A 123,163-nucleotide genomic window follows, 5' to 3' on the forward strand; every position below is an offset into this window, starting at 1 on the left:
CTGGAGTAGGTGCTGAGGCGCTCTGCATCGGCGTCCTCACTGGTAACCTGGGGAGGGTAATTACAGGTACCCTCCCAGCGCTGTGAGGACGGTGGCATTGGCCGAGTCAGTGCAGACTGCACGGGGCCTGGCACGTGCTCAGCGAATGTTACGGTTTCTATTTCCCCTAAGGGGAAAAGGGAGCTGTCCGAGGTTGAATGCGGGGAAGGTGGGATCAGATGAGTGTCGTAGGAAGATCAGCCCAGCCGCAGCAAAGGGGTTGGCTTAGTGGGGGACAGGTGCAGTGGTGCAGGGGAGAGGCCATCTGGAGCTCAGTATCTAACAGGGGCCCAGCAGATGCCAGCGGGAATGAAGCGGACAGGCGGGCCTCGAGCTCTGGCCTCTCACTGCTCTCTCTTGCCTCCCTCCCAGGCGTCATCGCCCTCTTCTGCCGCCAGTATGACATTATCAAGGACAACGAACCCAATAACAACAAGGAGAAGACCAAGAGTGCGTCGGAAACCAGCACACCAGAGCACCAGGGCGGAGGTCTTCTCCGCAGCAAGGTGAGAGGGAGTCTCGGACCTGGGTGGGCGGCCCCTGGGCTCAGCTCGGGTCCCAGCGTGGCTGCAGCTGGGTAGGGCCACTCTTGGCCGCTGCCTGGGTGACACACGGGACATAGCACATCGATTTTGGACCTTCTCCAGGGACCAGCGGGGTTAAACAGATGCGGTGACCGGGGAGGGCAGATTTCTCGGTTGGTGTGGGACCACGCAAATAGGGGGTTCTAGGCCCATTTCTGCTCCTGCTGTGCTGTGTGACCTTGACCAGGCACTTCACCTCTTTGTACCTTCGTTTCCTCTTCTGCAAAACAGATATGAGAACCTTTTCAGTGCTCGCTCTGAGCAGCTCAGAAGAGACGGTGGAGAAGTGAGAGATGTCATGGTTCTGACGATGATTATCCAACAAACATCTGGCCCTCTCCACATCTCCTCCCTCCATCTCCTCACACCCCCTGGCTTACTGTCCTCTCTCTTGGCTTCTCTCTTTCTGCCGCGTTTTCCTGAAGCCTCTTTTTAACCCCCATCTCCAGAAGCACCTCAACAATGTCAGTGGCTGAGGCTGCACTCAGAGGCAGATCCGCAGGATGCGCGAGAAACGGCCGGCGGGATGGCCCTGCCGGGGGTGGACAGGGGGCCTGGGGCCGAGGGCCCAGCACCCAGTCTTGGCCACTAAGCGAGTGAGGCCGAAGGCTGGGTTTAAGAAGGCAGAGAGACGAGGCACGCGGGCAGGGCCACTCCTTTCCTTCACCGCGGGACGAGAGCCTGGCTTTTAGGCTGCAGCCCTTCCTTCTCGTGTCCTCTCTCTAGTTCCAACCTTGCAAGAAGTCTATTCAATTAGCCCTGGCTGCTTCTCTCATTTTTTTCCTCCCAGTTTCCAAACAAGCCCTCGGTGAACATCATCGAAGCATGACTGCCCGTCTGCAGGGAAAAGGATTTCATTTTTCTTCTCTGCTGTCCCCGGGTCCATGGGCACCCGGACGGGGAGGACTGCGGATGGGGGGAGGCACAGCCGGCCGCACCGTTGGCACTCTTCCCCATCCTAGTCTGCTGAAGGAAACCGAACTGTGAACCCAAAATCTGCAAAAAATAAGCCACAAAACTAAAAGGCCTGGCCCCATTCTGGAAAAGGCAAAGCTGCATGAGACACAGCCTTCTTTCTGCCTCCTCGCCTCTTCTGGACTGGCTTCCTCTTTGAGACAATGCACAGAGCTCCCGGGAGATGACAAGCACCTAGACTGACTTCAGCTGTGTCTTTCAGACTGAGAGCCTTCAGGAAAGCCACAGGGCAGGAGCACGGCTGCCAGCAAGCCTTTCCTGGATCCAGCCATCAAGGACTTGCGGTGTGATGCACAACTTTGCGAGTGTGTAAGATGTTATGTTTTGTCTCTTTGGAAAATGTGACGGAAGGGCTTCACTCCAGAGGGCAGAGGAATTCCCCAAGCTGGTTGCCCGCAGCCTCTGTCTTCTTTGGCCCTTATTTTGACCCTTAACATAATTAGTCTGCAGTCTTAAGAAGACAAGGTAGGAAAGAGACCTGGACGGTACTGGCCCCATTTCTTTAGGAAGAGTCTTGGAATTGTGACAATGTTGGCTTACATGACTGAAAAGGTGTGTCCACATGGGACATCCTGGGGGCTGCTAAATCACCCGCTCTGGAATGGAAGCTGCTAGAAGGCAGGCCTGAGCCATTTACCACAGACAGAGCAGCCCTGGCCTCTGGGGTCTCCATATCTTGCCATCTCATCCAGGGTTCTGTGAAAGCTACCCAGGGTCCTCATGTCCTTCCCTAGAGCCTGAGTGGTGTGAGGTGACAGGTCTCTCTCTCCACTGCCCCTTTCTGGCAAACAAAACAAAACAAAACAAAAATGGTGCTTGACAGGGGAAGGCAGACTCTTCCCTAGGACTGCAAGTTACAGCCGCTGAATGCCTGCGTGTGAAGAGATGGGCCTCTGCGTCTTCCATTGGTGGCTAAGGACGGGCATGTGGGAGGACCACACCTAGCACAAGCCTGGCACACAGTAGGCGCTCAGTGAATACCTGCTGAACTGAATGGTAAGAGCAGTGGCCCCCAAGCCATAGAGCTGAAAGCCATCACCCAAAGACCGGCCCCACCATCCGGTCTATAAGAGCTCTCGTGGCTAGGCCAGCCACTGCTCTGCTTCGCCCTGGTGTGGCAGCACAGGGAGGGAGGAGAGACAGGGTGAAAGGCAGATGTCAGCAATACTAAGGGCTTCCTCATGGGAGGGCATGAGGCTCCACTCATTGTCTTGTGACTTCCATCCCTGCTGAATGGGACTGCAAGGCCAAGGCTGCTTAGGGGAGAGGTCCTTACCTCTGATTCAGTTAGAGCAATAACCTCTTTTTAAATGTAAAATAAAAGACAAATGAAAAGGCACATCCTTGTCTTCTGGTAAATGCCCAAATGTTGCCCTCTTTTTCTGGCAATTGGCAGCAAGTCAGGATGTGTGGAGGAGGGAGTCGGTTCTCTCTCTCTCCATTTTGGCCTGCAGCTTCTTAGGGACATGCCTGCCAGCCAAGCTGGAGTTGGAAGGGAAATCTCGAACAGATGGGGGTGCACGTGTAGGAGGAGAAAATAGCTGCTCCATCATCCCATTACTGAGGCCCCCAAATCCAGGCTCGGGCTGCCTCATCGCCTAGGTATGCAGGCTGGTGCTCAGTTTTTAAAACAAAGGGTTTTCCCCTCTGGGCAGCGCTGGGTGTTTTCCCCGACCCGAAGGAATGTGGTTCTTGTTTCTCCCCAGGGTGAGGAGGGGAGCGGAGAGGAGCTGCGGAAGCGGCCTGCTGCAGCGCAGTATTCCCAGCTTGCTGTTTGGGGCTGTCCAAGGAACATCACGATGAGCCCAAACAGCAGGCTGAAAGGTGGAGTCATGATGCCATTAGCCAATGAGCAAACTGGTAAATGGGACACCTCAGATACTTTTTGTCCAGAGCCAGCAAGAGCTTGGAGAGAAAATGTCAGGTGAGCAGGACTTAGGGTAGACGTTCTGGAAGGTTCCAAGAGGAGGAAGACAGGTCTTGAAGGCTGGGTGGGAAAGTGGAAATCTATTAGCACTCAGAACTCTAACCCCAACCTGAGAGACAGGTACCTGCCAAGGCCTGGGTCCTGTGTACCTGTCTAGTGCCTTGTGGTGGAGAAGCCCCTAAGTCGGCATCAGGTAAATACAGATTGCTGTCAGCGGTCAGGAAGGCACTGCTAAGGGGAATTTAGCAGGGCCTGCAGTACTTCGGCTGAGGGTCTGAGGGGGAGGGGAGAGGATTGGACACTTCTGGTTTAGAAAAATTTACCCCATTCTCTTTAGTTACCTCCCTAAAAACCCCACGTTCTACTACTGACCAGCCGTCATTGCACGGTAAACCTACAGCTATGACTTGGGCTGGGGTCCCCTCTTCACCACACTTAGATCCGCAGATTCGTCACAGCTTGGGACGGATGTAAGCAAGTTCTTGCAGACGGAGACCTGACCCGCAGGCCACGCAGGGCCTGTGGGAGAATGTTGGACAATGCTGGACGGAGGGCAGAGAACCTGCCTTGTCACCACGTGACCTCTCAGGCCAGTTACTTCTCTGGGGGGTGGTTTCCTTATGTGTCAAAAACAAAAAGGGTAAGAACAAGAAGAGGGAAGCCCCAGGGTCTGGGAGAGGAAGGACCATGAGTGTTTCTGTGGGGCAGGAGTCCTTTGCTCTTTCTGACCCTGTCCCTTCAACCCAGGCTTTTCAGGGTGGCCGCCTCTAGAATCCATGGTAAGCTAATTCAGCCCTTTTACAAAAATATGTAATATTGCACCACTCCAGTCACGTGATGTTTCAGACTGCTGTTATTTCTCACCCTCTTTAAACCTATTTGACAGTTTTTGGATTTCGCTTTTAAGTGGCCTCCAAGAACGAATTGCTTCCATAAATGGGACACGGCCCCGGCCCCGCTCCAGCCGCACCAAGCTCCATCAGTACAATGTTCCCAAACCCTCAAAGCATCATTGGAAGCTAAGTTGAAGGAGCTCCTCCTATACCAATAGTTCCTTAATGAGAACGATAGTGATTCAGGACTACCAAGTGGAGTGTGTTAAAGCTTGTCCCCAAGAGATCACATCCCACCCCCTTCTCAGTGGGTGCTGGGGAAGGTCTGGTTTTCTGTCTGTGGCATGTTCCAGTTGTCATCGGACAGGACAGGTGGAGAGGACTGACAAGGCAGGAGCTTGTTCATTAAGGAATTCCACTGCTGACCAGCTGATACTTCCTGTGACAAGTGGAAATTTTTTTCCTGACAGGTGCCCTGACATACAAAGCAAGCATTCCCTAGAACCAGCTTAGGAATTGTTTGCTCTGAGAAAAGCAGGACAACACTGAGAAAAGCAGGGAACTCTGCTTTCTAGTTTTAGGTGGTTGGGTTTTTTTTCTTCCTGTAAAAGCTCAAAATAGGCTAGAGAATGACCCCATTCCTTTGAGAGAAGGTCCATTTCTCCTCCCCCTCAATTTCCTATAACATAACATGAACTAAGGGTAAAGGACATCATCACTTCAGAGAATGCAGCCTCGTCTCTGAAACCTTTGATGTCTGCAGTGACACGGTGCTAAAAAGGAAATAAGCAACTCCCTGGACAAGGGATCTCCACCTGACAGAAACAAAATGGATATGTATCAAACAGCTGAGTGTTTAGCAAAGTTATATTGAAGCTTTTGCCTGGACTATACAATATCCACTAGACAAAACTTACGCTAACAGCAGGACAGAGAGCCTGTCCCAACATGTTGCTACTTATTTCCTCAGCATGAGGGGAGATTTTAAAAGCATTGGCTAATATAGGTGACAAGCTATTACTGCCTTCATCCTGTCTCCTGGGGCAAGTCTAAGAAGCTTAGGCTCACAAAAGGGATCGAAGGAACGTCGTGTCTCCCACAACTACCCACGCTTAATGCCACCTTCATCCAAGTTCCAGGAGCAGTCAGTTTCTGGAGAAGCTGGATTAAGAACAACCATCAATTCTGTATGATCAATTCTGGTTTCCCACATCCCTTTTAAAGGGAGAATGTCCTGGGATGGCTCAGCGTCCTCCTTAATCAGCAATGGCTCGGGAGAGACTGATATAGAGGTCAACCATATAGCTGTGGGAAGGACTGTAAGGCAGCGCTTGTGTGATGGGGCTGAGCCGTCTCCCCCTCTGCAAAAACAGCACAGTGATATTTCAGGCTTTCTCTATGTCAGGCTCCTGACATGCACTATATGTAGCTGCAGATCCCAATCAATTTCAACATTTCTGAACTGCTGGAACGCCTTTCTCAACACTGTAATTTACCCTCAAAAGAATAGGGAGCACGCACCCTCGCCTCCCCAGTACCACAATCTACTAACTGCCACCCCCGCCCAGACCCCACTAACCTACCCACGCAAAAGAGGAAGGAACCCTCCTTCAAAGCCTGCAACAGACGGCTACAGTACATATGCCACGACAAGAACTTTTATTTCTTTTTAATGACATTAAACACAACTGCTACAAGGGAAAAAACATGATAAAGAGGAGGCACCAAACTTCAGTTTCATAATTGATCCCGACAACTCAAGTAAATCAGGCCTGTGTTAGATGCAAAACTACAGGTTATTTCAGGCTCTTAAAAGTAAACTATGTAAACAGCACATTTTTACTCTTTGTCAAGACCCCTGTGGTGAGAAGGCCATCATGAACGAAGAAAGCTAGGTAGGCAGTTAAATGCACATAACCGTCACTCCAATAAAACAATACAGCAAGAACTCATCACCAAATACTAGTCTGAGAGGCCAGCACCACATAGGAGATATGCAGCTTTAAATACAGATTAAAACTCCAGATTTTACCCACCACCATCTTTAAGGCAAACATGCCTGATAATGAGTTTCTTTGGCTTTGTTTTTTTCTTCTTAAAGAATACCATGTTAACCGCTAAAGAACAGTTCTCTCCTCCCCCAGTCCAACAGATTTAATTAAGCTGCTAAAGCTTTGGAAAAACAGAATTATTTGAGCAAAGAGGAAATGTGATTGTCACATTTTCTAGTTAACCCGTCACTCATTTGATTTGGCAAAGGCAAGGCTGCCATTACACATTCAGGCTTACACCCTCTTGTACCAGGAGTGCAGGAACATGAGCCTAAGCTAAATGCTGTCCCTTCACTCCTTGGGCCGACTGTGGAGAACCAGACAGCCACAGTGCTAGTTACTCCAGCTACAATTAATTTTTATTATGCTGTGGTTCCAAAGGTGGATGTCTGCTCGTCTCACTCCATCATGCTAATTTAGGGAAATCTGGAGAAGTGACTGATTGAGTGAATGTCCATTATGCCAACTGAAATCGATTTTGACTCTTGGCTCTGAACAGAACTTCTTTGCATCTGGTTCCAGAATCTAAACCAAATGTCCAAGGAAGAGACTCCTCACCTGGATAAAAACAGTAAACACTTAGTGGCACCCATCTAAGGTTACTGGTGGCTTGAATGACTGAACTTTTCCCAAGTCATTTTCTAAAGCCGGGTAGGCTGTTTAAGATGAGTGCAGAGATGGGCCGATGGAACAACAAAAGCAGAAGGAGGCAGCTAGCCTGGTACCACAGGCTGCGCCACAGCGACTACGCCCAGCCTCCACAGAGCGCGAACAGCAGCGTGAATGCCGGACTGCAAAATCTCCCCAAAGATGTCTAGAGCTGGCTGTATAGAAAGAATGACGAACTCCTTGACATCCATTAGGCTGCACAAAGTCTGTCCACTTAAGGTAGAATACCAAAGCTGAAGGTCAGGTAATGCTTTCGTGCACAGGCTTAATCACAACTCATTAGACCCACATTATCAGTTTTGTCAAGCTGTGTATCAGAGGTCTGACCAAACGAGATGGTAACATCCGGAAGCTAAAGGCACCTCTTGTTAACTACTCATGGAGACAACAGAGTGCCTCTCCAGAGTCTCTCCCACAGGATGATGGACTCACTGACTAACACATCAACTCACACTTGAAGTTGGGGTTGAGCAGATGAAACTGAAAACCAACTCACACCTCAGTAGGACTGGTTCGCTGGCCTGTCCTAGAGTGAAGCCTCTGGGTGGGAAGCTCTTTGATAAAGAGAGCAGGGAGGCTGCTCTTAAGAGGCATGTCTATGTCTAACAGGATACAGGAGCACACCAACAGAACTTAAGGAGCATAGTGGTCACTGGGGAGAAAGAAGGCAAATCCTTGAGAAAAGAAGAGAAGACAATCAGTCTCAAGACCACAAATCAACAAGGGTTAGTCAGCAGTCTTCTGTCAGAGTTGAGATGTGTAACATTTGTAAACCTATTGTGCAAAACAAATTTAATGAAGAATGGGGGCAGGGGGCAAAGAAAATAAATAAATAAAGGAGGCTAGTAAGTACAAAAAAGAGAGAAGATATACACTTTTAATTTGTCCCTTCCACAGGATTTTTGTCCTGCTCCGTCCTACTTCAGATGTGCTGGATTACCGACTTTAAAATACTGACAGGTATTCAGAGATACAAATAAAAAAGTAAGAGGGGTTGTTAAAAGTGACTTATATCCACTTATAAGTCATTAGCAGTAATTAATGCTGGCTTGCAGCCTGGTAATCTCTTCCTTACAGGAGATTAGAAGATGATTTCTTTTGGGCACAAGAAGTAGACTTCACCTCTGTGCAGAGGTGGGTGCTTTGCCTGAGCCTAGGGATTCTGGCTTGATGCTGGCTTTCAATTAGTGGTCACCTTCAATTTAAATAAAAAAAAAAAATAAAACTTAACAGTGCTTAAACGCATGCACACAGACAAACAAGAAGGACGTTATACAAAAAAATTTCAAGTCAGCAACGGGAATTTCCAAAAGGTGGCAAGTTCTTTAAATAAAAATCTTGTGAAAAATAAAATTCAAAATCTACAAAGCACAAAAGAGCAGAAGATGAGCTGCTGCTCCGAACAGGACCTGGAACAGGACCCTGGATAGAGACCTTCACTGCTGATGGGGTGAGACAAATGGACTCGGTGGGAAATCTGGGAGACGCTGGAACCGATGGTGGCTTCGCATGTTCCTGTCAACCCACTGAGTCAGACTGTATCTTTGCAGAGGTTTCTGTCGGAACCGAGCGTAGTTTCTATCAGGAGAAAGGGAAAATAAAAACAGGAAAACTGAGTGTTTCGGCTGGAATGGCTATTTGTACACCAAAAATGGCCTAGGCAACTATTTGAAGAGTATCTTTACTTTTGGATAGCAGATACTAATTTTACATTTCAATCCTCACAATTTTAGAAACTTTGTACTATTTTATTTATATGAAAGTCACAGTGTAAGTGCTATTTCCTTCCAACTCCCAAAGCCAAATTGCCACATAGGTATTATGGTGATATATGCCACATACACAAATGTTAAGAAAACCTAATACATAATGTATAATAACACTCAAGTAGGCAAAAAAAAATTCTCTCCCTCAGGAAACATTTAGAACAGGATCTGTATTTCACTGCATCATGCTTGTACCTCCAACAGGACCTCACTGTCTGACACAGCTCAAGGTTGCTCAGGACTCAGCAGTTAAAATTAGAATAAAATTCCCAGAGAAGGTAAGTCATCATGTGAGTATCACATTGCAAGTTTGGAGACTGAATAATTAATAGCACGGACTCAAAGTTTCTTGAGATTCTCCTTTACTCACCCCCAGTCCTTTAGGCTGTACTTCTGAAAAAGACCCTGTGTGATAATCTGAGCTCATTCTCAACCCCAGCTCTTCCTAACAACCACCTGGGAAGCTTTTTAAAGGTTGAGATTCTTGCACCACACCCCCACCCCAACCCCTGACTTAATGATTTAGAATCCCTTGAGTCAGGGCCTGGACATCTGTATTTTTAGACATCTCCACAGGTGATTATGAGCAGCCAGAACTGAAAATAATGATAACATCTTACGACATTTATCTGGCCCTATATGCAAGTACTTGCTGAATTCTGTAAATACCTCACCTCATTTAATGCTGATAACAATCCTGCCAGAAAAGCCCTCTCATTAATATTTTGTACAGGTAAGGAAACTGAGTCTCAGGTTAAATAACTTGCCCAAGGTCATAAAGTGGAGTAAGTACAAGAGCCTGGATCTGAATTCATACCTGTCTCCAGAGTTCATCTGATAACCATTACACTGCCCTGTCTTTCTGAGATTTGCTATCATTTTGGCAACTAGAGAGGAAACGCTGAGCATAAAGGCCCTGGGGTGGGAACACGTGTGACATATTAGAAAAATAGCAAGGGAGCCAGTGTGACTAGAACAGAATGAGCAAGGGGAAGAGTAGTAGGAGATGAGGTTGGTGAGCTAACCATGTCAGGCCATGGTCTTTATAGTGGACTGTGAGGGTGGGAAATGTGAGATGGAAAGTTTTGAGCAGAGAATCTGAATTTCTTTGGCTGCCGAGTTGAGAATAGTAGATGGGCAAGGGCAGAAGCAGGGAGACCATTTAGAAGACCTGCAACAGTCCAAGTGAAAATGATGAGAAATGGTCAAGTTTTGGATATACTTACAGGATTTGCTAATGGACTGAATATGGGGTGAGAAAGTCAAAGATGACTCCAAAGTTTCTGTAACTGAATCAAAGTCACTGAATCGATGTGTAAAACCACCCTGCATCAAGAATCCAGAAGATTTCAGAACAGAAAGACCCTTGGACGTCAATTAGTCCAACATACTAGTTTTACTGATGTGAGGACCAGAGGAATGGAGTGACTTGGTCAGAATCATACATCTGGTTATAAACTGCAAAGCTAGTACCCGACCCCGCGTTTCCTGGATTTCAGTCCAGTTCTTACTCCACTATACTCTACCGCTTCTTTTCTACCTCTGGAATTATACAATTACACCCAATTCCCCACCGCATTCCTCCCGTGGCCAAATTCTACCGTTTTCCCCCTCCTCCTCATCACCCACTCACCGCATGGTGAGGTCCGAAGGATGCTGCCATTTTGGGTTTGGCACATGATGAACTTGATCCATCAAGGCGTACAGTTCCCCCAAGGCACCTGTGACACAGAGGGATCGTGGTTAGGAAGCAGCTCAATGAACTACCATATCAGTCTAGGTCAAAGCCCGTGCTTTCAGGGAAAGAAAAAACAGGCACTGATCCTAATACTATCTACGATTATCACAAGCAGTCAGCACAAAAACTATAAGCCAGAGAGGGAAGCTCGCTCTCAGATGGTGGTGGTGATGATGACGACGACGATGATGGTGATGATGACGATGACGATGCAGCAGCGGCAATAATGACAGCCACCATTCGTTCATTCAACATTTATCAGCTCTTATAGTGTGTGAGGAACTTTACTGGTTCCTAGAATATGGTAGTAGACAAGACACTACCTGCCCTCAATTAAGTTTATATAAGGAGACAGGCAATTCCAAAATTTGTGATACGTGCAGTGACAGGAGAAACACAGGCTGCTATGTAAGCACAGAGACTGGAGGGTGGAGGTTTGAGCAAGCCCTCTCCAGAAGTAAACTACAAGCAGGGATCAAAAGGATCTCTAGAAGTTAGTGAGGCAGACAGGGGTAGAGGTGGGGGTGTCCAAGAGAAATAGCTAATACAAAGGCTCAGAGATACAAGACAGCAAAATACATTCAAGAAACGAGAGAAGTTGGGGCACCTGGGTGGCCTAGTCGGTTAAGTGTTTGACTCTTGGCTCAGGTCATGATCTCATTCATGGTTTGTGAGTTCAAGCCCCACATCAGGCTCTGTGCTGATAGTGCAGAGCCTGCTTGGGATTCTTTCTCTCTCCCTCTCTCCACCTCTCCCCCGCTCATGCTCTGTTTCTCTCAAAAATAAATTAATTATGGAAACCAATTTGACAATAAATTTCATATATTGAAAAAAAGCTGGAGAAAAAAAATTAATTAAAAAAAAAGAAAGAAGTTGAGAATAGAAGGCAGGTGGGGCCTTTTTGCTAAACAAGAAAAATTGCTGGAGGCAATTTCTCAACCATCTGGGAGACTGGCAAGGTCCTATGCGCTTTACATACTATCTTATGGAGATAGATGTTACTAAAACATCCCTTTGGAGGTGGAACCTGGGTAGCTCAGTCGGTTAAGCGTCCGACTTCAGCTCAGGTCATGATCTCATGGTTCACGAGTTTGAGCTCCGTGTCGGGCTCTGTGCTGACAGTCAGAGCCTGGAGCCTGCTTCGAATTCTGTGTCTCCCTCTCTCTCTCTGCCCCTCCCCCACTAGTGCTCTGTCTCTCTGTCTCACAAATAAATAAACATTAAAAAAGTTTTTTTAAAACATCACTTTGGAGATGGGAAACTGTGGCTTGGTGAGGTGGACTTGCTTTAAATGCTCATTAAACCGATCTCAAAACTGGCTCCTGTTTGACTCTATGCTTTTCTGATAATGCTAATTTTGCACTTAGGGGAAGCTCACAAAAGCAGAAATTATGATTAGAGACAATAAAATAATTTCCCTTGACCAGTGGTTCTCAAATTTTAACATGCATCATAATCAGCCAGAAGTATTATAAAACTGATAGCTGGGCCCAACCCCAGACTTTCTGCTTCTGTAGGTCTGGAGTGGGACCTGAGAATTTGTATTTCTAATAAAGGCCTAAGTGATGCTGAGGCTGCTGGCCTGGGAACCACTCTTTGAAAACCACTGCCCTAGACGGTACAGACTTTTCTTTCGGCCAGTTTACATACTTCTCATTGCCTTCATTGTGCTCTCAGAAACTGGAAGCAGTTTAACTAAGCTACAGCCCATCTTTTCAAGTTCTGATAAAAGATATTTACTTAACTTTTAGGATGAATCTAATTTATTTGAAGCCTCAAGAAGCCAAGCTATGTAGAGAAAGTATATACTTTGAAGTTAGGCAGACTTAAATTAAAATTCCAATCCAGCCACTACCTAGTTCTAAGACCCTGAACAAATCATTTCACTTCTAGGCCCACTTGACCCATTTATGAAATATGGACAGTAATATGTAGCATGAAGTTGAATATTAGGAATACAGCACATAAAAACTTAGCATATTGCCTGGCACAAAGCTGTAAGTGGTAACTATTGTTATTAAGGTGTTACAGCCACAGGCCTATGTTAGTTTGCAAAGACTCTTCAAATCATGGGACAATCAATCACCTCTCTGTAAGGAAAAATGTTTATTAAGTGGATCAGTCTACACATAAACTCAGATATGTGTTATAGCACTCAGCAGAAATTCTCTAACCATAATGAGATGATACTTTTCAGGAAAAATTTATAGATTCATCACAAGCTTCTGTGCAGTTAAAATTAAAAAGTACAACCAAGGGTAAAAGAAGACAACTGACAAAATGAAAAATATCTCTGAAACACATATGGCAAAGTTTTAATGCCCTTATTCTACAGAAGTAATCTCCTCATAATGAAAGAGGTCAAAGGACATAAATAGGCAATTCACCAAAGTAATACAAGTGATCAGTAAACATAATGAAAAGATGTTCAATCTCACTAATATGGGAAGAAAACATATGAATCTCACTTCTTGAGAAGGAAATATAAACCAGAAAAGAGTTTCTCCTTTAAGAAGGGAAGTAGCTTTAGATTAGAAAATCCCTTGCCTGCTGGATGTTAAACTAAAATCAAAGGTCTCAATTCAAATTGCCTTTCCCATATCCCACTGTCACATCCCAGCACCCCATCCTTCTAGGCCGGCAAAAAAAATGTCTCTGTGAGGGGAAAAATCAGCTTTGAAGAATTTCAAGATATGTTTTTCCTGCCAAAGTATCATCAAAGGATGGCTGGCAAGATATGGGTATTGTGGCGTCCAATCTCAAAATGGAACAAGATTATCTGTGGACCATGTCCTTCAGTTCACTCATCTCTTACCAGCTACAGCCTATAAAACTATCCTGATGACGGAGGCTAAAGATATGCTATAAGCCTCCTATGAAGAAACCCATTTACTTTTGGGGTACCTGGGTGGCTCAGGTCATGATCTCATGGTTCGTGGGTGCGAGTCCTGCATCAGGCTCTCTGCTGCCAGCATGGAGGAGCCCACTTTGGATCCTCTGTCTCCCTCTCTCTTTGCCCCTCACACACATGCACGCACTTGCTCTCTCTCAAAAATAAATAAACATTACAAAAAAAACAAAAAACCTATTCACTTTAAACTAAAAGGAGGAAAAATTGGTCAATTAAGCTCAAGGCTTCAAGTATTAAACTGCTAGGAGTCAAAATCTAGCAGTAGCAACTTACATATAGCACTCACCATGTTATTGGACATTGTCCTATGAGCTTAATATATATATATATATATATATATATTTTTTTTTTTTTTTTTTTTTAATTTTTTTTGATGTTTCTTATTTTTGAGAGAGAGAGAGAGACACAGACAGAGCGTGAGCAGGGCAGGGGCAGAGAGAGAGAGGGAGACACAGAATCTGAAGCAGGCTCCAGGCTCTGAGCTGTCAGCACAGAGCCCAACCCGAGGCTCAAACTCATGAACCACGAGATCATGAGCTCATGACCTGGGCCAAGGTTGGACACCTAACCAACTGAGCCACCCAGGTGCCCCAAGCTTTACATATATTAACTCATTTGTTCCTTATAATAATCCTATGAGGTATTTTCCCCATTTCACAGATGAAGGAACTGAGACACAGAGAAGTAATTTTCCCAAGGTCACACAGTTAGTAACAGCCTGAATAACAATATAATACCATCGAGTTGAGTTTCCTTACAATTTTTTCTGGGACTGACATTTCACACTGGGGATTAGAAAGCAAGAATCCTACCACAATATGTGTAGTTGCATACTCATTACCTCACACAGTGGTAAGTAAACAAGGGCTCCATAATCAGGTCTCAGCTCATGCACCAACAAATGTTAGTTTTCCTTAGCACTAAGAACTTACTGATGGACTATGGGAACATTAATTATTAATAAGACTTAATGATCTAGAGATAATGAAAACTACATTTATCAAGCATTTATTATGTGCCAGGCACTTTGCTAACAGCTTTGCATGTACCCTATCATCTAATCCTAACCACCACATGGGGCAAATACCATGATCTCCATTTTATTCGTGATTAAACTGAAGCCTAGAAAAGATACTCATCTATCATCTAGTAAATGGGAGAGCCAGGATTCAAACCCAGGTGGAGCTAATAATCCAAAGAACCTTATTTCAGCTTATAGCTTCTATCTCTTCTTCCAAATTTAGAGATGCTAACAAGAATGGAAATGTTTGAATTTTCTCTTCACAGTCTCTAACAGATGGGCTTTCTTGGACCAACAATCAGTACCATGGGTTTATTTTAAGTTGTGGCTAAAAGGTGGTGAAGACTGTCCTTTGTTTTGTGCCTAAGAATGAAATTCATCTAAGAATGAAAGTAAGAGGAAAAAACCCTAACATTTTGGGAATTAGATAAACAGTCCGTCTAAACCTTAATCTATAAATATATCGATGACTAGTTTTGGTGGAAGTCCAGTCTAATACCTGTCCTTAGTAAGTTAGGTCAATCAATTGTTAGAAAGGAGGAGGAATGGAAGATGCTGAGTGCTTGCTATGCTGATGGCCCTCCTGAAATCTTAGATTCACACCTTATACATGACCCTGTTTAATTCAGTGTGGCACATGACCCAAGAACAGAGAATCTCTCAGCTGGCTAAGGACCTAAAGAGCTGGCCTGGCACCAATAGGTCTTTAAGTAAATCAGTCAGACACTCTCCTTTGGAATGTGAGTGCGAGCTTTAGTAATGAAAATGAGAGAGAACACACAGGCAGGGCTCCAGGAGAGAACAGACATGTGAGACAGCTAATAGAAGCACTGGTCACAGAGAAAGAGAAGTATGAGAATCACTGAGTCAGCAAGGAAAACCTGGACACGGAACAAAGGCACCTGTTTCTGGGGGACATGGGGCCTGGATCTACGGCTGATTCTTTCTCCTATGAGAATTGGCTATATTGTTGAGTGTCTAATCTTCATCTTCTCCTGTAAATCCTTAAACTCCAATTACTTAAAGGCAATCACAAGGTCTCTATTCCTTGCAATAAGAAAAAAAAAAACCTAATACAGGAAAGGGAATGAAGAGGAAAAGAACAAAATGTGCTATATGGGTGCAGGCTACTGCTTTTATAAGTACATTAATAAAATAGGAATAAAAAGGAAAAAGACATTAGTGAAAAACAAGAATGCAAATATGTCACCTCTAGGTCAACAAAACTGCGATGATCTACTGCAAATCTTGACTGATTTCCTTGCAGACAGGGCAAAAAGCAAAAGAAAGAAATAGGAATTATTATATATTATGTATTATATAACTCATTTTTGAAGTGATGTGTTAGGTAGGGGATACTAAGTGATATAGGAATGTCCTTGACAGTAATGCCAAATGCAAAATCAGAATTTACATAACCATTGCTGCTTGTGATCTCCAGGAAAAATCAAAGCAGAGATTTCTAGGCATGATGAATGGGCTTACCTCCTACTGTGAGCCAACTAGAAACTGGGCAAAATATATGAAACAACTGTTTTCAGACTGCTCAGAATCTTGATTCCCAAGAAGGGAAACCACTGAGGTGCACCTTGAAACTTCTTGTGAGTCTCTGAGTCTGTAACTTTTCAAAATAAAAAGTTTAAAATGAAGGCAAAACACTCTGTAAATAAACAAAAGCAAAGAGACTTCCTCACCAGCAGACCTACACTACAAGAAACTAAAAGTTCATCAGGAAAAAGGAAAGTAACAGATGGAAAAGAATCAAGAGCACTGAAAACAGTCAGTATGTGAGTAAATAGAAAAGACTTTTTCTCATTTAAAAAAGTCTTTCAAAAATAACTGTTTAAAATAAAAATAATGTGTTGGGGCACCTGGGTGGCTCAGTCGGTTGAACATCCAACTTCGGCTCAAGTCATGATCTCACGGTTCAAGAGTTCAAGCCCCACATCAGGCTGGCTGCTGTCAGCGCAGAGCCTGCTTTGGATCCTCAGTCCCCCTCTCTCTCCCTGTCCCCCTGCTCACGCTCTCTCAAAAATAAATAAACATTAAAAAAAAAAAAAAGGAAAAATAATGTGAAGAGTTAAATATATATATATATATATGTATATATATATATATGTATATATATGTACAGTATATAAAAACAATTGCATAAAAAAACAGACTGAAGATTTGGAAGTATATTGTTATTAGGGCTTTATGTGTTAAGTGGTGGATTATTTTGAAGATGGACTGATAAGTCAAAGATGCATATTGTCAACAACGGAATCACAGCTCTCAAAGTGTGTCTAAGAATCCCTGGGAGTCCCTCAATACCCTTCTGAGGCTTAACGAGGTCAGAATGATTTTCATAATAACACTAAGATGTTATTGTCTTTTCCACTTGCATTTCCACTGCGTAGGGTGCCTGTGTAAGGTGGCTCAGTCAGCTGAGCGTCCAGCTCTTGATTTTGGCTCAGGTCATGATCTTAGGTGGTGAGTTGGAGCCCCTATCAGGGGATTCTCTGTTTGCCCCTCCTCTGCTCTCTCTCGTGCGTGTGTGCACTCTCTCTCAAAATAAATAAACATTTTTTAAAAAGTGTACTGTGGAGTTCTCAAGAGGCTGTACGACATGATTTAGAGTGCAGAACCACAAGTGAGGATCTAGCAGTCTTCTGTTTAGCCAGGCATTAAAAGAGATTTGTAAAATGTAAATCAATGCCATTCCTTTCCCAAAATTTTTGGTTTCATTTTCAAAAAGTCATTTTTAGAGGCACCTAGCTGGCTCAGTCAGTGGAGCCTGCAACTCTTGATCTCAGGGTCATGAGTTGAAACCCCATGTAGAGGTTACTTTTTTAAGAAAGTTATTTTTATTTCTTTATTTTTTAAATGTTTATTTATTTTTGAGAGACAGAGACAGAGAGAGACTGTGTGGGGAAGGGGCAGAGAGAGAGAGAGGGAGACACAGAATTTGAAGAAGGCTCCAGGCTCTGAGCCGTCAGCACAGAGCCCGAGGCAGGGCTCGAACCCACAAATCGTGAGATCATGACCTGAGCCGAAGTCGGACACTTAACCAACTGAGCCACACAAGCACCCTTACTGCATTTTTTAAAAATGTGTATTTTGAGAGTGGGGGCAGAGAGAGAGATACAGACAGACAGGCAGACAGACAGAGAATCCCAAGCAGGCTCCATGCTGTCGGCGCAGAGCCTGACGCGGGCCTCCAACTCATGAACCATGAGGTCATGACTTGAGCCGAAATCCTTAACCAAGTTAACGTATACATTTTACATAATTCCAATGAAAATATCATCAGAATTTTTCCTGGAGCTTAAATTTTTATTATAAAGTTAACTTGGAAGAACAAATAAGCAACAAGTAGTGAAGAAAAAAATGGGGGAATGGGTGCAATGGTGTACATGACAGACTGCTGGCCTTAGTAGATGTAAAAGCATATTATAAGGTCACTATAATTAAAAGGGTATAGCATTCTTCCCTGTATAGACACACTAAAAATAGAAGAGAAAACAACACTTTAGAAATAGATTCAACTGTATATGAACATTTAATATATAATAATCATGACCTGAACTGAAATCAAGAGACGAATACTTAACTGACTGAGCCACCCAGGTGCCTCCTCCAAAAATTATTTTTAGTAAAAACACATTATTTCTGTTAACGTGCAATGAGTTTATTATCTTAAAATATATTAATAAAAAATAATTTTTCAGTTCTTTTAATATGATTAAGTATAGACAGGTGTAACCCACACAAACAAAAACACTTTTTGGGGTCCTCAATTTGCAAAAGTGTAACTGGGTCCTGAGACCAAAACCTCGTGAGAACTACTACCCTAGAACAACCACGAAAAATAAAACAAAGAGGTATAGAATGGAGATGAAATGGAATACTAAAAAATACTTTAAAAACAACAAAAAAAGGGGACTCCTGGCTGGCTCAGTCAGTGAAGCCTGTGACTCTTGATTTCAGGTCATGAGTTCAAGCCCCATGTTGGGTGTGGATGGAGCCTACTTAAAAAAAATTTTTTTTTTTTATAAATTTTTTTTTTTAACGTTTTTATTTATTTTTGAGACAGAGAGAGACAGAGCATGAACAGGGGAGGGTCAGAGAGAGGGAGACACAGAATCTGAAACAGGCTCCAGGCTCTGAGCTGTCAGCACAGTGCCCGACGCGGGGCTTGAACTCACGGACCGCGAGATCACGACCCAAGCCGAAGTCGGCCGCTTAACCGACTGAGCCACCCAGGCGCCTCAAAAAATTTTTTTAAAAATAAAAACTAGCAATAATAATAAAGAGCCTTGAAAAAAAAGGTCAAGAAAAGATGAAAGAAAAAACAAAGAACAGATAGACAAACAGAAAACAAGTAACAAGATGGCAGATTTAAAACCAACCATACTGACTGGACTCACACTTAAATTAGAAGACTGAGATTATGAGGGGCGCCTGGGTGGCTCGGTCAGTTAAGCATCCGACCTTGACTCAGGTCATGATCTCACTGTTCATAAGTTCGAGCCCCACATCAGGCTCTGTGCCAACAGCTCAGAACCTGGAGCCTGCTTTGGATTCTGTGTCTCCCTCTCTCTCTGCCCCTCCCCCGCTGGCACTCTGTGTCTCTCTCTCTCAAAAATAAACATTAAAAAAAAAAAAAAGAAGACTCAGATTGAGGTGGGGAGAAAAAAAAGCCACACTCAACTATATAGTGTTTACAAGACATCCACAAAGATATGTGGGGCACTGGCTGGCTCAGTTGGAGGAGTGTGCAATTCTTGATCTTGGCATTTTGAGTTTGAGTCCCATGTTGGGGGTAGAGATTACTTAAAAAAAAAAAAAAAAAAAAAAACCACATCATGCATACAGTAGTGAAAAGAAAGTTGGAATAGTTAATATGAAACAAAGTGACTCCAAAACAGAATATTAATAAAAATGTAAGTACTGAATGTTGCTAAGAGTAAAAAAAAAAAGTTCATAATGATAAAGGTGTCAATTTATCAAGACGTGTAATATTCCTATAAGCGTATGCATCCAATAGCAGAGATTCAAAACACACAAGGCAAAAACTGACAGAACTGAAAGGAAAAACATGAAAATCCACAATTAGAGTTGGAGGTATTTAAACACTCCTTTTAGTAAGAAAATCTGTAAGGATATATAATTGAACACCACCAGCAACTAACAAAACCGTACTAAAATGTATAGAACACTCCACCAACATCAGAAATATATATTTTCAAGTGCACAGGGAACATTCACCAAAACAGACCATATGGTGGGCTATAAAAATAAGACTCGGCATATTTAAAAGAAGTGAACTCATACTGAGAATATTCTCTGACCACAACGGGATTAAGCTAGAAATAAGAAGATTGCTGAAGAGTCCCAAATATGTGGAAATTAAGCAACACACTTCTAATTACCCATAGGTCAAAGAAGTAATCACAAGGGAAATTAGAAATTGCTTTGAGCCAAATGAAAATGAAAATATATCAAAATTTGTGGGATGCACCTAAGTAGCACTTAAAGGGAAAACCTATGACTTTAAATGCTTGCAGAAAATAGAAAGGTCTCAGATCAGTGATCTAACCTTCCACATTAAAAAGCTAGAAAACAAAAGCAAATTAAACCCAAAGTAAATGGAAGGAAAGAAACAACAAAGTGTAGAAAAAAATTAAATGTAATAGCCAAAACCAATATAGAACTATGAAACTAAAAATCTACTTTGGGGGAAAAAAAATCAGTAAAACTGACAAACCTTTAACTAGATTGTCCGAAAAAAAAAAAAAAAAAAAAAAAAGATAAATTACCAATGTTAGAAATGAAACAGTGACCATCACTACAGATCCTACAGTAATTAAAGGAATCTTTAGGGAAACATTATAAATAATTTTATGCCAATAAACTCATCAACTTAGATAAAATTCCCTATAAGACAAAATTTTAAAATGGACTCAAAGATAAAGAAATTCTGAAAAGCCCTGAATCTTTTACAGCTGTACTTTGACACCTTCTAAAAAGAAAACTCCAGGGTTGGATGGCTTCACCGATACATTCTATCAAACATTTAAAGGAAGAAATGATACCAATCCTACATAAACTGAGAAAACATTTCCCTACTCATTTTATGAAGCCAGTATTACCACAATATTTAAACTAGAGAACAATACAAGAAAAACTAAAACCCAATACTCCTTATTAACAAGACGTAAAAACTGTTAAAAATATTAGCAAACTGGGGCGCCTGGGTGGCGCAGTCGGTTAAGCGTCCGACTTCAGCCAGGTCACGATCTCACGGTCCGTGAGTTCGAGCCCCGCGTCAGGCTCTGGGCTGATGGCTCGGAGCCTGGAGCCTGTTTCCGATTCTGTGTCTCCCTCTCTCTCTGCCCCTCCCCCATTCATGCTCTGTCTCTCTCTGTCCCAAAAAAATAAATAAAAAACGTTGAAAAAAAAAATTAAAAAAAAAAAAAAAAAAAATATTAGCAAACTGAATTAAGGATAATTCATGAAGATCAATGAGTTTATCCAAGGAATGCAAGTTGGCATAAGAGTCAAAAATCAATAAATGTAATACACCATGTTACAGAAAAAAGGAGAACTACCAATATGACCTTCTAAATAAATGCAGAAAATTCAACTAACAAAATTCACCACCCATTCATGATAAAAACTCCAATCAAACTACAAACAGAAGGGGAACTTCCTCAACCAAACTACCAATAGAAGGGGAACTTCCTCAAACCTGAACAAAGGGTATCTATGATAAATATACAGCTAATATCACAGTTAATTTACTAGAGATCCTAGCCAGCGCAATAAGGCAAGAAAAGTAAACAAAAGGCCTATATAGATAGGAAAAGAAGAAACAAGCTGTCCTTATTTGCAGATATTATCATGTTAACACAGATAATCCTACGAGATTTATTAAAAAGTTACCAAAAGTATCAAAACCGCAATAAGATATCACCTCATACCAGTGAGTATCAAAACAACAAAAAATAACAAGTATTGGCAAGGATGTGGAGAATAGGGAACCTTTGTGCAGTATTAGTAGGAACGTAAATTGGTACAACCACTATGGAAATGGTATGGAGGTTCCTCAAAAAATTAAAAATAGAAATACCCTATGACCCAGTAATTCCACAACTGGGTAATTACCCAAAGAAAATGAAAACACCAATTTGAAATGATATATGCACCCCTATGTTTATTGTGGCATTATTTACAATAGCTAAGATATGGAAGCAAACTAACTGTCTATAATAGATGAATGGATAAAGAAGATGTCACACACGTGGGGTGTTGGGTGTCCGACTTTGGCTCAGGTCATGATCTCACGGTCCGTGGGTTTGAGCCCCACGTTGGGCTCTGTCCTGACGGCTCAGAGCCTGGAGCCTGCTTCAGATTCTGTGTCTCCCTCTCTGCCCCTCCCCTGCTCACACACTGTCTCTTTCTCTCCAAATATAAACATTAAAAAAAAAGTTTAGAAAAAAAGATGTCTCTCTCTCTCACACTCTCTCTCTCTCACACACACACACACACACACACACACACACACACACACACAGAGGAATATTAGTCAGCCATAAAAAAGACTGAGATCTTATCATTTGCAACAAAATAGATAGACCTAGATGGTATAATGCTGAACAAAATAAGTCAGAGGACAAATACCATGAGTTCACTTATATATGGAATCTAAAAACAAAACAAACAAACAAAACAAAAATCTCAAAAAGACTCTTAAACACAGAGAGTAAACTGTTAATTGCCAGCAGGAAGGCAGGTGGGGAAATGGGTGAAATAAAGGAGATTAAGAGGTACAAATTTCCAGTTATAAAATAAATAACTCATGGAGATGAGAAGTACAGCATATAGAATATAGTCAATAATATTGAGTAACACTGTATGATGGCAGATGGTGACTACACTTATGGTGGTGACCATCTATTACATTATAAAAAAGCATTAGGATACGGATGAATTTAACAAAATATGTACAATAAAAACGACAAAATGTTATTGACAGAAAAAAAGCTACTGACAGAAATTAAAGAGGCCATAAATAAATGGAGAAATATATCCTATTCACAGGTTAGAAGGCTTACTATTGTTATGATGTCAGTTCTCCCCAAACTGATCTATTATAGATTCAACACAATCCCAATGAAATACCCAACAGGTGTTTTTGAACAAACTGACAAGCTAAAGTTAATTTTTAAGAAAATTATAGAAATCTAAACAATTTCAAGACTTGCTCTACAGTTATAGTAATCAAGACAGTAGAATATTGGCATAAAACATATATATATATATATATATATATATATATATATATATATATATATATATCAAACAAAATAGAGAATTCAGAAACCCATGGAAAGGATAATCTATTCAAAAAATTTAGAACTAAATATTCATATACAAAAAAACTCTTAAGCCTTTGCAGTATAAAACCTACAATAAATAGTACGATCACTTTGCAAAAGTTATACAAACCCTATATGACTCAGCAATTCCATTCCTAATCATTTACCCTGGAGAAATGAAAACACATATCCATACAAAAACCCATATATGACTGTTCATAGATGCTTTATCCATAACAGCCAAAAACAAGAGACACAGATGTCTTTCAACAAGTGACTAGATTAAACTACAGTATATTAATACAAGGAAAAATTCAACGGCAAAAGTATAGAACTACTGATACACATAGCAACATGGATAAATATCTTAAAATTATTCCAAGTAAAAGAAGCCAAACACAAAAGAGCACATACTGCATGATTCCATTTATACGAAACTCTAGAAAAGACAAATCTAATTATAGTGACCAAAAAGAAATCAGTGCTTTCCCAGTGCAGGAGTGGGATAGAGACAAAATGACTGAGATGGAGCACAGGGAAAATTTGGGGGATGGTGGGAATGTTCTATCAATCCTGATTGTTGTGATGATTTAACAGGTGCATAAATTTGTCAAAGTTCAGCAAAAGTACACTTAAAATGGGTGCATTTTAGGGGTGCCTGGGTGGCTCAGTCAGTTAAGTGCCTAACTCTGGATTTTGGCTCAGGTCGACCTCACGGTTTGGGAGTTCAAGCCCCACATTGGGCTCCATGCTGGCAGCATGGAGCCTTGCTTGGGATTCTCTCTCTCCCTCTCTTTCTGCCCCTACCCCACTTGCTCTCTCTAAATAAATAAATAAATAAACTTAAAAAAAAAGCCACTATAAAATGGGTGCATTTTATTGCATGTAAAGTATAGATCAATAAATCTGATTAAAAACACAGGTCAAGGCACACATCCAGAGAAACAGAGATTGACTGCATGAGTTTATCTTCTCCTACTCCTAACATCCCTTACTAAATTAGAAAAAAAAAAGACTCAAATAGATGGTCTTAGCAACCATCTAAAGAAACTAGAAAAAGAGCAAATGAAACCCAAAGTAAGCAGGAAAAAAGGACATAGTAAGTATCAGAATGGAAATCAATGAAATAGAAAACAGAAAAATAGAGAAAAATCAGTGAAACAAAAGCTGGATTCTTTTTTAAAGAAGGAATTACATAATAGTGTTCATAAACTTTTAGCCAGACTGATTAGAAGAGAGAAAACACAATTACTGATACCAAGAATGGGAGGATGACATCACTAAAGAAAACTATATAAAAGGCTAATGAGGGAATGTTATTAACTTCCTGCTAATAAATTTAACAACTCGGATGAAATAGTCAAAGTCCTTGAAAGACCACCAAAGCTCACCCAGGAAGAGATACCATTTCTTCTATATAAACTCTTCTGGAAAATTTGAAGAGGTAGAAATAGTTCCTAATTCATTCTTTGAGACCAACATTACTCTGATACCAAGACCAGATCAAGAGATTATAGAGAAGTATAAAACAATACCCCTTATTAAGGCAGATATGAAAATTCATAACAAAATTTTAACAAATCAACCCAATGCTGTCATTATAAGGATAACACCTTAAGACCAAGTGCAGAATGCATAAGACCAGGAATGCAAAACTGGCTTAACATTAGAAAATCAAATAATACAATTCTCAATTAATGGACTTTAAAAACCACAACAACACTGTATGATCATCTCAACAGATGCAGAGGAAGTATTTAATAAAATCCAATATCTATTTCTAATATAATTCTCAACGAGCTATAAATAGGAGAGAACATCCTAAAGTTGATAAAGGGTATCTAAGAGAAACCTAAAATAATAATTAATGGTGAAAGACTAAATGTCTTCTTCCTAAGATCAGCAACAAGTTGCTTGTACTACTTGTATTAAACACTGTACTGGAGGTTCTAGCCAGTGCAATATGGCAAGAAAAGCCAATAAAAAGCATCCATATTGGAAGGGAGCAAGTAAAAATGTGTTTATTTGCTGATGACATGATCACAGATGTAGAAACTGATGCAATTTACCAAATAGGTACCAAAACGAACTACTGAATTTAGCAAAGCTGCAGAATATAAGGTCAATGTACAAAAATCAACTGAATTTCTATATATCAGCATGAACAATCCTTTGTAAATATGGGAGGATCTGGAATTTATACACTGCTGGTGAGAATATAAAATGGTACAACCACTTTGGGAAATAGTTTGGTAGTTTCTTAAAACAAACAAAAACAAAAAACAGCTAAACATACACCTACAATCTGATCTAATCATTTTACCACTAGATTTTTACTCGAGAGAAATGAAAGCATATCCATACAAAGATTTGTACATGAATGTTCATAACAGCTTTATTTGTAATAGCCAAAATTTGTAAACAACCCAAATACCCATCAATAGGTGAATGGATAAACAAACTGTGGTATATTTATATAATGGAATACTACTCAGCAATGAATAGGAATAAACTATCAAAATGATGAATTTCAAAATAATTATGCTTCAAGAAAGAAGCTAGTATATACTATATGATTCCGTTTACATAAAATTCTAGAAATTACAAACTATAGTGACAGCAGATCAGTGGTTGCCTGGGGAATAAAGGAGTCAAGGAAAGGTAGGAGGGAGGAACTATAAAGAGACACAAAGACAATTTGGGGTGTGGTATGTTTATCTCAATTGCATGAGTTTCATGGGTGTATACAAATGTCAAAACTCGACAAGTTGTATACTTTAAATTTGTGCAGTTTACTAAATTTCAATTATAATAAAAAAGAAACAAAATCTTGAGATAAGAAATTAGTTCACAAATAAGAACAACACAATATGCAAAGGGAACAAAACAGGAAAAGGCTCTCAGAAATCATAAATGTGAATATAAAAATAAAGAAGTCAAGAGGCGTCTGGGTGGCTCAATCTGTTAAGCACCAGACTTGTAGTTTCAACTCAGGTCATGATCTCATAGTTTCATCAGTTTGAGCCCCGCATCTGGCTCTCTGCTGGCAGCACAGAGCCTGCTTGCGATTCTCTCTCTTTCCCTCTCTCTCTGCCCCTCCCCTGCTCATGCTGTCTTTGTCTCTATCAAAATAAACTTAGAAAAAAAAAAAAAAAAGCCAGTAAGAAAAAAATATCCCAGCAAGTAGAACACTTTGCATAATATAATGGATAAAGAGAAGACCCTAAGAACTTCCAGAGAGAAAAAGACAGTTACACAAAAAGGAATAAAAATTAAATTAATAAAAGACTTCTTAACAAGAAGACTAGATGTAGGTCTCCAAAATTCTGAATAAAAATGATTTTCAATTTAGAATTCTCTACCAAACTACCAATCAAGTATGGCAATAAAGACGTTTTCAGATACGGAGGGCCACCCAAATTTATGTCACCCTTTCTTAGAAATTCTCAGAGAATGTGCTCCACCAAAACAGATCAAGAGGAAGAAATAGGGGTCCAGGAACATGAGTCAACTGAGGAGGGCAGCAAAAAGAAATACCAGGATGATAGCTCTGCAGCAAAGCTGGAGAACAAGCAGTATAAATTGGAGCAGAAGGACACAAGGCTCTAGGAAGGTCTCCAGAAAAAATTATTAAAGGAATTGATAGATTACTAGGTATGTCTGTGCATTTGTAGAGGGGCACAACCCAGACACACAGACAACATAGATAAGGATATAAATTGCAAAAAGATTAAAGACAAATTAATTTGTAGTTTAAAAAATAAGTGAGGTAGGGGCACCTGGGTGGCTCAGTCACTTGAGCATCTGACTGGCTCAGGTCATGATCTCATGGTTCATGAGTTCAAGCCCCACATCTGGCTCACTGCTATTAGCGCAGAGCCTGCTTTGGATCCTTTGTCCTCTTCTCTCCCCTGCCTGTGCTCACTCTCTCTCTCTCTGTCAAAAATAAACATTAAAAAAAATAATAAATAAAAAATAAGTGAGAGAATGAATTAGTCCAGAAAAATAAATTATTCAAGAAAATGAAACTATAGTATAGTGCTTGGCTTTGCAGTGAACGATATTTACATAGTTGTAATACTGATGAATACTTAACCACCATAAGGGCAGCTACTCCCAGAAAACAGAAAATAACAAGTGCTGGGAGTGCAGAGAAACTGGAATCCTTGTGCACTACTGGTGGGACTGTAAAATAGTACAACCACTATGTTAAACAGTAAGGAAGCTCCTCAAAAACTTCAAAGTAGAACTACCATACCATCTAGCAATACTTCTGGGTACATATCCAAAAGAATTGAAAGCAGGGTCTTGAGGAGATATCTGCACACCCATGTTCACAGCAGCAGCATTCACAATAGCCAAGAAATGGAGGCAACTCAAATGTCTATTGAAGGATGAATGGATAAACAAACTGTGGTATATACATGGAATGGATTATTATTCAGCCATAAGAAGGAAGGAAATTCTGACACATGCTACACCACGGAAGACATTATACTAAATGAAATAAGCCAATCACAAAAAGGTAAGTGCTGTCTGACTCCACTTATATGAGGTATCTAAAATAGGCAAATTCACAGAAACAGAAATTAGCATGGCAGTTACCAGGGTTTATAGGGAAGGGGAAAGGCTAGTTGTTTTATAATGGGTTTGATAAGAAAGTTCTGTAGATGTTTCACAACAATGTGAATAAACTTGACACTACTGAACTGCACACTTAAAAACTGTTTAATTGTGGGGTGCCGGGGTGGCTCAGATGGTTGTGTCTGACTCTCGGTTTCAGCTCAGGTCATGATCTCACAGTTCATTGAGTTCAAGCCCAGCATTGGGCTCCATGCTGACAGTGAGGAGCCTGCTTGGGATTCTCTCCCTCTCTCTTTCTCTGTCCCTCCCCTGGTCACGTTCTCCCCTCCACCCCAACTCTCTCTCAAAATAAATAAATAAACTTAAAAAAATGATTTAATTGGTCAATTGATATTACTTTTCTTACCATAATTTAAAAAAAGATTAATGGGGTCATGTCAGAAGACACAGGAGCCCACTTGAAGGAAGGAGTCCCCACTGGTCAAACTTGAGACAAACAGAATTTTAAAAAGTAATGACTATATATAATGACCACTGTAACGTTAATTTTTAAGAACCTATGAGGTAATAGTGATACTAAAAAAATCTTTATAGAAGAATGGAAGGTATTCATTGCAAAAGAAATTATATTAGAAATTATTTAGAAAATGAATACTTTCTATGCAATTCTCTGTGTAGTAGCTGTTAGGCAAGGATCATCAATGAATACTAAAACAATTAACAATTGTTGTGGAACAGGATATTCAAATGATACCAAAGCAACACCCACAGATGACTTACTAATTACAAAGGGGAAAATGCACCTTACAATGGAAAGATATGACAGTTAACACTTTAACAAAGTGATCAAACTTAGCATCACTATTAGAACACCATGCCAAAAAGAAAAAAAGAACACCCTGTTACTGTGTGGTGTCCCCTAATCTGATAAAGATCGAATACATAACAGTGCCTATGAATTATACCAGTCAAAAATGCTTACTCTGAATCTAATCCCTCCTCTAGATCCAACTTCCAATATATAGGAAATACAGGGGATAGAGGAACAAGTTAAATGACACCACAGGGAAACAATCAGACACAATTCAGAATGTGAGACAATCTACAAAACAAGTGACCTAGATTAAGAGAGACTAAGGAGACAATAATTAAACACGTGAACCTTGATTCGATCCTGTTTGAACAGTTTACAAGAAGACATTTTTGGGACAACTGGGGAAACTGGAATATAAACTAGATACTAGATGATTTTTAAAAATCATGATTAAGTATATATTTCCAATAAACATAAATAAAAAATGTTTAACCTCACTAATTATTAAAACAAAATATGTTAAAATTTACCTATCAAATTGGTGACAATAAAAATTAATACATTTTTTGGGGGGCAGGACAATCTGGTAACATGTAACAGAGGTTTTTAAAATATTTATATACTTTACCCAGCAATTCCACTTCTAGGTATTCATCCTATAGAAATAAGAGTTGTACATAAATATTTATTGACCAGAATGTTCACTGCAGCATTACTAATGAAAATGGGCACAACCTAATTATCCAAATGGAATAATAAATTATATAATACTTTGTAATCATTAAAAATCTTAATTTGAGATAATTAACATGAAAAGGTCCTTAGAAGACATTAAGTATATGGAAGAGAATAGTTATTTTTTGTGATCCCAGAGGGCACAACTAGGAACTACCACTGGAAACTATAGGGAAGTAGAGTTTGTCTCAGTGTAAGGAATAACTTTCTAACAATCAGAATTTTTTAAACAATGAATGGCCTGCTTCATGAGTTAATGAGTTTTGTGTTATTAGAATTCTAAGCAAAAGCTGAATGGTCACTTGGCAAAGATATATAGAACAGATTTATATGTTAGGAGATTAAAGAGAAGATCTTAACGCTCCTTTTCTACTCTAAGAACTTATAATTCCATATAAAGTTTTCCATTAGCTGGAATATCAGGAAGGAAGTAGTTGGTAATTCTTTGTAAATGCTATTAAAGACTCACCTGGCATTAAACTAAAAAGAGATTATATTTATATTAGAATACTGGAGTTGAAGGATGACTTGTAGTATCATATTCTGTGTCAATAACATACACATTATTGATAAAGTGAAAGAACATTTAACCCAATGGAGAGAACTCAAACTGAATTGACAGGAACTACATTACTAATTTCTCTGTTTCTAACAAAGAACCTGGAGAGTTACACTTTTCCAAGGTGAAATAGCACTTAACATATCAAAAAGGACAGGAGGCACTATATGCTTCCTCTTTTTGTTTCTGGCTACTCTTTACTTCATATATAAATAGAGGAGGAATAAAATATATCCCCACTCTCCTCTGAAATTTTGCACAGAATCTTTAAACTTTGGACGCATGAGTAGTGGGCAGTGGGAAGTAACACAAAAACATGGTATCACACTGGGTTCCTGGAAAGCAGGAGCAAGTGCTAGAGGACTCTGAAATTTTTAGAATAAAACCGGTGATGATGGCAATTCAAAAAAGAATCCCCTAAAAAACACACTTAAAAAAAATAATAATAACCTTTTATTATGGATATTTTCAAATACACACCAAAGTAGAAACTATAGGGGCGCCTGGGTGGCTCAGTTGGTTAAGCATCCGACTTCAGCTCAGGTCATGATCTCACAGTCCGTGAGTTTGAGCACTGTGTCGGGTTCTGTGCTGATGGCTCAGAGCCTGGAGCCTGCTTCAGATTCTGTGTCTCCCTCTCTCTCTGCCCCCCCCCCCCCCACTCTGTCTCTCAAAAATGAATGGTTCAAAAAAAATTAACAAAAAACAAAGTAGAAAATATAATGAATCCCCACATAACTATCACTCAGCTTAATTAATCAATATTTTGTAAAAGTTGTTCCCTCTAATTTTCCAGGGTTTTGGCTTTTTTTTTAAGAGTTGAAAACAAACACCTGACATCATACTACTTTACCTATAAAAACTTCAGTTTGTAAAGATACCCTTTCTTGCAAATAATACCAAGTATTCAATAAATGTTGACTGCTAGGTACTGTTAGTGGCTAGGTACTGTTCTATGCATTATACTTGTGCTTACAAGTATGAATTTTCACATATGCTAAACCTCATTATTATACCCATTTTGCAAATGAGAAAACTGAGTTTTATTGGCTCAGGTCATAGAGTCAGTAAGCAGTGGAGTTAGGGTATGAACCCAGAAGTTAACTCTAGATTAGACTTTACTCTCTCAACCACTAAAGTATGCTGTCTTTCCCCTATGCATGTTATTCTAGCTGTTTCTTATGGGATACAGATTATTATGGTAAAGTGGGAGAGGAACTGCTAAGTGGGAAAGAGACTGGAAAGACGCTGTAACATGAGTAGCTGCTCATTGCTTTTCTTGTGAAATTTTCTCTTCTAAATGTCCCAAACGAGAAGGGAAATATAATTGGGTATCATCAGTGTGAATTGCCTAGGACATAAAAGAAAGTCACCTCACAGAGGGAAAAGCAATGCTCAAGTCTCTTCCACAGAGGTTAAACACACACAAACTTCTTTCAATCTGCCCCTCCAGTTAATGACCTGCAGCGAGGGGGTCTGGGCCGATGGGAGAGGGGTGTCTCTAGTTCCACCAGACCTTTAAAATGGTTCAAACAAGGGGCACGTGGGTGGCTCAGTTGGTTAAGCATCTGACTCTTGATTTTGGCTCATGCCATGATCACACAGTTCATGAGTTTGAGCCCTGCGTCGGGCTCTGTGTTGATGGTGTGGAGCCTACTTGAGAGTCTCTTTCTCGCCCTCTCTCTCTCTCTCTCTCTGCCCCTCCCCTGCTCTCTCTCTCTAAATAAATAAACTTAAAAAAAACCAAAACTTTAAAATAGTTCAAACAAAGAGATCTCACAAGCAGAGGGCTGAGCCATCAGTACAAGCAGTATTTGATTCCTTAATGAAGTCTTTGAAGAAAAAATAAAAGGACCTGGAAAAAAAACTTCTTCTGGCTGATGCCTCAGTTCCAAAACTACTAATTAAAGATTTGTTTTAAAAAAAAAAAAAGGGATGGGAGTAGTCTCCTCTGAGTCTTTGGTCAAGAATTCTCCTAAAACTCTTCCTAGTAATTTATGACAGATCTTAGAATAACAGAATTATTTTCCCCATGGAGCCTACCTAGGGTGTCCTCCACTCTCCCCAAACACAAACAGAAGTGCTTCTTCCTTGTTCCTAGTGCACGTTATACATAATTCTCTTAGAGCACTAATCAATATTGTGGTATAATCATCTTTACCTTCTCTGGACTATCAATTCCTAGAAAGCTAGGACCCTACGTTGGTCCTCTTTACATTTCAAATTCCTAATCTTCAAACCTAGCACCACTGAAAATATTTGAGGAAGATTTGCTAAATGAATACAGAAAGAAGCTGAGGATGACCAAATATGGAGTGATATTTAGGAGAAGATAACTTTTATCAGTACCTCTCTAACCTCAGCCCCTTCAGTATAGCCCACAAGTTCCCCTCCCTTTAGGAGTTTTCCCACCAGCTACTAGTCCAGGATGAATGATAACAGGGCCTATATCTTTTGAGGGCTGGAGAAAGAATCCGGCCACTTTGCTTTGTAATAGCTTTTAATGAACTAGGGAGAACTCAGCTTGAAGAATCTGGAAGGTAGTCAAAACCTTTTAGGAGCTTTTATTCAAATGCAGATATAGAATATTATTTGAAATGCCTGCCTTTTTACATTTAAATCCTGAAGGAAACAGGGAAAATAATTCTATATAAAACACTAGTGATTACTAAGCAGCCCTTGGTCATCCACTTCTATTTTTCAGACAAAAAAATTCCCTATCAGAAAACTACAGGTCTGGTTACAGCCCTCAGCCATGGAAGACGCACTCTTCACATAGTGGTATGAGTCTCCTTGGACCCCTCTCTAATACAGGTTAGCCAAACCACTTGGGGAATTATTTGGTTAGGCAATCTTTTAAAGTAAAAATCTTTGGGTAAAGAAGTTATCTTTCTCATCAATTTTAGAAAATTCAAAATAATCTCCCAGTTTAATCTATATTACACTGGAAAAAAAAAAAAGAAGTCCCATCACATCTTTTACATGCCATTCTCTGGTTACCATGTTACCTTGGTTAGTGTCCTTTGGGTGTTCTATATGAGCAATGACTTCCTTGAGATAACTTTGCTTCTGCTTTTCTAGATCTGATTGTGAAAACGTCGGAACATTAGTCCTTGAACAAAGCAAACCGGGAGGAAAAACAGCCCATTAGAACCATGAGTGTAGTGTTTATAGAGAGAAGTCATATATTGCCGATCAGTTAGAACAACTAACTTTCAGAGGCAAAATACTCTTTAAGATCCAGTGACAGAAGACAGTGTTAGTCACATAGTATAAAGCTGAAATCAAGTATGGAGTTGAGAAAAAAAGGAAGATGAGAAACAGATACAACCTCCTGTTAACAAGGCATAGGAAAGTGAAGATTATCCAGTCCCCAGAGAAAGTAAGCACTTGTTGAGTAACTCAAGGTTAATCAAGAAATAACTTCACAGAGCCACAGAAAAACTCAAAGAGATAAAGACCAAAAAGAACCAGCTGGGTGTGGCAGTTAGAATACTGGTGACCTTGGCAAGAACAATTTTTGGCCCTTGCTCATCCTGTTTGCACTGTACTATGGAGTCAGTGGATTAGAATATGGAGATAATAAATTCATAACTGTTCTAAGTAGCCTGACTTGGCTCTTTGGTATAACTTCCACTGTAAGTAATTCACCAAGTTTCCCTCAATTGTGCAAAGAAAACAAAACAAACAAACAAAAAAACTGGGATTAAGGATAGAAGTCAAAGGAAACTTTAGCCTTATTTCTAATACATTAAAAAGAATTTAAAGCAGAGGAGAGCCTGGGTGGCTCATTTGGTTAAGCTTCCGACTCTTGACTTCAGGTCAGGTCATGGTCTAGTGGTTTGTGGGTTTGAGCCCTGCACAGGGCTCTGTGCTGGTGGTGCAGAGTGCTTGGGATTCTCTCTCTCCCTCTGCCCCGTGTGCTTTCTCTCTCTCTCTTTCAAAATAAACTTAAAAAAAATTTAAAGCAAAATAAATATAATATCTGTGTAATAAAAAAATTTTTTTTAATCCCTTTGTAGGGAAGTCAATCTGACTCAACCTAAAAAATAGCTCTGCTATAGGGCGCCTGGGTGGCTCAGTCGGTTAAGCATCCGACTTCGGCTCAGGTCACCATCTCACAGTTCGTGGGTTTAAGCCCCGCGTCGGGCTCTGTGCTGACAGCTTGGAGCCTGGAGCCTGCTTCGATTCTGTGTCTCCCTCTCTCTCTCTGCCCTTCGCCTGTTCACACTCTGTCTCCCTCTCTCTCAAAAATAAATAAACATTAAAAAAAAAAAAAAAAGCTCTGCTAATTGGAAAGGCCCATGTAGAGACACTGCCATCTCCTGGCAACAAGAGAACAGATTGTAAAGTGACCCAAATCTGCAACCTCTACTAGAATTTTCCCTCAAGGACAGCTGCATTCAAGTTGGAAGAGATGACTAAATGATCTTCTACATAGTTGTATTTTAACGTTTGTGTTCAAATTATTCTAACTTCCTATCATATCTGTGACCAGGCTTCCCCATACACAGGAAAAGAAATCTTACATTTATACAGTATTTTCACTAATAGGTCTTTCTGACTCTTCAAAATAACTGAGAAACAGCAGGGAAGGCATCATTAGCCTCATTTTGTTGACAAATAAACATAGATTATTTGACTTGCCCAAGGTTAGACAGCTACACGTTAGTGGTCCCAGAACTTAAAGTATGCTTACTCCTGGTGCGTGGTTTTATTCCACATTAAGGGGAAATGGAGGAGCGGAAGACAGAAATTGAAGAGAACCAACAGAAACCAGAATATTATCATACTGTTACCTTCTTTTGGCTTGCAGAACAGGTATGACTTTGCCTAGTCTTCTCTCGTTGACTTTCAGCTTCCCAGAATCCTTGTCAAGAATATTCTGCTTTCATTCAAAGCAGAAGATAGTCATAAAAAAAAAAAAAACAAAAAAAAAAAAAACTGAAAACACCATTTACAGACATATTCTTAAACTATAGGCTACAAAGGCATATTCCTGTACCCTACTGTGTAACAGGCACTATAGCAGATGCCTTAAAGGAGATAATAACTAATTTTAAGGAAAAGAAAGAAACCCTAAGTTGTATGCCCATTTGACAGGGAATCAGGCTTAAAGAGGTTAGGTAAATTGTCGAAGATTTTTTAGCTCTTCAGTGGCTGATCAGGTGCTGTATCTCATTTAGCATAGCAACCCGAGATTGAGACTTAAGGTTAAAACCCCCAAAAAAGGAAAAATAATAGTAATATCATCATTATCTTAGTAATTAGCCAATAATAGCAATTTAATATTATATACCAGTTACCATATAGACATTATTTCATTAATCCTTACCATATATGTGTGAAGTATTATTTAGTCCAATTTATAGATAAGAAATATGAGAGAACAGAGAGGCTAAATAATTTTCCCAAGGTCACAGTTCTAGTCAGGGTTCAAATCCCAATTTGTTTGATGAATACAAAGCTTTGCTATACAGCTTGTGAATGAAAATAATTTTTCTCTTTACCTTGAAAAAATATACGTACTTTGTTTGATGAACTGGAAACAACTGGAAACGTCATTTCACAATTTGATTTATGTGATCCATTTTTCCAGGATGACCCCAAATGAGGAGTCTCTGAATTGTCCAAGATCTGAGAGAATACAGGTGTAGGTTTCTTACTGTCAGGCATATTTTTATCAGACACAGTTTGCTGAAAGTTACTGTCTGGAGAAGAGAGCGGGGGCATATCCCAAGCAGAATTATTGGGACTGATCCCTTCAGACTCAGTGCAGAGTTTGCTCTCATTTGGGCTAAGACCATCTTCTCTCATCTCTTCCCCAAGGGAGGAGGGCTTTTCAAGATCTTTGGATAAATCAGTCTTGTCCTTATCAAGCACAGCATCACAAACTGTTGGATTAAATGGTGCAACTGTTACTTTTACAAGATTCTTTTCTAGTGCAAAGTGTCTGTTTAACGGTTTAGTAGGAGTTGGGCCATGACCAACTGATGTACTTAGTTGAGGTAGTTTTAAGAGGCCAGGGGTCTCAGCTACTGGTCCCAAGGTGTATGATGAATTTTTCTCTTGGGAAGTATCAAATAGAATTTGATCCCCTTTCCCTCCCTTCTCAACGTGACTGCTGTCATCTTTAAGCAACCCTCCTCCCCAAGAAAAGTGCTCATTTGATAGGTCATCATCCTTCAAGAGCTCCTGAATATCTTCCTCTGTGAAACTGAAATGGCCATCATCTTCTTCTCCCTCAGACAGATCCAGCAAGGAGTCATCCAATCCATCCTCATCCGAGGAACCCCATGAAAATGGGGCATTGTCTTTAGGCAAGAGAGAAGTCCCAGAAGACTGTTCAGAGGAGACTAGTGAGCACGTCATATCTGGAAAAATAAGAAACAGTTTCACCGAGGTACAGGAAATCCCTATATCAACTTCTGTTTTATAGGGTGGTAGTATCCTAATATTTCAAATTCTGTGCACCATGACTTATAACATGAGAAAGAATTTTAAGATATTTAACCTTACCAGAATCATGGAAATACACATTCAAACAGTGACAAGCTTTTTTTCCTAACAAAATAGTAAAAATTAAGATGTCACAATATCTAAGTTGGTAAGGATGTAGGAAACAAGCGCTCTCACAGTATTTGTGATTTGTCAATACCATTTGACCCCACAATTTTACTTCTGGCAATTTTTCCTACAGTAGTACCTATACAAATGCACATCGATACATTTATAAGGATGTTCAAAGCAGAATTATTCAAAATAGCCAAATATTGGAGAGAACCTTAATGTCCATGACCGGAACTATTTAGTGGAATCATGGTACACTCATTCTATGGGATACTTTACAACTATTTAAAAACACAATGAAATAGATCACTATATACTAGCATGGAATAATATCCACAACGTAGAAGGAAAACAAATACATACTGTGTAAAATGCTTGGATTTTCAGTTTACACTTTGAAAAAACAAACACGTATAACTTTTAAAGTTTAAAAAAAAACTTTAAGAATACAAGAATTGTCTTCCATACTGTGTGGAGCTGCTGGCGTGATCTCTTTGCCACGAGACCAAATGGAAAAAGGTTTCAGCTCCTGCTAGCTGTTCCTTTCAGGAGACTTGTCAAAATGATTGACTCCCACCTTCCTGCAGGCACAAAGAAAATTAGAGGATCTTCTCATCACTTTCAACTCTGCTAATTACAAAGTCAACTGTATTATGCTTTAAGGTGCTCCACCTATTAATTTTGATCTTGATTTTTTTTAAATACCAGAAAGTTGGATTTTGAGTCAAGAACATCAAAGAAAAATCTTTAGAGGGAAAATTATGCAACTAAGGAACTAGTTTTGTTCCTCCCAACAATTTGTTCTTTCTTGAGAATTATCATTTGCTCCCGTAAGATGAATACTGGCTTGGGAGTCTTGAGACCTTGCTTATAGTCCTGGTTCTGTCACTAACCAGCTGTAATAATTTGGGCAAGTCACTAAATCCCTGGATTTGTCTCATTTATAAAATGGGAAAGGGGTGGGAAGGCAGACTAGGCAATGTCTAAGATTCCACCAAGATCTAGAAGTTCATCATGATCACACATACCAACGTCTCATTTTCAGTTTATATATAAATGCAAAGAACAGATCCAGAAAAATATAAAACTGATGACTGTTATAACCTATGATGGGACCAAGAGATCTCAAGGGAAGACTTCAGTGTCATTCTGAATAATGTCAACTATTCTACTTGAATATTTGTATATTACTGATGTAATCAAAACCTAGCTTTTACACAGTGATGGACCTAATCGAAATTATTTTCTAGATGGTAAAGGTAATGAAAGCTTGTATTTCACACATCACGTCAACATCTGAGAAGCTATTAAGAAATGCTTATACACTAAACTCAAATAATTTCGAAAACTCCCTGCTAGCCTTTTAACTGTGATTTTCCCCCACCCCACTTTTCCTTCACACTCTGAATTTTAGCTTTAGTTCATGCACTCTTTCAGAAAACCATTTTCTGAGCTACTATCATCACACAATACTGAGCAAGACATGTTTCTATATGACTTCTTAAAAACAAAGATACAGTTTCCTACCTTGGTAGGAAGACAACATTGAAAGTTATGCACTAATATCAGAAAATATAAAATGGTATGAATAATAAAGTACTAGAGAAAGAGAAGAAAAAGAGAGGTATTACAGAACACTAGCATTAGAAAGGATTTATATAATGTATAACATATTGACTATAGTTAACCATACTGTATTTTTATATTTGAAAGTTGCTTGAGACAGATCTTAAAAGTTCTCATCACAAGGAAAAATTTATAACTATGTGAGTTGGTATGTGTTAACTACTCTTACTGTGGTAATCATTTAGTATTATGTACATACATCATTATGTTGTATGCCTTAAACTAATACAGTGCTATATGTCAATTGTATCTCAACAAAACTAGGGGTAAAATAAATTTAAAAAAATTTAAAGAAGGAACTTAAACTTACCCATCTTATAAATGAGATGGGACAAAAAGAAATATTAAGTACCTATTATAAACCAGTCACTACGAGACACATTTTACGACTTCTAATTTAACTCAACATAACTCTGCAATATAGACCTTACCAAATAAACTAAGCTTTCTGTTGCATTTAAACTTAGGGCTGCTGAGACTTTTTATCTTATTTTACCAATATTCCAGCATTGTTGTGAGAGAGTTCCAGGCACTGCAGGCACTGAAACAGGTGCCTCTATGAAGAAAAAGTAATTTCTCTGCACAGTGACTGGGTTATTTTATATTATTTCTTTAGGCAGCAGTAAGAAAAAGTTTAGATGTAAAGTTTGTAGGTGTAAAGCACAAGTATCATAGGCACCGGGTTAAGCAGCTTTATTTCTGAGAAGCCCTTTCTAAGCCACTATCTCCATTCTCATTCAAACTTCTTCCAAAAGGTCTAGTTCAAGCAGTTGGCTTGCCCAAATGAAGAGTTCAATAAATGTTCACTCTTAGGAAACTCAGGTTAAGAAGCATTAAGAGGGGTGCCTGGATGGCTTAGTCTGTAAAGCATGTGGCTCCTGATCTCAGGGTCGTGAGTTCGAGCCCTATGCTGGGTGCAGAGATTAAAAAATAAAATCTTAAAAAAAAAAAAAAAAAAGATGGCAGGAAGTAACTTAACCAAGCACACAGAGCTAGTAATGCTAGAACAAGGATCTAAACCCAGATCTAATTCCAAAGGTAATGCTTTTTTCTGCTACCCTTGTCAGAGATTTGCCCAGGGTCAGTCAGCAAATGGCAGAGCTTTCCAATTTCATACTCTCTAACATACTATGAAAGATAAAGATACCGAAGAGGGCTTTTAATCCCTCAGCAAAAATAACTTAAGCCACTTTATTAAACACAGGCTTCCCCGGACTTCCCAGGTAGAATAGAAGAACATGAGAAATACTCCTGAATGCAGCCAAACCTCACTGGAAGAAAATCATGGTTATTGGCAAACTTTACTGTGCACACATAGGATCAATATCCTTCACAAGAACTGAAAACATCAATCCCTATACTACATGACATCCAGAAGCACAGAGCTGGCTCTTCTGAGTTTCTTTCAGAGAATGTTCCAATAGGTTTGGGAGCAAAATTATGCAAAACAATACAATATACAGATAATTTTTAACTTGCACAAATCATTCTCTCCACAATTTTATTTCCTCATTAAAAATTCTTTTTATTATACATAACTTAAAACATATACAAAAATCACAACAGTATAACAAACTCTCATAGATCCACCACTCAGCCCCAACAACTATCAGCCCATAGTAAATCTTGTCTCATCCACTTCCCCCCTTTACTGGATTCTTTTGAAGCAAATCCCAGGCATCACATCATTTCATCTGTAACTAACAGGAATTCCTTATCATAAAATACATGGTTCAGGTTTCCAATTATTTTATAAATGTCTTATTTTTTAAGATTGAAAAAAATCGGTTTCCATATAAGTCCACACACTGCCATTGGCTGACATGTTTTATATTTTAATCTATAGGTTCCCCATCTTTTTTTCCTTGCAATTTGTTAAAGAAACAATACCAGATAGTGTATGGATACACACATATATCATTAAATTATAAAAATATGCATGGGACTAGGAAGCACAAAATTCAGGATAGTGGTTACTTCTGGTGGTAGAGAGGGAAGAGGAAGGTCAAGGGGGCATGAGTACCTTCAATTCTATCTGTAATGTTTTACTTCTTAAAAAATAAATAGATAAATAAATAAATAAATAAATAACAAAAAGACCTCCAAGAAATATGGCGAAGGGTGCCTGGCTGGCTCAGTCAGTAGACCTTGAGACTCTTGATCTTGGGGTCATGAATTCGAGCCCCATGTTGGGTGTGTAGAAACTACTTAAAAAAAATATGGCAACATAATGAAAGTAAAATAAAGGAAGCTATGTTCCCATTCCAAGGGGGAGGCAAGAAAGTTAATCATTCCTCTAAGTTCCATCCTAGGCCCTGAAACACCTGATAACATCTAAGACAACTGGATCCCAAACATGTTCCAGGACATTAGCTCCAAACCTTGGCCAACACTGGCATCAATACCCCCTCCCTTTGGTAATATATGGAATAACACCTATTGTTCTCCTGACACTCACTTTTGATCAGAGGCTATGTTGGGTTCTTGAAAGAACATGCACCCTGGACCCCCTTCCAATATAAACTCATAACCCCAAGTGACAGAGAGACTCACTTTTCCTTTTCCAAGTCTCCCAGACACTCCATCTGCTATACTCTCTCACTTACACTATTCAATGAACTCTGTTCTCACTTCCTCCTGGCTCACATTTGATTTCTATCCTGAACTAAGCCAAGGACTCTCTTGAGCCTCAGACCCCTCTGAGTCCTCAGATTCAGCTTGCCTACATCAATAAGAAAGATAAAGCTGAATGGTGTGCATAATGGTATTATTTTGTTACTTCCTACAAATTTCATATGCTTAAAATATTGAATAAAAATATTTCTAAATTAAGAAGCCAGTGGAGAAAGACAATGATTACATTCTGAAGTTTCAAATGTCCTCTTCTGTACAATAGAGACCATCACAGTAGCTACCTCATAGTGTTGTTGCCAGAATTAAATGAGACCGTGAACATAGAGCACTTAGCACAATAGAAGCACAATGGAAAAGCTAAATAAGTAGTGGCTATAGTTTCATTTCATCCCACATCATCACCTCCCTGACCCCTAGAGAATCTTAAGGAAGCATAGAAATGGTAGGAAAGAGTGCGAATCTAATAGAGAACTCCCCCTAGGTCCTTGCTTGTTAAGAAATTATCCAGTATACTCTAATCTCTTCTAGTTTAACCCAGCATTCAACCATATTGCCACTGAATTAATTAAAGACCAGGCTGTGTGCACGTCTGAAATATCAGGCAAATCCTGCAAATTAATGGTTACTAAAGTGTCTTGTATAGAGGAACTGGACTAAAATTCAGAGACCTCTGCAAGTCACTGAAAGTCTCTGAACCTCAATACAGAGGAGAACACTCATCTGAAAAATGGGGGATAATTATACACTGTTAACTTCAAACACCGATTATGAAGATCAAATGAGGGGATGTTTATGAAAGCACTCTAAACCTAAAAGCCCTATATTAATGAAAGTTGGTATTTAATGAATTTGCAAGAGGTGGGGAAAAAAAAAACTCAGATAAAATTAAGTTCTAAAATGAAGTTCCACAAGACGGCCTTAGTACTTCTCTGTCTGCCATTCTACAATTACCTGACTTTCTTGGCACTTGCTTTGTAACTGCCACCTAAAATGAGATCTCTTTATTTTTAAGGGAAGAGTATTTTTCCCATCTCCAAGTCTGTCTCTTATTCCTCTGCTCCCCATCCCTTCTGTGACCCTATTCTGTCCTTCCATGTCTCTCTCACCTGTCCACCCCCTCTTCACACTTCAGTTTACCACCCCCTCGCTCTGTTCTCTAACCACCTAGCTGCAACCTCAGAAACTGGTTCCCTTTCTATTTTTATCGTACCTAAGAAAACCTATTGCCTTAAAGCACAAAGGCTTATTTTATTCAGGCCACTAAAACTGCAACACCAGACACAACCCCATATCCCTCTTTCAAGGTTCTAAAACCAAGACCATTACCAAGCTATGGCCAAGAGCAAAGAATATTTCCAAGGGACATGCCTTTGATTTCCAACCTTTCCCATATGCAATACATGTGAGGCACGAAGCACAAAAGACACTCACTAGGCTTTATCGCTCTATAAAATGGGCATAACATTTAAACAAAATCAAAGTGAACTGAAATTATCTGTAAGAATTCTGCAACTTCCTTTGAAGTAACTGGAAACACCGTAGGACAGAAAAACAACCTAGGGCTGGAAATCTCTGCTTTAGGTTAACATTTCACTAGATATGGATTCCAGGACTCTCATCCCACAGGGGCATAAAAACTAAATATTAAAAAAATGCAGCAACAGGTGTCTTCTTTAGAAGAAAATGTTTTTAAACTAATTTAGGCAGGATTGCCAAAGATCGCAGCCTCTAACAAATCCAGAAGAAACTGGAGATCAGGGTGGGGCAGCAGGTGAGCAATGCAATCACTTCTTTCCCTTCTCAGGGGCCCCCGCTGCGGTGCCAACTGCCCTCCCTCCGCCCAAGAAAGAACTGGTAACACCACCAGTCCCGAGAACCCCTCCGGGCCCAAGTCCACCCTTCGTAGGACACTACTTGGGCTCCCCCTGCTCTTCCTTACGAATGCAACGGCCCCAGCACAGCATCGCCCTTGGGGCTGGGCCTTCTCTCTTCCCTTCTTCCCTCCCCCGAAAACACCAAGAAACTCCCGCCTCCCGGTGGAAGGCGGGAGAAGCGCGGGCTTGCTCCGCGCCCCTCCCCCCGGAGGGGCCAAACCGACCTCCCCCGCAGGCCTCGGTGGTGCACCCCTCACCCTGATAGTGACCACCCACACCCACACTTCCGCGGGACCCAGGCCCCGCCAGCCCTAGGGGTGGGTCATCCTCTCCTCCGCCCTTAAGGCGCTGCTGTAAGACCACGATCTTCTCCCTAGCAACAGCCCCCCAAGTGGGGCATGGAGCAGCAGCACCCCCAACCCACCTAACACACCCATCCTCCCACCCCCACTGGGCAGGGAGACGAACGGCGCTCTCCGTCTCGCAGGTGACCCAACAAGCCTCCCTCTTCCTCAGCAGGGTGAGGGGCATCTGTCGCCAGCCGACGTGGAGGTGGGGCGCAGGGACACTCCCCCTCCCGCCGCCATCACCTCAGGAACGACAACGAGCCCTTTCCCAGCAGGGCGAAGGCCTCCCAACCCTTCAACAGGGTGGACAGACATGTACGGCCCCCTGGAGAAGCAACAGGCGCCCCCATCCCCCCTCCCAGCCGGGAACGCTGACCCCTTCATCCCTCCTGCTCTTCACCTCCGGAAGCGGGGCCGAAGCCTGTGCGAACGACTGCGCCTCACTCCGCCCCCTGCGCCATTTTATCGCCCCCTCCCCGACCTCCCCCACCCCTAGCCAACCGGGCCAGCGCAAGGGGGAGGGCAAACAGGCAGTGATTGGCAGGAATCCGCCCCGCCCCTCAGGGGGTTGTGCCCCGCGCAGGCGCGGCGACCCCGCCCCCGTACCGCCTATCCTGCCTACTGGCTCCTCCCCTTCTCGTCTCATCGACCCGCTCGACTCTCAGCTGCTCCTGACTCCTCCCTGGCCGCTCTCAGGCGAAGGGTCCAGGCCGAGCAAGCCGAGCGACGAGCTCAGCTGATGCAACCTAACTGGGCCCGCGTGCCACTTCCCGGCACGCGGCGGCGGCGGCGGCGACCGAGGAAGCGGCGCGGTGCCGGCCTGAGCGCGGGAAGCAGGGGCGACGGTGCCATGGGGGACGCTCCGAGCCCTGAAGAGAAGCTGCACCTTATCACCCGGAACCTGCAGGTAGGGCCTCGGGGTTGGAAATGCGCTGTCAAGGACTGGGGGCTCGAGGTCCAGTGACCCTGAGTGCCACTACAGGGTCCTAACTGTGTGGGGTCGGGAGCTCCGCACCGAGGCAATTCAGAGAGCCTGCTGGTTGGTCGGTCAGTCGTTCAGTCAAGCAGCAGTCATCTGGGTCCCACAGAAATGACAGTGGGCTCACCTGTGTGCAGTCACCTTGTATTGAGCCAAGCTTTGAATCTAGGACTGCCACCCCACCCACCCTATTATGTGCCAGGCGATACGTCAGGGCCCTGCCCTCCCGGGGCTTGTCTGGAGGGAATCAGACGTTAAGAATAACCCATAATTCAGGCACTTAGTTACAGTTGAAACAAGGACTGCCAAGTCCTATCCGTGGAGCTTTGGGAGGAATTTAGGGGAGAGGGCTGGGGGAGTGTCAGGGAAGGCTGAGGAAGTGATCTCTGAACTGCGCCTTGGCGATGCAAATCACTTCACTCCACATCTGTTCCTGCTGTTTCCAGGAACTGCGGGAGTAGAAGTTAACCAGAAGAAGGATGGGTCGGGGCGGCGAGCATTTTAGGTAGGAACCCAGGTCAAGACCCAGAGGGGAGAAAGAACACTGGTTCAGAGAGAAGGCTAAATTCGCAGGAGTAGAATAAGCAAAGTGCAGATCAAACCCTTAATAAATATTTATATTGCTCATTTCTTTACCTCCTTCAGGCCTCTGACTATTGTCACATTATCAGGAAGGCCTCTCCTGACCACTTCATTTAAATAACAAACCCCCTACCACCAGAACTGTCTCATCTCTTGTTCTAGCTTTTTTCTTTGTTGTTTCTCCATATAACTTATCACCATCTGACGTACTATATATTTTACTTGTTTGTTGAGAAGGGGTAAGGAGGAACCAGGTTATGAAGGCCTTGCAAGTTATGCTTAAAATTGGAGTTTATTCTAAGAGCAGTGATACATTGGTTCGGCCACAGTTTGGGGGTTTTTTACCTTTTTTGAGATACAATTCACAGACCATAAAATTCATTCTTTTAAAGTATACTATTCAGTGGGTTTTAGTATAGTCACAAGGTTGTACAATTATCACCACTGATTCCAGAACTTTTTCATCACCGAAATAAAACCTGTACCCACTGGCAATCACTGCCCATTTCTCACTCCCCGCAGCCATAGGGAAACACTAATCTACTTTACGTCTCTAATTTGCCTATTCTGGACATTCCTTATGAATGGGATCATGTAATATGTGGCTTTTTATGTCTCATTTCTTTCACTTAGCATGTTTTCAGAGTTCATCCATGTTGTCACACCTATCAGAATTTTCTTATTACGGCTGAGAAATATTTCATTATGTGGATATATCACATTTTGTTTCTCCATTCGTCAGTTGGTGGACATTTGGGTTCTTTCTACTCGTAACTTGATCTCAATCGGTAATTTTTGCATGCTTCCTCTTAGCCAGATCGTTTGTCCTAGTCTCTTTCCACAAAATAATACTGGTTGGGGACAAAGCATAAATAGAGCTAATGGCAATGACTCACTCAGGTTTTCAAGAGTAAGTAATATGACCTTGTGGCAAGAACTGTCCAAGTGTCCAAATAGTCAGGGGCTTGGAGAATGCAGGAGCCACCATCCAGCCACCTTGAAACAGGATTTTAATAAGTCCTGCTAACAGGTGATTCAAACCAGCAAAACAGTTTTTGTCTTTCATGGCTTCCAACAGCCTCCCCAAACCATCCCTTGAAGAGACACTAAGATCTCTTTTATTAGCAGCATATTGACCTATAAGGATTTTTCCAATACTGTCTTAGGGCAAAAGGAAATCATTACAGTATCTAAATAGGTGAACAAGTTAATCAAGTTTTGAGTTTTAAAGATCTCTCTGGCTGCTTTCTGGAACATGGGCTGGAGAGAGCAAGCTGTTAGAAAGCTATTTACAATAGTCCTGGTATGAGCTGATGGCCTAGACCAGGGAAGTTCGATGGAGGCAGAGAGGAGGAGGATTTAGGAGCTTTGGGGTAACTTAGGCAACTTGGTGAATGATAGTTACCATTTACTGCGCTGGGGTGAAACTATAAATGAAAAGGATGGGTGGGGAGTGAGGTGGGAAGTTGAGAGCATGAGGTTAATTTTGAACATGCTGAGTTTGAATTAACTGGGTTGATAACAAGTACACTGTTCTATATATGGGTATGAGCAGAAAATTTGGTCGTTACTAGCTCATGAGTAGTAACTGAAGCAACTCGAAAGGGATCAGTTAGGGAGAATGTAGAGTAAGAAGAGAAGAGATAGGGCTGCGAGGATTGCTAATTTTTTTTAAATTTTTTTCCAATGTTTATTTTTGAGAGAGAGAGAGAGTGCGCGCGCGCACACACACACTCACGCGAGCAGGGGAGGGGCAGAAAGCGAGGGAGGCACAGAATCCGAAGTAGGTTCCAGGCTCAGAGCTATCAGCACAGAGCCCAAAGCAGAGCTCGAACTCATGAACCATGAGATCATGACCTGAGCTGAAATGAGACACTTAACTGACTGAGCCACCCAGGTGCCCCAGGATTGCTAATATTTAATGATTAGGAAGAAGAACTGCTGCCAAGAAATCTGAGCCATCAGCCAAAGAAGTAGGAGGACAACTAAGAGAATAAAATAGGGGAGGACCAAAAGAGGAGAGTGTTCCGGGAGGGAATGAGGACTAAAAAGTTTTCATTGAATTTAGCAACATGGGATAAAGACCAGAAGAAGAGACAACTATTTCAAGAAGTTGACGATGAAAGGAAGGAACATGAGTTAGAGTAGATGCAAGGGATCATGCAGGTAGGGACGTGTCCAGTTTTCTACCATGGTGGCATTTCACTGGCAACAGCACCAACTTAGATTGACTGTCACTTGACACTGAGAGCATGGCTGGACCTCCCTGCTGGCTCTGAGCTTAGACCCCCCCAATGACACATGCTTCTGTTTTCCTTGCCACAGGGTAAAGGATGAGCAAGGTGGGGCACCAGCATTAAACCAGCTCTTCTGCTTCCACAACAGGAGGTTCTGGGGGAAGACAAGCTGAAGGAGATACTCAAGGAGCGGGAGCTTAAAGTTTATTGGGGAACAGCAACCACAGGCAAGCCACACGTGGCTTACTTCGTGCCTATGTCTAAGATTGCAGACTTCCTGAAAGCAGGATGTGAGGTAAGAAGTAAGGTTATAAATCAAGGAGTTCCCTGGGGAATGGCCAAGAAAGAGATTTAACAAGGGCAGGGGAAAGAGGGGTGTTTGGAGGGACTTGGACAGAATCACATTTTGGCGGTCCCTCATCTGTTATGTCCAGGTAACAATTCTGTTTGCGGACCTTCACGCTTACCTGGATAACATGAAAGCCCCATGGGAACTTCTAGAACTCCGAACCAGCTACTATGAGAATGTGATCAAGGCAATGCTGGAGAGCATTGGTGTGCCCTTGGAGAAGCTCAGGTTCGTCAAAGGCACTGATTACCAGCTCAGCAAGTAAGTTCTGGATCATCCACCCTCCTTGTGGCTCTCATGCTTCTAGCTAATTACAGGTCCTGTGGAGTCCAGGCACTCTATAAATTTGGATTAGCAGTGCTTTGGCCCTACCAATTAAAAGCCATTAAAAAATTTATACTCTTTGTCCTCTTAACTCATCCATCAAAAATGTACTGACTTGTGAAGGCCTGTGTACTATCCATTTTGCTGGAGATACAAATGTAACCAAAGCAGAGTCCTTGGCCTTGCTGGGCTCCCAGCATATGGAGGAGTGATGAATTGATAAACAATTCAGCCTCCCTTTTTCCTTCCAGCCTCCAGCCTTAGCAAATAATGATAAAATAAATGTGAAAGAAAAATATTTCACTTGTTTCTCACCTCCCCAACAATTTTTACTGCTTCATACTTTTATCAATTTTATTCATACTTGTAATATTAGCAAAGATACAATTTTTCTGTCCTAATATTTTTAACTTAAGTAATTTCCTAAGTCATTTCTCCATGCTGCCTCATAATCTCCATATTTTTTTTTAATTTTTAAAACCTCAATTAAACTATGTATCACTCTACTGGTCACTTTTGCATGTGAACCCTTAGAACAACTTTTTTTTTTTTTTTTTAATTTTTTTAATGTTTATTTATTTTTGAGAGAGAGAGAGACACAGAGTGTGAGCAGGGGAGGGGCAGAGAGAGAGGGAGACATAGAATCCAAAGCAGGCTCCAGGCTCGAAGCTGTCAGCACAGAGCCTGACGTGGGGCTCGAATTCATGAACCGTGAGATCATGACCTGAGCCGAAGTTGGGCACTTAACCAACTGAGCCACCCAGGCACCTTAGAACAACTTTTTAAGGTAAGCATTGCTATGTCCTATTTCACAGATAAGGAAACACATTCAGATTTAACTTTCTCAAGTTTATACTTTCAGTAAGTAGAAGAGCCAGGATGTGAGCCTGGATCTCTTGCTTACAAGTTCATTTCTCTTTTTACTTCATTGATCATAATTTTCTTTATCCTTCCTCACTTTGAACATTTAAAGTTTCAAATAAGGCACATAACACTCTAACGTACACAGATGTTTGAATCCACAGTTTCAGTAGAGCGCCTGAGATTCCATTTATTTTTACATTTATTCTACAGATATTTAGGAAGCACTTATTAGATGGGAAGCCCTGTTCTGGGTCCTGGGTGTACAGAAGTAAACTAAAACAAAAACCCCTATCTTAACGGGCCTTACGTTTAAGCAAGGGGATACAGCCAAAGACAACAAATGAACGAGTAACGTATATATAGTGTGTCAGATGGTGATAGGTGCTGCAAAGCAGGTGAGTGGGGGAGAGAAAGTTCTTGGGGAGTGGGGGGTTTCTGTTTGAATAGAGTGGTTAGGGAAGACTTCTATGATAAGAAGATATTAGACCAAGACCTGAAGAAGGTGAAGGAAGGAGTCATGCAAACACTTATTGAGTTCTTACTATATGCCAGACTCTGTTCTAGGTACCGGGATCATAACGGTGAAGGATTCAGGCAAGGTTTTTATTCTAGAATTGAACAGAATTTGGGGTAGGAGGAGATGGGATAAATAAATAAAGCTACCTTGCTTCAAAGTCACTTGATCTTTTTGTATATACAAAAGTGACTTCAAAGAAAGATGGCTTTGTAAGTGTGCACTTTGATGCACTCCCTCTGTTCCAGACAACAGCAATGATAAAAACATTAAAAAAAAAAACAAAAACAAAGGACATAGCCAGGTTCAAAAACAAGCCAAACATCTCTGTGGTAAGAGAAACAGAATTGAAATGCAAATTGGTGAGTTGGGCTGAAGTTACAGGTTTGCTGGGCTCCAGGCAGGAAGCTGGCAGTGGGGACAAACCAGGCTTACTACTTAAAGCCAAAGCATAAAGGAATGCTTTTCCCCTTTTCCTATTCCCATCCCTACCTATCAAGGAGAGTAGAGCCAGGGAATGGGGGCACTATTAGTCACCTGCCTGGGTCTTTAGGGACTTTTATCAAACTTCAGGCCTATGGAGATTAGAATATAAGCATACCAAGAATTAAACCAAGCTGCCCACCATTTTTGAGTGTTCTATCTGTGATATTAACAAAAAGACATAGATCTAACATGCTAAGGAATAACACCCATTTTTAAAAAGGAAATTATAAAACAGAGGCAGAAATGAAAATGAATATATAGAAATAAAAAGAATCATTTAGAAATCTTAGAAATGTAAAAATTAGTCATTAAAGCCAAACCAAACCAAAACAAAAAACCCCACAGGGGCACCTGACTGGCTCAGGCAGAAGAGCAGGTGACTCTATTTTGGGGTCATGAGTTGAAGCCCCATGTTGGATGTTGAGATTATAAATAAATAAACTTTAAAAAAGCAAAAAAGCCCCACAAACCAGCCTTCAATAGAAGGCATCAACTCTAGACTGAATAAAGTTGAAGAGAAAACTAGAGATTCGCCTAGAATACAGCCTAGAGAGATGGACAGAAAAACTGTAAGAGTGTTTGAGATGCGGATGAGGACTTTTGTTTCCAGCAGTCTGTCACACTGGGTACTCTGACCAGCCTTACTGCTGAAATCAACTAAAAAATGCTGGATAAAATATTTTTTACATTTCCTGAATGCTTCAGATCAGTCGATTGAAAAATTAGTCAAGAATACTCAGTGGCCAGAAACCAAACAAAAGTGGGAATACAAAGATCCTGTATTTCAGGGGTACCTGGCTGGCTCAGCCCATGGAGCATGCAACTCTTGGTCTCAGGGTTGTGAATTCGATCTCCATTTCGGGTGTAGAATTACTTAAAAATAAAATCTTTAAAAAAAAAAAAAAAGACACTGTATTTCAATTAATCTAAGATGCCCTTAAAAAACTGCTGGGGCACCTCAGTGGCTCACTCGGTTAAGCGTCCGACTCTTGGTTTCAGCTTAGGTCATGATCTCACAGTTTGTGAGTTCAAGCCCCACACCTGGCTCTACGAAGGCAGTGCTGAGCCTGCTTGGGATTCTCTCTCTTCTCTCTGTCTTTCTCCACCCTTCCCTGCTTGCTCTGTCTCTCAAAATAAATAAGTAGACTTCAAAAAAAATTTTTTTAGTATTGCTAATTAATCTATATCATGCTAGTGTTTATTTTTATTTGTTTATTTATTTATTTTAAGAGAGAGAAAGACTGTGCGCTCACAGGCAAGTGGGAGAGAGGGACAGAAGGGGAGAGAGAAAGAGAATCCTAAGCAGGCTCCAATGCAGAGCCCGATGTGGGGCTCGATCCCACAACCCTGGGATCATGACCTGAGCCAAACTCAAGGGTCAGATACCAAACCAACTAAGCCACCCAGGTGTCCCTCTAGATGAGTCTTAAAACCTAGCATGTTAGGGGTGCCTGGGTGCCTCAGTTGTTTGAGCATCTGACCCTTAATTTCAGCTCAGGTCAGGATCTCACGGTTTATGAGTTAGAGCCCTGCATTGGGCTCCGTGCTGGAAGTGCAGAGCCTGCTTGGGATTCTGTCTGTCCCTGTCGCTCTGCCCCTCCCCTGCTCACATGCTCTGAATGAATGAATGAGTGAGTGAGTGAATGAATGAATGAATGAATGAAAAATAAATAAAATAAGATACTGAAGGAAAACAATTTACAGCCTAAAAAATCTGTGCCTACCTGAACTACCATTCAAGTGTAGGAGTAAAATACTTGAAAATATTTATCTGAAAAAAGTTATTTTCATGTCTTTTTTGGCCATTTTTGTTTCCTTGTCTGTGAAGTATCTTTGCAAGTAGCCCATTTTCCTTTCGTTTTTTTAGGAGTTCCTTATGAATTCCTGGCAAATCCTTTGCATTCCTAGCAAATCCTTTGTCATTTATATAACATGAGGATAGAGTAATAACCAGTGGAACAGAATAGAGAATTCTGAAATAGATCCTCATAAACATGGAAACTTAATTTATGACAGAGCTGGCATTGCAGATCAGCAGAGAAAGAATATACTTTTTAAGAAAAAATGGTGCAAGACAATTAGTTACCCATATGGGGAAAAAATTGATCCCTCCGTTCCAAAAGGATTAGAGATTTAACTGTAAAGGCCAAACTATAAAACATAAAAAGACTGTACATATGTAAGACTATCTTATAATCTCAGGGCAAGGAAGATTCAACAAAAACACCAAGGGGCGCCTGGGTGGCTCGTCGGTTAAGCGTCCGACTTCAGCTCAGGTCATGATCTCACGGTCCGTGAGTTCGAGCCCCGCATCGGGCTCTGTGCGACAGCTCAGAGCCTGGAGCCTGTTTCAGATTCTGTGTCTCCCTCTCTCTGTGCTCCTCCCCTGTTCATGCTCTGTCTCTCTCTGTCTCAAAAATAAATAAACGTTAAAAAAAAATTTTTTTTAAAAATAAAAAATAAATAAAAAATAAAAAAATAAAAAAAACACCAAAAGCACAAATCACAGGAAAAGATAAATGAATTCAAATTAAAATTAAGACCTTCAGGGGCTCCTGGGTGGCTCAGTGGGTTGGGTGTCTGAATCTTGATTTCAGCTCAGGTCATGATCTCACAGTTCATGAGATTGAATCCCACATCGGGCTCTGTGATTACAGCGTGGAGCCTGCTTGGGATTCTCTCCCTCTCTGCCCCCCCCCCCCCTCTCAAATAAATAAACTTAAAAAAAAATAGAGTGATATTTTGAATAAGAGGATGGACCACTACATTTTAGGAGCTACCAGGCCGCTATGCTCTCTTGGAATGGGAGAGTGAATTAATGTGCTTTAGGATCATAGTGAGGCCTTGGCCCAGTTTCACAGCTGTCCCCTCTTCCTTTCCTCTTCAGAGAGTACACACTCGATGTGTACAGACTCTCCTCCGTGGTCACACAACATGATGCCAAGAAAGCCGGGGCTGAGGTGGTAAAGCAGGTGGAACACCCTTTGCTGAGTGGTCTGCTGTATCCTGGACTGCAGGTACTCAAACGGGAGGGAGTCGCCCAGTGACCTTTTCTGCTCTGTTTCTAACTATTGGTCATAAACCTCTCTCTCAGCCTCCATTAAGTCCATGTACTTGCTGTTCCTTGGCTGTGCTGTGGGCCTTCCTTCCTGTCTCCCTCCCCTCCCCTTTCTTGCAAGCCTTTGACTTCTCAGCTGTAGATCCTCCCCATCTGTCCTTCAAAACGCTACTTATCTCACACATCTTTTTTTTTTTTTTTTTTTTTTAGTTTACAAATCAGTTTATTTACAGATTTTTTTAATTTTCTTTTTCTTTTAAGTAAATTAGTTCTACACGCAATGTGGGGCTTAAACTCACAACCCTGAGATCCAGAGCCACACGCTCCACCAACTGAGCCAGCCAGGTGCCCCAGATGTTATATTTCTTCAAGTACATTTCAGCCAACAAATCTATTTACACAGGTATCCATGGGAATTCATACCAGTTATTTACAGATCGTACTTACAAACCACACCCTAAGTCTTCTGTACAGAGTTACACTGGATGTGACTATTGACTGAAAATGGCCTGATGACCAGGCTGTTTACACATATGTAGTAAATGGGTTTGTTTTTTCATGTCTGCACAGTACAGGACACACACAGAGACCAGACCTCCCAGAGAACGCTTTGCAATGTCACACATCTTCTCTGTGTTAATCATAATCACTTAAGTGAAAAAAATTTCAGAGGTGCAAAAAGAAATTTCAGGCATGGTCCTATTTTCCATTAAACAAAGCATATCATATTTCATGTGTGTGTACATTATATTTGTATGAGCAAGGAGAAAGATGACAAAATTCAAAAAAAATTTTTTTTTTAATAATTAAAATTGGGGCACCTGGGTGGCTCAGTCGGTTGAGCGCCTGACTCTTGGTTTCTGCTCAGGTTATGATCCCAGGATTGTGGGATCGAGCCCTGTGTTAGGCTCTTGTGCTGAGTGTGGAGCCGCCTTAAGACTCTCTCTGTCTCCCTCTGCCCCTCTCCCCTGCTCATGCGCTCTCTTTCTAAATAAAATAATTAAAATTTTTAGGTTTCAGTCACATTGGCTATCTTTCACATATATTTCAGTGCTCACAGGCCACATGTAGCTAGTGGCTAACCTACTGGACAACACAGAGAATATATTCATCATTCCAAAATATTCTACTAGACAGCGCTGTTGTAGATTATTCCTGCTTGCTCACCTTTCTCTCCCTCTCCTTCTTCCTCATCCCTCCATTCAATCAGACATGAAATTTTATCAATTCTGCTTCTTAAAATCTCTTACGTTTGTTCTTGTTCTACATTCCCACTGACTTGGTTCAGCATTGTTTCTTACCTGGACTCTCATAGCAGCCTTCTAGCTATTTTCTTTGTTCTAATCCAAAGGCCTCCACTCAGTGCTCTGTCTGCCCTCTTACTGGTATGGTCTTTCTATGGTGTGGGCCGGGATGATGCTAGCACCCTAGCATGACATTTAGGGTCCCTACTTCTCTGATGCCATCATTAACCACTTCCTGCATCCGTTGAAGTTTGTGCTTTTGCAGACTGAATCACTCATAATTTCCCTAAACATTTCACACCTCTGTGCCCTCTGACATCTGTTTCCTCTGCATGGTGAAAAACATCTATGTATTCTTCAAAACCAAGCTCAGCCCACAGTCTGATTCCAGGAAGCCTTCACTGCCACCTGTCTGACCAGCTAGAGATCAGCCTTTCTTTCTTTCTTTGTGTTAGCACTGTTCCGTGAATGAACATCCAGGGTAGCCCTTCGCATACTGTACGCAGGTTATCTGCTTAACATGTCTCTCTTTTCAACTGTTTAATTGGCTTATTAAAGGCAGAGTCTGGGTCCGATTCAACTCTGCGTCCACAGGGCTGGCTCTAGGCCTGGCATGTAGTGACAATACCTGTTTGCTTACCAGTTTAATAGTGCCCTTTTGGGGCGCCTGGGTGGCTCAGTCGGTTAGACGTCCGACTTCGGCCCAGGTCACGATCTCACGGTCCGTGAGTTCGAGCCCCGCGTCGGGCTCTGGGCTGATGGCTCAGAGCCTGGAGCCTGCTTCTGATTCTGTGTCTCCCTCTCTCTCTGCCCCTCCCCCGTTCATGCTCTGTCTCACTCTGTCTCAAAAATAAATAAACGTTAAAAAAAAATTAAAAAAAAAAAAAAAAAAAAAAAATAGTGCCCTTTTCTCCTGAGCTCTCACAGCACTTTATTCTTATGCCATTATCTGACATTTGTCACAGGCTGCCTTGCTCACTGTATCTTTGACACGACCATATTGTGTCTTCTCCTTCTTCCCTCCCTTCCCCACTGGATTGTGAGCTTCTTAAAGGCAGAAGCTCTTCTTTTTTCCCCCCCATGACATCCACATGGAGTACTATTCACCGCAGGCATTCAGCAAACATTTCTCCCGCTCTTGAGGCCAACAGGGAGGCTGGATGCTGCTTATTTGCTTCCTAGCTTTACTTTCTGAAAAAAACCTAATGAATTTCAAGCTTCTGATTTCTCAGATCCATATAGAAGAAATACAGTAGGAGTTTATGCTCATGTGTTTTTTTTTTTTTCCCACAGGCCTTAGATGAAGAGTATTTGAAAGTAGATGCCCAGTTTGGAGGTGTTGATCAGAGAAAGATTTTCACCTTTGCAGAAAAGGTTGGTGTCCTCTTTTCTTTTTTTTCTTTTGTGCCTCAGAGGTGTGCAGTTACAGTTTACTGAATATTCCAGTCCCACCACTCATAACTACAGAGAAAGAACGTTGTCCATTATCACACAATTAGCGACTGAGCAGAAATTAGCACTCAGACCTGGCTGGCTCAGTAAGTGGAGCATGCGACTCTTGGTCTTGGGGTTGTGAGTTTGATCCCCATGTTGGATGCAGGGATTACTTAAAAAGAAAAATCTTTTTTTAAAAACAAAAACCTGTGTAGGGGCACCTGGGTGGCTCAGTCAGTTAAGCTTCCAGCTTTGGCTCAGGTCATGATCTCACGGTTCATGAGTTCAAGCCCCGCATCAGGGTCTCTGCTAGCAGCACGGAGCCCCCTTCGGGTCCTCTGTCCCTCTCTCTCTCTGCCCCTCCCCCTACTCACACTCGCGCTCTCTCTCTCAAAAATAAATAATAAAACATTAAAAAAAGGAAAAAAAAAAGCCCATGCTCTGGCTGCCACCAGGAAACTGCCCCCAGACCTGTTGGATTTGCTTCTTCCCTAGTAGCGCAGTTTCTAGGGAAAGGTACCACCAGGCAGAACTACTGATCTTTCTCAGAGCATTCAGTCTGTATTGCTGTGAATCTTACATAAACCACTCATCTGAGTTGAGGTTTAGCAGGGTTTAAAGGAAGAAATCAGAGCAAACCCTTTAGTTCTTTTTGGGGAAAGAACGTGAGTAAGTTGAAAAGGACTATTGAGAAATGGTTGGTATTTTTGAAAGCTTCTCAAAACCTCATCTTGGCAAGGGCATGGAGAAAACACTGTTAGTGGAAATGTAAATTCCTGAAGAGTAGTTTGCCCTAATAATTATACAAATTAATGTTAAGGAAATTATTTTATTTCTTTATTTTTTTTTAAGTTTATTTATTTTGAGAAAGAGAGAGAGTGTGTGAGCAGGAGAGGGACAGGGGGAGAGGGAGAGAGAGACAATCCCAAGCAGGCTCCGCTTGAACTCACGAACTATGAAATCATGACCTGAGCCGAAACCAAGAATTATATGCTTAACCAGCTGAGCCACCCAGGCACCCCAAGGAAATAATTTTAAAAGTGTAATTTCGGTTATATATTAAAGTACTTATCACATTATCAATTTAAAGGAAAAATCTAGATATAAGAGTGCTTGGCTGGTTCAGTCAGTAGAATGTGCAACTCTTGATCTCAGGGTTGTAAGTTTGAGCCCCATGTTGGGTGTAGAGACTACTTAAAAATAAAATCTGGGGTACCTAGGTGGCTTAGTCAGTTGAATGCCCAGCTCAATTTTGGCTCAGGTCATGATCCCAGGGTCATGGGATTGAGCCCCACGTTGGGCTCCATGCTAAGCGTGGAACCTGCCTAAGATTCTCCCTCTCTTGGCCTCCTGGGTGGCTCATTCAGTTAAGCATCCAACTTGGGCTCAGGTCATGATCTCACGGTTTGTGAGTTTGAGCCCCGCATCAAGCTCTGCACTGACAGTGTGGAGCCTGCTTGGGATTCTCTGTCTCCATCTCTCTCTGCCCCTTCCCCACTTGTGCACACATGCCTTCTCTGTCTCTCTCTCAAGATAAATAAACTTTAAAAAAAAACAAGATTCTCTCTCCCTCTGCCCCTCTCCCTCGCACGCACTCTCTCAAATAAAGTTTTTTTAAATATCTTTTTTAAAAAAAACTAGAAATAAATTCCTATCCAATGACAAGTGATTGGTTAAATATGTTATGATAACTCCTTGTAATGGAATATCGTATAGTGTATTTAAAATGGTTTTAGGATGTCTTTTTTATTAAGTTTTTAATTCTATTTCCAGCGTAGTTAACATGCAGTGTTATATTAGTTTCAGGTGCACAGTATACTGATTCACCAGTTCTATAGATGACTCAGTGCATTCCCCCAGGGCCCCACCCACCTCCCCTCTGGTAACCATCAGTTCTGTATAGTTAGGGGTGTTCTAGGTTTGACTCTCCACCCCCCCACCTTTTTTTTTCCTTTGCTCATTTGTTTTGTTTCTTAAATTCCACATATGTGTTGGGGCGCCTGGGTGGCTCAGTCTAGTTAAGCGGTTGACTTCAGCTCAGGTCATGATCTCGCAGTTTGTGAGTTCAAGCCCCACGTTGGACTCTGTGCTGACAGCTCAGAGCCTAGAGCCTGCTTTGGATTCTGTGTCTCCTTTCTGCCCCTCCCCCATTTGGGCTCTGTCTCTTGTCTCTCTCTCAAAACTAAACATTAAAAAAAAGTTTTTTTTAAATAAAAAATTCCACATGTGTGTGAAGTCATATGGTATTTATCTTTCTCTGACCGGCTTATGGTTTTGGGGTGTATTTAATGAATGGGGAATGATTACAATGTAAATTTTTTAATTAGGTATTTCACATTATTCTATTTTATCTCCTCTGTTAAGTTTTTGGTTGAACGTACTTTTATTATTCTAGCAGAGATGTGACCCATGGCTTGTTTTTTGTGTGACTCACAATCTCTTAGAAAGGTTTTTATATTTTTTAAGGGCTGCACAAAACATGAAGAAGAATATGCAGTAGAGGGGCACCTGGGTGGCTCAGTCTGTTAAGTGTCTGACTTTGGCTCAGGTCATGATCTCGTGATTCATGAGTTTACCCCCTGCGTTGGGCTCTGTGCTGACAGCTCAGAGCCTGGAGCCTGTTTTGGATTCTGTGTCTCCTTTTCTTTCTGCCCCTCCTCCTCTTCAAAAATAAACATTAAAAAAATTTTTCTTTTAAATAAATAAAAAGAATATGCAGTAGAGTCCCAAAGTCTAAAATATTTATTTTTTGGTTCTTTACAGAGAAGTTTTGCTCATCCTTTACTCTAGAGATTACAACATGTGTCTTTATAGTTTATTACAGTTTAAATTAGGTATTTTAACCACTTCTCAACAATGTAAGAACCTGCAATTTAACTCCTTCCTGCCCTTTGTGCTATTGTCATATATTTCGCTTTTACATATATCTTAAATCCGAAAGACTTCATTATAACTCCTTTTCAAGCAGTCAATTTTCAGGTATGCTCATCCCTACTTACCCTTCCTGGTATTCTTGACTCCTTCCTGCACTTCTATACCTCTGTGCTTCCTTCTGGGGTCATTTTCCTTCAGCCTGCAGAGCCCCCCACCTTGGATTTGGTGTTGGTAGTGCAGGTCGTTAGTAATGAATTCCTTCAGCTTTCTTTTGTCTGAAAACATCCTTCTTCTGTTTTCACTGGATATCAAATTCTAGGTTGGCAGTTATTTTTCTTTTAGCCCTTTAAAGACTCATCCCATTGTCTCTGGCTGCCTTAGTTTCCATTGAGAAGTCACCTGTAAGTATTACTGTTCTCTTTTGTAGATAGTAACTGCTTTTCTCTGGCTGCTTTTAGGGTTTTCTCTGTCTCTGATTTTCAGCAATTTGACAATGATGTTTTTTGGCTATAGTTTTCTTGATATTTATCCTACTTGGATTTTGCTGAGGTTCCTGAGTCTGTTTTCAGCAATTTGAGGCAGTTGTCCCCTACTATGTCCTTAAATATTGCTTCGGTCTTATTCTCTGTCTCCTGCCCTGGGACCCTAATTCTACATAGGGTAGACCTCTTGACTATGTTCTACGTGTCTTTTTAAAAAAAATATTTATTTGGGGGAGAGCGCAAGTGAGGGAGGGGCAAAGAGAGGGGGACAGAGCATCTGAAGCGGGCTCTGTGCTGGCAGGCTGACAGCAGCGAGCCCAATATGGGGCTCAAACTCCTGAACTGCAAGAACTTGACCTGAGCCAAAATTGGATGCTCAACCCACTGAGCCATCCAGGTGCCCCTCCCATGTGTCTCTTATATTCTGTTCTGTTGTTTTCTTTTTTTTTGTCCCTTCTGTGCTTTAGTTTGGTTATTCTCTACTGACTTTTCTTCAAGCTTATCAATCCTGTCTTCTGTTAAATCCATCCATTGTTGTACTGTGCCATTTTGAACTTCCATTTGGTTCTTTTTTTTATAGATTCCAGCTCCCTTTTACAAAATTCTCTTTTATCCAGTTTGTCCATCTTTTCCTGTTTCCTTTCACACACCAATCATAGTTATTTTGACATCCTAATCTGTTTTTTCCAGTATCTGGATTGTTCCTGGGTCTGCTTTTATTTCTCGTAATTATCAATCATTTTTTTTTCTTCTTCCCCGTTTCTAATACTTTTTTTATTGTATCAAAGATATCGTAGATATGTGGTAGAGACCCTGGATTATGCTTATAGGGTGAGTGTTTTCTGTAGGCTGTTAAATTACTGACTTACCACCTTGATCCTGTCTGGGGCAGGTTTTAGGCTTTGTCAGAACAGGTTTGTTTCAGGGCACCTGGGTGGCTCAGTCAAAGCGTCCGACTTCAGCTCAGGTCACGATCTCACAGTTCATGAGTTCAAGCCCCAAATGGGGCTGGCTCTGTGCTGACAGCTCAGAACCTAGAGCCTGCTTTAGATTCTGTGTGTGTGTCTCTCTCTCTGCCTCTCCCCTTTTCATGCTCTGTCTTCTTTCAAAAATAAACATTTAAAAAATTTTTGTAAATTATTGAAAAGAAAAGATTATGTGTCTCCTTCTCTGCTCCTCCCCTGCTTGTGCACGTTCTCTCCCTCACTCTCTCTCTTTCTCTCTCAAAAATGAATAAACATTAAAAAAAAAAAAAAAAAAGGAACAAGTCTGTTTCAGTTTGCCCTTCTACAATGTGGGTCTTATTCCTAGGATACAGCCTTTCTGGGATCTCAAACTCAAATCTCAGGGTGTTCACTAAGACCTCTCCACTTGGAGTGGACCTAAGCTTCAACCTCTGTCTCCCCAGCACTGTGCAGCCTCTGAAGTCTGTGCGCAGATCGCCAGCCTCCCAGCACCTGTTCTCTGCTAGGCTTCCTGGCATCTCCGTATGCACACACCACTATGAGTCAGCTAATAAATGAGTAGGGAATTTTGACTTCGATTTGAGGGTGGGGGGCTCACTTCTCTCTAGAACCTTTCCTCAGTCCTAGCCTCCTGGCAGCCCAGAACTCCAGTCTCTGTCTCTCCTTCATCAGACTCTCTTTCTCTCAGCACCTCGTTTGGGGAAAATGCCCTCAAGGAGGAAGCCAGGGTGAGTGTGGGGTCACCTTTGCTTTCCCTTCTCTCAAAATTCATAGTCCTACACCTGTTGCTATCAAATGCCTGCAAATGGTCATTTTATATATTTCCAGCTTTTATAGTTGTTTATGGTGGTAGGGTAAATCCAATAGCTTCACAACATAATACTAGTAGGAAAACAGTAGGGAAAACTTTGTTTATGTTATTGTATACACCATCGAAAGGTTGTATATCCAATGCAATGGATTATTAGGCACAAAAAAGAATGAAATCTTGCCATTTGCAATGATGTGGATGGAGCTAGAGAGTATTATGCTAAGCAAAATCAGTTACTCAGAGAAAGACGAATACCACATGATTTCACTCATATGTGGAATTTTAAGAAACAAAACAAATGAGCAAAGGAGAAAAAGAGAGAGAGGCAAACCAAGAAACAGACTCCTAACTATAGAGAACAAACTGATGGTTACCAGAGAGGAGGTGGGTGGGGGGGAGCAAGTTAGGTAGGTGAAGGGGATTGAGGAGAGCACTTGGGATGAGCACAGGGTGTTGTATAGAAGTGCGGAATCACTATGTTGTACACCTGAAACTAATCTACTGTATGTCAACTGCAATTTAAATAAAAACTTTTTTAAAAAAGAAAAAAAGTCTACTCAGTAGGAAAAGAGATTGGAAGGACCATATCAAACTATTAAGTTGCTTGCCAAGTTAGATGGGATCAGGACACTGAGGAGGAGTTTACACTAACATTTGCTTTGTGTGTTTCTTTCTAACCTCTCAGTACCTCCCTGCACTTGGTTACTCAAAACGGGTCCATCTGATGAATCCTATGGTTCCAGGATTAACTGGCAGCAAAATGAGCTCCTCAGAAGAGGTAGGTTTGCCAACTCTGACTTGAGTTTAGAAATCTTCAGCAAGAGAGATGCCTGGGTGGCTCAGTTGGTTGGACATCCGACTTTTGATTTCAGCTCAGGTCATGATCTCACAGTTCTTGGGATTGAGCCCCACGTTGGGCTCTGCACTGGCAGTGTGGAGCCTGCTTGGGATTCTCCCTCTCTCTCCTCTCTCTCTCTCTCTCTGCCCTGCCCCTGCTCGTGCATGTGCGCTCTCTCCCTCTTAAACTTTAAAAGAAAGAAATCTTCAGCAAGAGATGAAGATATTGAAGACTCAAAAGAACAGTTACTTGGCTAACTTGAATTCTTGTAGATTTGAATTCCAAGGAATCTGAGGTTCATCCCGTTAATTCCAGTGGTTCTTGAGTATTGAAGGACCCAGAAGCAGTCCTGATAGGATCCAATCATAATCTTAACAATTTTACTGCTGTGATATTGTGTGATAAAGCACACAAGCAAAAGTAATGTTTTCGTTCATCGACTATGGTAAATCTCAGCCTTACTAATGAGGTTAATGAGGTGAGGGTTACATTTCACCAAATAGCATCTTGATTCTTAGAGTGATATTTGATATAACTAATATGACAAATACAATATTTTTTAACATTTAAAAGTACTGCTTAGGGAAAATGCACTTTTGTTTTGATCACTAAGGGTACAGAATGGAGGGCTCTGTGGAACCCAGAGATGTGGAAGTTTGAGTTCGGGGTTCCCAAACACAGCTGACCTTGAGAACCACCTAGGGAAAGCATTGATTAGACTCTGTTCTTAGAGATTCTGATAAAGCGGTTCTGGGAAACAACTCAGGAGTCTGTACTTTCTTTCAGATTCTACTAGGTGATTCCGATTGAAGTCACGTTTGGGTGCTCATCCAGTTCTTTAAATCTGACTTCTCAATCTTTGATCAGAGATCAGTAAATATATGCATGGAAACTTTTCTTATTATTTTTAAAGGAATATACTCATTCGTTTTTCTCTATGTTAAGGTGATCCATGTATCAGCTATTTCTCTGACAAAATATCCTATCACTCACCCTATTTGGTGACACTCACCCTATCTTAACCCCGGAAGTCCGTGTTAGTTAGCAGCAGTTCCTGAACACGACTGCATCAGAATCACACAGAGACTTTTTCAAGATACAAATATCTGGCCCAACCTCAAGAGATTTTGACTCATCTCCCAGTAATTCACATTTTTTTACAAGCACCCCAGGTGATTCATACACAGGCATATGTGGACCGGAATTTGGTAACCACTGTGAACCCAGAGATCCGTGAGTTTACTCACTTCAAAATAAGAAACAACTCCTATTACCCTAAAAAGGAAAAATGGCTCTAGGTAATATACAGTACCTAGTGTGGGGGCTTGCTGTGAAACAAGTCCCCTCACACATTGTTTGTGGCAATGTCAATTAGTCTTCCCCTTTCAGAAAATCGTTTTGGGCCTAGCAGTTTTGGGTAGCTTAAGGAAATAATCTCAGAGAAGGAGGAAAAAAAAACCAACTCTGCAAAGATATTCATTGTATTATATATAAATTGTATAAATTAGAACATAATCTAACAGTTTAGAAATCATTAAAGAAATTATATTGTCACTAATAATCGGGACTATAATACACCATAAAAATTACAAGTGAGGGTGAGGTAGCCACTCAGAAATACTTATGATAGAGTCTCAAGTGAAAAAGCAAAGAGTAGACATTTGTTCTCGAACTACAGATTTGTAACGATTCTGTGTGTTATAGACAAGGCCTGGGAAGAACACAGGAAAACTGAACTAGTTATTTTTGTTGGGGGGCAATATCGTGAGTGGCTCTTGACTCTGATTAATTCTGCTTTTGTTGAAGCTGTTACTGTTTAAACCTTCGTTTAAAAAAAAAAAAAAATGGAAATACACAGATTCGTTGAGCATATCTCATTTCCCACCATAAGAGGTCCCTTCTCCTCCATGGCTTCTAGGAGTCCAAGATTGATCTCCTTGACCGGAAGGAGGATGTAAAGAAAAAACTAAAGAAGGCCTTCTGTGAGCCAGGGAACGTGGAGAACAACGGAGTTTTGTCTTTCATCAAGCATGTCCTCTTTCCCCTTAAGTCTGGTAAGACACCCTTTTATTGCTTCTCAGAGGCCAGGCCGAGGTAGCAGAAGTAGTGCTGAGGTCGCCCTTGTGATTTGTCAGAATCTTCCTTCGCCGATGGCTTCCCTGATTCTGTGCTCTGACTTCTCATATACCGACGTACATTTGGAGTCGGGATGTCATTTCACTGCCCGTGGGGTTGTTACCAAGGTTAGGTTCTAAGCGGGGTGTCAGGGTGGGCAGGGGTGTAGAGATGAAGGTGGGCACAGGCATGCTCAATTAGAGGAATACAAAAGAAATGTAAGGCACGATCCTTCCCCTTGAGCTTGGATGCCAGCTGGTTTGCTAGCTCATCTGATTTAAGAACAATAAAATGCCATATAATAAAGTTCAAAATATATAATAAAAACTAAAACACCCATAATATTTGAGCTAGGAATGCTGACTCTGCCATTATCAATGAGTTTGTTGGCATAGATCCATTTTCTTACAGAGTTTGTGATCCTTCGAGATGAGAAATGGGGTGGAAACAAAACCTACACCGCTTACTTGGACCTGGAAAAGGACTTTGCTGATGAGGTAATACCAAAGGAGGAGTAATCCCCACTGAATTCCTTCTGACAGACGTCTCCATCTTGGCCCAGCCAGGTTTCTAATATGCGCCGCAAGGCTCTGCTTGATGCTGATGTGTATTGTGTTAGTGTCTTAATGAGGATTGGGGTGGTTCACAGTTTAGATGGGCACATGGCACAAAGCTCGTATATTGATGTCCTCATCATTCTGCAAAGGATTTAGCCTGGAATGAAGGACCAAACCCAGCAAGATGAAGCATTTCAGGGAGAGGTGCAAAGTCCAGGTTCAAAAAAGAAACACCTGTGGAAGGTAGCTAGCTAAAGGGTACTGATGATCTCAACAGACAGTTTAACAAAAGAATTGCTAGGTGCCCATGTGTTAGGCACCATGGTAGGGGCTGGCATTACAGAGGATTAAATCCTCATGAAGGGGATGCCTGGGAGGCTCAGTCGGTTACGCATCCCACTTTGGCTCAGGTCATGATCTCACAGTTCGTAAGCTCGAGCCCTGCACCGGATGAGCCCAAGCCCCACTTTGGTCTCCACGCTGATAGTGCAGAGTCTGCATGGGATTGTCTCTCTCTCCCTCTCTCTCTCTACTGCTCACTCACTCGTACCCTCTCTCTCTCAAAAACAAATTTTAAGGGGTGCCTGGGTGGCTCAGTCGGTTGAGCAACTGACTTCGGCTCAGGTCATGATCTCATGGTTTGTGAGTTTGAGCCCCACATCAGGCTCTGTGCTGACAGCTCGGAGCCTGGAGCCTGCTTCGAATTCTGTGTCTCCCTCTCTCTCTGCCCCTCCCCTGCTCATGCTGTCTCTCTCTGTCTCAAAGATAAATATAACCATTAAAAATAAATAAATGAATAAATAAATAAATTTTAGAAAATCCTCATGGAGCTCATGGTCCAGTGGGAGAGGCAGACATAGAAACAAATATCACTGCTATGTGACTATACGATGACGATGTACATGTATGATCCAGAAATATAATAGGAGGAAGTGATTGCCTGGCTGGTCAAGCTTTACAGAGGGGACAGCCTCCGAACAGAGGGAAGAAATTGCGCAAAGACATGGTGAGGTGAGACAGCATAGTATGGAATTACAAGTGGTTTGATCTAACATGAGTCCAAAAGGTGAGGCAGAGTGTTGTGGGAGAGATAGGCAGGGCCAGGTCATAAAGGGAAGATGTGGCCATGGTGCATATGGAGAATGAAATGGGGACTTTTGACTGACTCTGACTTTGGGTTGAATCAGCAACGTGATCGGGCTGTCAGAAACGTAATGAAGTCTTAGTGTAAGTCATCCGAAGTGTAGAGTCTGGAACCACAGAGTTGATCATTCAGTTCTCCACTGTTGTGAGTACATTTGGGGTTGTGCATTCAGCCCTGAACTTCAATTTTCTGAAGTTTATTTGACCATCTGGGCTGTGTTGGTGGGGAGAAGGAGGATGCTGTGATAGGGAACAGACCCAAGCCCTTGTCACAAGAGCACAGTTGAAAGAACAGGGGATGTTTAGTTGGGAATCAGGCCTGTGTTCCGTCATCCTCAAATACATGACAGATTCCCGTGGGAGAGGGGTTGGATTTCTTCCTGTGGCACCAGAAAGCTAAACCAGGTCTGCAGGTGGGGACCGCGGGGGTAGGTGTGTTCGGGTTCAACATCAGGGAGAGCTGTGCAGTGACCTCCACTGTGTGGCAATGGACTGGGCTGCCTCACTTGACCTTGCGTCCCCGTCACTGAGGTGTTCAGGCAGAGCCCGGAAGACCACTGCAGGACACCGTTGTGTAAGGGACAGAACATCAAGTAGAAGCAAAGGTCGGTGACCTCTGAGCTCTGCGGCCCTCCAAGCCCATCTTTTGGATGTTTTTCACAGCCATTGCTCTGAAACCCTTCTGTCTGCAGTCTGAGGCCGGCCACGAAACCCACACGGTACTCCTCAGTCCTGTGAACGGTCATTTGTGGGAGTAACGAAAAGGATAGAAGAAATGTGTCTGAAAAAAGAGCTTGGAGCAGCACTAGCCAATAGCACTTTCTGTGACCATGGACATGGTCTGTATGCACTGCCTCCTCACGCAGCTGCCACTGGCCACGTGTGGCTGGTCAGCCTTAGAACATGCCCAATGCAGCTGAGAAACTGCGTTTCAGTTTACCCGGAAATATCCACATGAGGCTAGTGGCTCCCATCTTGGACAGAGCCGGTCTAAAGCTTTCCTGTTGTTAAAATTACACATGCCCGGGGCGCCTGGATGGCTCAGTTGGTTAAACGTCCAATTTCGACTCAGGTCATGACCTCGCAGTTTGTGAGATCAAGACCCGTGTCAGGCTCCGTGCTGACAGCTCAGAGCCTGGAGCTTGCTTCGGATTCTGTGTCTCCTTGTCTCTCTGTCCCTCCCCCACTGATGCTCTGCCTCTCTCTCAAAAATTTCCCAAGGAAATGAAGGAATATTAGAAACAAAAATGTAGGTATTGTTGTATTACAGGTGTTCATGCCTAAGAGACATCACCTCGGAATATCTAACAGGTGCTTTCAGGCCAGATCTGGGATATAAAAGCACGAGTCATGGGACACAAGAAGAATTGACTTGCTCAACTCTTACTGCATACTTGCACTCCTCACCATTTTCACCCACGTTATGTGATTTAATCCTCATTCTGACTCTCTGAGACTCTGAGATATAGGTATTATCTTCAGCTTTTAAGTGAAGAATCCCAGACTTAGAGGAGTTAACTGCCTGGTCCAGGGGTCACACAGCTAGCTGGAACTCAAACCCCAGTCTAACTCCAGAGCCCTTGTTCTTTCTTCTGGCTCACTCGGCTCGGCCCCCCTCGGGCTGTCTCCTTGGGTTGCATATGTGAATGTTTCTCTGCCTCTAAATGCCTCTGGTTTGTGCCATTCTTCTAAGCATGAATGGAGGGACTAGAAGACTTTGACTAATAAAAACATTCAGCCTCTACAAACCCTCAAGTTGGTATGGAATTCAGAGTCAAAAACCCTAACTCTCATACAGTGAGATAATCTTTCTGAACCTGTTTTCCCTTCTCTGTCAGCTTCACAGGATTGTTCTGAGGATCGAGTAAGACTGTAGGGAGGAGTGGTGTCTGGGTGGCTCTGGGAGCTCACTAGCACAGGTCATGATCTCATGAGTTCGAGCCCCACATCAGGCTCTGCGCTGGTGGTATGGAGCCTGCTTGGGATCCTCTCTCTCTCTCCCCCCTTCTCTCTCTCTCTGCCCCTTCCCCACTTGCGCACTCTCTCTCTGAAAATAAATAAATAAACTTAAAAAAAATAGAGACCGCTGGGGAAACACCTGCACCCTCCACACACATTATCCTTAGTGGACTTGGACATCTGTGCTGCATCTCACAGAGCCTTTGGACGCTTTTGCAGGTTGTACACCCTGGAGACCTCAAGAATTCTGTTGAAGTCGCCCTGAACAAGTTGCTGGATCCTATCCGGGAAAAGTTTAATACTCCTGCACTGAAGAAACTGGCCAGCGCTGCCTACCCAGACCCCTCAAAGCAGAGTAAGGCGAGCCAGGGAGGGGGAGGGCCAAGGGGTGCTTGGCATCATCAGGACAGAGAGCCTGTCAGTGGGCTTCAGAAGAAGGTCTGCCTTAAATTGAGAGCCCGAGAAGCCAGGGGGCCCGAAGTACAGGAATATCGTACCCCATTGACTCCTGGAATGGAGCTGGAATCATCTGGATTTTGGTTTGGGCGATGCTGTGAAGTGATTACGTCCTGCCGTACCAGTCTACTGTGTGAGACGTGGCCTGTGATCTCATACTTCACTAAATCCTCTTCAGTTAAGAGACCAGTTGGGTTAGACCATGAGGGTAACACAACTGCTCGGGCAGAGTCTGCACAGCTCCTTAGGAAAGCTCATCTTTAGCTTCGCCCAGTTCCCTTGCATGGGCTTCTGACCGGCTCTTAGTTGGCCATCCATTGACCCATGATGCTGAGCTATTAACTTGGATGGTTTTGTGTGACTCTCCCAGAAAAGGCTCCATCAATGCATGTGAGATGCATGAATAGAAACACCTAGAGGTAGCAAAGCTACTACTGTCCCTTCCCAAAGGTTGCCAGTCCTATTTTAGAGAAGATATAAGTAGGGGCGCCTAGTTCATGAGTTCAAGTCCCATGTCGGGCATAGAGATTACTTAAAAAAAATAAATAAGAAAAAACTAAATGGGTAGATTCTGGGGATTCTGCACTAAACCCTGCTAGTGTCATCATTTGGTGGGGTCAGCATTTGGCCTGTCATGGCAGAGGAAGAGAGTTCTGATCCCTTGGGGTTCCTTTCTTTCCCAGAGCCGATTGCCAAAGGTCCTGCCAAGAATTCAGAACCAGAGGAGGTCATCCCATCCCGGCTGGATATCCGTGTGGGCAAAGTCATTAGTGTGGACAAGGTACTCATTTTTCACCACATCCCAGAGAGGCCGATAGGGGTCACGTTTGTCTGTTTCCATCTGGAGGAAACCTGGCCTGGGATGGGAAGTAACATCCCTGAGGTCATATTGCAAGTCAGAACACAGGTGTCTAGTTCCAGGTGTCAGGCTTTTTTTCCCTTTGCTGCCTCTGGACCTTTTGCAACCAGACATAGCCAGGAACTCAGAGCCGGGGTTGGGGAGGAGAGGATATTAGTCAGAGGGAGCTTGCTTATCAGTTAAATCTGGTCTGATAGACTCTTCTGGTCTCTACTGGCTTGTCTGGACTTGGCTGCAGGCCTTATCTTGGAACAGCCACTTTGTCTCCCTGCCCCATCCCACCCACCCCTGAAAATGGGGAAGGGAGAGGGACTTCCTTTTACCCAGAGACAGAAGGTTATGCAGCCAGCGACCTGGGACCATTGTTGTGGACTTTTCTTTCTTTCCCAGCATTGTTTTTCACTACAGAGACTACTGAAAGTACTTTGAGATGGCTGCCTCCTTCAGATGGTGAGGCCAGCATTGTCCTCCGCTCTTCTTCCAGGCCACGCAGGACTCAGCCGGTGTAGCACGTGGCCATAGCGGTAGCCGCCCAGACAGTCCAGGCCATTTACTTGTGCAGGAGACTCCCTGCACCTCCTCTTACTCAAACCCTGCCTCTTGGGGGAGAGTAAAATGGAGCTTCAAGGCCCATCTTCCTGTCTGCTCTCTGGGACCTGGAAAGAGTTTGCTGCAGAGGGTCCCTCAGGAGCCTCTGTTGGAGAGTAGATGCCCCTTTCAGCAGTCAGAGGGCTCACCGGACCCCCATGGTCCCTTCCGTCACGATACCGTCCGGGACTAACCTCTCTTGCCGGCAGCACCCAGACGCAGACAGCCTGTACGTGGAGAAGGTCGATGTGGGGGAAGCTGAACCACGGACTGTGGTGAGCGGCCTGGTGCAGTTTGTGCCCGAGGAGGACCTGCGGGATAGGCTGGTGGTGGTGCTGTGCAATCTGAAACCCCAGAAGATGAGGGGTGTCGAGTCCCAAGGCATGCTTCTGTGTGCTTCTATGTGAGTGAGAGCTTGGGGTGGGGCGCGGGCCTGAGCGTAGGGGGCAGGAAGTGCAGGGAATTGGCCCACGTGATGCCCTTCTCCAGGGCATCAGGCAGAACACTTGGAGAAACTGTCCAAAACATGATGCGTGAAGGAATTACTCACCACGCACGTACTGCGAATGAAGCGCTTTACCCAAAGTTAATTTTATTACCACAGGAACTGAAGGTTCAAAGCAGCAGGTACATGCCGAAGTCTCTCTACTAGTGAGAGATGGAGCCAGGATTCTAGCCTAATTCTGACTGGCTGTTCAGGCCTTGCTGTCTCTGTTATGTCATACTTCCTCCCCTAAAAGCCTAGATTTCGGTGTCTCTCCTGACAGAGGGTTTCAGTCTAGCCCCGGTTAACCCAACGCACAAATGTAGTACAGCACCGAAGACTTCCTGGGCCTCTGGCGTTGAGGAGGCCCTAAAGCCCCACAGTGAAGGCCCCGGTGCTCTGGCTTCGCTGGCCGCTGCAGGCAGTCCATAGTCTCACTCTTTCCTTCTCCTGTGTGTCTTCCCCAGAGAAGGGGTAAACCGCAAGGTTGAGCCTCTGGACCCTCCTGCCGGCTCTGCTCCCGGGGAGCGAGTGTTCGTGAAGGGCTACGAGAAGGGCCAACCGGATGAAGAGCTCAAGCCCAAGAAGAAGGTCTTCGAGAAGCTGCAGGTAAAAAGCTGCAGTGCCCCCTCTCTGGCCTGGGCCGCCTGGACCGTGTCCCCAGACTGCTATTGCTGAGTCCACAACTGCCCTCTCCCCCGCTGGGCCTTCCTGCGTCTGAGCCCCTCTCTTCCTTCAGTCCAGACCTCCCCGGAGGAGGTGTCTGAGCAGCACGGGAGCCCTCGCACGTACCTAGCGTGGACGGGCTATTTGAGGCACCGTGTGAGGGACTTCAGACGTTTCCTCACTTGATCTTCAGCTCGTGATCAGAGGCCTGTCCCTATTGTACCTGGCAGGATACCTGCCAGGGCCACACAGGGTCACCAGCAGGGATGAAGCCAGGGTCCCACCACCACCCCCAGCCTACCTTGATCTTAGAACCACTCATTCTTTGTCTGCTCTCTGGGACATGGACTCCATACAGCCTGTCCCTGTGACCCCTGAGTGCATTCGTTCCCTCAACAAATACTGAACCCCTGCTGTGTATGCCCACCACTGTTCTGGGCGCTCGGGCTACATCTGTGAACAAAGTAGCAACAGTTCACTCTCCTCATGGAACCAACATGTGTGATTATGAGCAAATGAGGAATTAATACCTCATTTCCTCGCTCAGCCAGAATGTTTCTGGGTGAGGGGCATTTAGAGTGTTGTCTACTTCCATCCGTCCTCCTACATATGGCGGGTGGTTTTACCCGCTCCCTCCTTTCCTGCTTTTCCAGGCTGGTTGTTTTGTTTTGTTTTAATGTTTTTTAATGTTTATTTATTCTTGAGAGAGAGACAGAGTGTGAGTGGGGGAGGGACAGAGAGAGGGGGAGACACAGAAGCCGAAGCAGGCTCCAGGCTCCGAGCTGTCAGCACAGAACCTGATATGGGGTTTGAACCCACAAACTGCAAGATCATGACCTGAGCCAAAGTGGTACTTAACCGACTGAACCACCCAGGCGCCCCTCCAGACTGGTTTTTTAAATCACTTATTTTTTCTGGCTATAAAATCAAAAATTTTTTTAAGTTTATTTATTTATTTTTGAGAGAGAGAATGTGGGAGGGGCAGAGGGAGAGAGCGAGAATGCCAAGCAGGCTCCACACTGTCAGCACAGTGCCCGATGCAAGGCTGGAATTCACAAACCCCTGAGATCACTAAGATCTGGATGCTTAACCGACTGAGCCACCCAGGCGCCCCAATAAAAATTTTTCATCATAGAAATGTCTAAAGTGGAGGGGATATGAAGAAAATGAAATATGCATAGTGTTGCCACCTAGTGATACTAGAAAATAGCATTAGTGGTCATTTCTTTCTGGACTTTTTCTATGCATGGAGATGACATATTTACAGTTTGAGTCCCACCATATGTTTATTTAACTTTGTGCTAGAAAAACTTCCCCATCTTTTTAAACACTGAGAGGGGGATCTTACTGTATATACTATTGTATCATAATTACTATAATTTAATGAAATTATCTAACCTTATTAGACGTTGAGATTCTCTTTGGGTTTTCACTATTTGAACGCTGAGATGGAGGTCTCAGTACATAGTCCTTTGCACTTACTCGTGACTGTTTTCCTAAACTAAATGCCTAAAATGAGCTTCCCGAGGTGAAGAATGAGAGCTGGGTGCGCAGCTCACAGGGAACCTCGGCCTGTCCACACTGCTAGAGCGTCAGAGAGCCTGCTCTCCTGCAGTCCCGCTGTCCCCACATTCACTGCTTTTGTTTATTCCATGCAGGCTGACTTTAAAACCTCCGAGGAGTGCATCGCACAGTGGAAGGAAGCCAACTTCATGACCAAGCTGGGGTGCATCTCCTGTAAATCACTGAAAGGGGGCAACATTAGCTAGCCAACCGGGCACCTTCCTCCCTTCTCCCGTCACCCTGAGTCATCTGCTGTCTTAATTTGCTCCGTCCGTCACCCATTTATCCATCTCCCAGGACACCGAACCAGGAAGTTTGGGACTTTATCAGGTGTGGGACTCAGTAAGCGGCAGCTCAGCCTCCCCAGAATCCAGAACCATCCTGTCTGGCTGAAGTGAGCCGCTGACCTCCCAGGTAGTCATGCGGGTGGGGCAGCAGCAGGGAGCCCAGCTCTACCTTCTTCCCTCGGCAGCTGACTGGAGAAATCTGGTTTCAATAGAAGTCCTAGAAAAGGCTTATGCCACAGTCGTCCTAATTGGAAAAATATTGGTTCCTGTTTTCCTAGAGTTATCCCAGCGGCTGTCTCTGTCTGGGATCTGGTGCCTGAACTGGGCTAATTACAGCCTTTCCCCAACAGGAAATTGTGGGATTCCAAAAGCAAGGGGAAGAGAAAACAGAGAACCTAGTGGTCTACCGAGGGGTTGGCAGCTTTTTTCCCCAGTGGCCGCCAACCTTGAGGCTTGGCACTGGGGGCAGGGCCAGCCCCCAGGGCTCCTGGAATTTCTCTCCCTTGATTCTGTTGGGTTGAGACATTCCCTAAACCAGCTGTGTGTTATTAATATCGGAAGTAGGGCGGGCACAGCCTGAATCCTCCTTCAGAGAGGGTGGGGTACTTCTCCATAGGCATCTCAATCAGAATCACTATCACTGTCATGAATTCAAATAAACTATCTGAACAAAGGTGTCTGGATGAGGCCTGTCTGTGAGCTGGACCATCCCAGGAGAGAGGAAAAGGGGTGGAGCAGCTTCTGGGCCCCTCACCCAACCTAGGCTGCTCATATCTTGGACTTCTGACCCTGTAATGTTGGGAGATAGTGAATTGGATGGATGACCAACACTTTGACTTTTCCTTCGTGATAAAAGCAGAAGAGGCCCACTTTGGGGTCCAGTGCTTACAGGAGGCAGAAAGAACATTCTCTCATAATAGTGGGCCCAGACCACCACCCTGTCCCTCCATTAAGAAACAGCAAACCACATTGGGGCGCCTGGGTGGCGCAGTCGGTTAAGCGTCCGACTTCAGCCAGGTCACGATCTCGCGGTCCGTGAGTTCGAGCCCCGCGTCAGGCTCTGGGCTGATGGCTCGGAGCCTGGAGCCTGTTTCCGATTCTGTGTCTCCCTCTCTCTCTGCCCCTCCCCCGTTCATGCTCTGTGTCTCTCTGTCCCAAAAATAAATAAAAAATGTTGAAAAAAAAAAAATTAAAAAAAAAAAAAAAGAAACAGCAAACCACAGCCACGTTTTAATCATTTAATTAACACCTTTGAATGAAACACACACACACAGCTCTTTCATGTGTCTCACTCAGGCTTCAGGGCAGAGGGAATGGATTTGTTTGTATAGACATATCAAAGACTCAAAAATTTAAAGAAATATATATATATACTTCTCTCTCTCTAACATTTTTATGGAAATTAAAAATCAGAGGCTTTTGGTCTCTCCATTTGCACTAGGTCAAGCTCATTTACCCCAGAGGACAAAGAAGGGTTGCCTCTTCTAGATCCTCCCTTCTCCTTTGTACTCTGTCCCACCCAGTGGGGAAACAAGCTCAGAAGATTCTAACTGAGGATAAGGAGCTCAAGTAACGTTGGGGGGGAAGGGGGGGGGCGGGGAAGAGACACAGAAGTTGGGCTCCCTCCCATCTCCATCTCCAACAGCTCCAAGGCTGCTGCCAGGGCCAGGTTTCTTTCGTGGAGGCTTTGGCCTGGTCTTGGTTCCCAGGGGGCTGGTCAGGAGCTCTGAGCAAAGCAGTGCATCCTGACTCTCCTCTTTCCCCGGCTCACTGGACAGGTGCGACATGTACCCAGCAGCCGCTCTCCATTACCCAAAGGGCAAGGGAAACCTTGGTTTACAGCCACAGGGAGAAGACCGCAGTGAGGGAGGGCCCCAGGAACCTGGGCTCTCGTACCACATCCCCTGTGTTCCCAGCTCTGGTTCTGGGAGGGGTTCAGCCTCTCCACAGAAGCAGCTGAAAGTGAGGTTCCTCAAGCCCAAGTCACTGTTGAGGAAAGAGGATCAGGCCAGAAGGGGTGGCCCTGGTGGCAGTCACACTACTGTGAAGGGAGGCACCGGGGCCAGTGGGGAAGCCAGCTTACCTAGATAGGAGGCACAGGCTGAAAATAGGTCATTAAAATTCCTAGAGGAGACCTCAGTAGCAGAAGCTGATGGCCAGGGGGCAATCGCCCAGCCTGCTCCCTAGGAGCACTGAACCCCCTTCACTGACTAGGGAAGAGTCTGGAATAGAATGCACCTTTGGCTTCCTTCCCATCCTTGTCACTCAGCGTCAGCTCCCCCCAGTGAAACCACCTGTGCTGAAAGGCAGCTGCAGAAAGAACATGCACCGAGTAAAGAGAAAGGTCAGAGAATGTAATCTGTAGGGCCAGGTCTGGGCCCACTGCCCAAATAAGCGCTCCCCTGGCCAGACCCTCCACCCGCCTCCCTCAGGGCTTCCTGCACAGCTGAAGGGGACACAGCTTCGCCACAGCCCATGGGCTCCTGCCTCTGAAGCGTTGCGTCTGCCTGCCCACCCCAACCTGATCAAGTGAAACAAGGGGCAGATGCTTGGCATTACCAAGTGCCCGCTGAGAGGCCTCCCTGTTCTGTCCTCCCACTCTCTGAGGACAGAGCCTGTGGACCTCCTCTCTTCTTCTCCCTCCCACCGCCTCCCTCATTTGGGCCCAGGCAGTCCCCACTTCTCGTCCCCTGCATGGAGCACCTGGCAGAACTGGAAGGCAGGTGGTTGGTGGTCAGTTGAGGCACAGGAAGGCTAACCCCTGCTGCCCCTTTTGTGCTTTGGAATTCCACAGCCCCGCTCCTACCTCCAGCCTGGAGAAACCTGTGGGAATACAATGACTCGCCCACCTCCAAGAACTAGGAAATGAGCAAACTGGATCGGAGGGAGCAGACTGGTCCCAGCTATGGGCTGGCTACCGGGGACTGATGCTGCCGCCATGTAAACAGGCCCTTAGAATGAGGCTTCATGGGCCCTGGAGGATGGACATGCAGCCACTTGTCAAAAGTGCTTTGATTCTGGACTACAGTATGTGCATGATTTGGACACGGGGGGGGGGGGGGGGGGGGGAGGAAAAATTCACGTGAGGCGCTCTCCTCCCAACCGTGTGGCCTCAGGGCCAGCAGGGGGCGCAGCCACCCACTCCCACCAGCTACCTCCTTCAAGATGAGGCTAAGGCCAAGACAAGCAGCAGCTGCCAGAGGGGAATCCATCCAGGGAGGAAAAGGCATGAGCTGGATGACTTGGAGGGCAGGATCAACACCAGGCTTGCATAAATATCGAAGGCTGTGAACGTTAAGGCTGCAGGCATCCTCTCTACTAGGTTAAGTGTCTGCCGTATCGTCTCATCCTTGGAGCTGCTCAGGTCCCTGAGATTGTATTCCTGGGATGGGTCAGCCGTGCCAGTGAGGTGCCTGGCGGTCAGACCAGCTCTTTCTGTGGGTCTGCGGCAGGGGGAAAAGAAGGGACATTCAGCAAGGGGCCTCTTGGCTTAGTTCTGGCTACTAAGAGCCCAAGGCACATCCTCACCTCCTCAACTGACCGATGCCAGCAGCACCAGCTAGATGTGTTACAAACAATACCTCTGACATGCTAATGTAGGCATCACTGCCCTGCACTTTATGGTGAGGAACTTAAGGCCAGGATGGGTAGATAAAATGGCAAAGTTGGAGTTCAAACTCAGTAGGTCTGACTTCAAAGCCCTACATACCATGCTCCTTCACTAGCTTATCAACGGTGATCGCTCACCCTTCCCAGGCAGCCTGAGACCAGGGAAATCTTAAAGATCCAGTAACAAATTCCCAGTAGTGGGACTTCAGACACCCGCTTCCCAACACCAGTGATGGGGACCCACCCCCACCCCCACCCACCGTACCTGAGCCAGGTGGGCCCAGCTTCTGCTCCTCCAGGCCCACCAGCTGCATGACACTTCCATTCTCCGCCAGCTCCCCCTTAGTCCTGTCTTCAGCATGGAGCCCGTTGGTGGGAGGAGCAGTAAGGGACTCAGCCCGAGGAAAGCTGGGCGAGGTGGATGGCGGGACTCCCACAGAGGGCTTGCGAGCCACGGGTGGGGGAGCTTTAGGTGGCTTCTTTGGGGCTTGGGGTGGCCACTGCTCTGAGATGTTCCGAAGTTCGGCCACCAGATTCCGCTGGAGGTCAGCCTGGGTCTCAGGGGACACTGGCCTCTCCAGCTGCAGCTTCTTGGTGCCCCTGGAGAATATGAAGCTGGCCATAGAGGCAGGGGACTGGGGAGACCGTGGCTCCACCTCAGGCGGTCCATTGGGCTGGGCACTCGCAGGGTCCTTGCTGGCAGCCAGACCGGAGGCCTTGAGTTGGACAGCAGCATGGAGCCCTGAGGAGGGGGCAGGCGCTGGGCTGGCCCGCCCTGACAGGGCCCTTCGTAGCGGCTTCTGGGGGGCTGACGGCCCAGAGGCCGGGGTTGCAGCAGCCGCAGGAGCGCCCACAGAGCGCAGCCGAACCATCTGCAGGAGTGAGGGCGTGACCAGGGGTGCGCCAGCATCCTCCCTGGGAACCCCGCTGCCTTTGCTGCAGCCCACCGGTTCCTTCCGTGGGAGCTTGGCCAAAAGCCCCGAGACAGAACCAGCTGGAGGTGGGGCTGGTGGAGCCGGAGGAGGGTCTGGGGAACCGTGAAGCTGGCTCTGGGAAGAGACAGCAACTGAGAAGGATGAAGCAGCCAGGGATCTAACAGGCTCTGGGGGGCCTGAAGGGCCTGCAGGCTCAGGGCCAGCCACAGAGAAAAAGGCCTCCTCAGGTGGGGGGAAGTCAGCCATGGAAAGGTCTTGCACCTCCGGTGCAGGAGGCGGGGGTGGGGGCCAGTTGGGGTCTTGGAGGGGCTCCTCAGCAGTCTCTGGGGCAGATGGGGCCTCAACGACCTCAGGCTTCTTAGTGGGTGGGGGGGGAGGATGATAAGATGGGGGTGGGGACGGTGGGGGTGACTGGTCTTTGGAGGCACTGGGTGACTCCTGTGGCGGGGTCAGGGAGGTCTGCGGAGTTGGTGGGGGCTCGGGACTCACATCAGCAGTAGAGACCGGCCCGGGGACCACAGCAGGAGTGGCAGGAGCGGGGGCAGCTTGTTTAGGACTCTTGGACTTGGAAGGGGGTGGGGAGAAAGGGGCGGGCACCTTGGGGTGAGGAGGTATGGCAAACCTGTCACCCAGGGCAGTCGACATCTGTGTACCAGACCGGTCTGAGGGGGCTGGGTCAGAGGATGAGGAACATAGAGACGTGAGGGAAGAAGAGACAGAGGCCCCAGGGGAACGAAGGGAAGTGACACGTTCTGGTTTAGGGGGTTGGGCCTTGCCTGGGGAAGCAGGGGCCCCTGTTAGACCCTTAGGAGGGAGGGTAGGAGTACCACTTTGGCTCGAGTACCCACTGGAGGGTGAGAGCGTCCGTTCTGGGGAGCGTGGGGGACGCCGGGAGCCACCTGGAGACAAGCCAGGCACCCAGGTGCCTGCTGAGTTGGAGGGACACGGAGCTGCCCCCGTCCCTTCTGCCCCACCAGTGGTGGGTGGCCGAGGCAGCTGTTGCTGCTGCTTCCGCTCAGGCCTGGGCGGCAACCCCAAGGGCCCGTCGGGTGCTGCTGAGCCCCGCTGATGGAGTGAGTAGGTCCGGCGGGGAGGTGGGGGGGGCCTCTTCAGCTTACGGAGGGACACGCTCCGGCCGGACAGCTGCCCACTGCTCCGAACGCTGACAGTGTCGGAGGCCTCGGCCGTGCTGCCCCCGCTGGGAGAGCCCCTCCCACTGCCCCCCTGGGGAGGGGGTGCCACGCTACTGCTAGCCAGAGAGCCCTCGGGCTGACCCTCAGAGCCACCCTTAGAGGAGAGGGTAGAGCCATCAGACACGATGGTCTCAGAGGACTGAGAGTGGCTCCAGGTGTCACTGGAGGAGGAAGGATGGCGGCTGCGGGGCCGCGGGCTGGAGGCCGAGGAGAAGCGGCCCAGCGAGCGGACAGAGGCCGGGCTGGCCGACAGCAGGCTGCAGCGGCTCAGTGTGCGCAGGCTGCAGCGGCCCAGGGCCACCACGTCCACCGTGGGCGGCAAGACAGCATGCGGAATCAGTTTTGACAAGTAGGTGGCCTGGGGCGAGATGGACATGGCTGGGCTCAGGGGTTCTGGAGGCCCTGCCCCTCCTGTCAGTCCGGGCACCGCTAAGGACATGGGCCGTGTCACTGGCGGGGGCCGGGCTCCTGTGGACCGCCCAACGAGGGTGTCATCCCGGTAGACGCGGTCGATGTGGCGCTGCAGCATGGCCTCGGCCTCGGCACCGGCCTGGGCCCGTGCCTCCAGCGCCTGCAGGGACACCCGGGCCCCTGTCTCTGAGGCCGGGCCCGCTGGACGGCCATCCACCGTGGGGATGCGGACGGCATCCCGAGGACCAGGAGGCCGAGGGGTACCTGGTGCCTCACGCTCGTTCCGCAGACCTGCGAGGGACAGGGAGGACCGGGGGGTCAGCGGAGGGTTCAGCCAGAGCTCCCGACTCACCACCGCTGCCCTCCTCCCCGCCAGGCTCACCGAGTTCCTTCTGCACGTGCTGCGGCAGTCCCAGCACCGTGCTCCGCCTCTCGCGCCTTCGCCGCCCCGACTTCCCGGACGATTTGGAAAATGAGTCATGGGGTCGGAAGGTGGACCCTGGGGGCCAGTCCAGGGGAGAGAAACCGTTAGAGCAGGTCTCAGGACACATTTTGCAGAGCACTACTTCTGTGGAATCACTAATCAGTGCTCTGCAAAAAAAGATTTCCATAATCAAGGAGGCGTGGGCCAAGCTAGGTTAAACAAAGCTAAACACTTCTTTTCTAGAAGGCTGATCATTTCCAGTGATAATTTCCACTTAGTGAACAATTATTATGTGTTAGCATGCTGAACACTTGGCACTCGTTCCAATAATGTAAGTACTCTTAACCTCATTTTTATAGAACATCAAACCAAAGATCAGAGTGGTTAAGGGTTGGCCCAAGGTCACACAGCTGGGAAGCAGCAACACCAGGCTCAAACCCAGGTTTCCTGACTCCTAACTGTCCTGCTTTGCAGTTAATGTGCATGGTGAGTCTCCAAGAAAAACGCAGGATACTGTGTTTCCTGGATTCACTGACTCACAGAGCCTTGGGAAATGCCAGATGAAGAGGAAATGGGGCAAGGAGGAGGTGCTGGGACCGAGGTAGTGCCCACTGCCCCCTCCCCCGCCGGGAATCCTGGCCGGTGAGCAGACACCTTTGCGCTGGATCATCTCTGAGCGGATGGAGAGAGCGTCCTCTGCTGTGGAGCTCTCAGCCGTGTAGGATGTGGTCTGGCTGCAGAAAGAGATGCTGTCTTCATCTGGCCCCATCCGGGAGGACTGTTGAGGGAAGAAGGAGATCAGGCCCTGGCCTCAGACATCCCAGAGGCCTACGTGGGCCTCTGCTGTTGCCTCTTCAGGGCTTCCCTTTGGAACTTTTGACTTGGATTCTCCCCAGCTTCACCTAGCACTGAGCGGGTTGTCAGCTGGACTAGCCCTGAGGGGTCATCTAGTCCAGCCCTTCGTGATACAAAAAGGAAACTGAGATCCAAAAGGGTTCAAAGACCATACTTGCCAGAGATTCAGCAGGAAGGGAAAAGCAGAGTCAGGACTGAGCTGGGGGCAGAGCTCACCTGGATGCTCTGGGTGTCTCCATGGTCCCAACCACCTTTATTCAGTTTCTGTTTTTCTGGAAGACACCAGAAAGGTGTGTCGGGCTAGGTCCCTGACCTTGGAGAGCTAAGAGGGATACTAGAGGGGAAGTGAAGGCTACCTTGGTGCTGGAGGGAACGGAGCCCCTCCTGGGCCTGCGTGTGCAGCTCTTCGAGGTGAGGCGGTCGCCCACTGGGGAAGAAGACATTGTCCTGGTGCTCATCCACTACAGACCCCGGCCCCTGGCCGGACCCCACACTTAGACGTTTGTCACTCTCAGCCTTGGCAGAGCCTAGCGGAACAGAGGAGGAAGAGAAGTGAGGCCTGGGGATGCACAGGCTCCACCACAACACACCCCAGTCCCAAGACTGCACACGGTCCCTGCACACACATGCAAGGCCTGCTTCCCCCAATCTGTAGACACAACCCACGGTTCTGAGTTATACACGCGATACACACAGCCCCCATGCACATATGCAAACTGTACCCAAGAGTACACATCTGAGCACCCACACCACACAAAGTTCCCCATACCCAGGGCACACAAGCCCACCACATACGCACACAACACCCACAGGCTTCAGGACATACACAAACAGCATCCCAGTATAAACACATCTGGGAACCAACATCGAACACAGGGGCCTCCAGAGAACACAGCCAGCCCCTAGGTCTATACACAACAGCTACAGTTCCCATTCTGTACATATACAAACAATACCCAAGTACATACACGACTGTGTATCCACATGTCACACAGGGACCGATGTAAGGCACCCTGTATACACATAGCCCGTAGCAAATACACTGTCTTGTCTCCACACCCCGAGCTTTACTTTACAGAAAAAAACCACCCCTTTCAAACACCCCCCTTGGCCCAGGCCCAGGAAGACACTGTGGGACACTAGGAAAGGGTGTGGGCTTTCAGAGGTCACAACCAGAATTCCCAGGAAGTCCTGGTAGGAGGGACAAATAAGGCACATGGCCTCTTATGTCCCCTACTCACCCATGTGGCTATCCCTTAGAGGAAAGAAGGGGAGGGGAGAAGGCCCTCCTCAGGGCCCCTCTAGCCCCAGACAAGGCAGCTCCAGCCTCTCTTGGGAGAACAGTCCCAGGCATCCCCCTCTCCTGGAGGCCCCAACCCCTGGTGCAAAGGAGCCAGGGATCCATTACAAAGGATCCTGTTACAGGCCCCGCCCATGGGGAAGCTGGTCATCTAATCCTGGGAATAGGGGGCTGTGTCAGCACTTTGCAGCTCCAGCCCCCCTTTTAAATGGAACCCACAACATAAGCAAAAGCGCTGGGAGGGTCATGTGACCTTGGCAGCACCTTGTAGAGAGGGGCAGGAACAAAACAAGCCCTTTAAAGGGCCACACCCCAGGATGAGGGTCTTCAGCTCAGACACCTGCCCATTTCTTCTTCCCTGGCCCACTCTTCAACAGCCAGCTCCTGCCCAGGGAACCTGCAGGAACCCTACAAGGTCAGAGCTCCTAAGTCTCCCAACAATCCCGATGAGTCTCACCTAATCCCTGCATTTTACAAGTTGGGGAAACAAGATCGACGGAAAGGCCTTGCCTACGGTCATCCAGCAAATCAGAGCCAAGACTAAACTCCAGGTTCCCAGAGGGGATACCTGGACCACACTCCAACCAAGGACATTTGCTTGCCCGCCTCCCCCCCACCACCCCCGGCGAAAGTCTGATAAACCATGGCCCCCATGTCTTAATCCAGGCCTGAAAGCCCAGTTCCTAGAGAAGCAGTAAGCAGGCGCACTCCAAAACTTCTCTAGGGGCCCCACCTTGGCCTCTAAACAACGTTTCAATGATCACGCCCCAAATTCCAGGGGCACTACTTTTCTCTCTTCTCTGCTCCCCACATCCCATCCTTCCACACATGCTGATTGACCTGGAAGAGGGTGCCCTGCCTCTCAGAACTGAAGTACTGGGATGTACCCAGTACAGTGTGGGTACCCGTGAAGGGAGGCAGTCTCACCCAAGGGCTGCAGACTTCAAGGTCAGAGACATCTGGATCCATCCTCCCAAACCCAAGCAGGGCCCAGACAAAGGCAGCGGAAAAGCCGCTGGACAAAGGCACAGGGGAGGACAGGGTAGTCTGGCCTCATTACTGCCCCCCATCCCCCACCCATTAGCCTTCCCCGGCTTTGATCCCCTTTTTACAGAAGGCTCTGGCAAATGGAGGTGTCGGGGTCCTTCTTTCCCCCCCCCCCCAGCCACACCCACTCACCCTTCTTCTTAAAGAGCCCGAGGAGCACCGGAAGGCGGCGGCCCAGGAACACCACCATGACTGCGGGCGCCACTCGGGCCGTCCCCTATTCCGACCTCTCCGGAGCGCCGGGCGCCGCCTTCACCGTAACCCAGCACCGAGTGGTGCGAGTCGCCCGCCCAGCTGCAGAGCCAGCGCCAGGCAGGGGAGGGGGAGGGGCTGCTCTCCAGGTCCTCCTCCCACCTGCGCCACTGGTCCCGCCCACCCACCGACCCCGCCCCTCAAGTGGAGTGCCGTAGCAAGAACCATCCCAGATTCTCATGGGGAAACTGAGGCCCCGAGTCTGCAGATGCTTGGCTCTGGTGGAGAGTATGACTAGCAGGGCTGAAGACACTCAGTCCCAGGAGCAGACCATTAACCCGTCCCCAAGTCCTTTACTAAACCGTCAGGGGCCAGAGCTATGGCAGGGGTCCCAGCTGCCAGATGGTGGGTGGAAGAGCCACTAAACTACACTTGGCATGATCCCCAAGTCCTCCTGGCTGGTGAGGGTAATTCCCTGGGGGAGGAACTCAGAGGTGGAGCAGCCAGGCAGCCCAGAACTGCCTGTGATGGCAAGTTCACCGGCGAAAGCCGCTGGGACACAGCCCAGGACACAGTACTAGGAAGCCAGGGAGATGCCCAGAGCAGAAACACAGTGGCCGGTGGGAACAACTCCTCCTGTGTATGTTCGGGACTTTCTTCCCACTTTGGTCAGGTGGAAGCAGCCCAGAGAAGCACTATGAACTATCCAAGGTCACACAGCAGAGGTAGGCTTCATCGTCCCCCTCCTGCTCTTCCAGCCCAGGATCCTTCCCACTGGCCTCACTCTATGACTTGGTGACTCTGATGAATCACCAGGTAGGGAGAACAGAACTAGCCAAGAAACCAGCTCACAGCTAAGGGCAGTAAAAGTGGAAGGTGGGAGGAGGGAACCGGAGGGAAGTCGGGCTCAAGTTCAAATCCAGCTCCATCACACACAAGTCATGACCTCATATGGAAACAAGGCCAATAAGTCCTCTTTATAAGACAGTTGTACCCATTCATTCAATCAGCAGTATTTATCGAGCTAGTATTGACAGCTATAGCAAATGGAGAACTTTGTCTTGGTCACCAGTACATCCCTAGCATCTAAATCAGTGCCTGTCACATACTGTGAGTTCAATAAACATTTGATGAATACATGAATGAGGTAGACTAACAATATAATTTTAGATTAGTGAAGACTGGGAAGCTATGATAGAGAAGGGGGTGCCTATAAGAGGCATCAAGGAAAGTCTCTCTAAGGAAAGGACATTGGAACCAAGACTCGAAGGAGGAGGAGCCCGCCAGGGCAAGTGCTGGGCACAGAGCCCTAGGGACAGAAGCAAGAGGAAGTGTCAGCCTTGAGGCAGGAGTTGGGGGGGGGGGGTGTCTCCCAGAATAGAAAGGAGGCCAGTGGGGCTGAAATACGGTGAGCAAGGGAGAGAATGACAGGAGCCAGGTTGAGGTGGGGCCCGGTAGGCCATGGCAGAGTCTGGCTTTTATTCAAAGAGCCCCAGGAGGTCAATAATGAAGGTTAAACTGGGTAGGAACAGTGTTAAGAGATACCCTGGGCAACTCCAAAAAGAGTAGCCGAGAAGGTGGAAGAGAAAGTCTGTGAAGTGCTGTCCCCCAAACTTAACCTCAGGACACCCCTCTCTCACCACACCTTTCTCTCTGAGCCCCTAAGGATCTAAGAATTCACAGTGGCTCTCATGCTGCAAGACCCCTCTGCAGCCCCTTCCCCATTCGCTGCCCCACCTCTCAGACCACTCAGAGGATGAGCCCTTGCTCTCTAGAAAACAAACTTTTATGCAGCTGGATAGTATGTAAATCCACAAATCACTTCAATCTAAACAACAATCCTAAGAAGTGGGCACTTTTTTTTTGAGAGACCGAAAAAATGCTGTCATAGTTGGGAAGGGGCAGAGGGAGTGGGACAAAGAATCTTGGGCAGGCTCTGAGCCCAGTGCGGAGCCCAATGCGGGGCTTGACCTCAGGACCTCACGACCTCGAGATCATGACCTGAGCGGAAATCAAGAGTTGGACACTTAACCAACTGTGCCACCCAGGCATCCTGGAAATAGGCCCTTTTGTCCCCATTTTACAGATGACGCAATGGAGGCTAGAAGGGGCAAGCTGGGAAAGGGCAAGGTGGTATTTGCACTCAGGACAACTGGAATCCAAAAGCTATGCTCTGTCTGCCATGCCAGCTACAAACCCGATCTCCCCTCTGAACAAGGGCTGAGGGACCCTCTCATCCCCAGAAATTCGAAGTTTCTTGGCCACAGCCTCCCCTCTTCCCTCTCTTAGGCCAGACTCACCTGCCCCCTTATTAGTCCCGCTCAGACTGAGAAGAGCAATAGGCCTCATTACTTTAGGGTGATTAATGCCAGGTGCTGGGGGAAGGCAGTCTCTGCCCTCATGGATCTTAAAATAGCCCTTGGAGGCAGGTTCTCGAGGATTCTCTCCCATTGTTGATCATGGACCTGTGAGGCTCCGAGAGCTAGGTGACTTCCCAAGCCCTGGCTGGCTCCAAAACTGAAGCCTTTACCCACACAGGACACAGTCATCCTCAGCTACCCACTAACCAAGGAAACTCAGGGCTGAGCTCCACTCAGGGCATGGGGGAACATCAGCTCAAGGTCTCAGGCCCAAGCTGGCAGTCAGGGCCACAGCTGCAAAGTCCCAGAGGATCCAAGGCTCTCACACTTGATAACATCTGGTTGCTCCAGCAACACCCCTCCCCCCACACCCACCGCTTGGCCAGAGCCTGAGGCCTCTCTGAGCCTCGCAAGGCAAGGCAAAGCAAAGCAAGGCAAGGCAAGGCTTGGGTCCACACACCTGTGACTTGCTTAGGGCGGAGCTCAGCAACCAGAGTCTCCAGTGGAGGGCAGGGACCTCACAAAGAAACTGGGGCCCAGAGAGTGGAAGGACCTTGCCCAAGGCTGTATTTAGAGCCTTCTGCCCTGGCACAGTCCAGAGGTGCAGCCTGGGGCTGAAGCTCCTGGCTCAGCCTGCAGCCTCCACCTCCCCTCCTCCCCCACCTGCCAGAGGAAGGAAGCTTCCTGGATCAGAGAAGACACCTTGCTCTCGGCCACACCCCCTAACATGAAGGGCACACCAGGAAGCACACATGCAAGTTCGTGAGCTCAGATATAGTCCAACCAGCAGAAGTATGTGCGCCTGCACCTCCAAAATGTCCCACTGGGCCCCCCCCACACACAGGTGGGTGCTCGCAGGACCACGTCCACAAAGCACACCCAGGCCACCCTAGTCCGTGTCCTCACACAGGAGCAGGACCGCAGACTCACGCAGGGCCCAGCCAGGTGGCTGTGTGTACACAAAGGCAGGTGCATGTACCCACCACTGTGGGGCTTTCCTGAGCTTGGGGACAGGGAAGAAAGGGGGAGGGAGCCCCCAACCCCCAAGGCCAAGGGCACATTTGTGCGCATGCGTACACACTGTCTTGGCAACATCCTCCATGGGGTGAGGCCTCAACCTGCCCCATTCCAGAGCAAGGGGCGGGGGTGGTGGCGCGCCCACAGCCAGGCAGGCCTGACTCAGGGGAGAGGAATGAGGGGGGGAGGGAACAGCTGCCCAGGTGGCCTTACTCAGGAGCTGGAGCCCTCCAGGCCTGGGCCTGACCCCGCTCCCTCACCACATTTGACCACTGGCCAGGCCCGGGAGCCAGGATTCAGGGTGTTCAGAGGTCCTAAGCCCCTCTGTACTGGTGAACAACCCAGGGCCTTCCAACAGGAGCAGAACCCAGAACGTATGGAGATTTTATTCTCCAAGACAAAGGGAAATGAGTATAACAAAAACCTTCACGTGGAAGTTTCTCTTTCTTTTCAGTCTCACAGAACACCTAACAAAAAACCTGAAAGGTATGTCTGACTTCCCTTTTCACAAAGAGCACAAGGAGGCTCCAGGGAAAGTGACTTGCTCAAGGTCACTCAACCAGGAAGTGGCTGACCCCACACTGGAACTTGGGTCTCACTCCAAACACTGCAATGGTCCTAAGTCCGAAGAAGTTAAGGGATCAGGGGGGCTGCATGCAGCCTCAGTCCCTGCCCAAAGAGGGGGAGCTCTGCACCCCACTTCTGCAGAAGGGAAATCCCCCTCCTCTCTCCCCTCAGTGGGAAGCCCCGCCCTAGAGCAGAGCTGCAGAGCTGACAGGCCGGTTTTAAGATAAATATGGGGGGGCAGGGAGTGCCCCAACAAGGAGAGGAGGATCCCATGCCTCAGGCGGCTGCAGGAACCAGCAGTAGTGCAGGGAGGAATTAGCTACAATAATATTAATAAATGTCATAATGAGTTTCCGGGTCAGTATCTGCTCCTGACAATGACATAATAATCTCTCTGGGCCAGGGTGCGAGTCTCAATTTCCAAAAACCCTTTCCTTTGTTCCTTCAAGGCACAATTATCCCTACCTTATATATGGCAGAGAGGCAGCCACGATGAAGTCAAGAGGGGAAAAGCCTGGGAATCAGGAAGCCTGGATTAGAGGCCTTGGATAAATGAATCAGCCTCTCTGGGCCTCAATCTCATCTGTAAAGGACCAACACCTACCTCATGGAGTAGCTGGGAAAGCCAAAGCCACACAACCAAGTGTAAGCACAAAGTGTGGTCCTCAAGGGAGCTTCTGCCTCTCCAGGGTGTAGGGGTGGATAAAGGTCTCTCTCAGGCCCCTCCGCCTTTCTACTGGTAACAGGATAATAAACTCACATGTATTGATAGTACCAACTGATTGAGACACACATGATCTCACTAAATCCCCCTTGCCATACAGAGGCACTCCCTCAGGGTCAGTGACTTACCTAAGGTCACACAGCTAGTAACTGGCAGACTCAGGGTGTGTGAACCCAGCTCTGACTGGCTGCAAAATCCTGTTCTTCCCATGCCACCAGAGGCCTCCACTCCCACCCACTTCCGGAGCTCTCTTCAAATCCCAAGTGGCCTTAAGGACCATTATTAAGATAAAGCCTGATAAGGGACACTTTAACAAGAGTTCCCTATCAGCTCCTCAGTGACTTAGTCCTAATCCTCCTGTTTGGGAGGGAAGGGAATTCCAAGCCCAGACCAGAGACCCCAGGGCCCTGGGAGTCAAGAGCCTCAAGGTTTGAGCTCTCACTGCCCCTCAATTGCAGCATGATGCTGAGCCAGTACGTGCCCTTTTCCGAGCCTCAGTTTCTTCATCTGTGAGATGGGAGGGTCGGAGAAATGATCTCTAAAGGTCCCTTAGCATGTGGGCTCTGCCCCTAGGAGGGTAGTGTCCCCCACTTTGGGTCAGGGCCTGGGGCAGCAGCGGGGGCGGGGGGTGATCCCTGCGACCAGAGAGGGCTGGGCCAGCCCCTTGTCTGCAAGCCCAAGGCTTCCACAACCAAGTCCAGACACACTGTTGGTCACAATCTCTCCCAGGAAGGGGGAGGAGATGTAGGGAGAAGCTGGGGGGTAGGTGAGTAAGAGGAACAGGACTTTTCCCAGCTGCGGGACCTACCAAAGACCCCTGGTGCTCCAAGTACAGAGGCAGGGGGAGGGATGAAAGGAATTCCAGGTGGTCTGACTCCCCCAATGACTTAGTCTATTCCCTCAATCTCCCGATCAGCAAGATGGAAACAATAAATCCCACGGGGACAGGGGAAGGGGGTGGCTGTGTATAAACCTGACAGTACAAGGTCTGGGAAAAAGAGGAGGATCAGGGGCATCTGGGTGGATCAGTCAGTTAAGCATCCGACTTTGGCTTAGGTCATGATCTCCCGGTTCTTGGGTTCAAGCCTGGCATCGGGCTCTGTGCTGACAGCTCAGAGTCTCCCTCTTCAGAGTCTCCCTCTCTCTGCCCCTTGCCCCCACTCATGTTCAGTCTCTCTCTCTCTCAAAAATAAATAAATGTTAAAAAATTAAAAAAAAAAAAAAAAAGAGGAGGGTGGTATGGTGGGGGATGCTCCCGGACTCCCAATTCACATCTTTCACCAATCCCCCAAACTTCCCAAGACCAGACGCCAGTGGGCCTGGGGAGGGACGGGGGTGTGGTTGGATTCCTGAGATCCAAGGCCAAACAATCCCAGCAGGTTAGTATCTTTCCAGCAGTGAGAAGGCCTCTCCCTGTCCACCCTTACCATTCCCTTTCATCCAAGGGCATTGATCCAATGGACCAGCCATTCCTTGAATCTCAGTTCTCCTTCCATTTCTCACCTGCTCCCTCTCTGAGCCCTTGGGGGGCTTCGGTGCTGTCCTCAACCCCTGCCCCTCTCCCACAGTGCTTCCTCCACTTGTGCTCCCCAAACCCCCAGGGCCTCGGGCTTTCTTTGCCCAGAGGACCTGCAGGCCCCTCAATCATAAGAAGGAACCCATCTATTCCTAAACTGATTAAGGGCACAGTCTTTAAAATTTGATAGGCTTGAGTTTGAATCTCAAAGCTACCTCCTTGCTGAGTGGCCCTGGGCAAGCGACTTCACTTCTCTAAGCTCCAGCTTCCTCATCTGTAAAATGGGAAGGATAATGGCTTCTAGCTTATTTCTATACCTGTTGGGGGACAAATGAATTAACTGACGAAAGGGTTTAGCACAGAACCTCATTTTTATCTCTGAGTTATTATCTCTGTCACCAACCCCCCCAGCAAAGCAGCCTGGAGCATTAAGCCTCCACAGCCCTCTCTGGCCCATACGCCCAACATCTGATTAATCCCAGGTCCTATCACTTCTGCCGCCTCCTCCTCGGTGTGTCTGCAACTGCCACTCCTCTCCACTCCCACAGCCCCCACCCTGTCCCTAGCCCTCACCTCACCACCTCTCCCCTGGATTACTGCAACAGCCTCCAGACTGCTCTCTTGAGCTTCCACTCTCACTGCTCCACCCCCCAACCTGTCCTGCCTGCACCTGCCCTGTTCTGGCTCCATCTTCCCAACACAACACTTTCATAGGCTCCTCCCTTGCTCAAACACCTTCATTGGCTCCCTATGGTCTACAGACTCCTGCCCTCTCTGCTTGCCTTGCATCATTTCCCTCATCCTCTCACAAACGAATCAAATGGATAAGTACTCAAACCCCAGTCCCATACCTGGGCAGAGGCCCAGGCTGAGGAAGCCTTAACAATCCTCAGCACAAGTAAAACCAAAGGGATTGAAGTTTGCATTCACAATGGAATTTCTCTTCCCAGGCACAAGGAAGAAGCCTCAACCAGTTTTCTCTCCAGCCTCCATGCTCAGGTTCAACTCTTGCCTTTGTTCATGGCCATTTCCCAGAGCTGAAGAGCATCCCTGGTCATCTCTCTCTCATTTAATCAACAATCAGGACTCCCTCCAACCCTGTAGTTTCTTCGAAGGCCAAATTAAGACCATCTCTCCAGTTTTCTAAAACTAGCCCCAACCCAAAAGCCTTCTGAATATTCCTCAGCCCCCACACTTACTTCTCTGTTGTCTTGACATTGCTTTCTGGTTTCTTAGGACCACCTTAAAGCCTGGTTGGTGCCTGAGTTGCAGCAGGAGCTGTAAGAGCACAGGGACTAGTGGGCAAGAGACTGTAAACCTAGTCCTCTCATCTCCCTCTCTCTCCTACCACAAATGGTCACAAGTCAGCACCCACAGTTGGTTCTCAGGAAACCATCAGATTAGAGTGGCCACGGGAAAGCCGGGGAAGAGCCCCAGCCCCACCCCTTGGTGCAGGATCTAAGAGAGACAGGTGGTCAGATGGATTTCAGGATTGCTGGGACAGGGAGACTACTGGAGGGTCCTGGAGTCTCTCATCAATCCACTTTCTGAGGAATCCTCAGAGTCTACCAGAACATAATTAACCCTTTTCCTACTGTTATTTTGATCATCACTGTTATTCTTCAAACCGCTACTAGCACATGACCTTAGACAAGCCCACCTTCTCTATCCATAAAATGGCTAGACAGAACCGTAAGGGTCCCAGAAGTCGCCTAAGCTATGCCCCCCTTATTTCACAGACAGGCCCTTCCGTGGGAGCCAGGAGGTCCAGAGGAGTGAAAGCAATCTGCTCAAGGTCACCAGAGCCCATACCAGAGTCACACTGAAAATCCAGACTCCCCAATTCCCAGCACAGGTTCTATCTGTCACCCCCTGCCCCCGTGTGGAGGGATGAGATCATCAGGCTCATTTCAGAACCTCTAGGAATGTGGGCCACCCTGGGAAGACATGGGTGGATTCTCCCACCACAGCCAAAGGAACCCCACCCCACCTTCTCCAAGATTCTTCCACTCCCAAAGGCCAGAAGGAATACCTGCCTCTGTTGGAGATCCCCTTATCTTCCTCAGGGGGAAAAGCAGATCTAACCCCGAGCCCCTACCCCATCTCTGGATTCACCAGGTAAGGGAACTGGCCACCCTCAACAGCCCCTCCTCCAGCAACCCTTGGGACTCTGGGGGATACCCTGAACTGTCGCACCTGCTGGGGAAAACCAGGAATCCTATCTCCCAACCCTAGAGTTGGAAGCCTTCTCCATTCTCCCCCTCCACCCACCCCCCACTTGGAGGCTGGAATGTGACCCGCGGAGGGATCCCGCAGCACGCCGGGAAGGGCTGCGTTCCAGCTCGGTGGCTGCACTGAAAGGGGGACATGCGGCAGCGACCACGGGAACCGCGGGTAGGGGGAAGGGGGACGACAGGCAGCGGCGACGCAGATGGGGGTGGGGAGAGAGCCCAAAGAACCAGTCCAACTCCCAATCACGTCAAATGGAGGCGGCCCATAGTCTCCAGCCCCCTGGTTTCCTGCTTCTCTCCTGCACCTTTGTCTCCCGTCCCTCCTGCAAACTTTCAGCCCGTTGGGGGCTAACAAGTGTGAGTGTGTGTGTATGTGTGTGTGTGTGTGTGTGTGTGTAAAAGTGCCTTAGGGTCGGTCTTTGAGCCTGAGTGTGGGAGTCTGGTTGGTTGTGCAGTTCTGAACCCGTGGGTACATCTATGTGCCTAAGACGCTGGGCAACTGTACCTACATGACTGATGTGTGTGTGCGAGTGTGCGAATCTGCGCGTGTGGTATAATTCCTGTGGCTGTGTAAACCGTATACCTAGGTGTATGTACCTGTCTCAGGGTCTGTGCGTTCTACAACGACGCTGTGGGTGTAAACGTGTATGCGATTTTGCGTCTGCATGTCCGTACATTTGAGTGGGTGTTGTGTGTGACTGTGTAAATTGTGAACATGGACGTGTGCCCGCCCGTGGGTATTCGCATGTACGCGTGTCTCTTTGCGCATGTGAGGGGTGGGGTCTGTGCGGGGGATTCCCGGGCCCCCACACTCACACCCACCAAGCCCCGGGAGGGGGCAGCAGCGGTGGCGGCGGCTGCGGCAGGGAGACCCTCCTCCCCGCCTGCCCCGCCCCCACCCCCGGCCCCTACCTGCCGGCCGCTTCGCCGACCGCCCGAACCGCCAGAAGCTGCGGGGCCGGGGGCCGCTGGGGGCCTTCCTCTTGTGGTGTGAGTTGCCCATGGCGGGCGCGGGAGCCGGCGCGGAAACCCTAGCGCAGCCCAACCAGCCCGGCCGCCGGGCCCGCAGCCCCGGGAGGGAAGCAGAGAGACGCGCGGGCGGCCACCGCAGGCGCCCCCAGCCCCAGCTCAGCCACGCCTCCAGGCTTTGCGGCCAATGGCCGGGCCGGGGGCGGGGACGGTGGAGGGGCGGGGCCTGGCGCGCGTCCCGTAGGCTCCACCCCTCCCGGGACCTGGGAGACCAGCTGAGCCACCCCACCCAGAGCGCTCGGGAAAGGCCGGTGTGTCCAGGTGGGGCAGGCGGGTCGCCAGCTCTCTCAGCCCAGCGGCCGCCTCTCTGAGGACTGCAGTGGCGCCCAGAGAACGAGGGCCAGGTCTCCAGACAAGGGGGGTCCGGAGCCCCGCTGCTGCTGGGGCCCACCAGCCACCACCCCGTGAGTGTCACGTGTCTGTGTGTGTATCTCCTGTCTCTGTGCCTGTGTGTACACATGTATCGATCTGACTGTATTTCTGTCTTAATAGTGTTTCAATAACAGCATCCTTTTATATAGCGCTTACTATGTGCTAGGCACTCTGATAAACTGCCTTCATGCCACAGAACAATTTTATAAGGTAGGTAGTTTTATCATCCCCGTTTTACAGATGGGGAAATAGGGGTTCCATGAAGTCAGATGACTAGCCCAAAGTCAAACATCAGTAAGCTACAGAGCTAGGACTCAAACCCAGACTGACTCCAATATCCGCTGATCCATGCTACTACCCCTACTGTTTATCTGTGCCTCTGCATAACCTTGAAGGAGGGCATGTAATTGGGCATTGGTAACTGTATGCTTGAATGTGGCTGTGTAGTTGTGTACCTGTGTACATATCTGTGACCCTGAACGTGTGGGTTCCTCTGTGTAAACATCCATGTGCATCTATCCATATCACTGAGTCTGTTTTCAAACATCTGGATATGCGCTTTTGTGTACCCACCTACGTAACTGTGGCAGGCTCTGTCACATTGTGTCTGTGAGTGTAAGTAATGGAGTGTATAGGTAAACATGTGAGGCCACTCATGTCTGTGTGCCCCCCACTCATCTCCCCTTATACAAGTCTTCATCTTTCAAACCTAGGCCTCGCTTCACCTCTTCTAAAAACCTTCCAGGCCGCCACGCTATCCTCACCTCTGTGTCCTCACAAACGCCCTTGTGCCCAGGGCTCAGCAGCCTAGGCAGTGACTCTCCTTTACCATTGCTCTGCCCTGTCTCTCCTACTAGGGGCAGCATGGTGTAGCAGAGAGACTGCTGGGCTAGAAGTCCAGAGCCTTCAGTTCTAATCCCCATATTGCTCATCCTTTCTGCCACCTGGGTAAGCCTGTCCACTGCACCAAGCTGCCTCTTATGCCCAGTGGCTCCAGGGCACCCTGTCCCTCCCTGCAAAATTGGGGAGTCAAGCCCCACCCTCCTTCAGGTCCATGCCTTGCTAAGAGTTTGCGATTAACAACAGTGCAGTCCCCGAGGGGTTATATTTTATTCATCCACTCATCACGCATACACTATATACCAAGATGTGTGCACCAGGTTCCCGCTTTGCAGAGAAGAGGGTCCTGGCATCAAAGCTGGGAGACCTCGGAGTATCTGCTAGCCCAATTCCCCTAATTTACAGATGGGGCCCATAAAGGAGAAAGGTGGTATGAAGGAGCAAAGAGAACACTCAAGGGTAGCGTCCAGATCTCTTGACATAAGCTGAGCAAGGGTGTATGCAAAGAACTTCAAAGGACGTCTGGAGTGTAGCAGGTGCCTTGGCCTTTGCAGGAGGCTTTGCAGTAACTGCCCTGCCCCCAGGTCAACTCATCTCCCACCACACCCCTCATCAGAGCTCCAGCTGCACAAAACTGCTTGCCACACACACACCCATACACACCTCCAAGCCTTCCCACATGCTTCTTCCTCTTCCACCTTTGCCTGGAAGATTCCCCATTTTCCTCAAGATCCCGCTGGACAGTTTCTTCCTCCAGGAAGTCTTCCTTGCAGCCCTCCTCCCCCAGCTCAGCCCTCTGTGCTCCCACAGGCACTAGTGCTGCACTCTGATAGAACTGATCACACCTCACAGCCCCCCAGCACCCTCTGCAACACCATTCCAACACTCGTCTCGAGACAACAGCTTGTTGTGGTATCTCCCTTTCCAACCAGAAAACAAGTTCCTCGGGGACACTGATCGCCTCCCTCCTCTCAGCAACCCCAAACGCAGCACAGTGTCGGGCACGCAGCACGTCTGCTGTGCGGTGTTGAACAGGACCTGGTGGAGGCAGAGACGGTGGGGCTGGCCCGCTGACGCGGAGGAAGGTGGTGATGATGTCACTTAAGTACTGGGAAAGGTGAAGAGGCACCGGCAGGAGAGTCCCAGTCTTATGTTCTTTCACTACAGAGGCTGTGCTTGCTCCAGGATCCTGGAGAAATAGTACTGCCCACAGCCAAGAGCATGAGAGAGCCTGGGGTAGGACTGTGGGAAGACGTAGCTGGTATGGAAGACCAGAACTCCTAGAAACCACAACACTGGGCTGAGCACCTGGTGACTCTCTTGAACCATGGTGAAGACCTCACCTAGCTAGAGGCTTGGAGGAGAGGGGTGTCCTAAGCAGACAGGGAGCAGACCCCAGCAGCAGCTTCCTGGGAATTATGCACTTTGCCAGAAAATTTGGGGGTTAAACCCTTTGCAAGCTGAGCTGTGTCTGTCTCCCCTCCATGCCAATCACAGGGCTGGGCACCTTGTGAGTAGGGCTGACAACCCTTGATGAACCAGCCCCTGGGGGCAGTAAACACAAAAGCACAGAGACAGTGGAGTATACTAATGGGAGAGACCCAACAGCGATTCCACCCCTCCGGCCCATAGTAGCTGCTTCCAACCTGCTTCCAGCTTACTTCCTCCCCCAAGTCAGCCAAGGGCCTAGAGGTGGCCGTGGGGTATGCTGGGGTATGCTGGTATGTTGACAGAAGGTGGAGGTGTGGATACCTGCTCTCCCTGCCCCACCACCATCACGGTGGCCCAAACAATATACAATGCCTCCTCTCATTAGTTTTCATGGGCATGTGACAGGCCAGGAGCAGCTGAGGCAGCTTTGAGGTTTGGGGAGACGGGGATTTCCAGGGGACAGCTGGGTAAGGGGAGGCTCTCCCTCTGTCCTTTTCTGACAAGAGTGTAGATTTTTCTGGCCACAGGGCTTAGCCACCCCAGTTCAGCAAACTTTGCTGCCAGCCCTGCTTCAGGGGCAGGAGATGGACAGAATAGTGGGGGGAGGGCCCATCCTAGCCTGAAGGGGATTTCCAGAACACTGGGATGTGTGCCATGGGTGGGGATTTGAGGCCTCCATCAGGAGGGAGAGGGAGAGGCAGCTGGAATGAGCCCCTGAAGGTGTTGGAGGTAAGGGAGGGGGTGGAGCCCTTCTTGGACTCAGCTTCCTGCTCATCTCATCCCACTCCTGGTAGAGGCACCTCTCTGGGGCTGGATTTTCCATTTGAAGTCTGAACAAAGGAGTAGGGAAGCTAAGGTCAGCCTGGCAGGTGAGGGTTCCTGCTCCACCTTTAATGCTGGCTGGCTGTGTGACCTTGAGCAAGACACTTCGTCCTCTGGGCCTCAGCTGCCCATCTGTATGTGCCATTATGGCAGCCTGCAGCATCTCAGGCCATCAACTCTGAGCATCTAGGATCCACAGATGCCCATGCTCTGGGGCCCATATCAGATCACCTAGCTATTACCCAAAGCCACTTTGCACCAGGCCCTGTGCTGGGCAGTGCAGAGGGAAAGGACCATCAACCCAGTCCTGCCCTCAGGGTGTTCAAAATTATGAGGTATGGTGATTCCTGCAACCCACAGAACCCAGAGAGGCAGCTGGCCCCAGCTCCTTGCAGGCACCTTGCCTGATTCCAGCACTGCAAATCCCTCAACCCCAGCTTCCTTTCATCCTTCCATTTTTGTTTACATGTCACCTCCTCTGGGAAGCCGTCCCTAATCTCCCCTGGGATCACTGTGCTTCCCTCCTTTGTCACACTTCTTGACCCTTCATTACCTATTCCATGTCTGGTTCCTCCCTCAGATTGTGAGGTTCATGAGGACTGGGACCTTGTCTCTCATTCATCCCCAGAACAATGCCAGGCACATAGTATAGGTACTTATTACCCAATATTAAATACTTAATCAATATTTTGAAATACAATAGTGAGGCACCCTCTCCCATCTGGACCCAAGGCAGATAATGCCCATCCCTTCACAGGGGCCTGGAGGAGGTGGTCCCAGATTCCTCTAAGGAAGTCACTCCCCCATTGGCCGTATCCCACAGCAAAGAGAAACCTACCCCTAACAAATTGGTCCAGGCCCCAGGCTAAGGACACTGAGATGTCCTACCCAAGAAGGTGGCCAGAAAAACATATACTGTCCAATTCCAAATCCCTTAAGCACCCTGTTCTAGTCTGGAGGCAGTAAGTTCCCTGGGGGCCATCACAGAGATGAGAACACTGGTGCCAGGCCTTGAGAGATGAGCAGGAGTTCAGTGGATAGAGAAGTGAAGATATGCACACCCTAAGTAGGGGAGACGGCACATGCAATGTGGAAATACATAGAGTGTTTACTGAAAAGCAAACAGACACTCTCCTGTCCTTAGATAGGCAAAGTGTCCATTACCCAAAGTGCCTTAGGGTCCTGACTTTGTTTTGGAGCTCCTCAGGCCCCTTCCTCAGCAGAGAGAGATGGCATTGTTCACACTATTCTCCTGGCCCTCCTTACTATAATATCTAGGCCACTCGGTCCCAATGTCTTGTACATGACCGGCCAAAAGGCAGCCTCTCCTTTCCTGAGCATAGCTCCCACCCTCATGGCCCCAGCCCATCCTTAAACCAGAATTCTAGAGCCAGAGAGGCTGTCAGAGGCCATGAAACCCCATCTTTGTCATGACGGGGCATGTGTGGCCCACCATGGGGTGCCACAGAACGTGTACAGAGCACAACTCAAACTCAGGAGTCTCTCCACAAACCCACACCAAGGGCAGTTCTCCCTGAGTGAGTGGCCAGAGTTCTTCAGGTGAAGTCTGCTGGACTCGGCAAGGTGGCTCCTGAATTCTTTGAGTACTGAAGTCCTCTAACTCTGATCCCAAGAATGATCCCACTCCCCACCCGGCCACTGTCCACTGCCCGCGAGTAACCTTCTTCGGGAGGGCTACATCCTCCTATGTACTCCTCTCCAGAGTCAGAAACACACCCAGCCTCATACTGTTTTGTTTGGAGAGTGTGGCCTCTGGAGGCCGACTGAGTGCTTCTGTCATTCCATGCAGGTGGGGACCTTGCCTGTCTTGTCCCAGGTATCCACGTTACCCTGAACAGTGCCTGACACTACATAGTAAAGGATAGGTCTTTTTCAAATGAATGAAGCCGAGTGACCTATTTTCTCCCCTATAAATGGTAATAACTGCCCACCTCTCAGGCTGTTGTGAGGACAAGGGAAAACACTCATAAAGATGCCCAGCCGGGGTCTGCCAGAGAGCAGCCTTCTTGTTACTTCTTCAAGTTCGCCGGCACCCTGCTCTTCTATGCTGCTCACCTCCTGCAGAGAGCCTCCCCTGATTATCTATTTGGGCTCCAGTCCTGGCATCTGTCCCAGAAACACTTCCTCCCCACATACTTGTCTGGAGTCCAGGTGATATTTCTGGAAAATATGGCCTCTTATTTGTTTACTTTTTCTTATGCCTGAGTCCTCTTCTTGGGCAGAGGTAAGATTCTTTCTGTGGCTCCCGCCTCAATCATCATCACCACTACCACCATGGGTATCTGAGGCGTAACCAAGAGTGGATTTCCAAACATGGATCAGCTAATGTCCAAGTCCTCAGCATCACAACCACAGAAACTTGCTACCCTCTAGACCTTTCTCCACAGCTTCACAAAGCACTTGCATGGCTGTTATCTAATTGGGTCCCTGAAACACCCCTGTAAAGCCAGGATTTATTATCCCTGTTTTACAGATAAGGAAACTGAGGCTTAGAGGGGTTTAATAATCTGCTGGTGTCACATAGCCTGGGAGGGGCAGCAGAGTTGTCCTGTCAGCCCTGAGCCTATTCCCTCCAGACTGGGTCCTTAGAGCTCAGGTGATTAATAGCAACCCTTTGCATTTTTGTGGTGACTTCACTTTCGCAAAATTTTCACGTCCCCTCTTTTGAGAATCGTACAGAGACAGAAATCTTGGAGTCACAAACCCACCAAGGCAACGTCCAACCAGAGGGTCACCCCTGTGAGAAGGTCCCCTGTCTTCCCTGAGCCAGTAATGGAATCAGTGGGACCACAGAGAAGTTGCTGCCCAACATCACAGGGCTTGCGAGCAACTGAGCCAGGATCTGGACTCTTATTTGCCTGACTCTCATACTCCTCCCACTCTGTCAACTTCCCTTATTTCTCTCTGGACCTTTTCCCTTCTGTAGAATGGGTTGGATGAAAAGATCTTTAAGCCTTACCCCCGGTCTATGTCCCACCTGTATGTCTTATTTATGAAAACGGTACCGGTTGGAGAGGCAGATGGTTTGAGTTCAAATCCGAGTTTGGGCAAATTCAGCACTCACTGTCACTGAGCCTCAAATATTTTTTCATCTGCAAATGGGCTCAAATGAGATAATGGATAAAGGGCTCCTGGCACATTCAGAATAATCAATAATTGTCAGATTTCCTCTCTTTTCTTTCTAAGTCTGTGCAGAGCAGTCCTGGAAGACAAGTGCTCAAAATTCTACTCTAAGCTCAGTTTCCCCATCTTAACTGTAGTGGAGTCAGATTAGGGGAGCCATGACCTGCATCTCTGGGTCTCTGGTTCAGAGACTGGGATGGGGGAGCTTCCCAGCAAAAGCTCCTAACCTCTCAAGAATTTTCCGTATATTCCTCCTTCCCATTTTCCCCAGTCTCCATTCTGAACATTTTCCCCAGAAATAGTTAAGCCTTCTTTGGGCTTCCCCTTCCTGATCAGCAGTGCCAGTGGAGATTAGAGAGATTGGATTCATTTGTCTTCATAAACAGAAAAGAAGTTGGGCCAGGCAGGTGACAAGGAAACAATTGGAATAATAGGAGGTTGGAGCAAAATGGAGCAGGACTTCCTCCAGTCATACCCAGGGCCACCCCCAGACCTGGGGAAACAACAGCCAGGGGCAGGGAGGTGTTTCCCATGCACGTGGGCTCAAATCAGGCCGACTGCTGCCCAGAAAGCCCAGTGCTACTGGATACCAAACACAACGCAGGGGGAGGCCTAGCCACTGAAGCAATGACAGATATACCCCAGGAGGTTGGAGCAGGGACTTATAGGATCAGCTTTCCCAGCCCCTGCCTCCAGGCTGGTCTCTGGGGAAAGGGGTCCACTTCCCTGGGGTACACCACTAGCTTTCTATCTCCAATCCTCACAGTCTGACCACAATCCATCCTGCTGCAGTTCTGACCCAAGCCCTCTTGAGAGGGGGATGACTTCAGACCGAATCCCAGTGGGACAGCCTTAGGACAGACTCGGGCATCCAGTTGGGAGTACAGAGCCCTTGGAAACACCCTTCGCCCAAACCCTCCCTCAGGGCTTGGCCCAGCCATCCCTGCCCCAGCACCCTGACTTCTATTTGTGCCTGGGCCAAAGGGGAGCAGGGCCCTCATCCAAAAGGAAGATCAGGCCGGATGCAATCACACAAGAGGCTTTTCACCCTCTTCCTGACCCCTCAAATGTTCCTTCTAATTCTCCTGCAGAGGAGGTGGTTAAAGGACACTGGGAGGGTAAACACAGATGGGATGGGCCCGCACACACCGCCATTTCCTCACCTCTGGCACTGCAGCAGGAGCCACAGGGAAGGTAGACTTCGGAGCAAGGCAAGCCCCAAGGGAGCCCCACCCTCTTGCAGAGACTCATGCCCTACCCCTCAAACGGGAGACAGAAACAGAGGGGGGAAATGAGAAAAGAACCAAGCAAGTGCCCGAAAGAAAAGTGACCCCAGCAGGGATGAGCCAAGTCAGCCATCCGCCCCACCCCCCCACCTCCCCTCAGGCTGCCCATCCATCAGGCCAGAGAGCCCACAGACAGGGAATTGGCTGTTGTGTTTTAAGTACCCATCACAGCCCAGATACAGCTTCTCCGTTAATTTGGGCCTCAGTTTCCCCCATCTGTAAGCTCGCTTCCAACACTGACATGTTTCTACCAGGCCTGGGGGAAGGAGTGATGGGGAGGGGCGCCATGGTTCGTTCTCATCCGTGAGCTCACCACCCCAGGAGGTGGATGTTTGCGGTTTGGCCCAGGGGAGTGGTGAGGGGAGCCAGGTGGGAAAAGCTAACACAGTTAAGAACCTAAAGCACGCTATGCCCCACGTTGGGTCCTTTGTGGGGCTGAAACACCTTTTGAGTGCAGTTGACCTTCCAGACCTGGAGGAACCCCCACCAGAGACGCAAGGCCACTTGCCTCTCCCATGGGCCCCAGGCCAGAGCCAAGTCTCTGACCCCCTGACTCAGCAGAGGGCAGAACCTGGGTGAGCCTGGGGGAGGGGGACTGCCTCACCGTCCCAAGAGCCAGATTGCCAGCACTTCCTGCTTAAACCAGGAGATTCCTGCCCCAGCCGGGGGTCCCTTCTCTCCAGAACGGGGCCGGGCTGACTCTGGGCGATGCTGGCGGGGTGGGGCGCGCAGAACCGGGGTGCTCGGGCTGAGCCCCGGGCTCTTCGCTCCCCCCCCCCCCCGCCCCAGTGCCTAGAGGCTCACCCCTCCAACGCGCCGCGGACCCCTGGGTGAGCCACCCTGGCCGCACCCTCGGCGCCGCCCGGCGCGCAGCCCAGGTGCCCGGCCGCCTTACCTCGGCCTTTACCCTTGGCCCTCCTGGCCTTGTCGTCAGCCTTCTTGGCCCGGGGGGCGGCCGGTTCGGCGCCCTCGGCCCCCGCCGCCTTCTTCTTGCGCCTCTTGCCCCGCAGCCAGCTGAAGGCGCGACGGAGGCCGGACGCGCCGGAGCGGGACTTCTTCCTGCGCGGGGGGCCGCCCGGACCCCCCGGCTCGTCGGCCGCAGGTGCGGCGGGGGGCGCGCGGGCCGCCATGGCGCGGCGGGCGGACCGGGAGGCGGGGGTCAGGCCCCCTGCGGCGGGGCACCCATGCGCGGGGCGGGCGCGCAGGCAGGCGGCCGCCGCGGGGAGACGCGCGGGAGAAAAGTTTGGGCGGCGGAAGCGGAGCCCGCGGGGAGCGGCCGGGCGCCGGGAGCGGCGCGGGAGGGGCGGGCCGGGCGGCGAGCAGGCGGGGCGCGGAGGCCGGCCGGGAGCACAGGAGGGAGCGGCCGCGGGGCGGGGGCGGCGCCGCCTGCCGCCCTCCCCGCCGCCTCCGGCCCGCGGCCCCGCTCTGGGCTCTCGGGGGGCCCGAGGAGGGCGAGGTCGGGCGCCGAGCGAGCCGCTCCCGTGTCCTCGGGGTCGCGCGACGGCCCGGGACCCAGAGGGCGGGGTCGCGGGGCGGGGCGGGAGGGGCGGTACTGAGGTTCGGTGCCGGCGGGGGCGCGAAAGGGAGTCCGCCTCGCCGGAGGAGGTACGACGAGGAGGGGGCGGAGAAATGCTCGGGTTGGACCCCGGGACTGCTAGGTATCCTGAGTTCAGTTCAGGAGGAGATGGGATGATGGTTCTGAGATTCTCCTGGAATAAGGGAATTCTGAGAATTCTTTCCAGAACTCGGACGGTATTGACGGTTTGCTCTAGAGACTGAGGCTTCAGACGCACCTGAGACCTGTGACCGACAGTGGGCCTTCCTCGGCAGGCTGGCGATTGAGAGTCACCCCATCGCTCCTTCTCCCCAAGTCATTGCACCTTCCCCCAGTGTCAACCCTCAACGTGGAGCTGGGATCCATGCTTCGTGGGTTCTCGCCTCACCCTTTGGTGAGGGGAATGAGGACAGTGGTGCCTCAGTGTACCTGTGCCTAGGTTTACGCTTGGACTTCGCTGTCAGGCCCCAGGGCATCCCTGCCTGGGCCTGGATTCCCACTGAGATGCTCAGCACAGAGCAGGGCTGATCTTGGGCTTGATAAACTCACAGTTTCCAAGGTGCTTTGAGATCTGTAAGTAAGAAGTGTGACTAAGGGAGCTCTTAGGGAAGAAAGCCTTTAAGAATCATGAAAATGCTGTGCTCATTTCCTCCAGGCCCCTGGCTCTGGCTCTTTATTATAGCTGACCCAGCACTTTTAAATCATCTGATCCCATAACAAGCTATGAGGGAAACAGGGTGGGGAGTTTTACTCCCAAAGTACAAAAGGGAAACTGAGGCCAGGAGGGGACAGTGATTGCCCAACAGCATAGAGATGGTCAGCAGCAGAGGAGTCAGAACCAGCAATCTAGGTCTTGTCTCTGCCTGGTTCCTAGGACTAGAAATTGCCTGAGGTCCAGCCATGGGTTCAGTGGTCTTGAAGTCCCTCCTTGGGCCTCAAGAAGGGCATTGTGGTGCCTCCACCAGTTAGAATTTGTCTTCATCCACCCAACCTGACTCTGAACACATAGCTTTCTCCTGATCCTAGTCTCCACGAGGGCAGAGATCCATTTGTTTGGGCCACCCACTCCAGTCAGCCCTGGCATGGTGTAGACAGCACTCACTCTGACATTGAAAATAATTAGAGTACAGAGTTTGACCTCCCTAACCTGCCTTAGCCCCTTGAGTGACCCCAGGGGCTCAGCTGTGGCAAACGTTGAGGCAGATAACTATCATTGCTAGGCCTCAGTTTCTCAACTAGCCACCGTTCATTAAGGACCAGCCCACATCCCAGAGCACCCCTTCTGGGTCAGGCACTGGGCCAGGCACAGGGATCACACTGGGCCCTGTCCTCATATCCTCTCTGCCCAGCCCAACGCTAGCCCTAAGGACCCTTCCCCTCTCTCACTTGGTAAGAATCAAAGGAGAAGTGTTGTAAGCAAGGCTGAGACTCAGAGTGATGTACAGGACCTTGGCCTGTCGGATAGTCTAGAAGCATTGGGAAGCATAGGGAGGGGAGAGGAAGGCAAACATACTCTGGCTTTGGGAAGGGGCAATCAGGAGAGGAACATTGATCAGTCTTGCCCCCCACCAACCCTTTCAGCACCTCCTTCCCGGTGGCCAGGACTGGCAACACAGTTTGTAGGGGCCAGTGCAAAATGTGAGACCTTTTGTTAAAAACATTATTAAAAATTTCAAGAAGGCAGGACACCTGGCTGGCTCAGTAAGTGGAGCATATATGTGACTCTTGATCTCAGGATCCTAAATGTGAGCCCCACCTTGGGCCTAGAGCTTACTTTAAAAAAATCTTTTTCAAGGGGCGCCTGAGTGGCTCAGTCAGTTAAGCGTCCGACTTCAGCTCAGGTCACGATCTCGCGGTCTGTGAGTTCGAGCCCCACATCGGGCTCTGGGCTGATGGCTCAGAGCCTGGAGCCTGCTTCTGATTCTGTGTCTCCCTCTCTCTCTGCCCCTCCCCTGTTCATGCTCTGTCTCTCTCTGTCTCAAAAATAAACGTTAAAAAAAAAAAATCTTTTTCAAGAAGGCAACAACAGACCATTCAACCAAGTGTGGGGCCTTTCTGACATCAGGGCCAGGTAGCGGGGTATATGAAGTTGGCCCTGCCGGTGGCTCTTGTAATTCCCCAGCAAAGTTTCCCCTCAAACCACAACTTCCCCCAGGGGCGCTGGCTGGCTCAGTTGAAAGAGCATGCAACTCTTGATCTTGGGGTCTTGACTTCAAGCCCATGTTGAGCATAGAGCGTACTTAATTTAAAAAAAAAAAAACTTTTTCGAGAAAAAAAAAAAAACTTTAAAAAATACCCACAATCCCCAGGAGTCCGCTCAGAGATTAAGTCCCCGATTTGGAGGTGGGGAAGGAGAGGGTAGGGAGAGGTCAGGGTTATTTTTCTTTCCCTGCTGTTAACTCCAACAGCCAGACATTCTCCCTTCCCAACTCCAACCTGGGCTGCCCTCGGACCAACAGCCCCAGCTTTCCTTCTTGTCTCCTGGCCTAATGGACAGACATGCTTCCGAGACACCCAGAGAGGACTAGCCTAGGAAGGGCTAGCCTGCAACCCTGCCCTCTAGCTTCATGGCTACTCAGCTCAGCTACATTTCTTTGCTGGCCCTGTTTGCAGCTAAGGAAACAGACTTCCCAGCAGCCCCTGTCAGCAGGGCCCAAAGTCCATCCTGGAGCCAGTCTGTCACCTGACCAGGCAGGAAGCTGCAACCCCAGGGAGGAACCAGCAACAACCAGGCTTGGGCAGCTGCCCCCAAGGCCCTCCAGCTTTGCCCTCTCTGTTTTGGGAAAACCCAGAACCACCCTGATGTTGCCCTCATACCCACCGAAGACTCCCTCACCTCCTCCCCACCGGGAGACCTGCCTCCCTTAGGCTCCAACTCTGTCCCCTGCTGGGCCTGACCTTCTCACAAACTGGAGACTGGGCAGCCAGGCCAAGGTGTGGCTGAGCCTGCCTCATTTTACAAGGGACACCAGGAAGGAAAAGAGCCTGCAAATCACACAGCCTAGAATAGGAGCACCTGTGGCTCCCCTCAATCCTTAGACCAATTGGAGGGGCTGAAATTATAGTGCAGGGAGGAGAAATTCTGCAAAGTCAGGATGTTGGGTGGTTCATAATATTCCTATTCCATGGACAAGACAGCCAGAGAAGAGATGGAGTCACTTGCCAACAGTCACACAGTTACCTCTGGGCAGAGGTGGAGTTTAAAACTGGCTTGCGTCCACGTGTGTTTGTTTGCGTGTGTGTTTTCCTAACTGAGCGCTTGCTTTATGTCAAGCCTCCCTATCCCATGCCAGCTGCTTGCAAGGATAGGCAGCTAAAACCCCTGGAAAAAGAAAAGTACTTATCCTGGGGCCTCCAAAATGTTCAGCTTAACTTTGAGTGCCCTTGGATGCGCTTTTCAGGAGAAAGGTCCACAGCTTTAACCAGATTCCCAAAGAGGTTCCTATTTCAGAACGAACTAAGAATCCACCTTTGATGCTTTCCAGTGGGAGGATAAGATAGAAAGAGGCTCCCTGCCTGATGCCCTCATCCCCTCTCCTCCCTAGCCTGGGGGTTGGGGTGGGAGGAACCAAGCAGGTCCTGTCCACTGTGGGCATTCCTGTGTCCCCTCCTCTGGCCGCTGGCACCTGAGGCAGCAGAGGTCTTCTTTGATCTTCCCAGCACCTCTTAGAATCGGGTCCTAAGCCGATTTGCACCCATTTCCCCTACTGGCTTGAGAGGCGAAATAACACCCAAGGTGCTTGTGATGGGTGGCTGGAATGAGACAGAGCCTTGTGGGATCCTCCTGGCTCTAAGTTGGTGCCAGCTCCTAGGAGGCTGAGGAGGGAAGAGGGGAGAGCGAAAGAGGAGAAGGAAAAGGAGAGGGAGCAGGGGAACAAGAGAGAAAGGAGAGATAGCTGTTGCTGCTGCCCAGGCTCCAGTGTGGAACAAATTCTGATTCCCTTCATTCTTTCAACACACATCTCCTGAGCTCCAGCTGTGTGCTCCAGGCTCCCAGATGTGCCCAGTTAGTCTGTGATCTGATCACCGCTCTCTTTTAGCTTGTCCACAGTGTGGAAAAATGGTTTTCCAACTTTTTCTTTTAGCCTTAAATTTTTATTTTTCCCCTCAGACAAAAGCCACCTGAATTTTGTCTGAGAGATAAAATGGATAAAAGCAATGTTTTGTACGTATACATTTAGTTTATAAATCAACTTATAACCTTTACTTGCCACGGAGTGAATCAGCGAAAACAGTGATGACATTGTGATGGACTAAAAATTTGAAACCCTAGTTATAAGTGATGATTTCGGTTTTCACTGACAGTATTCAACTTACTCCTGTGGCGGTTTGTTTTAATAAGTAATTAGAAAGTACTGCACCTCAGGGGCACCTGGGTGGCTCAGTCGGTTAAGTGCCCAGCTCTTGATCTCAACTCAGGTCATGATCTCACAGTTCATGAGTTCAAGCCCCACATGGGGCTCTGCGTTGATGGCAGACCTGCTTGGGGTTCTGTCTCTCCTTCTCTCTGCCTTTCCCCAGCTTGTGCTCTCTCTCTCTCTGTCAAAATAAATAAACTTTAAAAATTAAAAAAAAGTTGGGGTGCCTGGATGGCTCAGTCGGTTAAGCATCTGACTCTTGATTTTGACTCAGGTCATGATCTCACAGTGCGTGGGTTTGAGCCCCACATCGGGCTCTGCGCTGACAGTGCAGAACCTGCTTGGGATTTTCTCTCTCTCCCTCTCTTTCCGCCCCTCCCCCATGCTCTTTCTCAAAAAAAAAAAAAAAAAAAAAGTTACCCTAACCTTGTTCTGTTCTCAATCCTGCCACTAACTTGCTGGGAGTCCTCAGGTGAGACACTTGCCCTTTCTGGGCACCAGTTTCCCATCTGAGCGTTCTATTTCACCTAGGAAAGTAGTGTGTGTATGGAGTATTTGAGTGTGTTGGGGTGTGTGCAGGGGTGCTGTGCACATATGCGGAAACTTCATTACTCATCCTCCCTGCCTACCCCCTTCCCAGAGCTGGGCCTGAAGAAGGGTCCACAAAACCCCTGAACTGCCCAAGTTCTAAGGCAGAGGCGGGTTGCCATGGAGACGTGCTTTGTTTCCCAACTGTCTGGCTGCATCTGACAAGCACAAAAAGCCAGACCAGATGGACACTGACCTAGGCCAAGAGAGCAGGGATTTCCTGACCCAAGATCCACAGGGCTCACTGCTTTCCAGGGAGAAGGGTTCAGTTCTCAGTTCTCACCCCCACAACAGGGGGATGACCAGCGTGACCCGCCAGCACATGAGGCTTCATGTAGGGGGCTGCTGGGTGGGGCCCTCAAGGTGTTTGCAGACACCCACTCCACCAGTCCTAGGCAGCAAGCCTGGCCCTGTGCCCAAGGGCTGGGCCAGGAGGGAAACACCCACACTTGGGGCCTTCAAGAAGCTGGGAGCAGGGTCAAGACCTGCGGGCAGAGGCTCCCTGCCCGCGATCAGAGGGAAACAGCCGGATGTGGATTCTCCGAGAAACCGCCCACAATCCACAGAGGCCTGCACTCACTGAGACACACTGAGACACAAACACAGGTGGACACACCCGCACGCATGCCAGTTCACACTGGCATACGCACGTACTAAAGCACAAACCCAGACATACATTATCCAATCATCTAGGTACCCATAAACACTCAGGTACACTGCAACAGAACTGATGTCTAAACATACACAGATACAGAGACGTACTGAAACACAAATGGCTACACAGACGTATCACACACGTACACGCACACGCACACACACACACACACACACACACACACCCAAACACACAGACATGCCAATTCAGACACACACGGATACACAAATACACACATTCCCAGAAGCACAGACCCTCATACACAGACATCCACTGGCACAAAAACAGAACATTCACAGATGCTCAGGGGCCCATAAACCAGAGAGAGATATCCGGAAGGCCCTGTTATACAAATACAGATACAAAGAGATAAACAGTTACAAGTAGAAACACAGATACACAAATACCCAACACAGATCCAGGCAAGGGGAAGAGAAGGGAACTAATACCTGGTGAGGGTCAATTCTGCACAGGCAGCATGAAAGGAGTTTTATCTGCGGGATCCTTCAAAAATCCTTCTGGGAGCACCTGGGTGGCTCAGTCGTTTAAGCGTCCAACTTCGGCTCTGGTAATGATCTCGCAGTTCATGGGTTCGAGCCCTACATCGGGCTCTGTGCTGACCGCTCAGAGCCCGGAGCCTGCTTCAGATTCTGTGTCTCTCCCTCTCTCTCTGCCCCTCCCCCACTTGCTCTCTGTCTCTGTCTCTCAAAAAGGAATAAAAACGTTAAAAAAAATCCTTCCAACAACCGGTGAGTTTGGTAGCAGTATTCAGGCTCCTTACAAATACGATAATGTAGAATACATAAGTGTATACAAGGCCCAAACAATGCGGAAGGAAATGGGATAAAACGGGAAACTGGCTCTTCACCCACGTCCCCCAGGCCACCCAAACACTGGCAATGCTAGTGGGCAGTGTATACTTTTTCTGTGCACTTACCTACAAGCATGTAAAGATACTACAAGTCTGAACATTTTCCTTAAAACCAACTCAGAGAGGTTAAGAAATTTGACCAAGATCATACAGCTAACTTAGCAGCAGAATCAGGATTTGGATGTAGCTCTGCTTCACTCCAAAATGCTCTTTCTGCTGCCTCAGCCGGCAGACAACCACACGTCCACAGGCAGACAGATTCACAAAGGGGAGGCCCAGGCCCAGGGGCAGGGGGAGGGGTGGCACCTCTGGATTGGGGAGGAAGGGAGGCCCTACAGGCCCTCAGCCCCGGATTGCTCTGGGTCTTTTGGTCAACTCTTCGAGCTATAGGTGTTGTTCCTATAAATTTCTGTTAAGGAGCAGAGACTGGAACCTTTGATTCATTGACCTAGGTGAGCACGAGGCAGGTGACTAAGTGATACAGGGCTCCAACACCCAACACGATCAGATCACCCCAGCTTCCTCCAGTTTCCTGACCCCTGCCTCCAACCTCAGTCCCTTCTCCACATGCCCCCAGAGGACTTTGGAACTTTTCTTTTTCTTTCTTTCTTTCTTTCTTTCTTTCTTTCTTTCTTTCCTTCTTTCTTTCTTTTAACGTTTATTTTATTTTTGAGAAACAGAGAGTGGGAGCAGGGGAAGGGCAGAGAGAGAGTGAGACAGAGGATCTGAAGCAGGCTCATCACCAACAGCAGAGAGCCCGATGGGGGGGCTGGAACTCAACAGGTGGTGAGATCTTGACCTGATGCTTAACCAGCTGAGCCACCCAGGCGCCCCCAGGGGAACCTTTTCTAAGGCTAAATCTGGACTTTGTCCTTCCTCTGCTTAAATCCCTTCCTGTTGTCTCCAGAGTAAATCCCAGCCTCTTAGAAACATAGAGCCCTTCAGTTCCGGGACCCAACCTGCCTCTCCCCATTTTGCGATTTGGCAAAGCACTTCTCCTCAGGACCAGCTCAAATGCTGCTCGTGTTGAGCCTTCCCCAACGTCCCCATGCAGAATCCCTCCCTGCCTCCAGTCCCTACACCCACCCCTACTCCCACTCCCAACCCACAGAGTTTGCCCAGCAGACATCACCTCAAGATTTAAAATCATCACCAGTGGGGTGCCAGGGTGACTCAGTCTGTTAAATGACTTAATTCCGGCACAGGTCATGATCTCATGGTTCGTGAGTTGAGTCCTGCATCGGGCTCTGCGCTGGAAGCCTACTTGGGATTCTCTCTCTCCCTCTCTCTCTCTCTGTCCGCCCCCCCTCCCCTGCTTGCACTCTCTCTCTCTCTCTCTCAAAATAAATAAATAAACATTAAGAAATTTTTAAAAATCATCACTACTGATAGACTGACCAGCTTCCAGGTCTTGCCCTAAGTACTTTATATAATCATCTTCCTTAATCATTACAACAGCCCTAGAGAGATGAGTATTGTCCCCATTTTATAGATGGTTAAATGGAGGCCCAGAGATGTTAAGTCCCTTCCTTCCAGTCTGATTTTCCTGAAAGTCAGTCCTTGATCAAGCCACATACAATCGCATTATGGCAAACATGCTTATCTCTGAATCTCCAGTGCCTGCACAGGCTTGGTTGGCATAGTGAGAAATGGCTCAGTGAATGGATAAGAGACGATAGGAGACAGGTGCCTCAGTTGGTTAAGCATCTGACTTCGGCTCAGGTCTTGATCTCATGATTCATGAGTTCAAACCCCACATCGGGCTCACTGCTGTCAGTGCAGAGGCTGCTTCGGATCCTCTGTCCCCTTCTCTCTGCCCCTCCCCAGCTCATGCTCTCTCTTTCTCTGTCAAAAATAACTAAGCATTAAAAAAGAGAGAGAAGAGACATGTTAGGGGGCTGGGACACCCAGGGAGGGCCCCTGCTAACTGGGATTCCCCAGGAAGTCACTGAAGACAAGAGTTCCCTCAGGATCTAGCAGTGTTGCCCCTGCAGTCCGGGGACATCTGCACAGACCCTGCTGGGGGAGCAGATGTCCTCTGCCTCCTCCACATGTCCCTTCAGTCAGGAGTTTGGAGCCAGCGTGTTATTAAATATTTACTGTTTCCCACTCTGCTCAGCTTGGTGCCAGGCCCTGGGCGGGGGGCCAGAGAGCAGGGGATACGGAACTGTTTACAGTTAATGATCACCTACCAGGTGGCACAGAATTCTCCCAACAGCCCTGCAGGTTGGGTTCTCGGCCCTATTTCTGCAGCTGGAGAGAGAGGTGAGGCTCAGAGAGGGAAGATGCTGGTCCCCTATCACACAGCCAGCGAGCCAGCATCTAGAGTCAGGTGTGTGCCCATGTTCCAGGCATCCTGTACCCCACCCCCAGCAGGGAGGATGTGGGCCCAGCTCAGAGGAGACTCAAGGAGGCCATTTCTGAGGTGGGGCTGTGGCTGGAACACAGCCTGCCTGGCAGATTGTCTACAATAACAACAGCTTGTGTCTGTGCAGCACTTTCCCTTCCATTAGCTCGTTCCGCCCTCCCCAACATCCCCTTGGGTGCCTATTATTGTCTCCTTTGACGGATGAGGAATGTAAACTCAGTTAGGTCAAGTGATTTTCCCAAGGTTGCACAGCCTGTGCGTGGCAAACTTTTGAACACGAAGCCTCCTCCGGGGTCTCCCTGCTACCTCCACTTCTGCCTCCTCCCAGCAGTCCTCCATGCTGCCCCAAGGGAGCTCTCGAAGGCAAATGTGAGCTTCTGGCTCTAAAGACACAGCCAGTCCCTGCGCTCTCACACACCACACTGCCACACCTTGGCCAGAAAATGATTCCTCTGCTCTCTTTTGTCTACTTTTCAAGCTCTTACTCAGCCTACAAGTGTCAACTCAAGCGCTACCTTCTCTAGGAAGGCTTCCTGGATTGGCTTCCTTCATACAAACCTCTAATACAGCAATTATCTCATTATATTTAATTGCTCGTCTGTCTCCCTCAGCAGACTGTGAGCTCCTCAAGGGCAAAGACAATGGTTTTTCAAGTCTCTTCACAGCATGGAGCTTTGTAGTCTTAGTAAGCACTTATTGAATGAATGGATTGGCATCCCCGAGGGCTGGGCCTGGGGGAAGCTGGTAGAGCATTCATGGAAATAGGGACATCAAGAAGAGAACCTGATGGGATGCCTGGGTGGCTCAGTTGGTTGAGCACCAGACTCTTGGTTTGGGCTCAGGTCATGATCCCAGGGTTGTGGGATCAAGCCCCAAGTTGACCATGGAGCCTGCTTAAGATTCTCTCTCTCTTCCCTGCTCACACATTTTCTCTCTCTCTCTAAAAGAAAAAGAGAGAGAGAGAACCTGGTGTTTGGGGAGGAAAAGGAAAGGATGAGAGTTTGCTTGGAACCTGAGGCGTCACTAGGACATGCCTGGCAGTTAGGAGTTGGGAGTGAGGTGGGGACGAAAACTGGCCAGGAAGAAAGGATATTAACAGTAATGGAGGGGCGCCTGGCTGGCTCAGTGGGTAGTGAGTGCCTGTGACTGTTGATTTCAGGGTATTGAGTTGGAGCCCCATGTTGGGTGCGGAGATTACTTAAATAAATAAAACCTAAAACAAAACAAAACAGTACTGAATACTTGCTATGTGCCAGACCCAGTGCTGAATGCATTATGGACATTATCCCATTTGATCCCCAAGACATAGGTAATACTAAGCCGTTTGTTGGAGGAGAAAATTGAGGCTCAGAGAATTTATCCAAAGTTACACAGCTAGTAAAGGGCAGAGCCAGGAGTGGAGCACAGATCCATATGAAGTCAAAGTCCATTCCTTGTCCATACACTAGACTAGGAAGGACTGAGCTTATACGACACACATGTTCATGGGGGTGGGGGTGGAGTGGGTGGGAGTAGGAAGCCCAAATGAGAGAGGGAGCTGTCCAAGAGATAGGGAAACCAGCAGGGTGATGTCTCAGGCTAAGAAAAGAGCTCCAAGAAGGGCCCCAGTAGTGCCTACTGTTGCTGAGAGATCAGGCTGGGCTGGGTGCAAGATTTGGCAACTAAGAGACAACCTTCCAGATTGCTGCTTCCACGTGCTTCGAGGAGTCAGTAAAAGGACCTGCTGAGTGGGAGGTGAGGAAGTGGAGGTGGTTGGCTGGGAAGAGGAAGAGAGAACAGGGAAGGAAGGGAGCACCCTGTGGGTATGTGGATAGGAGGGTAGGGCAAATGGGTTGGGGCTGGCTTGGAAATATTGGGGAAGGGTTGTGAGCAGGTGGAAGGAGGAGGGGGTGAGCAGGTGAGCATTTCAGGCTGAGCCAGCCACTCTCTACTCAAGGGCACTCAACTTCTTCCTCAACATCGTCCCACCCACCCCCATGCCCTCCCCAGCATGGCTTGGCCATGCTATCCTCATTCCTCCTTCTGTCTCCCTCCTCCACTCTGCCCCCACTGCTCCCCTGAGTTTGCTCAGGACCAGCCACCCCGACCTCCAATCTGCTGTCTCACCCTCCCTGGCCCAGCCCAGTGAGGCAGGCAGGGAGGAGTTTCCAGGCAGGAAAGGGCTGAGTCACTGGCCACACATCTGGTCTCAGATCTTGATACCCAGCTGGAAGGGGTAGGAAGGAAGAGGCTCCTCCCTCCCCCTCCCTCCCACAAGCTCTCCTCACGTTGCCTGCTGGGAGGGGCGGGCTGGGAGAGGAGAGCCCCTGCTCTACTAATGACCAGAATTTGCTGGGCTGCTTTACTCACTCTGGATCCTTTACTTCTGTGACCACCTCTTCTGCTCAGAACAGCCCTGAAAAGTAGGGTTTGTCATCTGTGTTTCACAGGTAAGAAGATTCAGAAACAAAGCGGCTTGGGCAGGGCCACACAGATTTGGAGAGCTGGTCTAGCGGTGTCCCCTTCCCATGCTCTGGGCACACAGAAGGGGGTGGTGTTTGGAGACAGTGAAAAAAAGATGCCCAGGGGGTCCGGCACACTAGTGGGTGATCATTGCAAAAGCTAGGCTGGAGGAGGCACTCAGCCCATGCTCCTGCTAAAACGGCCCCTTCCCAAGGGTGCCTGGCTGGCTAAGTGAGACGTGTGTGCAAATCTATATCTTTGGGTTGTGAGTTCGAGCCCCACGTTGGGTGTAGAGATTCCAAAAAAAATTGTTTTTAACTTAAAATCAAACAAATAAAATGGCCCTTTCCCAAAGTCCCAGTGGAGGGAAGACCTTCCTTTCTCCCCCAGGCCCGGCTCTGTCCTTGGCTGTTGTTGGCTCAGCTCTGAGCCACCCCTACCTCATTCTTCTGTGTCTTTCCTTCTCTCCTCACTTCATAGGTGGGAGAATCATGCCAGGCCTCTGCACACGTCCCAGGCCGCTCAGAAACCTTCTCTGGGGTGCAGGCTGCTTTTTCACAGCACATTTAGTGTGACCTTGGGCAAGTCATTTCCCCCTAATGGGGCTTCCCACTTCTATTATTCAGAAGAACATGGAAATCAGCACTCTTCCATAGACCCAGACCATCCCTGATATTAACTTTTAATTGATTTAATTGTGTTTACTGTGGCTAGAGTCACAGCTGTGCCACTAGTTATGTGACTTTGGGGCAAATTTTTGGACCTCCCTAAGTCTTGGTTCCTTCCTCCTCTTTTTTTTTTTTTTTTTTTTTTTTTTTAATGTTTTTGAGAGAGAGACAGAGTGTGAGTGAGGGAGGAGCAGAGAAAGAGGGAGACACAGAATCCGAAGCAGGCTCCAGGCTCTGAGCTGTCAGCACAGAGCCCGATGATATGGGACTCGAACTCACGAACCGTGAGATCATGACCTGCACTGAAGTTGGACGCTTACCGACTGAGCCACCCAGGCGCCCCTGTTCCTCCCTCTTTAAAATGGGAATAACAGGGGCGCCTGGGTGGCTCAGTTGGTTAAGTGTCGGACTTCAGCTCAGGTCATGATCTCATAGTCTGTGAGTTCGAGCCCCGCGTCAGGCTCTGTGCTGACAGCTCAGAGCCTGGAGCCTGCTTCAGATTCTGTGTCTCCCTCTCTCTCTGCCCCTTCCCCGCTCATGTTCTGTCTCTCTCTGTCTCAAAAATAAATAAAAACATTTAAAAAAATAAAAAAAATAAAATAAAATAAAAAAAAATAAAATGGGAATAACAGCAATAATACTACCTCCTTCCCAGGGTGATTGTCAGGATTGACTTAGATAATGCCTAACGCAGGAACCACATGGTGTTTAGGGGAAAAAGGCTATTATTTTTTTTATTAAAATTTTTTTATATTGGGGCACCTGGGTGGCTCAGTTGCTTGGGCGTCAGATTTCAGCTCAGGTCATGACCTCGCGGTTCCTGAGTTCGAGCCCCGCATCGGGCTCTGTGCGGACAGCTCACAGCCTGGAGCCTGCTTTGGATTCTGTGCCTCCCCCTCTCTCTGCCCCTCCCCTGCTCATTCTCTGTCTCTCCCTTGCTCTCAAAAATAAACATTAAAAAAATTTAAAAAAAAATTTTATATTTATTTTTGAGAGAGACAACGGAGTGCGAACAGAGGAGGGGCAGAAAGAGACACACACACATGCAGAATCTGAAATAGGCTCCAGGCTCTGAGCTGTCAGCACAGAGCCCCGATGCAGGGCTCAAACTCCAGACCAGAGAGATCATGACCTAGGCCGAAGTCAGACACTTAACCGACTGAGCCACCCAGATGCCTCAAACTAGTATTATTATTAAGAGACTTCTGATTACAAAATGAATTCATGCTCAAAGAGAATCTGGGAAATGCAGAAAAGCACAAAGTCATCGATAAAAGTCACCTGCAATTCCACCCAGAGCGACCTTTTAGTGATGATTTTCTTACACGGAGGAGAATTGCCCTCCCTCACCCTCCCAGGGGACTGACCCATGTGCTTCTAGGATGGGCAGGTAGCGTCGGGATGGATATAATCTACATTTCCTGCATCCTCTCTGGGCCTCAATTTCCCTATCTGGAAAGGAAAGGGTTGAACTACTCAGGGAAGACAAATTTATTTACTTGTTTGTTTGTTTGTTTGTTTATTCATTCACTCATTCATTCATTTATTAGATGTTTATTTATTACTGAGCCACCCAGGCACCCCAAGGGAAGACGAATTTAATTGCACATGCTAACTGCTGCTCAAATGAGTGCGATGCTCAACTGATCATGTCTGCCATGGACACAGAAGAGGGTGGTAATCTGCAGATCCTGTGTAGCCGCGGTGTAGGGTCCAAGAAATCCCTAAGAATCACTTCAGTTTGGGGGCACCTGGGTGGCTCAGTCGGTTAACCATTCGACTCTTGGTCTTACCTTAGTTCTTGATCTCAAGGCTGTGAGTTCAAGCCCCACATTGGGCGTGAAACCTACTTAAAAAAAAAAAAATCACTTCAGTTTTTAACATTCCAAGAACATTTCCTCTTCTGGTTCTACTCCCTGTTCTAACTCCTGGCTTCCTCTGGGGAATGGGGAGAAAATCCTGGCCTCTTCTCCCACCCCAGGCCTGGAGGTCTAGTACCCAAACAGCTCCCATGTAACATTCTGCATTGTTGTACTTTCTGTTTAGAGCCCAGCTAGGATTCTCCTCAAGTCAGACTCTGAGCAGGAGAGGGAGGAGAGTTTTGAGTTTTTCCTCACTAAAAAGGAAGTATGCAAAATAGCCATTCCTCACCAGCCCAGGCTTGGACATTTGAATATTGTAAGATCCTGGGGTGCCTGGGTGGCTCAGCTGGTTAAGTGTCAGACTTAACAGCTCAGGTCATGATCTCACCGTTCACCAGCTCAGGCCCCGCATCAGGCTCTGTGTTGATCAGAGCCTGGAGCCTGCTTTAGACTCCGTGTCTCCCTCTCTCTCTGCCCCAGCCCCTCCCCTGCTTGTGCTATGTCTCTCGGTCTCTCTCAAAAATAAACATAAAAAAATATGTATATATTAAATGATCCTTTAGCAGCCCCTTCAGGTTTTTAGACAATAGAGCCTGAATGGATGGGCCCAGGGGTAATCCAGCCCTCCTTGCTGGTGAGAAAGAAAGGGCAGTGCCTGAAACACTCATGTGAAAGATTTAAAACTGGCTTTATTTCTGGTATGACAGCTATGTGAGGAGGACCTGAACTCAGTAAGGGGACAGAGACCCAGAAAGAGCTAGGGACTCTCTAGGGATAGGGGCTGACTCAGTCAAGGGGGAGGGCCTCTGTAAAAGGGATGGTGACTCAGGGATGAGGAGGGTGTTGGGGAGGGGGCAGAAGGGAAGGAGTTTCCTGAGAAGTCTCAGGAATCTGCTATGTGGTCCCAGTGCTCATCCTTTTCTTCCCCTCCCAGTTCTGGAAGCTTGCCAAGGGTTGTAACCTGAGGGGCAAGAAGGAGCAGTCCTCGAGATCCCGGGATAGGGCCATCCCAGGATTCCAAATGCCTTGCTAGAAGTTGCTTCCAGCCTACAGAATCCCAGAGGTAGGAGGAAGCTCCCAGGAAGGTCTCCCTTGCCCTCCATGGCCCCAGGCCATTCCTTGCCTCTCTCTGGCTGGCTGCCCAGGGACTCACTCCCAGCCCTGGCTTCCTAGCCCCTACGGCCTCACAGTCTGATGCTCAGGACTGTGGTATTGCCTGTCTGGGTCCCTTCCTGGCAGACACAGGTCTCCAGCTTCCCTCCAACTGTTCGGAGGAGTACCTGGCACCAAGGTGCCCAGCCATGTCCCTCACAGTCATGTTAACTATAGACCCCAGGGTAGGCTCGGGGGCCTGAGCCACGTTAAGAAGGGATCATTGAGTTAATTTCCCTAGAGCCTTATGTACCCATTTCTTTTACCTCAAGCCCTCACTGAACTGCTGTCCTCTCACTGAACCCGCATCATCTCACTGGCCCCCACCCCCTCACTGATTCCCTATCTCCCTAACCTAACCTTATTTGTCAACCTCCAGTTCCCAGATGGGACACTGAAAGTGTAGCCCTGGGACCTGTGTCATGCCCACGTGGTCTCTGGCCATAGCCAAACCAGCCACATCCTGTCTTCATGGTCCAGGGAGCAGGTCGTGAGATAGAGGAGCTAGAGGCAAAGGGATCAGTAACAGCCTGGAAGGAGAGCCCAGCTAAGGGCCTTCTCGGTCAGCTTCCACAGCGGCTCTGGGCCTGCTCCGCCAGCGGAACGAATGCTGAGATGATGCTGTAGGCAGAGAGGCAGTTCACCCTTTGGCTGGCCAGGACCCAAGCCAGGGACTGGAACACAAGAGCAGGCATTGGTCCCTCCCTGATCCCCTGAACAAGAGCTGCACTGTGCACACCCCTCCCATTCCCCTACCCCGCCCCTCAGGCCAGGACGAGGTCAGGCAGGGCCACCCATGGAGGCCGGAAACAGGAGGACAGCCAGGCAGCAAGGAACAAGGGAGAGAGGCTTTGAGTTCCAGGATCAGGGATACACAGACAGACCTGCGGGCAGAGAGAGTCTGGGGTGGCAGGGGTGGCCACCAGGTGTTCCAAATGTGTCCAGGACACAGAGGAGCAGACCCATGTGAGAGAGACCCAAGCCCATAGGTGCAGCAGCAGGGAGGTTGATTGATTCTGGAGATAAGGACGACCCTGGACAAGGACACGGGATTCACAGGCCCCACTGCACAGCCACAGCCTTCAGCAGAGCCCCAAGGCTCCTTGGCTGACCTCATTCACTTGTCCATCAACTGAGTCATGGCAACTCAACACTGCCAGCCCCGTGTTGGGCACTAGGGGGAAAGAAGTGAAAAGGCACTGCCCCCAGCTTCATGCAAGCAGCTGAACCCAGGATCTAGATTTAAGGGGGTTGTTTATGGGGCACCTGGCTGACTCAGTCGGTTAAGCGTCCGACTTTGGCTCAGGTCATGATCTCACAGCTCGTGAGTTCGAGCTCCGCATCAGGGTTTGTGCTGACAGCTCAGAGCGGGGAGTCTGCTTCCGATTCTGTGTCTCCCCTTTTCTCTGCTCCTCCCCTGCTCACACTTTCTCTCTCTCAAAAATAAATAAACATAAAAAAAAAAAAGGAAGGGAGCTGTTTATGCGTTAAGGGCCTGCCTTGCCCATAGTCCTCTCTAAGGGTCTCTTAGGTCATCACACTCTGAACCAAGTGACCTAACTGCCCTGCCAGTTAAGTGGACCAGAGGCGGCCAGTGGCCCCTGAAGTGGTCTGGCTGAAACTGCCCTCCAGGAATCAGACTCACTGATTTGGGGAGTGAGGGAAAGAAGGCTGGGAACGGGATCGTTTCATCAGGAGCTCAGGAACAAGCACAGCAATGACATGAGGCAGGAAGAACATCAGTGGAGGCCCTGGACGATGGAGCCTCTGTGACCAACGGTGTCAAATGTGGGAGTATCGGGCACCTGCAGCCAAGGCAAAGACCAGGTGTCCGGGTCAGTGGACCTGTTCTGCTTCTTGAACACCCGTGGGGACACTGTGAAGCGGGGACATGAGGGGCACCCACCCTGTCCTCCTCAATTCCCCAAATAGCCTTGCCATTGAGCTGTCTCCTCAAGCACTTGCCTAAGCATTTCTCTGGTGCTTGTCATCCAGAGGAGCCAAAGGAGCATCGTCTCTCACATCCCTGCCTCTCTGGCCTCCTCCCAGCCAAGCCAGCCCTGCGATCCAGAGGAAGCCACATCTGGTAGCGAGAGCCCTGGACTTCAGTCCACAGATGAGATTCAAGTCCCACTTTCACCACATACATGTCTCTCGGAGCCCCTGCTTCCTCATCAGAAATGGGAGTGGTGCCTGCTGCCCCAGGGGCTGTTGGGAGAATGAAAGGAGATGGTGGATGACAAGAGGCCGCTCCAGCCTCCCCAACCTTCACGCTCCCTCTGGCCCCAGGACTTCCATCCATCTGGGACCCCAAGCTCCAACCAGACTCCCTCAGGCTGGGTTGGGGGCTCTAGCCACCTCTCCTAGAGCCTGGGGTTTTGATCTAGAAGAGAAGCCTCTGGGGGACAAAGGTCAGAGGCATTGTGGCATTTCAAACACTTGTGACCAGCCAGTGGGGAGGCTGCTCAAGTCTGGGTCCGCTTAGTCACATTTTCTGTCACATTTTCTGTCACATTTTCTGTCAACCCAGTGCCTCAGTCCAGGGGAAGAGGCCCCAGGCAGGGAGCTGGACTCTGGTTAGAACAGGAAGTCCTATCAGGCTCTTGTTGGGACTCACATGAGACTGTGTCACCTCAGCTCTCGGTGTGATGCTGCATAGGAACTGTCTCGAGCCACCTTTCCTCATTTCTACCCATATCTCATCATCTTTCTGCCTTTCTTGTGAGGACTAGTGGCCAGTCAGCCTGGCTGGCGCCCCCACCCAGTAACATGAGCTCTGGAGCTAGAGAGCTAGAGAGATCTGGGTTCAAATCCTAGCTCAGCTGCTTCCTAACTGTGTGACCCCGGACAAGCTGTCTCGCCTCTCTGAGCAAGACGGGAGTGACCAACATGACAGCATGGGAAGGGCCAAGCAAGTGGCTGGAGGGTTCCCCGAATGTCAGTTCCCTTTCTCCTTCCCAGGTCCAGGGCCCTGGGCTGGGGCCATCGGTGGGGCTGCAGGAGGCCGGGGGCCCCACCCTGAGCTTTAGGAATCATGGGATTAAACACATGTGCCCACTATGTGACCTCCAGCAGGTCACTGCAGTGCTTTGACCCTGTTCTCATGTCAAGTGAAAGATCACTAGAACATGCGTGGCTAGAACTAGGTCCCCCTTGTCTGGTCGCAGAAGGCTGCCTGGAAGAAAGGACTGAGACTCCCTTTGAGTGGGAGGAGAGCAAACTGGGCAAGAGGGGGACTGCCCTTGAAGACAGGAGGCCTGGGGTGGGGGCAAGGATAGCAGGGAGGTGAGTCACCAGGAAGTGAGGGGCGGGGGACTGGGCTGTTCTGAAGGTTGGGCAGGCTCTGTGCTTCCATGGGTCAGGGGTCAGCTGGAGGGGTCTGCTAGATGTGGACGCAAAGGCTCACACCTATCCCAGAGGACTCTGCTAGCGACGACACACAGTCACACACACACTTGTCCACGTGGTCACGCAAAGGCACTCTGGAAACACTCAAACAGGTCCACACACTCCTGTACACTCAGGGACATCCACAGTCACCCACAGGCACAAAGACACACACAAGAGACATTCACCAACGCATCCACATGCCTTTTACACTCAAGTATATCCACACACACGCACACATTCAGACATATTCACGCACGCTCCTGCACACCACATCCACAGACAGAAGGGCAAACGCACAGGCGCACGCACTTGGACCCCCAGGTGCACTCACACAGACACCGAAAGGGACACACTCAGACACAATCATACTCACTCCTGCACACCCAGGGCCACTCCCACAGGCACAATGGCAGCCGCAAAGACGTGCACACCATTCACACATTCTTGCACACCAGCGTGTACACTTGAGTCAAAGGCACGCACCTATTGTGTACCTGCTCCTGTACACTCTGGAACATTCAAACATCATACACACAGGCTAGTACCGTCGGGTAGACTCACGCGGAGCCTCCCTCACCCACCTCTCCAGCCATTCCCCCAATCGGCAGCCAACTGGGCTCAGCCCTCTCTCCCCACCCACTTCCCACCGTCCTCTGGGGCCTCCGGGGCCTCCCTCCGGAACTGGGGGAGGGGACGGGGCGGGGCTCGCCCTGCTGATGTGGCAACTCGCTCACCTGCGCCCGGGCTGCACCCTGGCCAAGAAAGGCTTAATGGAGCGGGAATCCCAAGCGCTGACCCCATCCGGTGTCTGCCCTGGTTCTCAGATGCGGAAAGTGAGGCCCTCAGAGGGGGGTCAGATGGTGAACAGGACTTGAATCCTGGACTCCAGTGCCAGGAGCCCAGTGGGGAGGGGATGCTCGTGCTGGGCACCGGGACCAGGAAGACTGGGCTCCAGGCCTTCCTCCTGCCTGCTCTGGCTGGCTGCCTGTGGATCCTGCCCCTCCTCGGTGTTCCCAGTCTCCCCAGCTGTCATTCCCGTCCTCTGGTCCTTAGGCACTGTTTGTCTCCACAGCCGGTACCACGGTCCAAGCCAGAAACCTGGCCACGTGAGGCATGCACGGAAAGTCACTGCTTCCTGTCAAATAGATCTCCCCAGTGTTCCTCAAACCTGGACAGGAGGCCGCTGTGCAAGGGGGAAGCCCAGCTTTGCTACTTCCCAGCTATGTGACTTAGGGCAAGTCACTTGCTGCCTGAGCCTCAGTTTCCTAGCTGTAACATAAATGGGGTGATGGTCTCCCAAGAGTGGATTGGCGAGGGAATTAAGGAACATAATAGAGGCAGCATGTGCCAGGCCCAGGCCCAGGGACTCTGGACAGGTTTGGGGAGTGAATGGAAGACTTCTGATGGGATTACCAGGACAACTGACCCAAGCCCTCTTACTACCCACTGGAGCCTCACTGATCCTGCTGATGTGCAGTGTGGTCTGCTGTTAGGTTTGCCGCTGCTTCCAAAGCCCCAGCAGCCCCACCCAGCCCTAATCATTGTACCCTGGTGGGAGGAAGGCCTGGCTGGTGGGCAGGTGGCAGGGGTGGAGAGGGGTCAGGGAGAGTCAGCCATGCTCCTGGGAGCCACCAGTCTGATAGGGGAGATCCAGCTCAGCTCTGCTCCTGCAGCTTAATCAGATCCCATTCTGTCTTTGGGTCTCCAAGCCTCATTAGTGGGGGAGATACTGCCCTTGCCCCAAGGATTCCCAGTTGGCCGTGGGAGACAGACTATTCCAAGAGCTCTCAGGCTGGTGGGGAAGAGACTCCCTGGCCCAGCGCCCCAGACTAGTTGGGGAGATATAACACTTCCCTTGGGATTCCCAGTCTTTTTTTTTTTTTTTTTTTTTTTTTTTTTAACGTTTATTTATTTTTGAGACAGAGAGAGACAGAGCATGAATGGGGGAGGGGCAGAGAGAGAGGAAGACACAGAATCGGAAGCAGGCTCCAGGCTCTGAGCCATCAGCCCAGAGCCTGACGCGGGGCTCGAACTCACGGACCGCGAGATCGTGACCTGAGCTGAAGTCGGACGCTTAACCGACTGAGCCACCCAGGCGCCCCGGGATTCCCAGTCTGATGGGGGGCAGGCTACCAGGCTGGTCAAGGAGACACGACATTGTTCTCAGGGACCTCAAGTCACAAAAGAAGAAAGTGAACACATACGTAGGATACAAAGGTACGTAAACACAGAAAAGCAGAAATGAGCAATAGACGAATTCAGCTTTGTGCATATGTCTCTTGCGTATGATTCTTTGTGACTGTGCGTGCATGTGACTCTGTGTGTGACTGTTGCCTCTGAGTATGTGCTTCTGTTGCCGTGACTGTGCACATACCTCTGAGCTGAGGCTGCTGAGGAGGCTCAGTGAGTGGACCCAGCTGGGCCGAATCACTCATTCCCTGGACATGCATTTACTGAGCGTGCACTGTGTTCCAGCACTGGGCTAGGCCTTGTCGTACCATGGAGACCCCGACAGGGTTCCTGCTGAACCTTGATGGCTCCTGCTTTCAGGGCATCACTATGTAATGGGGGTAGACGGGACATTTAAACAAGCAATTCTTTTATGCTGTGACCTGTTTAGAGGAAGTACAGGGGGCAGCAGCAACATAGGGGAGGGGGACTTCCTAGAAGGTGGGATATTTAAGCTGTGCCCTGAGTCACAGGCATTAGGGCTGGGGAAAGGGCTTGCAGGTAGAGGGAACAGCATATGCAAAGGGTGCTGACCTGGGGGGAGAGAACCCAGGAAAGATTTCTTGGAAGAGATGACTGGATGAGTTTTTGGGTTTTAGAAGAGCTAAGCAGGCAAGAGGAGGGCCGTAGCTTCAGTTGGAGGGTTGGGGTGGGGTGTCGTGGGAGTAGCCAGGGGACATTTTCTGGCCAGAATCTGCACCTGGGGATGGAAGGACAGTGTCCAGAGGAGCCTGGGGGTTTGAGGGGAAGGGGCAACTCCAAGGAGAGGAGATGCTGCTGGGTGGTGGGTTTAGGGATGAAATCCTGGACTGGTCTCTGGGCTGTGTGAGGAGAGAGAGAGAGAGAGAGAGAGAGAGAGAGAGGGAGGGAGAGGGAGAGAGAGTACACCAGGGAGGCCAAGGGAGCCTGGTAAAAGCCTCCCTCCTCCCCGTGGACCCTCAGTTTGTAAAGGGAGTGTAACAATAGCTCCTTCACAGGGAAGAGGTAAGGCTTACAGTAAATGCACTTGCCCAAGTTGCTCTCAGTGAGCTCTCCAGAAGTTCATTTATTCCTCCCGAGAACTATATTATTATACTTTCCCTTTTGGAAGCTGAGGAAGCAGGTGCAGAGAGGCCCAAGGTTGCAGAGCACAGGGTGAGAGAGAGCGGGCTGGATTGGAACCTGGTCTGAGTCTAAACCTGGCTTGTTCCCTGGAGTCCCACAGCCTCCAGCACGCAAAAACGCCTCTTAAATCGGTAACCACTAGTTACCAGTGGATCTGGTGCTATTACTATTATTGTTGTTTATTGTTACTTATGACCTTGATGCCAAAAACATTTTGATTCAGCTGGGGTTCGGACCTCCCTGCCACCCGCGCGCCCTCATCCCCCAAAGCTCCGGGCCCAGGCGACCCGGCGCGGCCGCTGTGGGAACAGCCACCCCAGAGACCCGGGGTCGGTGTGGTGGCACCCCCTGGAGGCAGCGCTCGGAATCGCCGCAAGAACCCGACCCTTAAGCACAGGTCCCCTGTGGGCGCTCAGCACCAGACTGAAGACCCCCAGACAGCAGCTCCCGCGCGGGGAGGAAGGAGGAAATAAAGACGACATTTACCAAGCGACTCTTGTGTACTGGGCAAGGTGCTAGGCATTTCCTCTCCATTTTCTTGTGGCACACCCACTCAACCTCATTTTCCAGCAGTGGAAGCTGAGGTTTGGAGAAGTTATAACAACCAGGGATGCAGAACTGGATTTGAATCCAAGTATGTGCCACACCTGGGCTCTTCCTGGGTAAGTATGAAGAGGAAAAGGCCACCGGACACTCACTGGACTCTAAGATCAGCCTCAGGAGGTCACACATAGTGACAATGATGATGATAAAAAGTAATTCAAGTCATTAATTGAGGCAGTATTCGGAATTGGACTGCCACCTTTTTCTGCCTGTGTGACTTTAGTCAACTAAGTTGCTAACCAATCTGAGCCTCAGATTTACCATTAGTAAATGAGCTTAATTACAGGCCTTCTGTTTGGGGCTGTCATTTTGAGATCCTTTGCAATAATGGAGATAAAATGTTTAGCTTAGCACCTGGCCTGTAGTAGGTGCTCAGGAAAACAACTAATATAATTTACTCATTTGGCCATTATTTACTGAAAACCTAGGGGGCTAAGGGATGCAACAACAAAGAAATATAGAGGGGTGCCTGGGTAGCTCAGTCGATTAAGCGTCCGACTCTTGGTTTCGGCTCAGGTAATGGTCTCATGGTTTGTGAGTTCAAGCCCCACATCAGGCTCTGTGCTGATGGTGCAGAGCCTGCTTGGAATTCTCTCTCTCTCCCTCTCTCTCTGCCCCTCCTACTTTCTCTCTCTTTCTCTCTCTCAAAATAAATAAATAAACGTAAAAAAA

General features: G+C 47.3%; 4 protein-coding genes across 17 annotated transcripts in view; 2 read left to right on the forward strand and 2 right to left on the reverse strand.

Annotated features, from left to right (window-relative positions):
* The window catches only part of FNDC5 (fibronectin type III domain containing 5), a 7,702-nt gene extending 4,765 nt beyond the window's left edge, over nt 1–2,937 (forward strand). The window contains exons 5-6 of the mRNA XM_060625070.2: nt 412–545; nt 1,414–2,937. Of these exons, the coding sequence (XP_060481053.1) occupies nt 412–545; nt 1,414–1,452 (173 nt within the window). The 3' untranslated portion in view covers nt 1,453–2,937. The remainder of the gene's footprint in view (nt 1–411; nt 546–1,413) is intronic.
* Nucleotides 2,938–6,000: 3,063 nt separating this feature from the next.
* S100PBP (S100P binding protein) lies at nt 6,001–53,397 on the reverse strand. Of its 11 annotated transcripts, XM_078452115.2 has the most exons (8): nt 43,024–43,207; nt 36,611–36,723; nt 35,102–35,946; nt 34,372–34,457; nt 32,581–32,684; nt 10,478–10,565; nt 8,513–8,656; nt 6,001–6,967 (listed from the first exon to the last, which is right to left on the reverse strand). In XM_078452115.2, exons 3-7 carry the CDS (start codon nt 35,942–35,944, stop codon nt 8,515–8,517), a joined length of 1,263 nt encoding a protein of 420 aa, XP_078308241.1. In that variant the 5' UTR covers nt 35,945–35,946; nt 36,611–36,723; nt 43,024–43,207; the 3' UTR covers nt 6,001–6,967; nt 8,513–8,514. The 11 variants fall into 11 exon arrangements, with proteins under 11 accessions (XP_078308241.1, XP_078308237.1, XP_078308235.1 ...); XM_078452111.1 differs by lacking the exons at nt 6,001–6,967; nt 43,024–43,207 and adding an exon at nt 43,730–43,750 and having other exon boundaries at nt 7,942–8,656; XM_078452109.1 differs by lacking the exons at nt 6,001–6,967; nt 43,024–43,207 and adding an exon at nt 43,639–43,723 and having other exon boundaries at nt 7,942–8,656.
* Nucleotides 43,318–72,018, forward strand: YARS1 (tyrosyl-tRNA synthetase 1). 2 transcript variants are annotated; one of them, XM_060625045.3, is made up of 13 exons: nt 43,318–43,530; nt 46,570–46,716; nt 46,856–47,031; nt 51,846–51,975; nt 54,554–54,634; nt 60,512–60,604; nt 62,583–62,718; nt 63,191–63,276; nt 66,658–66,793; nt 67,578–67,675; nt 68,551–68,744; nt 69,293–69,434; nt 71,150–72,018. In XM_060625045.3, the coding sequence occupies exons 1-13, from the start codon at nt 43,363–43,365 to the stop codon at nt 71,258–71,260; spliced, it is 1,698 nt and encodes a 565-aa protein (XP_060481028.1). In that variant the 5' UTR covers nt 43,318–43,362; the 3' UTR covers nt 71,261–72,018. The 2 variants fall into 2 exon arrangements, with proteins under 2 accessions (XP_060481028.1, XP_060481029.1); XM_060625046.2 differs by having other exon boundaries at nt 43,420–43,530; nt 46,510–46,716.
* A 547-nt stretch (nt 72,019–72,565) lies between these two features.
* NHSL3 (NHS like 3) lies at nt 72,566–100,099 on the reverse strand. 3 transcript variants are annotated; one of them, XM_078452101.2, is made up of 7 exons: nt 99,542–100,099; nt 79,125–79,295; nt 78,985–79,040; nt 78,568–78,691; nt 77,872–77,988; nt 75,216–77,780; nt 72,566–74,784 (listed from the first exon to the last, which is right to left on the reverse strand). In XM_078452101.2, exons 1-7 carry the CDS (start codon nt 99,774–99,776, stop codon nt 74,762–74,764), a joined length of 3,291 nt encoding a protein of 1,096 aa, XP_078308227.1. In that variant the 5' UTR covers nt 99,777–100,099; the 3' UTR covers nt 72,566–74,761. The 3 variants fall into 3 exon arrangements, with proteins under 3 accessions (XP_078308227.1, XP_078308226.1, XP_078308228.1); XM_078452100.2 differs by lacking the exon at nt 99,542–100,099 and adding an exon at nt 90,635–90,865; XM_078452102.2 differs by lacking the exon at nt 99,542–100,099 and adding an exon at nt 81,248–81,451.
* Nucleotides 100,100–123,163: the final 23,064 nt, after the last annotated feature.

Source organism: Panthera onca, chromosome C1 (assembly GCF_046562875.1).
Source record: "Panthera onca isolate mPanOnc1 chromosome C1, mPanOnc1 haplotype 2, whole genome shotgun sequence".
In the NCBI taxonomy this organism is placed as follows: domain Eukaryota; kingdom Metazoa; phylum Chordata; class Mammalia; order Carnivora; family Felidae; genus Panthera; species Panthera onca.

Excerpts from the sequence above, each read along its gene's own strand:
- YARS1 (XM_060625045.3), top strand. The coding sequence starts at position 43,363 with ATGCAACCTAACTGGGCCCGCGTGCCACTTCCCGGCACGCGGCGGCGG. Across the intron at positions 43,531-46,569 it reads TTATCACCCGGAACCTGCAG|GAGGTTCTGGGGGAAGACAA; the intron begins GTAGGGCCTCGG and ends CTTCCACAACAG. Across the intron at positions 67,676-68,550 it reads AAGTCATTAGTGTGGACAAG|CACCCAGACGCAGACAGCCT; the intron begins GTACTCATTTTT and ends TCTTGCCGGCAG.
- S100PBP (XM_078452115.2), bottom strand. The coding sequence starts at position 35,944 with ATGACGTGCTCACTAGTCTCCTCTGAACAGTCTTCTGGGACTTCTCTC. Across the intron at positions 32,685-34,371 it reads GTTCTGCAAGCCAAAAGAAG|GACTAATGTTCCGACGTTTT; the intron begins GTAACAGTATGA and ends GCTTTGTTCAAG. Across the intron at positions 10,566-32,580 it reads CCCAAAGGACACTAACCAAG|GTGCCTTGGGGGAACTGTAC; the intron begins GTAACATGGTAA and ends TCTGTGTCACAG.
- NHSL3 (XM_078452101.2), bottom strand. The coding sequence starts at position 99,776 with ATGGCGGCCCGCGCGCCCCCCGCCGCACCTGCGGCCGACGAGCCGGGG. Across the intron at positions 78,692-78,984 it reads GAGACACCCAGAGCATCCAG|TCCTCCCGGATGGGGCCAGA; the intron begins GTGAGCTCTGCC and ends TTCCCTCAACAG. Across the intron at positions 77,781-77,871 it reads GCACGTGCAGAAGGAACTCG|GTCTGCGGAACGAGCGTGAG; the intron begins GTGAGCCTGGCG and ends TGTCCCTCGCAG.